At 43.2% G+C, this 144179-nt stretch overlaps 1 protein-coding gene and 1 pseudogene across 1 annotated transcript; one reads left to right on the forward strand and one right to left on the reverse strand.

Moving 5' to 3' along the window:
• Positions 1-21999: 21999 nt before the first annotated feature.
• Positions 22000-106827, reverse strand: STON2 (stonin 2). The gene is made up of 3 exons (XM_086937591.1): positions 105008-106827; positions 43106-43308; positions 22000-23152 (listed from the first exon to the last, which is right to left on the reverse strand). The coding sequence occupies exons 1-3, from the start codon at positions 106785-106787 to the stop codon at positions 23075-23077; spliced, it is 2061 nt and encodes a 686-aa protein (XP_086793717.1). The 5' UTR covers positions 106788-106827; the 3' UTR covers positions 22000-23074.
• Positions 50153-50699, forward strand: LOC147690025 (transmembrane emp24 domain-containing protein 7 pseudogene; annotated as a pseudogene).
• Positions 106828-144179: the final 37352 nt, after the last annotated feature.

Here is a 144179-nt window from a genome sequence, read left to right on the forward strand (position 1 = left end):
CCATGACCGCAAACCTCTTACCTGCCCCATCCATTCTCCTTCCTTCCTTGTCTGGTGGCACTAGTGAAGTACCCACCGGGTTTTTAGAATTTCTTTGCGCCGCCTGCGTCACAACTGATTCCGGCCTGGGATGTCCAATGAGGCAGGCTGCCGTGGATTCTGGAGCTCTGTATTTCTTTTCAATTCGTGGAACTGAAACCGCTATAGATGCCGGTGTTTTCAGAATCTTTAGGCCCTCCTCCCAGATATGAGGGATAATAGGAATTGAGCGAAGTGACCTTTTGTTATCATCCTTGAAATCGTACAAGAAACAATCAGTCTCTTGCACCTCCACATCCAGACTGAATCTCTTGGCCGCCCTTTCCATGATATCATGGAAGCCTCCAATGTCTTGAGGAGGGGAGGTAGATTTGAGTGGGTCAGGTGATGCAGCCGATGGCAAGACGTATTCGTCCCATTCCTTCCCCGAGGCATCATGAACAAGCTCTCCGTCTTCGGGCTCTTCATCTTCATCGGAGTCCGTTAGGTCGTCCCTTATAGTAACCACCTGCGGAGATTTCACCCCTTGATCTTGAGAAGCAGGTGCTTTTTTAGGTGTCTGCGGGGGAGGCGTCTGCGTAGCTGGTTGCGAGGAATTCGCCCCTGGGAAACGACGGTATTAGTCGTTTAGCATCAATCTAAGATCAGACACAAGGGTGAGGGGTATAGAAACCGTCTCTTGACGTTCCTCCTCCCGTGAGTCCACGTGCTGCTCCTCCTCATCATCATAATCACCAGATTCCTGGAATGATTCATATCTGGAAGATTGTGGTCTGTCCCTGAAGGAATAACTTTCCTCCTCATCCGTGTCTTGGCTCTTTATCTGAAGCTGAGAAGGACTGTAGGCGGCACCTGAGGACTCCTCTCCATCTGAATCCTGCTCCAGCAATGATGATGGTGGCAAAGGAGAAATCTTTGTCCATGAGGTGAACTCTGCGGATATACTGATGGTAGCCGAACCTCTCGTCGACTGAAAAGAGCGGATGGAGATCATGGTCTTCGACTGAGGAGAACTGTACGCTTTAGCCGATGAAAGCAAGATTTTCGTCGACGGAACCATCGTCGACGGAACCATCGTCGACGGGACCATCGTCGACGGAACCTTCGTCGACGGAACCTTCGTCGACGGGACCTTCGTCGACGGGACCTTCGTCGACGGGACCTTCATCGACGGGACCTTCGTCGACGGAACCATCGTCGACGGGACCTTCGTCGACGGAACCATCGTCGACGGGACCTTCGTCAACGGGACCTTCGTCGACGGGGCCTTCGTCGACGGGACCTTCGTCGGCGGAACCATCGTCGACGGGACCTGTGTCGACGGGGCCCCCGTCGACATCCTCAACATCGAACCTGTCGTCGACGGAGTCGTCGTCGTCGTCGTCGACGGTCTTTTCTCCGACAGAGAAATCTTACTTGTCGATGTCGTTGTCGTAGACGTCGTGGTCGTCGCCGCAGCCTTAGATCCTATCGTCGACGAAGCCGTAGTCGACGGAACTGAAGTTTTCACCACAGGCTTAGTAGCAGAAGCCAGTGAACTGGTAGAAGGTGCAGATCCAGGTCCTTTAAGACTTGACTGCTTCTCCAGAGGAGTAATAGGAAGAGATGATGTCGATTTTTCCTTAGATTTACTCCTTTTAGATTCCACTTTCTCCACAGAAACAGAGGCCTTTCTTTTCTTGGGAGTGGAGTGAGAAGATTCCTCCTCAGAATCCGAGCCTGATGTGGCCTTCTTCTTCTGAAGCCATAACAGTAATCTAGCCTCTCTGTCTCGTTTACTTTTGTCAGAAAATTTTCTACAGAGTTTACAGTCTTTCACCAGGTGTTTAGGGTAGAGACAGTAAAGGCAGTCCTCATGTGGGTCCTCAGAGAAAAGTCTGGCCTTCCCACAGGATCTGCATGGCCTGAACAGCCTCTTTTTAGAGCTTTCAGTCATCATAAGTAAAATAAGTACACACAATACCTCAATTTAGAAGACAGGAAACACGATTCCAAAGGGTCAAAAGTTCACACAGGAACAGAAGAAAACTGAGCAGAGCTCAGGGAGACTCCTTTCTCACACGAAGGCGGTTGGAAATCTGAGGCAGGAAGCTGCTGCTGGGGAGTGTGAGGGCAGGGCAGCAATGCTGATTGGCTGGCTTTTGGACCAAAACAAAGAAATGGTCTGGTTACCAAATAATACAGCCCCTATGGGGATTTTCTATGCAGTTTTTCTTCTCTATGATACTGCTTGGTCATTCTGTTACCGTGAGACTCCCACCATGACGACGGGGAAGATACAAGCATGTGAATCTATGAAAGATGTAATACTGGAGAATATATAGTTCTAGCAAGAATTACTGAGAGTAGCATTGAATGTAGTTCAGTGTTTATAATATTCTATGCTTTGTCTTTTCATATCCCTTGTCCCTTCTGTCCCCTACCCTTCCCCGGTCCACTCTTCATATTTATCCCTCACCAGATGGTTCGAACCCCCTGTGTTCATAATCAGGGTGTTGGTAACATCGGGAGGTGGACCCCTTTGTTCATCAGTCGTATCCTGCGAGGCGGGCCCTGACAGAATTACGCGCCCAAGATAAAAGCTTCGCCCGATACGATTGTTGAATAAACATGGCTACCCTTGAGGACGTGTTACAAGCTCTTGTGTTAGTACAGCAGGAATTGATAGCCTCTAGAGCAGAGACCACTGCCTTAAGAGATAGAGTAGATAGGTTGGCCGGTAATCCATTTGATGCTGCCACACAAAATCCCCGGATACAGGTCACTGTGCCTCCTCCTATACCTTTGGCAAGTCCCGAAAGATATTCTGGGGATCCCTCTAAGACGCAGGTTTCTCTTACACAAATCATGTTGCATTTTTCCTGCAAACCTGCGTCTTTTCCTAATCACCATTCGAGGGTGGCGTTCGCCATCTCATACATGATAGGCGATGCCGCGAATTGGGCTGTTCCTTTAGTGAGGAAGGATGATGCCATTCTATCGGACTGGGGGGCTTTTAGGGCCGAGATCGAGAGAGTATTCGATAGACGTGCAGCAACCTTTAGTGCAGACAAGGAATTGCTTGAATTGAGACAGGGGCGAAATGAGCTAGTTACATATTTAACGACCTTTAATAGGTTAGTGGCGGAATCGTCATGGCCAGAGGAGAAACAAATGTCCATATTCTATCAGGGTCTGAGAGAGGGTCTTAAGGATATAATCGCCCAAATAGACCCCCAGCCCACTACTTGTGCTGGAATGGTCAGCCTTTCTGTAAGGTTGGATGGCAGGATGTCTGAATGTGGTGGGGATAGAAAGAAGTGGGACAGGGGCTTTTCTAGGCCAGATTACACGAGTAGGAAAGGACCACCGGGGGTTACTGAATACCATGAACCCATGGAGATAGGAGCGGTGAGGGCTCCGTTAACCAGAGAAGAGAGAGAAACCCGTAGAACACAAGGTTTGTGTATGTACTGGGGGAAAAAAGGTCATTATGTAAGGGAATGTCCTTCCAAGCCCAAGACCACTGGGGGTTGGGTCAAGAAAAGATTGGCAGTATCTAACACCGAACTCGGTAGTGAGGTATCGAGAGACCAGGGTGATTATGCACCTTTGAAACTTCCCTCATTGGTTTGTGAGGTTATACAGGATTCTGTATCGCACATAGTATTGTCGATGTGTTTGGAGAGCCAACGTGAGGTACATCAGGTGTTGGTGATGATTGACTCAGGAGCCACCGGCAATTTCATAGATAGTGGTCTGGTGTCCTTGTTGTCGTTGAAACTTATACCTAGACAACACCCCGAGAAAGTATGGGCGGTAGATGGGAAACCTTTAAAGTCCGGGTTGATCACTGAAAAAACCGAGGAAGTTTTGTTAACTGTTGAGGTACCAGAAGGGGAACATCGAGACAGGTTAATCCTGAATATAATTGAGGCCCCTCAATACGAGGTCATTTTGGGCATGCCCTGGCTTTCTTTTCACAACCCCGATATAGATTGGAAAGAGAAAAAGCTACGGTTTCAGTCAACAGAATGTCAGACACATATGACCCTGCATCAAGTCACTCAGGCTGCAGGGTTATCTGCTCCTTTTCAATTAGCTACTGCGGCAGAAAAGGAGATGGTATTACCTTCCGAGTATCTATCATTTGAGGACGTGTTTAGTGAACAACTGGCTAATGAGTTACCCCCACATAGAACCTATGATTGTTGTATCGATCTGGTAGATGGAGCACTTTTGCCAACATGTCGAGTGTATGCTTTGTCGGTACCTGAAACAAAACATTTAAAGGAATATTTGGACCACTACCAGTCTATAGGTTTTATCCGGCCTTCCAAGTCACCCGCTGGATCTCCTTTATTTTTCATTGCTAAAGCAAGTGGAGAATTAAGGGCATGTGTGGACTACAGAATGTTAAACAAGAACACTATCCTTAACAGATATCCTCTCCCCCTCATTCCCGTTCTGTTAGACCAAGTCAGGAATGCCAGCGTGTACACTAAGCTGGACCTCCGAGGAGCATACCATTTAGTGAGGATGAGAGAGGGGGATGAATGGAAGACTGCTTTTAAGACTCATTACGGATTATTCGAATATACAGTCATGCCCTTTGGGCTATGTAACGCCCCGGCAGCCTTCCAATACTTTCTGAATGATGTGTTGAGAGATTTTGTGGATTCTAGTGTTGTGGTCTTCATTGACGACATTTTGATCTATTCCGACAATGTCGATATCCACCAGGAACATGTCATACAGGTCTTGCAGTGGCTGAGAGAGAATAAACTGTTTTGTCAGCTCAGTAAATGTGAGTTTGGAGTAGAGAATGTGGAGTTCTTGGAAGTCATGCTTTGTCCCGAAGGCTTACAGATGGCCGAAAGAAAAGTGCACGCCGTTCAAACCTGGCCCATACCAAAGACAGTGAAAGAGGTCCAATGTTTTTTGGGTTTTGCAAACTATTATAGGAGATTCATTGATGGTTTCTCAAGTATTGCAGCTCCTCTTTCTCGCCTTCTTAGAAAAGGGGTGGGCTTTTGTTGGTCGCCTGAAGCCGATGCTGCTTTCGGTTGTCTGAAAAGGGCGTTTGTTTCCGCTCCCATATTGGCGCATCCTCAACCTAACCTGCCTTTTATAGTGGAAGCCGATGCCTCGGATGAGGCAGTGGGGGCTATCTTGTCGCAAAGGGATCCACAAACAGGTCAACTGCATCCGGTGACGTACCTATCAAAAAAGCTGAGTCAGGCTGAGAAGAACTATAATATAGCGGAAAAAGAACTACTTGCTATAAAAAAGGCTTTCGAAGAGTGGAAACAGCACCTATGGGGGGCCTCTTATCCTGTGACAGTGTATTCTGACCACCGTAACTTGCAATACATGAGAACAGCCAGACATCTGTCTCAGAGACAAATGAGGTGAATGCTGTTTTTTGCCGAATACAACTTTATTATCACCTTCCGTCCAGGCATTGAGAACAGAAAGGCGGACACCTTGTCTTGCTTGGGAGACACGGTAATGGGGAAGCCCGATCCTCCAATGGAAGCCATAATAGAACCAAACAAGGTGATATGTGTGCTTAATGCGAATACGTTCCTTGAATCGATCAAAGGTCTCAAGACTGATGCCGCTTGGAGAAAATGGGGTAACAGTGGTACAGGACGCTCTCTAAAAAATGGACTTCCTTTTGTTCACAACAAACTGTTTCTGCCCACCGTGGAAAGTAGGAAAAAGACCTTTGAGTGGTGTCACTCTTCGCCTATATCTGGTCATCAAGGAGTAAGGAAAACGGTGCTCCTTGTGCAGAGACATTTTTGGTGGGACTTCCTGTCCAGAGATGTGACTTTGTGGGTGGGGAAGTGCGAGGTATGTGCTCGAGCTAAAACCTTACAATGTCAGAGCAAGGGGAAACTGATGCCCATGCCCACACCTAAGAAGCCATGGCAAAGCATCAGCATGGACTTCATCACTGGATTACCTTCAGATCATGGACATACGGCAGTGCTTGTAGTGGTGGATAGTCGCACAAAAATGGGACATTTTATACTGTGCAGGAACCTCCCCACAGCTGGTCAGACGGCTCAGTTGCTCTTATCTAATGTCTTCCGTTACCATGGAATACCGGAAGTCAATCTCTGATAGGGGCCCTCAATTCATCGCCAGTTTCTGGAAATCCTGGTGTCTGGCGCTGCATATCAAAGCCACGTTGCCAACCAGTTTCCATCCTCAAACGGATGGTCAAACGGAACGACTCAATCAAACCCTGAAGAAGTACCTACGTTGTTATGCTGCGGAGGCTCATGACTCCTGGGTATCGATGTTATGGCTCGCTGAGTTGGCTTATAATAATGCTTGGCACAGCTCTTTAGGGGTGTCCCCCTTTTTTGCCGATTATGGATTTGATGCTCGTGTATTGCCCATCACCATCCCCGGTGAAGTGGGCAGTCAGCCTTCTGTATTGAGTCAGGTCCGCCATCTACATTCTGTACAGAGAAAGGTATCTAAACAATTGGTCCGAGCGAAGGCGGTCTACAAGAAGTGGGCCGACAAACATCGAGGTGAAGGACCGGATTACCAGGTGGGGGACAGAGTATGGCTGTCCATGAAGAACATTCGGTTTAAGCTACGTTCGGTATTCCACCCCAGATACATCGGTCCATATGTTATTCTGAAACAGATCAATCCTGTGGCGTACAAACTGAAGTTACCGGATTCTCTTCGTATCCATCCTGTTTTTCACTGCAGTTTGTTGACGCCTGCGTTGTCTGCTCAACGGAGAACAGCTCCGCCTGTATTGTGTGATGGTGGTTTGGAGTATGTGGTTCGCTGCATTAAGGACTCAAAGCGAAGTAGAGGTGCGCTGTGGTATTTGGTAGCCTGGAAGGGATACACTGCTGAAGACGATTCTTGGGAGCCATCCAGTAATGTGCATGCTCCTTCTGCTGTCCGGTCCTTTCATAGGAGGTACCCTGCTAAGCCTGGGCCTAGGAGGCGCTAGGGGGGAGGGCATTCTGTCAGGTGTATGCCTTGCCGCGCCTGCCTAAACTTTAATGGACTACGACTTCCATGAGCCTTTGCTGCAGGAAGTATAAGGATAGTGGTGACAGGGGGGAAGTTGCGCGTAATTCCGAGTCCTTCGTTGGTTTTGTTACTGTGATTGGAGAAGTCCTGGCTGCGGTCAGCGTTGTGCTACTGATCGCGGTTTGAACATTTCGGAGATGAAAACAACCGTTCATCCAGTTACTGTTTTCTGAGAGACAGGCGCTGGGAGCCGTTGCTCGCGTGCGCTCTTGTTTGTTTGTATTCTGATCCGAACGGGAGGAAATGCATCGGCTGATGCATGCCAGTTCGGGGACAGGAGTTATATGTGTGTTTTCCGCGGAGCTTTGTGGCCAATGCTACTAGTTGCCGTGAAGCTCGATTATTGAAGGCAGTTTCTGAAGACTCATAGCAGCGGAACGTTGTAGGGTTCTACACGCTACCGTTTGCCAATTAAAAACATTCTTACCGGAGCAGAGTGGTGGTCGCAACTACCCGCTGCCGGATTAGCAGTTATTTCATTTTGCCTCATAGAAAGAAGCGGAGCGTAGTGGTGGTCGCAACCACACGTTACCGTTTGTGTTAATCACGATAAAGGAAATAAGGTGGACACAATTCCTGTTGCCTTCCTATGTTGTGGATTTCAATTCCTTTTGTCCCCTAAGTAGAACGGAATCACCTATTGGAGTGCTTACAGATATACTTTTCTATAACTCTTTTAAGGTTGCAAGAATACTGGGGAAGCGAACTTTTAAAGGGGTCAGAGTAAAGGAACTTACAGTTCATAGAAGGGACATCACTAAGTCCAATTCCTCCTAATATGGAAACTGGACTTGCTCTATCTTATTGTGGTTGGAGGAATGAGTACAGCCTCATAAGGTATTATATAGTTCTAGCGAGAATTACTGAGAGTAGCATTGAATGTAGTTCAGTGTTTATAATATTCTATGCTTTGTCTTTTCAGATCCCTTGTCCCTGCTGTCCCCTACCCTTCCCGGGTCCACTCTTCATATTTATCCCTCGCCTGATGGTTCGAACCCCCTGTGTTCATAACCAGGGTGTTGGTAACATCGGGAGGTGGACCCCTTTGTTCATCAGTCGTATCCTGCGAGGCGGGCCCTGACACCCTCCACTGCAGTGAAACCGATTGGTGACCTTTAGGTATATATATGTCCTTTGGTACTGATTGGTGATCTTTGGTACTGAGGGTTAGTCCATGGCTTTTATAAACAAATCTATATTGGCTCTTGCTATATGGAAAGTGTGACACCCTCCTTAAGAGACTGCTGTATTTTATAGGAATAATGGCCGTCTGTGCCCTCGAAATATGCAGGGCTATTGTGAGGATAACTCTTAGTGAGAGTCTATCTTCTGGGTTGTATGACGATCCATCGTGTACTTTGATTTCGCGTGCGTTTACAGCGCTGCATTTACATCGCAACGGCGCTTACATCGCCATTGTTTGCATCGCACGTTGTTGTGACGCTAATGCGGCCATATCATTGGATAGCTTGTTACATCGCGCGACATGACAACGCGATGTTTGTGCCAGGTTTAAAATCTTTATAGCCAATGAGTGATTGGGGGGATTTGGGGGGGTATATACCATATTGCCCACCCTCTCTGCAGCCATTGTGTTTCTGTTGTGGATGTGAGCAGCCGTGATCCCGTGCCTGAGGTGCATTATCAGAGTTGTGTGAATAATAACTGCGTCAGCCCCGTGCGTGAGGTGCATCATCAGAGCTGTGTAAATAATAACAGCTGTGAGCCCGTGCCTGAGGTGCATCATCAGAGCTGTGTGAATAATAACTGCGTCAGCCCCGTGCCTGAGGTGCATCATCAGATCTGTGTGAATAATAACAGCTGTGAGCCCGTGCCTGAGGTGCATCATCAGAGCTGTGTGAATAATAACTGTCAGCCCCGTGCCTGAGGTGCATCATCAGAGCTGTGTGAATAATAACAGCTGTGAGCCCGTGCCGGAGGTGCCTCATCAGAGCAAAATAAAGCAGGTGCACGCGTTGAAGGGCACAATCCGGTTTTTCCGTTTTGTGCATATTGTGTAAAGGTGACTCATGGGATTATGCCACCTTTGTGAAGCAGCTTGCCATAAATGTATTTCAGTTATTTTGATTGCAATATTTGAGCGCATTGGCGGTATTGGTGGTGACATGCCTTGCGATCTAACTGTAAACGCGCAGTAGTTGCATGCATTGAGAAAGCATGCGATGTAACCGCCCCGCGATGTAAAGGTCGCGATGCGATGGCAGCGCGACGTAACACTGTCGGTGTAATGGGTGTTCCCCATCTTCTGCCCACTTGCACTTGGGCAACATGGCACCATTGGGAGATTTGGTACTCACCACCAGTCCTAGTATGGCTGCCAGAGTGGGGTTTTCTACTGCCTTTCCTTGCAGCTGAACCACGTCAGACTCTAAAGCCAATTTGCACTTGACTGCTACTAATATGCAAAATAAATTGTGTCTCCTACTGCATGACTGTGCCTTACCTTGTTTTTGGTTATCCCAATTGTGCACACGTTAGGTACTTGGTTTTGAGAACATAATGGTGATGTGAAACTAAAAAGCAGTAGATAAGGTCTGACAAATGGGTGCAAATAACGTGGACCTTTGTTATTCGGTGCTTTATAGCAAAAACATAAAGCTTTAAAACTGAATCTCTCTCTTAATGGAAGCCAATGAAGCTGTTTGAGAGCAGCCTCAATGGACACGTCTTGGCAGATTCAGAATTAGCCTGGCCACCACATTTTGCACTCTGTATAGTCTATTGATCTTGCCCTGTGTCGCTCCAAGATATAAAATATTACCGTAGTCCAGCCTTGGCACGATCAAGGCCTGAATCACTGTCTTTCTGGTTGCGTCGGGCAAGAATCACAATATTTTCCCCAGCATTATTTGAAGCCCTAAGCATGTTCCCACTACTTCAGAAATTTGGAAGTCAAAAGATAATTTTTCATCCACACAAATGCTGAGATTCTTAACCTTGGGTTTGGAGTAAGGTACAGGACCTAGCTCCTTGGGCTACCAAGGAGTTGAGCAGATGTTTGACTGGTTGCCCAAAATCAGAACCTCTATTTTTCCCGCATTAGGCTTAAGGCAATGATGAGCTGTGTGTCATTAGCACATGACATGATCAAAAACCCCAAACTCTCGATTACATCTGTCAAAGGTTGCACATATACATTACACAGGGTTGGGCTAAAAGAGGAGCCATGTGGCATCCCTTGCTTCAGTGGGATTACCCTTGACTGATGGGGCTTCTGTACCACCTGAAAAGTGAGCCCTTGCCAAAAAGAAGCAAACCATTGTACTGCGTTATGCCCTAGCCCACATTTCCAGAGTCTCTCTAATAAGATGTTATAGGACACAGTGTCAAACGTGGCATTGAGATCCAACATCAACAGTGCCGCATAATTGTCAGCGTCCAAGATCTGGAAAATTGGCTCTGTCATCAGCAGTAAGGCTGACTCTGTGCTATATGAGGGGCGGACCTTAGACTGGATTCAGTGTAAAAGGTCATGCTCTCTATTAAGCTAAATAACTGTTGATGGCTTTCGCCGTAATTTTGGAGAATAGTGGTAGTAGCAAACTGGCCGATAGTTTTCTGGCTTGGTGGGGTGATCAATGATTTTTTTAGAAGCGGACCCACCACAGCATGCTTCCATCTCCCAGGTTCCTGGCCAGAGTTTTAAGAGTTATTGAACAATTCACCTAGAACTGGGTAAATCATCTTCAAGCCTCATTCCAAAATGGACAGAGAAGCTGGATCGCATGGAGAACCCGACTTCACTGACTCATATATTGCAGTTAGCTCTTCCATATAAATGGTTCTAAAACTGAGCAGCCTAGAACTGTCCTCTGGACAGTTGAACCAAATGTTCAAACAGGGGCGTATCAAGCTCCTGCAGAAAAGGAGTTATATATATTGGCTCCCTAATCTAGGAAGAACATTGTCAAAGCGTTGCATCCTTCCTCTGTTGGAGTTGTTAAGGCTGAGAAAGCATTTAATGATGATAGTGACAACGTTACCATAATTAACTCACAGGAGAAATTTTGGGCCATCTGAATTTTATTGATATAGAAATCACAGCAAGCTTTTTTAATGCAGCGGTGACAGATTTTATTTTGTTGCTTCCTTGTAGTCCCTTCTACAAACAGGATCACACTCTCTGCACCAGATTTGTTAGCACTTTAAAGAAAACTAAATAGGTCCTCATTGAACCATTCAGCCGAGGGCCGTTGTCTATAAAAGGCCCGATTTCCAAAAGCGATTTGATCTAGCGCTCCATGAACCCAGTTGTCTACTTGTTCGTCGGCGGTATCGGTGCAACTATCCTACCTAGGATGGCTACCAGACAGAGCGCCGCATACATAATAACTCACAACTTCGTCATTGCCGTTTATGGTTTAAATCCAGAATCTACAAGGCTGCCCGGGCTAATTAAGGTTAATAGTCTTTCTCTTAGTTGGATCTTTCAGGTAGCCATAGGCAGAAAGTTACTCTTTCCTTGGCACACCCACCACTGGAATCAGAATTATTATTTGGATACTTATTAATCGCAACAAATCACCCTGAAAGGTTCTCAGGTTAAAACATCCACGTTTCGAGTTTTTATTTATGTGTCTATGATCAGTGCAGACCCGAAGCTGTAGGGGGAGCTGGTTCCAGTATTGAGGGGCTAAGTATGAAAATGATCTTCCACCATTTCTGGCAGTGCGAATCTAATGGGGATGTAACAGGTATTTCCTGGAGGACCGTAGATTTCTAGTCGGAGCATACCAATTAAGTTTTCTCTGTAGATGGGGACCATTTCCATATAGAGATTAGTGTGCCAGGTAAAGGAGTTTAAATCAAGTGCACTTTTTTATTGGCAGACAAAGTAGGCTTCTTAGGATGGGAGCTCAAGGTGATAGGGGAGGAAGATGGCATACTAGATGTGCTGCAGTGTTTTGGACCACCTCAAGTTTAATAAACAGTTCTTCATTCATGGAGGCCATTAGAGCATTTCCATAGTCCATAATAAGGGGCTGGACTAGGGATTTTCTAGATCTGAGTGTAATTGAAAACTTGGCTGGTCAGCCTTCCCTGAAACGCTTCGCTACCACTATCCTGCTGCTGCTAGCACCGGGACACCCCCGTTGGGGGGTAGCTGTGCGCTTAATAAGTGGTGATAATAATAATAATCCACTAAAATACTTTGTGTAGGGAATGCATAATGCCAAAACATGTACCCGAGATGTGGTTTACATTTTCCTTCATTGACAATATCTCATCTACTAATATTCCTAGATTTCTTAATGTTGTCTTTGGAATGGGAATGAGGCCTCTGGGCCATCAGTTATCTGGCTAGAACTCATGAGCATCCCCAAACAGTACAACCTCTGTTTTACTTGCATTGAGTTGTAGCCAATTCTGCTGCATCCATTTGGTAATATGATTCATGCAATCTTATTTTAGTCTCTTCCGGCTTGGGTCCCATTGTGATGACCAGCTGCGTGCCACCGGCATAAGAGATAATATCAACGCCATTTAATTTTAGAACTTGAACAAGTCGTGCCACATATATATTGAAAAGAATAGGGCTCAACGCCGATGCCTGTGGCCCTCCCATGTCCAAGGATATAGTTGCACTGAATGTATCCATCCCTTCAGAAAGTTCTTTAGCTCGCCAAGGGCTTTCCCTCTGACACCAATCTCTTCTAGTCTTTTAGTTAGGACTACATGGGAAATGGTGTCGAACGCACCTGACAGATCCAATTGGACCAGCATTGCTGAATGCCCATTGTCAAGAGAAAGTCTTATGTTGTCTGTGTGGAGAGGTGTGGTGTAGGGGCTAGGGCAGCTGACTTCGGCGCACATGGGTCGATCCCCGGCTCTGGCGCCAGCTCAGCTCAGCACCATGTGACACTGGGCAATAGCTCACTTAATTTCCGCGACGGCCCCCAGTGCCTTGAGACCGGTAAGCGGGATTAGTTTGCGCTTTACAAATACGGATTTAGTACTTCCACTAATGCTGTTTCAGTGCAATGCCATGAACGGAAACCTGACTGGGAAGGGTCAAGAAATTGCTGACTTTCTATGTATGTCATCAATTGTGTGTTCACCAATGTTTCCATCACATTCCCAAAAAAAGGAAGTAGGATATTGGCCTAAAATGACCTAGTTCTCTAGGATCTGCCATTGGCTTTTTAAGAATAGGTTTGACCCTCACCGATTTCCAGTTTTCTGGAACTACTTCCAGATTTAATGACAGATTGAGCAAGTCTGTGATGCTGTGCAGTAATGCAGGGGCAAGGGTGGACTTAATAAAGAGAGAAGACAGGTCTTCCAAAGTTTTGTTCTAAACCTATTTAATATGGCACTAACATCCTCTTGCGTTACCATGGTGAACTCCTTCGGTAATACTGTAGGTAGTTTCCATCCTTCTACACTCCATGTTCATTCCTTCTTCCTTCTCCTTAACAAAGGTGTTGTAGATTTTGATTATTTTTTCCTCGAAGAAATTTGCCAACTCTTCTACCAAGTCCTGGGAGGCTGGTATAGATGTGTTACAGGATTTGGAATTAATGAATTCCTTTAGAATTCGAAACAGTTCTTTATGCGTGTCGGCTGCTTTGTCAATTCTGTTAACAATATGCGCTTTCATGGTGCATTTAATGTTATCAAGGTATTGTCTGTGGGCCCTTTTGTAGGTTAATATATCCTCATTTTTTTCCGACGTCCTCCATTTGCATTCTAATTTCCTACATGCTGTCTTTTCTATCCTGAGGGGATCAGTAAACCATGGGGCCAGCTTAGTCTTATGCTTAGTTTTGCCTTTACCCATCGAGACAGGAGCTATATTGTTCAATGCTTGAGAAATGGCACTTTCAAAGGCTTCAATGGCCTCGTCCAGACTATTGTGGCCAGTTAAAGAGGGAGGACAGAAATGTGAGGTGAAAGTGGCTAGTTCAATTTTTCTCCATGGCCTGCCTGGGTTTGGGGCTGGGACCATCCCTTCCACAGGAATTCAAGACTGAAGGTGACATTTGATAGTGTAATGGTCAGACCAGACCAGTGGGGAAGGGGGATTGACCCTGATTTTTAGTTCATCGGTGAACAGTAGGTCTAGGGTGTGCCCTGCAATATGTGTGGGTCCTATCACCTTTTGATGTAGACCTAGTGACTTTAACTCCGTGTTTAGACAGGTTGTGTCGGAGATATCAGTTAATTCTGTGTGATAGGTAAAATCTCTGACCATTAAGAAGTTATCTGCCACAAAGATTTGTGGGGCTATGAATTCGGTCAATTTGAAAGGTGGAATAAATCAAAATGAGTTCCTCTATCAAAATATCAAAATTCAAAATGACTTCCTTCAGAGATTTGACCAGAGCCTCGAATTGCAATAACTATCCTTTTTTAATATATGCCAAATACTGGCTTCATTTGTTTATTTTTCTGTGCTGTTATTTTTTTCTGTACCCCTTTTTATATTTCTTACTTCTTTCACTGTCTAAGTAATGAGTAATGACATAGTGCTTACACACGACTTAAGATACTAGACATCTAACCTAAAATTTCTTTTTCACTTTTTTCTCTTATTTCATTCTGATATTACAAGAACATTATTGATAGGTGATTGTTGTGTTGTCACGTTTCTTTTACTTGTTCACAGTCTGAAAAAATGGTGTTGACAATGATGCTAAGTCACTAGCTTCTTATGGCATCCATATGGTTCCTATTCATCTCCTGATTTTTGGGGATCCTATGATAAAGCAATCACTGGTCATTTGAGTCTCTTGGCAGCAATTACCAGTCTTTTACCATGAACCTACATGTGCATATTAGGCCAAACAAGAGCAGTCATAAAAAACTACCTTAGCATAGTAGTAGGTACTTTGGTAAAACACTACAGACAAAACAACAAACTGACTGAATATAATAGTCTCTACACTATTATAACAATTATTATTAAAAATCGAATATGATATTTTAGCATTCAATGTGAGAAAGTGAAACAACTGTGCCAAGGATAGGTGAAGTGCATTCTTACACCATAATATTCTGTGATTGGAGCAAGTTAGAATCGTGATTTTTCTAATCACACTGTATTTCTTCAACCACCATATTTATAAACTTTATTTTATATTTGAGGATACTGTAAGAAGCACATCTCTACATAATTCCACCCTACAATTGCAGTAATAGTATTGAGAACAGAGCGGGGAACTTTCCAGAAGCCTTGTCTGGACAAAGATCCAAGAGCACCGTTGCTTAGGCAGGGAGAATGTCCTGAGATACCCGTACGTGGAGTGCGGTTGAGCGGCCGCGCCACCTGAACCGTCCTGGTGTCGCTGCACGAGCAGTCCCTCAAACCACTATTCTGTGAGGTAGTTGGAGTATTGAGCAGAGATAATGGTGGCAGGGCACAGAGTTGTAGCATTTGTCAAGAGATGTCAAATTTAGGGGTCTTCTTCACCTACCTGATGAACACCATGATTTCCAGAAAGCAGGCGTAGTCAGGCCAGATAACCAGGCTGCCCAAGATGGTCGGAATCCCGTAGAATTTTCACAGATGACCTCAATCCAAGATGGGACAGAGTTATTTCCTGTGACATCAGTACCTCTTAATACCATAAACAAGGAGCATTCAATGTGCTGAATGTATTGCAGTGCATTAGCTCCCTTATTTTTCATTGTATTCATCAACTCTTGCTGCTACTTTTGTCCCTATGTTTTTCTCCTAGCTGTTTTGACCTCCTTCTGGATTTCTAGATCTGGATTCAGCTTGGCTCTTTCCTCCTTCTTGGTCTCAGGAGGAGTTTGGTATCTAGCTTCGATAAAGAGATACAAGATTGCCAACACGTTTTGATCCCTTTGTGGGGGTTTCCTTATAATTGGGACAATCTTAAGGAGACAGTCCACACCTTCCACGCATACTGTTCTCTAAAAAGTGGTTTCAGGATTACTGAGACGAGTTACCACTTCGGACAATCACAAAGACAATTTAAAAGACCTTGTCAGTGACCAGTCCTTGAAAACAATACAGGTTACTATGCTGAATATCCATTGCAACTACATTGCCACAGTATTTAGGAGAAGATATAATAATGATTTATCTAACCTCTTGTGTCCTTGTGGAAAGAAAATCTACATTTCCAATAAAATGTATTCACAAAAAAGAGTCAACTAAAAGCACTAAGTAATGTAAGGTGTACATTTTCAATCAAAACCTTTCAGTCAAAGAGTGTCTATTGAAAGTTATTTCATCAATATAGTTTCACTAAAACTCCTTGATCCAAGTCAGGTGTTATTTCCATGTGTTTTTTTCTTCTTCACAGCAGAGCAGAGAAGACCGTGGACTGCTGAATCGAACGACGATTGTGCATGCTTTACCTTTGTATTTGTTACAGTCTTTCTCAACACGTCTCATATCCTGTGTTTTCTTTCGAATTCTGCTGCTATTAGTTTTCCATACTCTGTGAAGCACCATCTTCTCTGTTGTGTTCTTTCAACGTATATATTGTTGGTCTCTCCATCCCCTTTACAGCAGCGATGCACTCTGCAAGTGAAGCTGAACTTGAACCCATGTCCAAGTAGAGGATGCATCCATAATATTCAACTGGTTATTGGCTCTGTGGCTCGGACAGAGGTCACAAAATATATAAATAGCATATAGTTTGTCCAATGAATCATGTGAACATTTGCTCTCCTTTCAGCCAATAATAATAATAATAATAATATCTGTCTGGCTGTCTGGCTGTTGAGAGTGTGTTTTTAGTTGATTGTATCTAGATGGATGTTTTGATCTATGAGTGTGTCTGTGAGTGTATGAGTGAATAATGTATGAAAATTGCTTTTATTGCTCCTTGTAGTTCTGGGCTGACGCTATATGAACTATATATGATTGTTCTATTTACTAAAGTAATGAATTTTTTATAAATATAAATGACAATAAAATGATTTAAATATAACCAGCTGTTCTGTGGGCAATTGTTAATATTGGAACCTATTGGTCCTTCAGATTAGTGGGAACCTCCCTTTCATGTTGTTATACATAATATCCCGCCACATACATTATTTTCCTTATTGCCATTGCAGGACACACTTCTACAAAGATTTCGCCGCAGCTATTAGTTCACCCCATTAACAGGAAAACTCGCTTTTTACATGAAAAAGAACACTTTATTTCATATATTCTCTACAGTTCAGTATAAATGACACATACAACAGCACTGTCCCTCTTGGGAAGTGCCTTAAAGTTTTAGCCAGTGTGACGACCACCTTGTAAAATAAAGACACACGTGATTACAAAATGTTACCAATGAGAATCAATTACAATAGTGCAATAGGTGTTACAGTAATGGGCGCAAAAACAGGAAGTAGGGGATCTGTTCTGCAGACTTCCTGCCCAGCTGAACAGAGCACAAGGAGAGCAGCAATCCTATCTTGCAACTTTGTGGACAGACAGTCTCAAATTATACTTGTGCACACTTGAAGCAGTAATCTCAGGGTGGCTTTTCAAAACAAAACCAGCATTAAAGATCAACATATTATTTTAATCTTCTGGAACTGCTTGTGAAGGTGTAGCAATTTTTTGCTATCAACAAGAGTTCAGAGTTTTAACTGTGAGGCAATAGAGGGAATTCCGGACATGAGTAGTACTACCTTTAAGCCATTAACTATATTGTAATAGACATGCGTCAACAGTGGAAGTGGCTACCTCTCGGGTTGAGTGGCAACTGTGGGGCAATTGAGGGAAATGCCAGAAATATAAAAGTAATACTCTTAAGGCATCAACTATATTGTAATGGACACAAGTCGACAGTAAAAGTGGTTGTCTCCGGTTTGGCACATGTTTACAGAACCTCAAGCCTCCAGAGATCTAGTTGAAAATGAGATCAAGGTGGTTCTGATGGTACGTGACCTTAATTAATGAAGTCTGCATTATTGTTGAGTGAACAGAATAACACAGGTTGATGTCTTCTTCAACCCATTCACCTGAAAACTGCATTCTGCGTCACAAAAACTAAGCATTATCACCCTTGACACCAATTAATGCAGTTGTTCCAAGATTTAACCAATATACGTTGAGTCAAATAGGCATGGACATTGAATTCAGTGGGAGCCACAGACGCTCTGTAATGGAAGGTTGACTTACCACTGCCCTTACTAAACAGTCTATGAACACAACAAGGACTTCAAATAACAGAGCAGTAACGCCTGTCCCTCTCATGTATGCATTGCCAAATGTGTAGAGTGAGAAGTGCAGAGGTATAAAGCTTTTCTTAGGAGCCCACCAACAGCCCTACACAATGCCTGGGTTGCTGAATACCAAGGCTGCCATTTTTAGTTTACCTCATGCATCTTTCTTTCACTGCCTGATACTTTCTGTTCTTCAACTCACTTTTGCAGGATCTCTTTCATTCCTGCTTTCTCGCTTTGTCATTTTTCCCTAGCTTTCTCTTCCGGTTTATTTTTTTCTTTTTACTGTGTTTTTCTCTAAAACTCTGTACCAGAGTTTGAAAATTAAACATTAGTCCTGGACCCCACAAATGACTGCCAGTGCCCACCAACTGCAGGCACCAGCACACACTAGGCACTGCACATATACAACATGCACACAAGTTCACTCAGATACACACATGCACACACTGAGTAGAGAAAGAACACTTTCCTTATAGAGTGTAAAGGTGTGCCCAGGATTGTGGAACAAACCTTCCATCTTCTAAAACTAAGCTCCTCTAATTTTAGATCCAAGGCTAGAACATAAACCTATCAGATCTAGTGACTGTCTTCAACATAGAGATGAGTGCCATATCTAGAAAGGGCTTGGAGGTGACCAGATTCACAATGTCACGCTTGTCGTTGTCACATTATGCTTCTCTGACTGGGTTCGAACATGAATCAACAAGTCATAATTGCCACATGTCACAGTGCATATGACTGAAGGAATATGACTCGTTACAACGTGAGTCATCACAATACATGCCATAACAACACAGTTGTTACAAAGACCACATTGTTACCACGCAAAGCCATTACTACGCCAGTCATTACATCGACTTGCAGTAGATGGCGTGCTGACATTAGAAATGTATAATTTACTATTCCAACTCCAGCCTTTATAACAGTAGGGGAGTTGTTGGAATAGTAAACTACACTATTTCTAATGTTAGCACACCATCTACTGCAAGTCGATGTAATGACTGGCGTAGTAATGGCAGTGTGTGGTAACAACCCGGTCGTTGTAACGAATGCGTTATAAGGACATTGCGATGTAATGCCTGCATTGTAGTCGCTGTTTCCCGACTGAAGTGTCCCCCAACATTCCCCATGCTTCCATTGTGGAGCTGCGTGTGTGGTGGATATTGCCTTGCCTAACTTTGCCGCCCCACCATGATGGAGCTCCATTCACTCCTAATGCAGTCCCGAACCACCTTCAAAGCCATCTGCATCATCTACAGATCCATCATGAACGGCAGCCCTGCCCATCTGGGGTGGACTAGCTAACCATTTTTGCTGGCACCTGGCGCACCTGCCGCCAGGATACTGTAAGGCTGAAGATGAAGATGTGCAAGAAAGAACAAAACATGAGGCAACAGGCTGTCTCCATCTGTACACTCAGGATCTGGAATGACATCCCTTTATCCATGAAGATAGCCCGTACTCATGTTCAGTTTAGGAAAGATCGGATGGCACTCCAACACCGCATTGTAAACCCGCCCCTATAGAACTCAGCACCATGAAACGAGAATCAATCACTCTCAGATTTATAATTGTCTTTGACCCTGCATAGCCCTACACTCCCTTCAGCTAGATTCGCACTATACCGAGATCACATACATACATGCATACATAGCTACATCTTATTACATACAATTGGAGGTGTTGCTTCGTCATACATACATACTGAAAACTCAAATAGCACTACTTATTACCTGATGTGATTTACCCATGTATTAATACTAAATTTTGGAGCTTGTTGTAAAAAATATTATGAAGTAGTATTTTTTCTTACTCTTGGCATTAAGCTGCTACTAATGTGGTAAAGTGTCCATGCAACTATATTGGTTCAGCGAAACATGACACCCTTGCCAGAAGTGCAGTTTGGCATCAGGAACACCCTGCAAGTTAACTGCTCCTGTGAAAAAAAGCTTGTCACTGCTCCCTGTTGCACTCATTTCATCTCATGGGCTTGTGACATGACTACATTAAAGATGGAGAGGGCTGGTCTCTTCCTGGAGTAAAGGATACTTGGATAAAACCTACCCAGGTTTGCCCCATGACTGACATACAGCACCCTCCTAGGTGCTGCAGGAGGGTGGGGGAATGCATGTCTTCCATAGAACACCTGCAAATTTAGATTAGGAGCTATGTTGGTCTTTGTGTTGCAGAGATGTTTTGCAGGATGGGCTAAATTCCAACAGCAAATGTAATGTCATTCTTGGGAAGTGCATGTCTGAGTTGGTGTCACTTAGGCAAATCAATGGTTTTATCCGAGTACCCTAGGACGTCAATAAATGACTGGTGTACGTCATAAAGCACACACCTCTAACATATCTACCCCTTCCTGATAACACAGCTGGTTTCCAATATCTTATATCAAACGACCTCAACGGTATGGAAAATAAACACAAATAGAGGCAAAACCCCAGCATAATTTATGGTACAGAATACACATTCTCCATGAAAATCTGCATAAACCATTCAGCCCTTAGTGAAGGATTTAAAGCAGACGCAATACCATAAGAAGATTGCGTGACGAAATGTGATGTAGTCGCGATGTAGTTGCCATAGGCTGAAAGTAAGAAAAATTAGAACATTGTGAGCTCCACTGAAGTCTCTTGGGGCTAATAATGGCTTGTATAACCCTTTTACTCCAACATTCGAATGTCTGACTTTGTGTTTCCCACTTTTGAGTTGAAAACACCTACCCACTGTGGGTAGAATGTTCCAATAGCCCGAGAGCTCTTGTGCCTTAGGCTATACCCGTTGTTAAAGGCCCTAACCCTCCTTATAGGCCCTCACCTGGAGCTTAGGCCTATTACTCGGGTTCAGGGCCTTTTACAACTGGCTTAGTCCTCAGCAGCGGGCTATAACGCTATAAATAAAATATTGGTATGTGGCGCACTCCATTGGAGACAATGGCGTTCTCCGTGCTTCTACGGGCCGGTAAAGGCCCGCAAAGCAACATCCCAATGTTGTTTCCACAAAGGCCTCTTGGAGCTCGAGGGGATTTAAAACCCCTCGAACTCTGAGACTTTGTTTAATTTGTTACAACATTCTACCATCTAGTGGCAGAATGTTCTAATAACCTTATAGCCCTTTGGTGCTGGGCTATACCGGCTATTAAAGACCTGCTCCCTTGTTAAAGTCCCTTGACTTCGGCAAGCAGGCTTTTAATAGCTGGTATAGCCCGCTATGGCGGGCTATATGGCTATATTAAGACATGTCTGGTGTTTCAATTATGACATTCTGCCCTTTTAGTTAAAGCTAAAAATAGAGGTTGTGTTCCCATGACAGTTTACATGCCTATAGCTTCAGCCGGTGATTAGGCGTGGGTAAAAAAAACAAATTATCTCCTGCATCGTTGAAAAATCACACTCCCGAAGCACAATTACATAAAAGCAACTTTTCACTTATTCCACTCCCCAAGCTCCGTCAAAAATAATTAGTAAGAATTTGAAAATAATTTAAAACTGTGGATTTTAAAAGGCTCCTTCATAACATTTGCAACGTTTACAGTAGAGGCCTTATGTTTCAAAAAGATGTAAATAATATGTATAATACACATATTTTCTTTAGCAAATAATGCTAACTTTTTAAAGTCAAAAATATTAAATTTACCTTATCAGGTATGCAGCCAACCTGTTCTTGAACTGATAAATATCTTGTACAGCTTTTAGAAAGGTTTGCCTTGTTTGTTAAAAAATAGAAAGAACACGGGCAAGATTTCAACAAACCAGTCCATTCTTGTGTAAAACACGGAAATACATTTTTAGCCTTTGAATAAATACCTTTTTCCGAAGTTAGAAACGTATTTAGATGCGAATAGGAAACAATAGCGTTTTTCAAAAACTTTCTAAATAGGCCTGAAAAACAAGCTTCTTAAACAGCTTTAAAATTAGTATCAAAGTGAAAGTGAACACTTTGTAAAAGATTATGCAATGTATGTAGTAGTTTGGGGTGAAAAAACTACTTCCAAAGTTATTTTGGAATTTTAAAATGGGAAGTTTCTAATTAGTTAGGATCACCAGGGAAAATCCCACCTGCAGCAAAGAATTGTTTTTGGAAAACATGGCATTGACTGGCAAGGTAAAAAGGGTAAAAATTCAGAGTATTTAATTTTGGGCGAAATATTTCACCCACTTCTAGTAGTGTGTAGATTATCACGAGGAATGTTTTATTTCGAATATCCATAAAGAGCAATAGGACACCTTTCATTCACATTGGGTCTCAAACTCCACAAGAATTTGTGTACCTGGGTGGCTTACAATGCATGAGGCCCTGGCATATCCAGTGCTTCCAGTGCTTGGGATGCCCTGATATAGTCTAAGGAGGACTGGCAGACGGACCACTGTTTGGCACATAATTATCCTCATAATTCTGCAGGAGTATGATCATGAAGGGATCAAGTCGTCTACGACATCTGAAATTCATGTCACATCCGGTCCACCAGGCCTCGAAGGATGTTTTTAAGCTTCATACAAGGACAGTCCTGCCTCTTGTAGCTCACAAGAGAGGGACATGGGAGGAGGGAAGTCTAGGATAGGGTATCTGGAGGGTCTAGGGAAAGACAAAGCAGACTACACCACCACCACCGACCATAATATCGCACTGTAGGTAGGAGGGAGCAGACAGGAGAATCCATCGCCTGCCCTTTAGCCCAGAGTTGGGCTTCTCCTCAGCAATTCGTGTCTCCAAGCTTCAGTCAGAAGTCAATGAGGGAATCTCCCAATCAAATTATGCGGCCGACTGCTCCGTTCGTACTGCAAAGGCGCCCTTGTCTTCCCATCCTTCGGGGCTACTGCATGGCACACTCCTTAGGATTGTCGACATCGTCAACCTCGAGGTCCAAGCTTTTCTTCTGCTCGATCTCCACCTGAAAGGCAGAATGGCAAAAAATGAACAGGCAGCAGAGTCCCTGTGATTTCTGATTCAGATTTCTTTACAATCTGATATGCTCTAATTGGGTTATCATTCACACTTGACCTCATGTTATAATTTTGCTATTCATCGCAGCAGTAGCCATCTATATCCATTTATCTATCGTTATGCCCACCCGTCTTTACTTTGTCCACCCATCCATCCACAAACACATCCATCCATCAATTCATCCATCTACACACCCCTCTAATCAATCTTCCATTTGTCTATCAGTCCATCCTCTTCACATCAAATCTTTGCAACGTATGCTTGTCAAGAACGTCATTTCTTGTTTCATTCTAACTACACATGGACAGATTGCAAGACCTTACTTATTTAGAAGTTTAATAAAGTGCTACATGTCTTACGCCACTGTAAAGTGTTGACCACAAAAAGAAAATCAGGAGAATTAAAGTCCTGAAAACATTAAAAGTTTAGTCCTGTGCTTAGAGAAACCGGGCTGCAATTCTTGTATTTCAAGGTCCTGAATGATTGGTATTGGACTCCATGGAAATTAAAAAGAGCAAAACTACTGCCCCGTGACCGCTGCTGGTAATGTGACGGTGACAACCGTAACCTAGTTCATATCTTATGGTCTCGACCGTAGAACGCTCCTGGACAGCAATGTGGTCGCACTTGCACTTATAACACTATAGTTCCCTCTCAATACTCTCCCACGCTCAGCTGGTGCTTCCCCACTACATGCCCAACATACCAGATCTGAATGTCCATACACACCCCTGGTTGGCCACCTCACTTGCGGTGGTCAAAATGTGCCTATTTCGGCTTTGGGGTCAGGCCTCCATACCGCCATGGACTGAGTGGCTGGTTGAGCTGCACAGGGTTGCCCATCCGAACAAACGGACAACGTATAAAAATCAATGACAAACTCAATACTTTTGAGGGAATCCATAGAACCTTTCTAGCACTAGAAGGGGCTAACTCATATTCTTGTCCTCTTCAAGCATTCCCAAGGTAGCCCCATGATATTCTACTCCTACACCGAAAGACGTCGGCAGCTTCCTTCCGTGACCCCTGTGGACCATGTTCTAATAGGCCTTCTTCCGATTTCAGCGACCTCCGCTCTGTGCACCCAGACTCAGTGTAGCGATACATCTCTGCTCAATTTGCTCTGGGATGTTGCTCATTACTTACCATGTTGAGACCTCAAACCACGTTTTGTTTTGTCTCTTTACCTCAACAGGCTTCTTGTGCCTAACCGATGTACACCGAAATAGGACATCACTTGCCCTTTTGTTTTGCAGGCCTTCCACTGCCTTGACCAAACATCACTTATACCATACATCCAGGAAATCGAGAGAGAGAACAGTGACTACAAGGAGACTGATTTTGTCAACCATGTTGATTGTGTATTATTACTGTTACTATATGCTTTCGATGACTGTACAAGTGCTGTTTTGTGCCTCAGATTAAGGATTGACTAATGAATTGACGTTTTTGCTCATCCTCAGACTTTAGAGATGTCGACTGTTACCCATGGGTCGCAGTGGGGTAGATCTGAGGGGCACGACGTGCCCATACTTTTTTAATTTTAGATAAACAGTTCCCCTACTTTCTATGAAAAGATAACCGTCCCGGAATGATTAATTCCGAGTACTGAAATGCTTCAGATGCAGTGTAAGGCAGGGAGTGTCCTGTGCTGTGAAACCAAATGCAGGCAGACAGCTAAACAAGCCTTCTTGCCAGGGTGCCTGCATGCCTGAAAGTACTGGTTAACTGCTATAGTGAAGGGTGCTTGCAAGCTGATATTGACTTAAATTGATATTCCTAATGGTGATTGAATAACTTGAAGCTTCATGATAACATATATTTTTGAGAGGTATTGTAAAAGAGCCACCAGCTCAGCTGTGAGTTGTGTACTTTTAAAAGACAGTTATATAAAAAATCCAGTAAAATCTATATTTTCAGCACTTTTTTTATCTTAAACACTTTTGCACATTTGTTGGTAGCCTATCTTATATTGTGATTAATGCAAGTTAAAAATAATGAACTTGCATATTCTATTGGCTTGCTATCACAGACTGGGACCTTTTAGCACTAAACACTAGGGGAGAGGATGTGGCTTAACGGCTAGGGCGGTCGACCTAAAATCTGGGGAGCTGGGTTTGGGTCTCGGCAAGGACGCGCACCATCCTGTGATTCTGGGCAGGTCACTTAGGCCCCGATGTAGGTAAAATTGATTTACCGATTTTAAATTACCGAATTTTACCGATTCGGTAATTTAAAATCGGTAAATCAATGGGTCCGATATGTAGGTATTCCAGATGTGCTGGAATACCGAATCGGATGAATTCGGTATTTACCGATTCGGTAAATACCGAATCGGTAATGCCCATTCATTCCTATGGGCTTTGAAGCCCATAGGAATGAATGGACATTACCGATTCGGTATTTACCGAATCGGTAAATACCGAATTTCTCAAGGGTGCAGGGGGTGTCACTTTGACACCCTCTGGCACCCCCAAAACAGGCACGGGTGCCATGTGGCAGGCATACCTGCCCTAAGGGCAGGTCTGCCTGTCACATGGCATAGGTGTGCATGCACACATGTGCATGCACACCGGAATCGTTATTTTACCATCAAATAGGATTTGATGGTAAAATACCGATTCGTTAAGGCTCCTGGGACTCTGAAGAGTCCCACCTACATATGGGTGGCTCCGAATCGGTAAAATTACCGAATCGGTATTTTACCGAATCGGTAACTTTACCGATTCGGTAAAGTTACCGATTCTGTATTTTACAGAATCGGTAACTTTACCGATTCGGTAAAGTTACCGATTCGGTAAAATAGTGCACCTACATGTCAAATCATGTATACCGATCGGTAACGGCCGAAAATACCGATTTTCGGCCGTTACCGACCGACCTACATCGGGCCCTTAATCTCCCTGTTCCTAACAAAAAAATGAATGTGCCCTCATGTAATGCAACTGGTGCTCCAGTAAAACGCTCTGATACCCAATACCTTCGGGTCAAGTTTGCGCTATATAAAACTCCCAAAAACAAAACAAAAAACATACACATGTCACTATTCTCCAATTGCACCAACCATGATTCGATTCTGTGGCTCTCTGGTGCAGTGCATTAACTAATAGAGGTTTCATAATGTATGATAGTGCATTTCCCACTGATTAACATAACTTGCATTCTACTTTCATTTAAGTTGTGCGCTATTATATATGTAGTTACCTGAAGGTAACAGACCTAACAACTTACAGAACATTTTGTTTTTTTTTATCCACGTCACAGAATTTTTTTTTTAGCCACACCTTTGACCACACCCCCACACTCCTCCCGCCCCATTGCACACATCACAGTTTCCATACTTTTTTCTTATGTACTTTGACCACTGTTATTACCTACCCTAATATCCGCCTCCCACTTTCTGTTTTGCCCCTCCTCCTCAGAAATGATTATTAGAAAGTCCCATAGTCTCCCTTTGGTTTACCCGTTTACTCGTGTCTGCCTTCTGAACACTGGAAAGGACCATGATTGCCGGACTATTCTCGGCACGCCGCTCATCTTGAGACTTTCTTGTTTATATATATGTAACTCCTCTAGAAATCTTTAATAACTAACTATTGCAACAAAAGAAGTTTAGTCCAGCCAATGTGTAGGATGAACCTAGATCGGCCATGTTTATGCAGTACACAAACTTGCATAAAGAGAAACTTGAGTAATGCTGAAGTTCTACACCTACTTGCAAGCCAAGCTGAAGAAATAAAGTCAAAGAAATATCGACATTGCATATTCATAAAAAATGTGTCACTGGGGTTGTTGATTCATAGTGCCACTCAACAGAGAACTTTGAAGGAAGTAAAGTTGCATTGGTACTCTTTCCTTGCCTCTTTCCAACAGCAATTATTTGGTTGAATGATTTAATGTGTCTTAATTCTGAGGTTGCATGAATTGAACAAGATCATAAATCACTCATTTTATGCAGTATTTTTAACTTCATTATAAAACATTTAGCTTCATAATATATGGGGACACAAAAACCTTGCGCACAAGAGTGCAAATTGTGCTAACATGTAGGGCCTCATTATGGGGATCAGTCAGGATATCACTACTGCTGATTCTGAAGGGCCTGGAGTTGATTCACCAGGAATTACCCAGTGTGGAAGTACAAGGCACTGATTCACCAGGCAGCCCTACAAAGTATCATGCATCAGTGGTTAGACCACGGGTACTCACAAACATTTGCCTACAGGCTACAAAGTATGGTCTGTGGTGTGACCGAGGGCCGCACTGATGCCAGCAGGGTAGCGGTAGAGTGCCTGGGTGCGTCCGGGATTGTGTACGAAAGTCTAAAAAATGTTTAAATATGTGGGTAAGCATTTATTTGCAGGTCAACTAAAGTTAAGCAGTGCAGGACCCCACCGTAGTTACTTCATAACTTCATTTAACTGGCAAATAAATGCTTGCCTGTTTATTTTAAAAAAAATTCCTGAATAAAATTGCTAAGCAAGTAAACAGCAGCTCGTGCTGCTGTTCATCAGGGTCCGTTAGGCCCTTGAGCCGTACTTTGAGTATTACTGGGTTAGGCTAAATGCTTTTTAGTGCTGGGGCTTCACTGAACAAAAATGCATTAGTTGTGCAATTATAGTGTCCCTGACCACCTGAAGTGCTCTCTAGGAACTTAGCCGCACATCATTAGCAATTGCGCTGATGTACGCCGCTGTGCTTTGACAGCGATACTGTAATTGTTTTGATGTTTACACTTACTTAGCCCACTGGCTCTGATCATGAAAGGAACTCTCTGCTCTGGCGCCCTGCCCCTGTGGGCATATATCATCGCCAAAACTGAGTGTACCTTATGGTGCGTCACTGTTGTTGTCATACACTAATCTGGCCTGGTGAAAGAACGTGTGCTTAGCCCTGTGTGCATCTGTGGGGTGGTGCCTTGCCTGTTGTTCCCACTGTAACCAAACATGATCTGATTGGCCAGAGGCAGACTAACACAGGCGGTGGATGGGCAGCTTTGCTTGACCTTTTTGCGCCAGCCGCCGCCCTCCAGAGTGACGTCTTTTAATTCATGGCCTGGGCCTGGCCAGCCTGCACGCACACGTCACACACATAATTGAGTAGATCATGGGATCCAGTCCATGCTCAAGACACCGTGTGGCACAGGGAATCTTCTGTAACCAGCAAATTAAAGAGTGTTATACTGGAAAGATAAGCATACATGTTGAGGAGGAGGACCTACATCTCTGAACTCTATCTCAAACTTGAACCTACTTATCTGATAGTTCATAAGACTGCCCCTTAGCTAAACATCCCCTTCCCCAGGGTTTCCACACTGGCCCAAATCATTATATAGATTTTGTTCCTTGGTAACACTAACCTGAAAGGGGACATTGTCGACCAGTTACCAGCTCGAAAAGCCAAAAGCATCTAATATTAATCGCCCCATTGCATTGACACAAGTATTTTAGTATTTCCTTGTTCACTCTAAACTTTTGCAGCGCAAAAACGAATTGGCGAAAAGAATTTGAAATGGTATGATATTTATGGACGCTACCTCTGATTTCCAACAGCTAATAAAGATAAACCCACCTCCTCCCTTACATTTCCCAAAACCTGCGCTTGCAATTTTTGATTTAACAGCCTTCCTTGTTCTAGAGTGATAAACACTTATCTGTTTTACTAAAATTCCCACTCTCATTATGATAATACCTAAAGATGGACAGCCACTTCTCATCCTCGGGCCTGAAGCCATGCAACTGAAAATGATATGAAGTATTTTAAATGCCACGCTGAATTAAAATAATTGTCATAAATTGTTTTATTTTGTACTTTCTTGCGCACCTAGGCCAGTAGGATGCAGTGTGTTCAATAAAAATGTCAATACAAATGTCAGAGTGCTTCAAATACATAATCAAGAAACTCTGTTGAATTAGATTTCCTTTTTAGGGGAGTTACATTATATTCTGTGTGGAGAATAATGGGACTTTTTCTCCGTAGGGCTGTGGTAGGCCTCACAATAATATGTATGTTTGCACAGATATTTTGGAATCCTGGTCATAAGGAGGGGATAGGAAAATGGAAAGATTGACTGTAAAGTATTTTGAATGATCATCATATTATAAAACAATAAAATATGTTTAAAAAAAAAATCAAGAAACTGTGTTGTTCTCAGATTCAGATGCAGAATGTTTATCTCTGGTTGGAATTCCACACAGCACCGACCCAACGTACCTGGGTAGATTGGGGTTTATTTTCTGCCCTATGAATTTCTTTTTTGCAAGAGGCCTGGAAGCCAGTCTGCTGGATTTAAAACTATAACCTGCAGGCTCAGCACAGATCCGAGGGGCAGATGCATAAACCCACTAAACTCTTTTGCCACTTTAGTGCTTTTGTGTATTAAATATCTGAGCTCACGTCATCACTGTCTGCTCTAAGCAAAAATATCTTTACCTGAAAGTAGTTATAGTTACTTGAACTAAAAAACCATACCCACCATTTCTCCACTTGCCCAATCTCAAGATTAGAAGCTAAGCCGCCCTATAATTGCACCTATACATTAAGGTATTCTATCGCCAGCCCGAGTTAGTTACACTTTCAAAGAGCATAGAGGAACATATATATATATATATATATATATATATATATATATTACCTACTGGCGGTCGCCAGTAGGTATATATAGTTAGGATTTTTTCTCTATGGGATTTTTGAAAATTCTATGTCTAATAACTTTGGCGTTTGTGGACGGAATTGGCTGAAAGTTTCAGGAAAATGAAACATTTTGTTTCTGAGCAGCCCCTGAAAATTTGGGGGGGTTTCATCAAGGAGGGGCCGAGAAAAAAGGGGGGTCCCAAAACGCGTTTTTCCCATGTTAATTTCCATAGGGCGGTTGGCCTCACTTTTAGCTCGAACGGCTGAATGGATTTGCACGAAACTTGGCAAAATTGTAGGGACTGTTAGCCCGATGTGCCTTTGCTAGGTCTCAATATATGTGCTCCAGTGGATTTTGAGTAATTTAGGTTCAAAACAAGATATATATCTGGGCGGAGCCTAACCACACATCTGATCTGATTGGCTGTCAGCACTTCATCCAAGAAGTGTTGGCAGCCATCTTGGGACCAATATACATGATAGCACCTCATTAAAAAGCATTGTAGTTAATAGAGGGTTTTAGGACTTTAGTTACATTATAAATCATTTGTTGATGGTACCATACTCGTTTTAGGAATTGTGGTGGGTTCTAAGGTGATTTTACCATGTGAAAAAACCTTCTGCTGTGATATCATGAATATTGTTTGAAAGAAAACTAATATCTCATGATTTTCCCACAGTGGTTTGGAAGGGGATCTATAAGCTAAACTGAAAGCATATTTTCTGTAAATTCACATTATCTTTCTCAGTCATGTGAAAATGAAGTCTGACATTCTCAGTAAAACATGTACATCCAACAAGGACAGAGACTGTCAGTTGATTCCTTTGTGTTCTACTGCAGCCTCCTAGAGTGTTCTAAAGAACAACTAGAGCGCTAACAGTCCTACTTATTACAAAGGTATGGCACACCTGAAGCCATCTTGATTGGAATAAAGTGGTAACTCTTAAAACATTTAATTTAAAAAGAAACAACATGAGGGGGTATATTTTGCCATAGAAAGTATGATTAGTGCTGCAGAATGAAAAATTAGGGCACATTTTGAGTGACTTCTCAAATCCTTTTCTATTTCATTAAAGCATTCTGACATGCAGTCTCCCAAAATGGCCACCAGAGACAAAAGAGCCCAAATGTAGCCCAAATATCACCCAGATGTAGCCCAAGTATAGCCCAATTACAGAATGTCCCAGAGTGTTCTAAAGAACAACTAGAGCGCTAACAGTCCTACTTATTACAAAGGTATGGCACACCTGAAGCCATCTTGATTGGAATAAAGTGGTAACTCTTAAAACATTTAATTTAAAAAGAAACAACATGAGGGGGTATATTTTGCCATAGAAAGTATGATTAGTGCTGCAGAATGAAAAATTAGGGCACATTTTGAGTGACTTCTCAAATCCTTTTCTATTTCATTAAAACATTCTGACATGCAGTCTCCCAAAATGGCCACCAGAGACAAAAGAGCCCAAATGTAGCCCAAATATCACCCAGATGTAGCCCAAGTATAGCCCAATGACAGAATGTCCCAGAGTGTTCTAAAGAACAACTAGAGCGCTAACAGTCCTACTTATTACAAAGGTATAGCACACCTGGAGCCATCGTGATGGGAATAAAGTGGTAACTCTTAAGACATTTAATTTAAAAAGGAACAAAATGAGGGGGTATATTATGCAATAGAAGGTATTATTAGTGCTGCAGAAAGAAAAATTAGGGCACATTTTGAGTGACTTTTCAAATCCTCTTCTATTTCATTAAAAAATTCTGACATGCAGTCTCCCAAAATGGCCACCAGAGACAAAAGAGCCCAAATGTAGCCCAAATATCACCCAGATGTAGCCCAAGTATAGCCCAATGACAGAATGTCCCAGAGTGTTCTAAAGAACAACTAGAGCGCTAACAGTCCTACTTATTACAAAGGTATGGCACACCTGAAGCCATCTTGATTGGAATAAAGTGGTAACTCTTAAAACATTTAATTTAAAAAGGAACAAAATGAGGGGGTATATTTTGCCATATGAATTATGATTAGTGCTGCAGAAAGAAAAATTAGGGCACATTTTGAGTGACTTCTCAAACCCTCTTCAATTTCATTAAAAAATTCTGACATAGTTTCCCAAGATGGCCACCAGAGACAAAAGAGCCTAAATGTAGCCCAAATATCACCCAGATGTACCCCAAGTATAGCCCAATGACAGAATGTCCCAGAGTGTTCTAAAGAACAACTAGAGCGCTAACAGTCTTACTTATGACAAAAGTATGGCACACCAGAAGCCATCTTGATTGTAATGAAGTGGTAAGTCTGAAAACACTCAATTTAAAAAGGAACAACATGAGGGGGTTAATTTTGCCATAGAAAGTATGATTAGTGCTTCAGAAAGAAAAATTAGGGATCATTTTGAGTGACTTCTCAAATCCTCTTCTATTTCATTAAAAAAATTCTGACATGCAGACTGAAACATGCACTTTGAATACCAGCAGCAGACGTCCCTGGTGAGCAGTAGCTTTACTACAGTGATCTAATGTGCAACTAGAGTGCTAACATTCAGAATTTATGGCAAATGTGTGACACATCTGAATGCCTTCTTGATGGAACCAAAGTAAACAAGCATTGAAAATGCAATAGATCTCGCCCTCGTTTAAATTAAAGCCATTCTGTTTGTAATGAGGTGGCTTTTTAGCTTTGCTTTTATTAGTGTTTTTTCAACTTTCATGTAAATAACGCACCGTTTTCACCAAATCGACTTTGCCCAAGCACACCCTTCCCTTCGGCCAACAAATCCCAAAAATTTGGCACACCTGCCGATCCACTCTCCCTACAGCTCACCCAAGCCCCGTCCCTCTAGCGCAACTGGAACACCCCAAATTCACCTTCTCCATGCGCACCAAAAACTCCCATTGAATAACATGGCAATTCGCTACTCCGCACAAAAAGTGCTCTTTAAAGCACTTCCACTGCTCCGATCCGCTTCAAACTTGGCTGGACACTAGTTCCAGCGATTCCATAACATCTCTCCAAAAATCAGCCCAATCCATCCACTGGAACGGGGACGAATTTCAACCCGAATACGCGCCCCCTGCAAACACAAAAAAAGCCATAAAACGGCCAAATCTCGACCAAAAACCGCCAAAATCCCTCAAAACCTTGCCAACACCAATACGCACGAAACTGAACCGGCCCCTCAGCCCTAGGCTCTGGGAACCCTACTTAATTGACCCAAAAGCCCTAAAAAAGCAACATAATACACACGAAAACACCCTAACAACCCTAAAATGCATATAAGTATATGTATGCATGCATTTATGTTTGTATTTATATAGATATACAGATGATATATGTTTATATATGTATGTATATATATATATATATTCACTGAAAAAACCATAGGCTATAGATCATATATAGTTAGGAATTAGCATTTACAAAACCTTGAAAATTCACTGAAAAAACCATAGGTTATAGACCATATATAGTTAGGAATTAGCATTTACAAAACCTTGAAAATTCACTGAAAAAACCATAGGTTATAGACCATATATAGTTAGGAATTCGCATTTACAAAACCTTATTTTACTCACACAAAACCATTGAAATTCCATATATAGTTAGTTGCACTAACTATATATCGCGCACCCGCAATCCACTGCTGATGATGTCACATATTACATCATTCATGACATGGTCAGTGACATCACTGATGACATCACTGATGACATCTCAAATGACATCACTGATGACATCACTGATGACAACATCCAGTGACTGTATGTTTCTGTAAAGTTAAAATATGTCTTACATATTGAAGAATGAGTGGATGTATAGGTGTCTGGATGAAGGATTTAGTAGGTGCATGACTGACTGTATGAGTGAGTGATTAAATGTGTCTCACTGAGTGCATGGGTTAGTGACTAAACTGTCTTAATTTGTTGTTCTGTAAACTGTTGCATGTGTTGATAAGTAGCTATATGAGTAACTATATGGGTTATTGATTGGTTGCCCAAGTATTTGTATGGGAGACTGAGTGTGTGTGTGGGTGGCTGGGAGGTGTATGACTCTGTGCATAGATGTGTGAGCAGTTGATTCACTAGATGTATGGTTTCAAAAGTGCATGTGGAAACAGCTGTATGGGCGGTTGACTGTGTGCATGAGTGTATTGGTGAGTGAATGGATATCTCAGTGCTACATGTCAAAGTAAGTACATATGTAAAACACAGTACATGTGAGAGTTGACATATATAAATAACTGTGCATAAGAGCCAGTGAATGTGTGAGTGGCTGTATGGATCATTGTGAACTTGTATCAGGGATTGTATAAGAGAGTAAATATGTGTTAGTATATGTTTGAATAAGTAAAGTTTGTATAACTGTATAGTTGAGGAAATGGAGGTGTGATTGATTCTTTGCATGACTGACTAGGTGTGTGAGTAACTCCATGGATGAGTGACAGTCTGTGAGTGTCTGTTTACACTGATTGTATCTAAGGTTATATTAGAGTCTGAAGAGGTTCATCGTATTATCACATGAATGATATCATCAGTGATGTGATCAGTAATGTCAAATGAGATGTCATCAGTGATGTCATCAGTGATGTCATTTGAGATGTCATCAGTGATGTCATTTGAGATGTCATCAGTGATGTCATCAGTGATGTCACTGACCATGTCATGAATGATGTAATATGTGACATCATCAGCAGTGGATTGCGGGTGCGCGATATATAGTTAGTGCAACTAACTATATATGGAATTTCAATGGTTTTGTGTGAGTAAAATAAGGTTTTGTAAATGCGAATTCCTAACTATATATGGTCTATAACCTATGGTTTTTTCAGTGAATATATATATATATATATATATATATATATATATATATATATATATATATATATATATATATATATATATATATATATATATATATATATATATATACTAATATTATAAAGAGAGAGCCCAAACTTTTGAGGCGGGTAATCTCAGGAACCACAGCACCAATCACAACACCCAATACAGCGTTGGAAAGGGCAGTTGCAGCAGAAGGACATAGGCTATGCAGACGCCCACCATATACATTTAAAAGGTAAAAGAACAGTGCCAGCAAAGTAGTCCCTTGTGGGCGTGTCTGCGTTGTGCTGTGGGCATGTGCTGGGGGCGTGACAAATGCTGGGGCCGAGTGGTACGTTCCACCCTTCATGCCATGTCTCATATCGTGCGCTGTGGCCGTGGGTGTGTGCGGGGCGCGGGATTACGGAACAAAAACAGCGAGCGTTGTGCCCAATATTTCATTGTTTTTTCTTCCCAGGTTCTGTACATTCCAGCTCCGGGTGTCCACCCTGCTCCCTTTAAATACCCCTGCACCCCATAATCATAACCCACCCTTACTCCTTAAAATACCCCAACACCCTTAAACACTAACCCATCTTAACCCTATAAATATACTCTGTACCTCAAAACCCAAACCTATCCCTAAACCCTTAAAATACCCCTGTACCCCAAAACCCAAACCTAGCCCTGAACCCTAAAAACACCCCTGTACCCCAAAACCCAAACCTACCCCTGAACCCTAAAATACCCCTGTACCCCAAAACCCAAACCTACCCCTGAACCCTAAAAATACCCCTGTACCCCAAAACCCAAACCTAGCCCTGAACCCTTGAAATACCCCTGTACCCCAAAACCCAAACCTACCACTGAACCCTAAAAATACCCCTGTACCCCAAACCCCATACCTATCCCTAAACCCTAAAACTACCCCTGTACCCCATAATCCAAAACTATATCTGAACCCTTAAAATACCCAAACACCCCAAAACATATACCTCAGTACCCCAAAACATATACCCCTATACCCATACTTACCTTATCCAAACATTAAAAAAACATGCTTTTACCATTCATGCATTTACAACGAATTTCGTTATAAAATGTAATGCCATGCGTTATAATGGCATTGCGGAGTCATGGTACTTTCGTAATGAAAGTATGCGGAGTGATGGTATGCGGAAAGAAAGTTGCGGAATAATGGGTGTTTACCCTCCCCCGGTAAGTACATTGGTGGCACGGCGGCCCACATCTCCAGCAACATACTCATATTTTTTCACCACCGATTTGAAAAATGCACAGGTCTCTATCATTGATGGCCTGCACCGACATACACTTTTAGACACACCTCCCGCCACAAGTTCTAGAATTGCGAATTTTAGAGCTGGGGAGCTACGTTCGAATCTCGGCATCAGCTCAACATCCTGTGATTCCAGGCAAATCGCTTTGTCTCCCCGTGCTTACCACAAATGAATGTGTTCTTCTGTAATGTAAATTGTGCTCATGCCATGTTGTCGAGTTCGCGCTATATAATAGTGTAAGGAAAAATACATTGAGTGAGGAAGCCCATCTTTGTGAGACCTGTGCCCAGCGTTTCCTTTCAATGTGACACAGCTTTAAAATACAGACTTATGTCATTTAGGTAGCTATCTTTTTATCCATGTTACTGATATGCGCACGCAAGGTCCCTTGGCGATACCAAAGAAAATTAGAAATTCCATGATGTCACTTTCTAAGATGTCACGTGCAAATTAGAGGGGCCTCACATCTTCCCTTTCACCCAGAAAACCTAGTACCGGCCCTGCCTATAATAGTAATTATGCGTCTCAAAATCGATCGTCCAGCAGTGAGTAGATACTGCTGAAGTCCACCTCAGATTTTGAATAGTTATATTGAAGTACTGCAAAATGGACACTAGAGGACGCTTTTGCATTGTTTAACAACCTGGAGGTACAGTAAACAGTAAAAGCTCCTATCATTGGATTAGCCATGTCCGTTTTGCAAACATGGTCTAAAGGACGGTGGAAGCTGAACGTTGTGCACTTGGTAATACATTAGAGGACCATGAAAAAAGCAATTACAACAACTTAAAATAGGGATTTTTGTATTAACTATGTATAGTTTGAATTTAATTCCCCAGGGACCGGCACATGTTCAAATCAACGTTATGAGCTATGTGAAATTTATAGGCTTTGCTATTTTTTTTAGCAATGCTGAAAATGGCTGAAAGTACTGTAAAAAAGCTGTATGGTACAGTCAGCGCTGTTCACGTAATAGCTCTTTTAAGAAAAAATAATTGAGTTATATTGCACTGAAGCTGGCATTGCTGTGTGATATGGCCAAATAAGCATTGACAAAGCCAACAGATCTCAGAAATATACCAATAATCGGTTTTCAGTGTACTTCCTAGTGCTTTTGGCCCCTGTGCCTCTGCACCTGCTGCAGCATTGAAATCTTAGCCCGGTGCCTGCAAAGTAACTACACTTGTGACTGCTTGTTTAGTGGTCATATCTTGAACTAAAAAAAATATATATATAGCAACAGTCGGAGTTCAGTAGGTTTGCTAGACCTTTTGGCTCCTGTGCCACTGCACCTGCTGCACCATTCAAATCATGGCCCTCATGGCTGCAAGGTAACTGCACCTGTGACTAATTGTTTGGTAGTAAAATATAGCAATAATCGATCTTCAGTGGGTTTCCTAGGGACTTTGGCTCCTGTGCCACTGCACCTGCTGCACCATTCAAATCATGGCCTTAATGCCTCCTTGGTAACTGGGCTTGTGACTGCTTGTTTAGTAGTAAAATATAGCAACAATCGCCATTCAATGGGCTTCCTAGAGCTTGTGGCCCCTGTGCCACTGCACCTGCTGCACCATTCAAATCATTGCCCCAATCATGGCCAGGTAACTGCACTTGTGCCTGCTTGTTTAGTAGTAAAATATTACAATAATCAGTGCTCAGTGGGTTTCCTAAACCTTTTGACCCCTGTGTCACTGCACCTGCTGCACCACTGAAATCAGGAAGCTTGTGCCTGCAAGGACAATTGAGGAAATGGTTTATATCCAGTAATATGTGTTCCGAAAAAGGCACAGTAGCAGATGGAATGCACAATAATTGTGCAGCTAAACATAAACCCAAAAGCTTTCATGAAAAGTGCCTCTAAACTTATCCAGCTCTCCAAGGTGAGTTGCCCCAGATGTCATAAATAAAGCATATGCTTTATTCATCAAAGTGAATATCAAGCATTGTTAAATTGTGTTACAATGTAGCTGGCTCTTTCCTGCGAAAAGATCTTATCCTGTGCTGGACAGTGTATGGGTCATAAACAGTTTAAATTGTCCAAGATCACCAAATGTTAGGTTGACGCTGAGACTGTAATTTAGTTTTGTACTTTGTTCCTAAAAAGGCAGTTTCAGAAATTAAATGGACTAACCAAAGACGATGAATTTTTCCAAAAACGTGCAAATGTTTTGTGCAGCTGAGGAACAAGATATCTTTTGAGATGGCTATGTCTAAAATAAAACATTTTTAAAAGGGCACAAGCGGGCTTCTTGAAGAAAGTATGCAGCTTTCCATTTTCCTGTAAACGCTCTCACTTTGAAGTTTGCAGGAAGCAAAATAAACACCAGGCTCCCTCAAAAACACATGAGATGGGAACAAGATTTAAAGGTCTGTTTACTACAGAAAATGAGTTTGTGGAAGAATAATGTAAACATGGCTTTGGGATGGGGAGGTACGACCTCAAGCTGCACAGCCTAAAGTAAATAAACGCAGCAAATTGAAAGGCTGCAAACCACAAAGCCAATAGCAATCCACGGGCAGAATGCATTACCAGGTCAACTTCATGAAAGTTCCCAAGATGTCTTTTGACAGCCAGACAGGTAGGCAACGACCTCATGAGCAAACGTTAGTCATACAGAATTCTGTGAATACTGGGATGATTATGTATGCACTACCTGGTGCATCATTATTTTTAGAATAGAACATATGTTATATTAGAACATTGGAATGTGGAGCACTCTATGGAATAAAATGGAGTGCTCCGGGCTTCTACGGTTCGGTAGAAGCCCGTAGCGCAACATTCCAATGTTGTTTTTGTTTACAGCTGCTGCTATGAACAAAGGCCTCTCAGAGCCCGAGGGGAGGGATTAAAATACCCTCGGGCTCCGAAAGGCCTTTTGTTTTTCATAATTAGAACATTCTGCCTTCTAGGGGCAGAATGTTCTAATAGCCTTAGAGCCCTCCTAGTGGGCTCTACCGACCATTCAAGGCCCGCTCCCTTGTTAAAGGCCCTCGCCTCCGGCTCGGTCCGTTAACGCTGGAGCGGGACTTTAACCACATCGCTGCTGTGGTTATTTTTCCCCTGTGCTGGAAATTGCTATTCTGCTGCATTCATGACGAGCTCAGCTCGCCATCAGCACAGCTCAACTGTGCCTCATGACGAGCTGAGCTCGTCATGAGCATGGAAGGGGTTAATGGCTGGTAGAGCCCGCTAGGCTATATTACACCATTTCTGGTTTTATTTTGACCCAGTGCTCTGTTGACATTCACAGGACATAAGTTATAAAGGTGTGCTCATACTGTAATCTAGCCTTATAGCCCACTGCCAAGTGCTATACTGTTTGGTTAAGGCCCTGAACCAGAATTATAAGCCCACGCCACAGGCGAGGGCCTATAACGAGGGAGAGCGACATCAGCAACCGGTATAGCACGAGGCAGAAGAGCTATAATGCTATTAGAACATTCCAGCCACTGAGGGTAGAATTTTCTAAATTTAAAAGGGAGAAAGAGAATGACAATCATTGCAATGTTGAAGCAGAAGGCTTACACCTGCCATTATGAGCCCTGAACTACTTCATTATCTTTAATGGAGCTCCCAACATTTCAATGTTTTTATAATGCTTGACTACAGTATTTCTACTTCACGAACTACAAAATACACTTCTCAAATCTTGGGCTGGAGAAATCGGCCTCTGCTATCTTTCTGTGCTGGGATCTAAGCACATGCAAGTATACTTTATAGTAGTAAATGCATATATGGCAACATTTTACAAGTGGTAAGTAGGAGATTTTGAAAAAGCAATCGGGGGATTGCATTTTCTCCACTGACTTTAATTGAATCAGAGGCAATTTCACATGGGAGACAGGTAAAATAGTACCACTTTTTGCTTCAAAAGTCAGGATTTGGGTCTGTCGACATGTATGTAAATATATACGGGATATGGGGGAGTGGTGGGAAAATGGGGGATAATTACTGCTAAATGGGAGAGGATCAGTGAAATTTAAGGAGAGGTTTAGGGATGGACATGCTAGTAGAAAATACACAATAATAAAACCTTGCAATTTACTAAATACATTTCTAATTCTACTACATTGTTAATTTTGTCAAAACGGGCTTAATTGTATTTCATACCGGTCACTTACATTTTAAAATGGTTTATAACTTTTAACCCACTTGGTTCCAAACAAATAAATATAAAAATGTTAGTGATGGAGGTGACTTGAGTAATGTTTAAAAATAAAATGTATTTAAATTAACCTACAATTTAGTACAAAGCTACTTTTAGAAGCTAGTGTGTTATAGGTTTTTCTTTATTCAGACCCCCCGCTTATCGCAATTCTACGAATCGCAAAATTACAGCGAAGTTTGCTTAGAAGTGCAATGCCTGCACTTTCAGGTTCGGACACAGCGGAAAAAACAAAGCTGTCTCTGTAAACATTGCTTTCCCTTTTATTGTAGGCTTAGATCAGCATGTTATTCGTGCTTTAAAGTACAGCATTTCTCTTATTACCAGCCGACGCCGATCTGAAAGCCTCACGCCTCCTCCTCTCTGGATTGGGAAGAGCAAAGAAAGCAGGCCTGTGTGTAGTTTCCTGAAGAGTTTCTCAAGAGCATGCACCTGTCCCATGCTCTGCTATTTTTTTGTCATTTTTATTCATGTAAATTTGTGGGCAATAAAACATGCTGTTATGTTGGGTTGTGGGGGGGGGGGGGGGGTCTTGCTAGTTTAGAAATTGGCATCAGTTACCTGGCACGGGGCGATGACCGGCCTGAGGACTATGCAAAGCTGACCCCGTCGCAGCTCCTGATATTGCTTCCAGGGCAGCTGCACGCCCCTTGTACCTCCTAGACTGTTGTCTTTTGTAATTGCTTTTGTCTGATGCTTAATAAAAAGACAATTTTGAAAAAAAAACAAAAAAAACATTGCTATGGGGGCGCAAATAAGCTGGGTATATCTCTGTGTCCTTGGAGACTTTCCAAAGATGATGTTTTGCATGTGGGCAACACAATGTACTTGGAGAGCTCAACAGAAGTTCATCTCTTCCAAACAGGAGCTGGTCAGTGGCTGAAATGCTTAAAAAACAGATGAGTATTATGAATATGATCCTGAGTGGTATGAGGGAGGGGACAGGGCAAAGTCTCGGCCAAGCAGAACAGAATATTCTGTAGCTACTTTGTTGATCTTTTAAATTCATGTACATGGATTAAAAGTAACATACACCTTAAATGCAAAATACATTCACCTAATTAATAGGAAATGCAGGACTTTAGTTATGAGATCTCAATTGATTCATACAATCTTTGCTGATGTCTGTGTCTAATCAGAGAGTCACAGAACAATCCTGGTATGTGCAGTAGAGAGTAGAGGCTGATGTATTTATAGAGCTACAAGATCCAAGCCTGTTAGAGATTGCACTGCGAATACGTCAGTCATCATTTTAAAACTGTATTACACACAGTATAAAATAGGCTGCCTCAAAAAGTGCAAAAAGATTTAGGGTATAAATGATGCATACATAAGGTTGTATAACATCTCCCCAGCCATCATTATTTATAAAATGTAACCACCCCGCCACATCAGCCCAGTCCACCATCCCTGTAAAAAAAACCATATATGAACACCAGCTGCGGCACTTAAGCAGTCCACCATTAAACATAAGATGAAAGATTGCATATTTAATGAATATAACTAAAATAAAGTGCTGCAAAATGTTCTATCCTATTCTGCCACATCTTAGGGGGTTTGTTTATTAGTCCTAGGTTAAAATGATTTGCTGTAACTCATTTTACATATCTATTTTATATTAAAATACTAATATGTATTCTTTTTTTATTTTATAAATCAACTTTGTTATATTTCCCCTATATTTTCTTACAGGGAGGGGAGTAGAGCTCTACAAACAGGTGGAAATTTCCTAATATCAATCAATCAATAAGTGGGTTTATATAGCGCGCTACTCACCCATGAGGGTCTTAAGGCGCTGTACTAACACTTGTAAATTCAGTCAGAGGAGTCTCCACCCCCTACTTTGAGGGGGTGGAGTAAATTATGTCTACACCTAGGTGTAAATCTCCCCTTTAAAATAGAGAATAGCAATAACATGGATATTTACACCCAGGTGTAGAAGTAGATCTATATATACCTTTGTGGATCAGGCCGTTTATGTGATGCTCGGCCTAAGAGCGGTAGAGAATGGGTTATTTTATCTAATGTACTGAGTAACAGCTAATGTTAAACATACCTGTTGTAGTTATAGAGTGTACATATCCACAGATTGAACTGTACCATCTAGTTAAACTTGTTATGGAAGTGCATACTAAACTGTAGCTTCTACTTATATACACATTATGTAAGAGTAGCTTGCAGTTCAATATTCAATGCAACCACAGGATATTGACTACTGCTCGCCATAGTTGTACATACCATGTAGCTGCTTGTTGAACTATATTTTGCAGTTGTAAATACTGTGTAATCTCTAACTTTTATTGTATATTTTACCTGCAAACAACATGCAACTGCTCATTTACTGTACACCCTCTGTGACCTTGTCACATTTATGAACTGCTATGCAAATTATGCATATTAAGTAGGTCCATACTCAAAATTTCACAAGTGCTTTAGGCCATTCAAAGAGAATTTCAAAAGTGCAGTAAACGCACCAATGCAATTCAATGTGTAATACATTGTAGTTGCTCATACTTTATAACTTCTTGTGGACACTACACCCTATCGTTGCACTTACATTGAACAACTCTATTTCACTGTACCTTGCAGTTGTTCACAATCTGTCTACATTTTAGTTTACTGTTTACTTTGAAGTTTGAATTTGGGACCCTGCACCATAAATGCAAATCAATCTTACTGTACCTTGTAGAAATATCTATTGTCTGAAGAGCTCGTGGACACTGCACTTTAGAATTGTACATTTATGTTGCCACTTGGTGAACTGTATGTACACACTAGTGCAACTGCTCATTGTTGCTTACCTTGTAGTTTTACAAACATTCTATCTAAATATATATGTAACTACCTTTTGAACTGTAGCCTATATGTATACACATTAAACAGATGTTCATTATTACTGAACCTTGCAGCTGTATATATTTTATAGGTGCTTGCGAACACTGGACCTTATAGTTGGAAGTTGGTCATCACTTGCTTGACTGTACCTTGTAGTTGTAGTGCGCCGAATAGTTGACCCATTTCCTGACATCGGTCTTGTCTTCGACAGAGATGGACCTGACAGTGGCTTTCGATGCAGAGGTAGTGGGCATGTCGAATTCTACTTCCACATGGCCTACAAAGCTGGAAGGCACTTCCCGGTCGGATCCCAGCTCCAAGTGGCAGAAAAAGCAGTGCGGGTGACCTGAAGCTTTAGACATATGAGAGGGAAGAAAGAAAAGGATGTCTCAAATGAGGGTTTCTTTGTAAAACAGACTCAAAGCACCAAAAAATACAGGATGGTAGACCAAGATATAAAGTGGCAATTGAGCAGAGAATTCAGAACTGCAAAGCACTAGAAACAGAAGTGACATCCTCTAAACGTGCATATTTATTATTTGAATTCCTGTTTGTTTAATATTTTCAGATTAGGACAAAATATTTTGCAGACAGTGTGGTCTTTCAGGCGACCAACAATTGCTAACTGGATTGGCACAAGATTGTGTGATTTTAAACTATTATAGAATTCACGAGAATGAAACAAATGGCACAGATTATTATCATACAACATCAAAGATTTCTGGTTCACATCTGGTCAGCAATCTGCACAGCACCCCTGACAAGCACTGAGAACCCTACCCCTCCGAAGACATATATAGTATTGAAGCAATGTGATTACCCTCAAAAACAGTGTTTTGACCTCAAAGGTAAGACAGAGATCTCCCAATACAAATATCCTTGGCTGATCATTTGAAGAAGAGTTAACCTAGATCATCTGATATTCAGTGTTCATGGGATTGTCACAGATTTGGGTACTTTGAGAGTATTAGAGCTTTCATATTTATGGCATTTATGAACAATGGAGATGTGTTTTTAAAATGTGATTACTAAAATGTTTTGATGTGTGACCGCGAAGACTGAAGCACATTCTCATAGTAAAGAAATCCTATCTGGTGCATTGCCATGGGCTGTAGTTTATATATTATGTATACTATGTTCCTGGGACTCATATTATGTGGTTGTGGTCCACAAAGCTTTACAAATCATATTCCCGCCACTACCATAAGGGTATTTTACCATATTCAAGAAATATTATTCATGGCATTGCGACAAGACTGAGGTAATTGAAAACATTAGGGATATATTTAATGGCTTCACAAAGGGTGTCTGCTTTTTACAATATCTGAAACATCAAATATTATACATACTTATAAAACTGCAACAGGATGAATAATACAGCGACCATTACAACAGGTATTTTACTATATTAGAAGGATCATATTCACAATATTGCAACGGAATTAGCTCCTTCAACAATATTTAAAATATTAAATATATAGCATGATCACAAAATTAAGTCGATCGTAGATATTTAAGACGTAGCCATGAGCATGCCATATATTCCTAGTGATATCACATTATAGGGCTGCCACATCATGAATGAATTTTACAATATACGATATCACAAGTATGTGAATGGCAGTAGACCAGCATACCTTTAAGCTCTTGGAGATATTCTGGGCATGCCACAGGATGGAGTTTAAAAAAAACAATTAGGGGTTGACTGGGGTGTAAGCCCTAGTCAAGCAGTAACCCAATTTCTTACACTGGTGTTCAGCGGTGAGGCTAGGACTTGTGTTTGTGCAGTGCCATACAGTGACTTGGTGTACACTGCCATCTCATATCCAAGACCATTACGTTTTTTTTTTAAATGTTACTTTTTCTCTCATTTGGTCATTTTTCCCAATTTTGATTCTTGCTTCACCTTCATACACTTTAGACTCTTTTTGTTGTTGCAACTGCTGATACTTTGCCAGAATGGGAATAACCCTGGATCTCAAATACCTATCATTCTACAATATGCGGGAGCTGAAGGATTTCTGCACGTAAAGGTGGTTGCTTGAAGAAAGGGTCCTTTAGGTGGCCCTGCATGCTCATAAGGAAGCACACTGGTAAAGGCTTCAACAGAGGACCAAGAGGGTGATGACCCTGAGTAAGAGGCTGAGGAGGGCTACTTTGTAGTCCCAGGGCTAAAGAATGTGAATCCTTGGTTGCTCCTGACCACATTATCAGGGCCCCGAGGGGGTGAAGGCCCTGAGAAAGATGAGGATGAGGAGGGAAATGACTTGGAATGGCTCCAGAGGAGAGGGGGTAGCCCACAGAGATGGAGTCCCCTGCTAGATCAAAAGAAGGAAGCAGTGTCTCCTCCTGAGGAGTTGAGGGTCAGACAGGCTGAGAGGGACCTGAGGCTGCAGCTAGTCTGACTGGCTGCAGAGAAGAGAAGAGCTGAGGCTGACAAAGCCCTAGAGGAGGAGTGGCCTGGGGCTGAGAACGCCTTAGCCAAATAAAAACTCACAAAGGAGGCAGAACAAAGAAAGACGAGACTGGGAGATCCTTGGAAGAGAGAAAGATCTTGTGGGCTCATGAATTGAGTCTTAAAGAGCTGGACTTGAAGGCCAAATAGCTGTTAGTGTCCATCAGGAATGCTGACATGAAAAATACCATGTCCATTGGTGAAGGAAGGGTCCACATGCCAAGAGACTTGGTGTCTGACTTTGAGTTGGGGATGAAATAAACATGGTTGGAGGCATATGAAATTGCTCTAGAGATACTCAGGATACCCGAGAGGATTGGGGAGCTGGCCTTGGAAGGCATATACCCTGTGATGGGAAAGACACCTCTCATGCATAAAACACCAACCATGGCTATCTGGTCGAGCTGGACCAGTTCAAAGTCAAAAGTTCAGCCCAACAGCGATGGAACGTAGGTCGGATACAGTCCCAGATCAGTCCTGATAATGGTTACCTTCTCAAGTTTTGTGACAAGAGTTTGTCTCAAGTAGAAGAAAGTCAGAGGGAGCAAGGATAGCATCACTGTCGGTGGTCGACTGTTACTTCGTGTTGATGGTCCTCCATGGCAATCGATGCTTGCTGGGCAAAGAGATGTCCCACACTGATTTCCTCAGAAAGAGAAGCGGTTTCCTTACAAATGGGCCCATTTGCGCTCAAAAAGAGCCCAAAAGCTTGATTTTAAAAGCTTGAAAGCCACAACAAGGGTCCAGGACCTGACAGGCACCTTTTGGGAGTCAGGAACGTGCTGAAGATAGAACCAGGAGCTGTTGGAGAGCTTTTAATGCACCAGCCCTTTGAGTCCCTTTGGGGTCCTGAGTTCAAGATGAAGTTAGATGTCAAGTTCTTCTTCCCCAGGAAAGAGGGCAGCAGGCAGCAAGCAGCACAGCAGGGCAGCAGTATCTTCAGAGCAGCAGTCCAGCAGAGTGGCTGTCCTTGTAGCAGTCTAAGAAAAACAACAGTTCCCTTTTCTTAAATGTTATAGGGGTGTAGGCCCCTCACAAAACTATTTACCACCCATATCAAGGATAAACCGTATGTTGTAACCAGAGTTGCATCAAGATTGACAAATTTACAAATCCAACAGTTTTGTGTAACAAAATTTTTTTTTAAAAAAAGGTTTTTCCTTATCTATGTCCCCTCAGACCTAAACAATGTAACAGAGTATATTCATAGTTTTTTACGCACCACTATGCTAATAGCAATATGCATGTACACAGGAGAGTTTGGTTAAAAACAATTTCTTTATTTGATCAACTTAGAGTTGAGACTAAAATCTTGTTCCTCTTTCTCTTTAAACTCCTGGTAATAACAGCTCAAGAGCGTTCTGAGTCTAAAGAAAAAGCCGCCCTTCACACAAACAGCGCGAGCATAGAGACAAGAGATACAAATACATATACGGTAAGATAGTAAAATATTCCCACAGATTTAAAGTAATCTGCAGAGTTGCCATATATCCTCACAAAATAATAATGTATTTTCCAGAGTATTTCACAACAACACGGCTGGGCAGGAAACTATAACGATCGTCTATTCCAGGATCGTAAATGAATGATCCAGGTAAATAAAACCCGCCACGAGCAAAACTTAGTATCTGTAAGGGTAACCTGGAGAAGCCAGGGGGTGAGAAACTGTGAAAGAAACATTTTTTTAGATGAGGAACCCAAAATCTAATAAAATGTTGGGAGTCTCACCTAAACTGTTTGTTTATAGAACCACAAACGAATCAAAACAAAAGGATTTTATAAAATAATAATGCCTATAAAATATCCTTTCTCTACACAGAGAGCATGACTTGCTGATGTAAAGAATTCGAAGGGGTACAATAAACATAGACGCTACCCCGCTTGAAAGATATAGCAATAAGGTAGCTATTAATAGTGATCAATTAATTATCTCTTTGGTAAAAAAGAAAAGTATATGACACTATATGTTTTAATTGCAGAATAAGAATTTATTTTAAAGAACTACGGATATCGCCCATTGACAAAAGCGATTCACTGAACTACCAAGTAGGTAGGTACAATAACATTCAGCTTTAGGGGATAAAAGAACCCTCTACAGTCTCAGGGAAGATGCAGGGTCCACAGATAGAAATAGTGGACACGGCACTCCCTCCAGCCAATAAAAACCCAATTAATATGGGGGTTTCTCCTGTTTCTAAGAGACAACCTTTAGAGGTGTCAATCATGCAATAATGGGTGTACATTAAAGGGATACCACACAAGGTAACACCGTAACAGGTTGCAAGATTTTCAAATATCCTAGATATTGTAATATGTCCATGATGTAAGGAGATCGCCCCTTAGAATGTATGTGTCTCCCAGACCATTGAATTAATGTTTTTTTAGAACCAACAACTTTGTTTGAGAAATAGTTGACTTTAATATGCTCATGTAAATGAAACTAATAGATCATATGTGAATGACACAGGGAATACTGCACCATGTTTGTAAGAAAATGTTGTTTAATCATGTTTTTAACAAATGCCAGTTTGCATTATAAACAGAAAGTAACTGTAAACTTTGTATTTTTTTAATTCTATAGTGATTTTAAATTTGAAAATCTTTGTCCTGAAGAAGGTGAAAAACCACATCACCGAAACGCCGCGTCGACACTTTTTCATGGTTTTTTTATCTTTTAATTTGAAATTATGATGATTGAATAAATGTGATAGACTTTGTTTTTAAATCTACATGGTCAGTAACTTGATCAAATAAAGAAATTGTTTTTAACCAAACTCTCCTGTGTACATGCATATTGCTATTAGCATAGTGGTGCGTAAAAAACTATGAATATACTCTGTTACATTGTTTAGGTCTGAGGGGAAATAGATAAGGAAAAACCTTTTTTTTAAAAAAAAAATTGTTACACAAAACTGTTGGATTTGTAAATTTGTCAATCTTGATGCAACTCTGGTTACAACATACGGTTTATCCTTGATATGGGTGGTAAATAGTTTTGTGAGGGGCCTACACCCCTATAACATTTAAGAAAAGGGAACTGTTGTTTTTCTTAGAGTGCCTAATAACCCTATCCCTTTTCTCTGAAAGGGTTTCTCCTTCATATTTTTACAATTGTCCTTGTAGCAGGACATCAGTCCTTCTTCCTAGCAGAGTATCCACAGGTCCAGAAGTATACTGAAGAGGTGGTGTGTGAGGTCCATTTTTTAAAACCTGGTGCCCTGGTTCTCGAAGGAGCGAAAAACCTGTAGACAGTGGCTTTAAAGTGCAAGGGATTCCCTGCCTCCCCTGTCCTGCCTCCCAGCTGGCTGAAGTGACCATTCAGGGTCGTTAGGCCCTTTGCGTGAAGACAGGACACAGCCTATTCAGGTGTAAGTGAGGGCGTGTCCAGCTCCTCCCTCTCATCCTGACACACCTAAGCTGCCATTGTGTGTGGCTGTCTAGGAGGAATACACAAAGCCCAACTGCCAACTACACCCAGTCATGTGACCAATAACAGGCTGCAGGCACCAAATGGCTAAGGCAAGAAAACACCAACTTTCTCAAAGTGGCATTTTCAGAATTGTAATTTATAATCCGAATTCATCATAAATTAGGATTTTAAATTAGGATTCCTGAGACACAAAACATGAACTGATTACTTATAAAAGGTGATAAGCTATGTTCCCAATAAGCCGCGCAGCTTCTGTAGCCCCGAGCGCGCAGTGCCATGTGTGGAGCGCGCACACACCATACATCCCGCGAGAGTTTTTGCGCCTTTTCGCGCCGCCGCTTTTAAAAGACGGGCGGCGCAAAAAACTGGCATTTCCTGATTGCGGTGGACGGAAGACTTTCCTAATTGCGGTGGACGGAAGACGGCGAAAGTAATCACCTTGAAGTGCCAGGTAAGTTTTACAATCTGGGCACTTGCTTTTGTTGCTTCCCCCAGCAGCGAGACCTGCCGCCGGCGCTTTTTTTTGTTTCAGCTGAAGCGCACGCACTGTATCGTTTTGATTATATGCAACTTTTGCGGACAGGGTGCCAGCCGTGCGTTTGAAGGCACTTCTTGAGAAGTCTTACATGTGGCTCTGAGGAGGAGAACCTTGATTTATTTATTTTTCCCAGTTATATAGCGCAAAATCGACCCGAAGGCATTGGAGCGCTAGCGCTGTACACGAGCAACACCAAAAACAAAAAATAAACACTGTATAATGCATTTCCGTTCCTTGCTCAAACAAGCCGCTGCACAGTGTCATTGCATTTGGTGGCCCACGCTGCAAATTAAATATATTGTGTATGTAGCATTTTGCTCATTACTTTTACAGGTCTTGTCATTTATGACAACATGTACATTATTTAAACCGAAGTCCAGCGGCCGTGATTGGTGACGAGTTAAACAGCGCCGAGCAGGCTGAGGGCTTTTAGCACTCATTACTGGCAGGCATGCAGGAGGACACGGGACAGCGGCCGGGGTTTTGGGGAGGGGGGCACTTTTCCTTACCCCATCAGGCTGGGCTTTTCTCTTCCTGCTAAACTGCCACGTATGGGATCTCATTGCTTCCTGCTATCTCAGCTAGCGCCAAGAAGCCTTTTTTGGCATTCGAGCGCTAGAAGAACACCTAATATAATATATATATATAAAGAAAGTGTGACCAATGACAAAGAATTCAATGAAAAGGAGGCAACGGCAACAAGGAGGGATATATGAGGGAGCGCTTCCGGAAGCCTTCCGTTTTCCGTCTCCCGTCTCATCTGCTGGTATCAGCGCCCGGGGTACCGCTGCAAGGGCTCTTCATATCAATGCATTAAAAGTGGTAACTATGATGCTGTTGAGGATCGCGCCCATGTGGAGATTTGTTTGCTCTTTCCTTCTTTTTCTGGGTTACGCTGTTGCCTCGGAGATCACGTTTGAGCTGCCTAGCCAAGCAGTGTTTCTATGAAATATCGCTCAGGGCACCAAGTGCACTCTGGAGTTTCAGGTGATCACTGGAGGCCACTATGATGTAGACTGCCGTTTGGAGGACACTGATGGCATAGTGCTCTACAAAGAGATGAAGAAGCAGTCTGACAGCTTTACATTTACTGCTTCTAGAAATGGCACATATAAGTTTTGTTTCAGCAATGAGTTTTCCACGTTCACACACAAAACCGTATACTTCGACTTCCAGGTCGGAGAGGATCCTCCCTTGTTTCCAAGTGAAAACAGAGTCACTGCACTTACTCAGATGGAGTCGGCTTGCGTTTCCATTCACGAAGCTCTGAAGTCCGTCATTGACTATCAGACACACTTCCGTTTAAGAGAACTGATTTGATGTGAACAGTAATTGATTGAATCGGTGTAACGTTCATACCGCAACTGGATTTATTTACTAAGTTTTTTTTCTCTAGCTTCTCCATTCTCCCCCAACTCCCATCTGCTGTAAGAAATTGCTTATTTTGCCTATTTCTGTACAGCCCATTTCACACTCTAACCTCAGCAAATGCATCTTTTGCAAATAGTATAATGTCATTGCAACAGTTGGATTCCAGAACAGTAATTGATGTAGTAAAGAAGGGGGTACAACAGTGGCTGTCTGCTATGCAGAACACTTGGGTTTAAGGGTATTTTAGCTAGACAGTCGCTGGTGTTCCATTGAGAGATACTATTAATAGGAAAAGTAAAACATTATCTATACTTTGGCTGATCGGGTCACACTTCTGATGCAAATAATAAAAATAATAAAATTACATTTCCAGGGAGTCTTATTTGCATTCTATTACCTACTGCTAACAGTTAAAAACACGATGTGCTTAAGGATCAAGGTACATCTAGAGTTCCAATCTAAAATGGTTGATAAAATTAACAGTTTTCAACTTAAATGTAAATATGTAGAATTCTGTTTCTTTTAGATGGGGCCTGATCTTTAAACCAAAACAAAACCACTTGGACTATAGCTGGTCCTAATTTGCACTGTATTGTCTCCCACTTCTCTTATGCAGCCCTTATTCAGATGATTGGCTGTAGAGTGGCCAACGTGCCACGTGCACACTTCACTGACAAATTGACCTTTGCTCAACATGCCACCATTATGATGCAATAATACTCAATAGCTCCCCTTTCAAACGGAAACCTAGGGTGAAAGAGGTGCGATATAAATTTGGCCTTGATACATACAAAGTAAATACAGCCTAGTTTTTTGTCCACAGTTGGTGCACTGGCACAAGGCAACTTGGGTATAGAATCATATTGAACATCACATGGGCTATTCCAGACAAACACCAGGGCTTAAGTCATGTGCTGACTCGCACCATTAAATATAGATAAATAGCAGGCAATGCTACTGAGCACACTGTTCTTGCTCAAAGCAAATAATTGAATAAGTTGGCTTTTGTAAATGACAGAGAGAGGGATGGACATGAAAAAGGAGACAGTAGGAGTGAGAAGTGGGAGAGACAGGGTCAAAGAGTGTAGAGACAAGACACGGGAAGAGCAGTTGAAACAGAAGGTGAGGGGGTAGCAGGATGAGAAGGAGAGACAATGTTGAGATGAACAGAGGTGACAGAAAACAGACCGGACAAGTAACAGAGTGGCGTGAGAAGAGGAGAGAGTCGGAGGAGACACAGACACACAGACAGACACACAGACAGACACACAGACAGACAGACACACAGACAGACACACAGACAGACACACACACAGACACACACACACAGACACACGCACACAGACAGACAGACAGACACAGACAGACAGACACAGACAGACAGACACACACACACACACACACCCACAGACAGCCCGAGAGGGCCGACCAAACAGTCATTGGGCACTTTGGTGTGGGCAAACCACTCCTCCCCTGATCGGAGAGCAGCCCAGCCCACCCACCAGCCGCAAAGCAGCAGGACACATCAGGAAGCATAAAATGATAATAACTTAAAAGTTATTATCATATTATGTTTCTTTCCTTTACACTGCTTAAAAGCAGAGGGGGATGCTCCACTGCCATAGAGGAGGAGCAGCCCCTGATCAGTACAACAAGAACCAAGAACACCACATTCAAGGATCCTTTCAATCAGGATATAAAGCTCATCAGAGCACCAAACTCCAGCCCAATCAAAATTGTGGGTGACTCCTTGGAGCTCGTTTTACACATCACAGAAGGTGTAACACATAATGCAGATTTGTAGACCAGTTTAACGTAATGAATGCTAATAATCAAGCACATGGGCACATGCCTATTTGCCTAAACTGGAATCCCTGGTAACTATTTGGTTGTTTTTCCTATTGGAGTATCTGGCCAGTCCCATTCATTGTTTGTAACTAGTAGAGCCTTTGCTAACCATCTTGTTTTAAATTTCAGGTTTGCAGTCTGTAAGGTATTTGGATTTGAATGGTCAGGCGTGAGTACCCACAAAGACAAGGTAATTCTGTTTATGTTCCACATTTGATTTTGGGGGGTGCTGGGTAAATAGATTCACAATCTGCACCCAATTTCTTTTGCAGGTTTGGGAGACCGTGCTACAAATACAGTTGTACAGGCAGACGTGAGTAGAGGCAGAAGAAACAGGTAAGAGTTAAACTGTGGTGCAGCTTGTACATTGTAGTTTAACAACATACCTTACCTATGTTTTCTTCCATTGCAGGTTCTGCAGACAGTACCCCACACATTTGAACGGGCATACGTGAGTACAAGCACAACAGGTAATTATTTGGTAGAGTTAAATTGTGGTGCAGCTTGTACATTGTAGCTTAACAACATACCTTACCTATGTTTTCTTCCGTTGCAGGTTCCGCAGACAGTACCCCACACATTTGAACGGCCATACGTGAGTACAAGCCCAACAGGTATTTGTTTGGTCGAGTTAAACTGTGGTGCTTCTTGAACATTGTAGTATAACAACATACCTTACCTTTGTTTTCTTCCGTTGCAGGTTTCGCAGACAGTACCCCACACATTTGAACGGGCATACTTGAGGACAAGCAGAACAGGTAATTGTTTGGTAGAGTTCCCTTATGGTGCACATGGCATATTGCTGTATCACAAATTCACAATGTGCTGATATAATCTTTACTTCTATTGTAGGCTCTACGGACAGTGCTACATTTAAGTTTGGCAGGGCAGGACAGTGAACAGAAAAATCCAGGTAATTGCACTCTACGTTTTGCCGGCAAAGCCTCAGTACTATGTGAAACATTGCAATCATGAGCATAGGCATCAACTTTAGCCATGTTCCTTTATTTTGCAGGCTTTGTGGCGTAGCAGGCTAAACCCAGTTCTCACAAATATGTTCAAGCGCAAAGCTGTACCTTCTGCAGAGTGCGATGCTTCACCACAAAGGAAGAAATGTTGCCTTGTATTCAAGGAAGAGTGGATGAAAGAAATTGTGGAGGCTGAGACACAGAAATCAGGAAGCAAGGTTCGCGTCCAACTTGGGGAACTTTTTCAATACAGTCCAGACGTGGGTTTGATTTGCAAAACATGTGCCGAAGCCAAGATTGTTGGGGACTTTTCTACAGGGAAGAAATGGAGTGATGGCTGGAAACTGGATTACCTGAAACGCCATCTAATTAGCAAAGTTCATGAGTCTGCCATTGTGATATTGAGAAACAGAATTGCTGCTGCCAGGTTTGGTTTTCGAGTGCGGGCAATGCTGACAGAAACTGCCACTGACAAAGCAAATAGAATAGAAGTAGTTGAACGACAAAGATCCCTGCCTGATGAAATAAAGATTCTCATCAACAACGTGTTGCTGGCAGTCAAGATGAACACTTCAATGTTATCTGTACAAGACATCCATGACCACCTAGCTTTGTATGTGCAGATACCAGACAGCTGGCGGAGCAAGAACTATGCCTTTGAGTTCCTTGAGGCCATCAATAGTGTGATACACTGTGAAGGTATGGCAGAACTTCGTAACGCTTTATATCACACACTGATAATTGACGAGAGCACAGACATTTCTGTTACAAAAATGCTCATCCTGTACTTCAAGTTCCGACCTGTAACCTCAACAGAGCACAAAACACTGTTTGGGGGCATAGTGAAGCTGACTAATTGTAATGCTGAGGCTAAAACTATTGCTGTGAAAGAATTCTACACTGCCAATGAACTGGACCTCATGAAAATGGTCAATGATTAAAGAGATGGATACATTATTGAGGACTGTCTACACTTTGTTCTCCAGATATCCTGCAAGGAAGTCCAAGCTGGATGAAATGGCATTGGTCACTGATTGTGAAGTGGTCTCTTTTCGACCATTGAATGAAGTCCGGTGGCTTTCACGGCATTTTGCAGTTGGTGCACTAATTCGGAATTACAAGGTTGTTCTTAAGTACTTTGAGCATGAGAAAGTTGAAGAAACTGATCCAGTTGCTAAATATTGTTACAAAAAGCTATCTGACTCAAACTACCATATTTCCCTTGCAGTACTTAATGATATTCTGAGTGAATTTGCATCTTTGTGCAAACTGTTCCAAAAAAGTTCTTTGACTACTGTAGAAGCTGTACAGTATGCATGAGCAAAGATTGACCAAATTAAAGAACAGTATTTGGGGGACACTGTCTTTTGGAGCAGCAATGTAAAAGATCTGATGGTGTTGTACAAGGAAAGGCAAGAGTTTGACAGTGGGCCTATTTTGTCTTTTGTTTCCCTTCTTTGTGAGCACATGCAAAAAAGGTTCCCTGAAGATGAACTGAAAGAATGGGCAAGTTTTGAAATCCAGGCAATAGCAACACAATCCCATTTTGATTTTGGGACTGAAAATATACAAAGACTTGTTAAAAAGTATAAGAATATCTTGGTCCTGGGTGATTGTGAAACACCAGAAGATGTTGTACGACAATACAGAGACTATAAATATGTGGTGGCAGAGCATGTAAAGGGTGGGTTATTTACCACCTTTCAAGACATGGTGAATTTCACTGTACGCAATGCTGCTCAGTATAGTGTGGTGTCTCAGCTTGTTGATGTCTGCGCAACATTTCAAGCTTCTAGTGCTGATTGTGAAAGAGGATTCAGCCTCATGAATACTATCAAGAGCAAAGCGAGGAATAGACTAGAGCAGAAGCATTTGGATATGCTGATGAGGACAAAAGCCTACCTCCTGTATGGGAAAGTTCACCTTGATAGAGTTTATCAGCACTGGAAAAATGGCAAGGATCGCCGTGAGAAGCAACCCTGTCACCCATCTAGAGATGCCACTTGACATGTTTGAACGGCCCTCTCCCACAGTCCATGTTTGCCTGGATGTCAGAGTTTTACACACTATGTGTGGCGGGATAGCCCAACATTACTCAGTAGTTTTCACTTCAAATTGTAAATATGTTATGTAATTTTTGTAACCTATTGTGTATATGTGATATTTTATAGGCTCTCGACACTTCCCCACCCAATGAACAGTGCTCCAGTTAAGAATATTTAGTAAAATCTTATGATGGTACCGTGGTTGGAGTCTTGTGCTTTTCTAACCATTAAGTGTACTTGCCTGTGTAACCAGTTCATGTTATGGCATGTATTTCCAATTTGCAAACCGGCCTTATAACCCTTAAAGTGGCGCTATATGTGTGAAAATGCACCATCTTTTCACTTTTTTAAGTAAACGTTTGGGGTGACATTTGGCGCTGCGCGCGCGGTCTGGCTCCTAGCGCACATAGCCATGGTTGCAGCGCACAGAGACCCTCCACTGCCGCATACAGAGGAAAAAAATTAGAGGGAACATTGGTGATAAGGCACTCCAATGTCATCCTATGGAAGAGATAGGCCGTTTAGTTGTGGAAAACTAATTTAAGAGTTTTTCACTGCCAGGACATGAAAACTTAAATGTACATGACCAACCTTTTAATTACATAGCACCCCGCCATATGGTCTACCTAGGGCCTACCACCGGGGTGACCTATGGGAAATAAAAGAGGAGTCTAAAGTTTGGCAAGAGGGTTTCAATGCTAAGCAGACATGGCCAGTTTAATTCTGGATTCATGGTTGGAATTATAGGTCAGGGACATGTTTTAAAGGGCTAATTAAGTGGGTGTCACAATATTTGCTGCAGGCCCACTAGTAGCATTCAATTTATAGGCCCTGTGTATATGGTATACCATTTTATAAGGGACTTATAAGTAAATAAATATGCCAATCAGTTCAAAACCAATCAAACAATGCTTAGAGGAGACAGCACAAGCACTTTAGCACTGGTTAGAGTCCTAAGGCCAGCAAAACAAACTTAGCTAAAAGGAAGAGGAGGAAGGCAAAGACGTTTGGGGGTGACTACAAAACGTGACAGGTCCAACACAGAGTGATGGACATTGAAAAGTATGGAGCTACCTAATAGCATCAGGTATGGCACGATAAACAGATTGCCACAGTATGTACGTATTTTTTATATATTTATATTTAGGAGAACATCATATCATGTATGTAGTCTAAACTTTTAGGGATACATTTTTGGGATATAACAACCACACAAAAGGTGGTGGGAGGAATGCTTGCAATTTGTTTAACTACTAGCAATTGCTTGGGATAGCATCCCAACCCATCGTTCTTTTGCTCACTATGCCATCTCAGTTTCGACATGGCCACATGCAAATCAGTCTTGACTGAACTGCCAAGCCAGGTCCTCCCTGAACCGGGACACAAGCAACCCAGGACACAGTGAGCATTAGACCCACGCCTGGGCATACCCATGCCACTTAGGGCGGCACATGAAACTCACAAAAGGTGAAAGGAGGAATGCTTGCAATCTGTTTAACGACTGGCAATTGCTCAGGGTAGCATCCCAAACCACTGTTCTTTTTCACACCATGCCACCTCAGTTTGGACCAAGCCATATGCAAATTAGTCTTGACCCTGCTCCTCAGGGGAACAGTCCAGTCCGATCTGCCAAACAAGGTCCTCCCTGAACTGGAACACAAGCAACCCAGGACAGGTATCATCCTAGTTATGGATTCATCAGCTGGGTACAGCTTGGTTCCAGCCAAACAGTGAGCATGAGATCCACGTCTGGGCATACCCATACAGCAAGTGCTGGTATGTGAAACTCACAAACGGTGACTGGAGGAATGCTTACAATTTGTCTAACCACTGGCAATTGATCGGGGTAGCACCCAACCCATCGTTCTGGGATATTTATAAACGCTACTAATTTTACAAACATTAGAGATTTTACATTCTAGGAAGTCCCATAGGCTAGACAGGTTAGCGTTTTAATACTCAAGGGATTGCCACAGGATAATTTTACTTCATATCAGTGATTGCATATGCTTAAGATTGCCATGAAATGCAGATATTTGTAAACAGGAGAGGGGCCAATACCTGGGAGTGAAAAATCATCACACTGGGCGTGTGTCTGTAAATCATGAAGGCAGTGTAGCATAAAGACACAGATGGTACAATGTTGATCATTCACACATGCCTGCCAAAGATATCCATATTGAACGCATGAGTACAGTAAAAAAAAATGAACATGTAACAGATGGCTACCAAACTACTAACAAGATTTCATAAAGCAGAGATGCATTCTAATATCACATTTCAATTTGCAAACTTAAAAAATGTGAAATGCATGAATAATTGTTTTCAAAGGAAAGAGCTTAGCTGCCATATCAAGCAACAGTAAGTACCATTTCTATGAATGTTTTTCAAAAAGCTGTGTGCCGTACAAGTAAGTAGTTATAAATCTTTCACATGCCCTTCTCCAGTTTGTGCTATCACATTCCCTGTGTCTTTGATGTCACAAAATTCAGTGTTCATACCTACTGTCGGAAATGTCCCTTTTACGGTGCCTTCTACCAACCTTTTTGCTCTTGTCCCTCCTTGTTTTCCGTTGAACGATGTGCTAGCCTTAGGACTTTGAGCGCTTTTGACACTTCCATTCAGTGCCAAAGCGGTATGCTTGTCATATACATACTGGTGATTGGTTTTTACAAGATTAGCTGGTTTGAGTTAGCTGCAAGACCACTGTCTATGAGTAAGACATATACCTAGGGCATGTAATTCAAATGCTCCTCCGTCGGCCTGCAGCACTGGTTGTGTCACCCACTGAAGTAGCTCTTCAAATATACCAGAGGTTTCCCACAGTGGGACCTGTGTGTAAAAGTTACTGTAACTCGGCTCGGCATTTAAAAAGCTACTTGTCAATGTTCTACATGTCTCTCGCCACATGAGTATTCCCTAGGGGCAGGGTGTGGTGTCAGGAAGAAGTAGGGCACATGCAGGGGTGCACTACATGTACTAGTAGTGAATGATAAAGGATAGTGTGTTCGGTACAGTAGGGCCTGCTTCTCACATTGCACTGAAATAAGGGATCTGTGGAAAGGCTATATTTCCTACAAAAGGTTGTGTGTCCTATGTACAGAAGAGTGGCAGTATAGTGTTTGATATCGATGAGTTGGAAATGGCAAATCCTCTCCGGTAATGAGAGTAGATTCAACCTTACTATGGGGGAAATACCACTTTGGCAAAGTGTGCATTTCTGTGTTCGTGGCTGTGTGCCTGTCAGCCTGTCAGCCAGTCTCCAATCCACATCTGGGTGCTGGGGGGACAGCTACATCTGTGCATTCCTTATAAAACACCATAAACTAGGGGCTCAAGAGAAACTGCCGACCTCTGACTCAGAGGGGGCCTTCCTGGGATGGATACGTGGAGGTGGAATTGGCACCTGCATTCCAAGGGGCAGGGTCTAAAGATACTGATCAAGTGTTCCGGGGTAGAATGGCAGACAGGACAAACTTTAGGGAGGGCCTGTACAGTTCAAAGGTGGCCTTTTGAACTGAGCTCATCTTCAAAGGCCATTGTGGGTATAACTATTGGGGCTCTATCCTCAGGAGTGAGAGACACTTTTGGTATTGGAACCATACTACACTTGTTCAATACTGGGACAACAACAAGAGGAACTATTGAGGCAGAAGGGACTGCAACTGGATTATCCACACACTTGTGGTGGCCTGGGGCTTGTTGTGCTCCAGGAAGGGGACTATCACTTGGTGCATTTTGCCTGGAAGTTGCTGACCAGCAGCTAATTGCCAACGGTCCTGGCCTGGGTTCCGAAGCACACTCCAAGGAACAGTTGGCTGGCCTCCCGTCCACAAGATCCTAGGGACATAATAAAGGATCTCCATGTTGCCAGAAGATTGTAAGGACCATGCAGGGTATGGTGGAAACGGGTGGAAGTGATCGTCATTTGGGAGAAAGACCGTCCTAACGGATGTACGTCATTACGACGCACACTTTTACAACGCGTTCCATTACAACGCGGTCGTAACAACGAAAGTCGTTACAACGACTTGCGTTGGGGGGGGCGCAAATTAAAACATTTTAATTTACTATTCCAACACCAGTCCCCGTGGATAGTAGGGAAGGTGTTGGGATAGTAAATTAAATGATTTACTATCCTTGAGCGCCCCCCAGCGCAATTTGTTGTAACAACTTTCGTTGTTATGACCGCGTCGTAATGGAACGGCGTTGTAATGGTTGCGTTGTAAACGTCGCATACCGTCCTAACATATGCCTTAATCACAATGTGCAGAGGAGTGTGCTCAAAAAATATGAACGGCCCACATGGCGTGCTGGAACTTGAGGAGTTTGAGGAGTGTGGGTGAAGTTTGCCAAGTCCGATGGACCCATGCTTTCAACCAGAAACCTGTACTAGCTTGCACTCCTTAGCGCGTGGTGTCTGAGGAGTGTTGGGGAATGTTTGTCCACTGGACCTGAACAGAAAGCCTAGTCTGTCTCCAACCTCCGGATCAGAAGGAGTACAGTGCCTGACCTCGCAGCTTCCATACGATGCGGCTGGCTCCCTCTCCCTAGACCTACACCACAAGGTACTCTGTTGTGGAGAATATTTGGATTGGACTTGGGGGGGTCTCTTTGTGCCTCGTGGGTACCCACAGCTGACTACCTGGAGCAACTGCAGCTTGCACCTCCACCAGAGAGAATACACTTCTCCAATTGTGAAGTGTGCCAGCTTCTGCTGTCACCGTGTTTTGACTACGGGGGATAGTGATCCCACACTCCTGAAGGTGCCGCGGGTTGCCTGAAGCCCTAATCTTGGTATACGAAACCCAGCAACTTTTTCCTTCCACTTTAGGTAGTCCCGATAATCTAATCAAAGTGTCACCAGTGAGGGCAACGTGTATCACTGCCTGGTGAATTTGAGTTACAGAGGGGCCAGGTCACGAAGCGTAATCAGAACATGTGATTTCTTGACCATTGCAACTGTATGTGGTATGCAATATTGGGAATGCCATGTTTTATGAATACTTATGAATAGTGCGTTAATGTATTCTGCTGCTAATGGGAGAGTTCTACATTGCATATGACTGTAAAGTATATATCTAATGTGTATGTAGTGTTGAATTCAATGTGTGTGTAATACAAAGAAAAGTGTTTTATACATACAGTGTTGAGTCTTTTTGTAGCCTATGCATTGTCTTGCACTTTGCACTCTAGCCCTGAGGATAGGCATGATTGATCTGTGCCAAGCTACCGAAGGGTGAGCACAGGTTGTCGGACAAGTGTATCATACTCATGCTGTCTCGGATGGGGGACTCTGTCTGGCTTCGATGCGTCCCAGCCAGGCAGAAACCACCTGGTCTAACACCTACACTAGAACATTTGAGAAATGGCATTAACAACATGATGTAAACCACACTTGCTGTTTTAATGCCTTTACTACACATATATATAAATCAATGTGGACTAGCTAGTTTTAGGGGGAGATTTTTAAATGACTCAGGTACGTCAGCCAATAATAGATAAGGAAAAAGCACTGTTTTCCTTATAAAGCCCTCACCCACCGACCTAGTCGGTGGCATGCTTCATCATCGGGCCCACCACAGTGGCACCGAATGTGTGCTACAACACCAGGTGACTGCGGAGCTGGTATGTTGCTGAGTGTGCAGTGAAGGGGTGAGATAAGTGAAGATTAAAATGCTATACAAGAGGTCCCAGCACCCGAGGGTTAACAATATTTAATAAACTGGGCCTCTGTTAGCAGGTTAAAAAGGCAAGAGGACGTTAAAGGAGTGTTATGATGACCTCCGGCGTCCAGTGTGGTCTACATGTTTCAGCCAGTGCCTTTTAATTCTAAGCTGGCTTTCCTCAGGACCAAAGAAAAATGTGATAAGGTGCAAAATTATAATAAACTTAACTTAAGTGTGTGTCTGATTTTGACTATGTGTTGCGCACGCTAAGGCGCTATAACTGTTAGAGGGGGATTCCCTCAAGCTTTTTCTGTTATTTCTCAGTAAAAAGCCTCATGGGTCGCCTGGCAGAGAAAGAGACCGAGTAGTTCGGTCTGGTTCCTCCTTGGACCTATTCGTCCGTCTGCGGCGCCCGATTTACTACACATATGCCTTTACAACAATTTCCATTGTAAAGGGAATAAAGGCATATGCATGGTAAAGGCAGTCAGCTGTCTAGCACTGGAGAGATTTGGCATGATGGGAGATGCTGGATATTTTCTGCAGACGCCCAAAGGAAGGAACGGCTGCTTGGTGAGTAGTTTTTTAAGATTTTTAGGTTGGGTTGGGCTTGGGGCCGGGTTTTAGGGCTCTGGGTGGGGTGGGGGGGGGGGGGGGGGGGGGTGAGGATATTTTTCAAGGCTGGGTTTTAGGGCTCAGGGTAGGAGGTCGGGGTAGTTTTTTGCGCTCGGGTTTGGTTAGCTTTGAGGACAGGGTGCTGGATTTTAAGGCTCAGGGTGGAGATCGGGATTGGTTTTTACAGCTGGAGACAATTTTTAGGGTTCAGGACGAGGGGCTGGGTGTTTATAGGGCTGGGGTCGGGTAGGCTTTAGGACTGGGGCCAGTTTTAGGGCTCAGTGTATGGAGGCTTTAGTGTTTTCAGGGCTGGGGTAGGGATAATTGTAAGTGTTGGGGCCGGGTTTTAGGGCCCCTGACCGTGGGGGTGAGATGTAGCCTTTACCACTCATTTAAATATGCCAATCATGCCTTTAAAACAAAACTTGTTGTAAAGACATGCGTGGTAAAGATGCAGTCGTGGTTATGACGCGTTGTTAATGCATGCAGAGTAATTGCATACGTTGTTCCATTATACAACCAACACATTTAAACGCCATTAGCAAAATACAGAGTTCTTTCTTTACCTCTTTTTTTAGAAGTAACAGACTTCACTAAAGCTACCCCTTTTTACACCACTGACAAGGTGAATTCAGACAATGTAGTCACCCACACTCTCACCGCTAACTTCAATGAGCCTCGATTCAGGCATGCTAAAAATAACTGCCGAAGAACATCTCACAAGAGACAACAACATCCATCCATTATTGGCCTAGTAGATTTTTTGGGGGGGGACTTTAAAACGTTTTTCAAGAGGTGTACAACACAAACTGTATCGCCTCATGATGCCTCCTTACCACAAGGACACATTAAGGAACATGCAGAATCGTGAGACTTGCAGAAGAAAGAGAACATCTACAGAAACAGCAATAGAGAAAAAATAAAATAGCTTTGCTACATTCCGTTCCAGTGAGGCCCTGGCTTGGTAGTTTGGTCTGGACTGTTCCCATGAGGCACTGGGTCAAGACGGATTTGCATATGGCTGGGTCTAAACTGGGGTGGAATGAGCAAAAGAACAATGGATTTAACCCAGAACTCTTGACTGGGGGTGAATGTATGATTTATTCAGCATTCCGTCCATCATTTGTTTGCGTAGCACATTCAATAACGTCAGCAGTAGTTTCACATGAGTACGGAGTACCTTCTACAACTCTGGTGCCAGGAAAGTGGGTCCATGTGAACTAGGATTTAAGAGACCAAAAAGGCACCTGCTCACTGGATGTGAGATCGCGACCCTCTGAGTAAAGGTTGATTTTGTTTTCTTTCACTAGTGGGGAAAGAGCCATGAATGCTCTTGAAAGATGGTTCTTTTCCATGAAGTCCTCTCAGTCCTTGTAAAATTGATACATATTTGCTGATGACCGGACCAGAACAGCAGCAACATTGTGAGTATATTGTGATTGATCTACTTGTAGACCGACATCCCAGATACAGACTGCTGGCATAGTCTAGTTTGTAGCCCCTACAATGACTTTTTATATTTCCTATCAATTTAGAAACTTCCTGATGTGGAAGAAAGATTCCTGGAAAACGTTCCAGACTGAACACTGTCCAAGTCACAGATGCTTTGACATTGAGAAGTTATGGCGTAAATTTAGAAGGGTTTTCATGCATGATTTAAGTAAATGTAGTGGGCACATTAAAAGTACTACACAAAGGTGAATAACTATGGTTCACCCATCAGGTCGCTTTTCTCAGCCAAACTTGGGAACCACTCCTGAAATGGACTAATGCGAAAAGAAATCTCTCATTTGTCATTATGAGATTGAAAGAGAAAGCATCTTACTATGAGACCTAAAGACTGTGAGTGTGACTGCATTTAACAGATGCAGTATGAGGATGCGGATCCCATCAAAAAGGCAAATTATCTCAAGGATTTGCATATCCTTTCCAATGAATGAAAAAATCAGATACCCTGAGTTACAGCGACATTTTTCTTATTCTCATTATTGCCCTGGCTGATCTCAACTCTCTTACAGTAATATATGTGACAACCCAAGATGGAGACAATCCTGTCTCGCTCTTGGCCTGGGTCAACCACGATAATTGTCATTGGGCCTTCAGGGACCTTATTTGAGGCACGCTTATTCTCATCATTGCCGTAGTGTCCATCATGGGAGACATATTTATTCTCATCCATAAGCTAGCAGGCCTCATTGGATACTTGCATGTACTCATCAGTGATCTAGTGACTTCAGTAGAGGTGCGATTATTGTGACTTTAATATGGGAATACCTGCTCATTGTCATTGGTAGAGGCACATACTAGAGGCAAGCTTATTCCTATACTTGTCCTAGGAACCTTACTGTAGAAACGTCTTTTCTGACACTTGACATAGGGCACCTCAATGGAGATGAACATGTCCTCATCCTTTGCTTTGCAGTGCATTCTTATGCTCATTCTGGATGTAGTAAACCTTAAAGGAGGTGATCTTGTTCTCATTATTGGTTTAGTAGATCTCCTTTGGAGGACACCTATTTCAACAACACCTTATAAAATCTCATTAGTGACAGACGTATTTTCTTCATCTCTAGTAGACCACACATTAGCCATGATTATTCTTATTTGAAGAAGGAAGGCTTAGAAAAACAAGCATTGGCAAAGCCAATGGGTCTTGCTTATGCAGGAGCTATTGACTTTAGAAATGTGTTTTAGCCATGTTGTACACCAGCGCAACTGCTGTTCAGCATGGTTAAACATTATTGGCATGGAGGAGAGTGGAGTGGCATCAAGTGGCCTAAAGTAGAGCAAAGTGGCGTAGAACCGAGTGGCATAGAGTGAAGTGGCATAGAGCAAAGTGGCATAGAGCAAAGTGACACAGAGCAAAGTTGCGCAGAGCGAAGCGGTGCAGAATGGAGTGGAGTGGAGTGGACTAACGTTGAGTGGGGTGGCATAAACTGTAGGGGAGTAAAGTGGCTGAGAGTGGGGCATAGTAGAGTGGGGCAGGGTAGAATAGTGTATAGTAGAGTGTCGTGGAGTAGAGATGTTGTACAGTGGAGGGCCATCGAGTGGAGTAGCATATCAGAATGGAGCTAAGTGCCACCGAATAGAGTGCAGTAGAGTGTCGTAGAGTGGAGTACCACAGAGTAGAGTCATACAGTATAGTAGATTAGAGGGTCGTAGAGTGGAGTGTCTTAGAGGACAGTGCCATAGAGTAGAGTGGAGTGTCATCGAGCGGAGTGTCATCGAGTGGAGTAGAATACAGTGGCATAGTGTAGAGAGGGGTAGAGTAGAGTGGCGTGGAGTAAAGTGTCATAAAATGGAGTGCCGTAAAGTGTTGTGGAGTAGAGTTATTTTTGAGTGGAGTGGCACGGAGTGGAGTGGCTTAACTGCTTGTGTGACTCAAAGTCTGAGCCTGGGATTGTTTCTTACAGAGCTGCCATTCTAACACTGAATTACAGCTCCCTTGAGAGGTTTTTAGTTTTCTGTCTCAATTTAAGGTGTTGTCGTGAGTTCCCTATAGGGTCCTCTGCAGTTCTCCGCTAGGTAACCAAATTGTAGGCTGTATGCCGCTTCTGCTTTGCACACGTTACAAAGTAATCCTTTTATTTTTTGTGGCCGGTCACTAACACATTCTAACACCAAGACATTATAGCGAGACCCGGCTGCTGTTTTCTAGCATGGCACTTCTTATCATATAATCCGAGAATTGCCATTTTGAAAATAGAGAGGAGGATTTCTAGCAGAGGAAAGGTCCGGGATGAGCTTCTCCAGCTCTGCGCAATCTGAGGTGCAGACAGCGAACAGCAAATGCCAGGTTTGGGGCCTGGCTAATCCCAGAGATCACTAACATATATCACTGTCCTGAAGTTAGGCTTAGGCAAAATATATCATTTGCCATGATAGGGCTTTTCATTATGTACAGTTTATTGCTAATGCTAATTACTCTGCTCAGTTACTTATGTTTTCTAATTGCAGCACAGTTGCTACATGATAGAGCACAATAGTCTCAATAAATATTGTAAACTTTCCTCGTGTCCTTCATTTGTTTATTATTGACATGCATGAGTGAGAGAACGAAAGATGATGACCTGTTACTTAGGTTCCCCTCGGGGACTAGAGCGTAGGAGCGACCCATGCTGCCTAGAGTGCAGGAGCGGCCCATGCAGGTAAGAGCTGTGGGGCCGGGTTGGGGGGTTCGACAGATGACCACGAGGGAAAATTAAATAAAGAAATAATTTTACATCGCTGTCTGTCGTACCCTCCCCCCAAACGTGGCCCCACTGCCCTATCACGCCCACCTGTACGAACCGCAACTGAAAGAGTGTTGTGTTCTGGGGAGCCAACATACCACTCACTCTGGGAAGGTTAGGAGGGCAGGTAAGGCACTATGAGCTAAGTCAGGAATTTGGGCCCATAGGTTCTGATGTAGAAGGGTGGCTCAGTCCCCACATACTGACGTTCTGTGATCCCAGTTGTGAGGAATTGGCATTTAGTGATCCTACGTCATGTGGGTGGTTTTGTGCACGTTCGACTTCATTTAGCTGATAAGCTTTAAGCATACTGTGAATAGTTGGCCTGTATTTATAGGGTGAAAATTGAAACAACATGCCTTTTATTCAGTGTTAGCTGAAAACCAGGAGTGACTGAGGCAGGAGCGTCCCGTGCAGGAAAGAGCGGCAGGCGGTGGGGCCGTGTTGGGGGGCTTCGACAGACGCCCACAAGGGAAAATTAAATAAATAAATAATTTTCCCTCATCGTCGTCTGTCGGATTCTGCATGGACTATTCAGATCTGAGGTTTTACGGTATGCGGCGGAGTCATTAATTAAGTGTAAACAGGGCACTATGCCATCACAATGCACAAAAGTAAACAGGACATATAAAAGCCAAAAGATGGCCAGGCAAACAAGCCAATACTAGCTGAGCAATGTGTTTTGGAGCTCAGAATCCGCTTTTGTAGAAAGATAAAACATTCATAAAGCAGTTGTTGAAAAAACGTATATCACTATTTCACGGTATTTAAGGACAATGGTATTTGTTAAGGACAAGGTAAAACCCTGCATTTATTTTACAGCTTTGCATTCCAGAGAGCTCACGCAATGTGCATAGAGCACACGAACAGCTGAGCCAGAATTTGCAAGTCTTAACAGAACCGTCCACAAGGCAAGCGTCTATAATCAAAAGACAGCACCCTGCGACACTTAACTCCTCCTGTGCTCATGACGAGGTCAGTTCGTTATGAGCCACGGCGCTCCGGTGCTCATGACGAGCTGAGCTCGTCATGACCGCGCCCGTTAAATGGAACGCTCGCATGCTGGGCTGATTCCCCTGCTGTGCTGAGCGTTCCATTGGAATGGGCGTGGTCATGAGGAGCTCAGCTCGTTATGAGCACCTGAGCGCCGTGGCTCATGACGAGCTGACCTCGTCATGAGCACCGGGGCGCTGTACGCGCCCCTCAGTACAGCGGGGGCAAACAGCCTCACAGTGAAGGGGTTAAAAAACAATTTTTGGCAAATGTGTTTTTAGACCTGCTTTAAAAAAATAAAAACAAGCATTTGCAATGCAATCGGTGAAAGCTAGATCTCTTGGCGTTGAAATTGACAATGGTTTTTTGTACGCAGTGGAGTGATGATATCAGCATAGCACTATTGCCATTCATATGACCTTGCAGCGCTAGAGAACCAGAAAAGTGAGAAATAGGTTATGAAGGAGAGGAGACAAGAGTAATATGCTGGCTGATAAAAGTCATAACATCCTGGAAAAGGTAAATGTGTAAGATTAAGAAAAGCAAGTGAAATTTAAGCAGGAAAAACATGGTTACCTTAATGCTTTTACACTTATTATTCAGAAATCAATGAGTGTTTTTGCCTGAATAGTTAAGGACATGACTAGAGGGTCCGGAAGTGACCCCTTTAAATGTCCATTTTGATATCCTTACACAAAAAAGGAGTATGGCTACAAAGACCACATCCCTGAACACAGAGCAGCGGTACACATTTTATAAACAATAAATAAGGAAAACAGCTGATAAGGATCACATTAAAAATGTTTTCCACTCTACGCATAAACCAGGTATTGCAATAGCTCCAAGAATGGTGCACTTCCCCACTCGGGGAATACAATGTTGTTCAAATAAGATGAGAAAACAAAAGTAGCGCTTCACTGGCAAACTGTAAAGTGGCGCTAATGTGTGTGGTTGCGAGTAAAACCAATCTGGCCACTTTGAGACCACTGTGTCTTTCTTTATTTGGTTGTTTTTTAATTTCTCATATCATGAGCCTTTTTTTCTCTCCATCCTGAGGCTGCACTTTGGGATAGAAAATGTCAGAAAAAGACGACATTTGTAGCCAAAGTGTTTCTTTCTTTTTTGGATCCATTTCACAAGGGAACAAATAAAGGAAAGGAGAGCCATTTGTTAATGTCATGTTTTTCAGTAGGGGAGGAGGAGCGAGACAGAGACAGAAAGTGAGGGAAGAAGAGGAAGAAATAGAGGGAGAGAGAAAGGGGGGCAGGTGCCAGCAGCAGAGAAGGAGACCTGAACACTGTAGGGAGGTGGGCAGTGTGATAGGAGTGTGGTGGGGGGGAGGGTTCATCATATTCAGAGGGGGGCCCCTACACTGGTGAGGCAGATAAATCCATGCAATCGGTTGGATATATTAAGAGTGGACGAAAGATGAGCTGGGGAGCAAACCTAATGCTCTTGGTTTAGCACGGAATCACATTACCATTCAAAACATAAAGCACGGCATCCGTGAAGCTGGTACCGTGCTGAAAAACGAACTGAGGAGTAAGCATGGGCGGAAAATCCGTTTCGCTCGCGGATTTTGCGGATTTTCGGGAAATTCGCAATCCGCGAGATTCGCGAATCTCCCGCAAAATCCGCAAATCCGCGAGCAGCGGATTTTGCTCGCACTGCTCGCACTGTTCGCGTGAGTTCGCGGCTTCCCAGTACAACTTCGCGCCCCGCGAATAAGTGCTAAAACTGAAACTACTTACCAGGTTCAAAAGTTCAGGCTCATCATTAGTAGCCATTTCCTGTAGTGCTTCCTGAGGGGCCCCTCCAGAGTTCAGTTGCCAGTTGCAACTATTATGTGACCCTGCTCTGAACCTCAGAATAGTTACACATATGCCACAAAGGTCCTGAATTACAGCTAAGGGAGACAAGCAGGAGCCAGGCTGGAAGTTAAAATCCATTAATCAGCCCCTAATTCATTATTGTCAGTTGGGGCAGGGCAGGTGTTGTAACTAATTTTGCAACAATGAAAGCACTTAGCAAGTGCAAAAGATCACTAATCAGGAAGCACTAAGGAAGCAGGTGCCAGCTAAAAAAATATTCTGTGACACATTAATCAGCCCCAAATTAATTCAGGTCACTTGAGGCAGGGAAGGTGTGCTTTGCTTTGCCGAAAATAATGTACACTGGACAACCAGAGGGTGTGGTGATGAAACAGAGGGTGGCATGGGTGGGCCAGAGGGTGGCATGAGTAGTCAGAGAGTGGCAGTGGTGGCAGAGAGTGGCAGTGATGAAGAAGAGTGTCCCAAACAGGCTGGACACGTAGAAACAACAAGTTCGCAAAACTTGCGACCCGACAGGTAAGTTCGCAAATTGCGAAATTGTAAAAACCCTCGCGAACTGGCAGGAACACGGGCGAACACAAAAAAAAAAAAATCCGCAAATTCGCGGGAATTCGCGGATTTTGCGGATTGCGAGTTCGCAAATCCGCAAAATTCGCGAACGCGAGATTCGCAAAATTCGCCCATGCTTACTGAGGAGCAAGTCTAATGCTGTCAGCTAAGTACAAAATTGCATTACTGTCCATAACATGAAGCGTGGCATGTGTGAAGCAGGCACCGTGCTGAAACATGAGCCTAGGGAAAGCAAAAAAAAAAAAGAGTGCCCAGGAAGGAACATACATAAAAAAGAGTAAAACCACACGTAACAGGGTCAGTCAGCTGGATGGGTTCGAAACACCAAAAAGCAGGACTAATTAAGCATATTCACCAAACAAAAGCAGGCATTTAGGAACAGGACTAAGAAGAGCCAATAGAAAAGATGGGAGGTGCTTTGAGCACATATTCTGGATACAGCATGACTCACAGAGCAGCGCATGCACAGCCTAGGCTAGACCTAAACAGTGAAGGTAATGTCTTGAAAAGAGCAGTGAAGCACTACTGATCTATAACAATCAGAAATAGGGAACAGTTAAGAAAAAATCACCACAGTTACAGCGGTCTTTGATTTTTTACATTTGTAAGCCCTGAAACTCCCAGAGGCCTAAAGGAGCAACACACATGAAGCAGCTTCACTAAGTGTGCTGCTTTCTCCAGCCCCTATGTCACAAAAGTAAAGCACTGACAAAAGTACTGCTGGGATGGTGCTGCACTCCAGAAAGAGATCTTTGGATGCAATTATGTACAGAATATTGTCAGCTTTCACTCTGATCTGCTGAAGTGTAGGGTAAAATGTGAAGGGGTACAATACCTCTCTAAAGGGGGTTATACCAGGATGAAACATTGTCCCAATGAAGCAATTTATGTTGCCTGTCCAATGAAAAACAGGCAACGATGTGAGAGGCGATAGCAGCAACGGCATGGAGAGGCAATCAACAATGGGCAAGCAATGAAAGGTAAATATGAATCCAGGCCGTGGAAGTGAACCAAATATTGCCTGAATGACGGCGCAAGAAGTGGACGGGGACTAATTAAGTTTAAGTAATCTGTTCTTCATCCATGCTCCACTTGAAGGAATGGAACTGAAATGGCCTGTGCTGCCCTGTTAAAATGTAAAACGAACAATATATGGACAGAATGCTGCACAATGTCAAACATTCACCCCAGTACAGAGATCTGGGCCCAAATCTGTCATTTTTGTGCTCCCCATGCCTTTCCAGTTCAGACCCAGCCATATGCAAATCAGTCATGACCCTGTTACCCATGGAAAACAGCCCAGCCCGAACTGCTGGGCCAGGTCCTCCCTGGACTGGAAACAAGCATCCTGGGACCGGTTTTGGGGCATCACCTCCTCATCAGCCAGGCTAGCTTGACTCCAGTAGAATGGAGAGCACATGACACACGTCTGGGCATACCCGTCCCACTTGGGGTGACAAATGCAAAAAAGAACAATTGATTGACAGATTGCTGCACAATGTCAAACATTCACCCCAGTACAGAGATCTGGGCCCAAATCTGTCATTTTTGTGCTCCCCATGCCTTTCCAGTTCAGACCCAGCCATCGGCAAATCAGTCTTGAACCTGTTACCCATGGGAACAGTCCAGCCTGAACTGCCAAGCCAGATCCTACCCTGACTGGAAAGAAGCATCCTGGGACCAGTTGCGGGGCATCACCCATCAACAGCCAGGCTAGCTTGACTCCAGTGGCATGGAGAGCACAGGACCAACGTTTGGGCATACATTTGCAAAAAGAACAACTGATGGAGAGAATGCTGCACAATGTCAAACATTAAATGCACCAAAGAAAAGTGAGGATGGAGCGAACTAATGGTAAGTATTGAGTGGGCTCCACCAAGCCCTTTTCTATATACAGTACCCCTTGCAGCAACAGTGCATGCGTGCTGTTAGGCGAGACCTAATTGCTTATCCTTAGTCCAACACTGTCCTCATGAACCACAATAGAGGCATTCTAATTCTCATAAATACCCCAAAGACATCAATTGTGCCATCATCAGTCACACAATTGTTTCCATGCACATTTATATTTGAATATCTTTCATCATGGGGGTGAATACAGCTATCCGTTGAGGGATATCAGCGGAACTGCCCTTCTTCTCCATGTCACTCGCAAGGAGTGAGTAATCCTGAAACTAACAGCACCGATACCAAGCACCTCAAACGAGTTGACTTTAAATTCCACCGCATCTGCCCCCATAAGCATCAGAGGCGCACAGCTCATCATTCAATCAGTTTGTACCATGAAAGCAGTAGAGGTGCGGTCACCTTGCAGATCGCTGATGTCACAGATCTATTCAGAAAAGGGTGTAAGAGCTTGCCCCGATCATTAATGGATCAATAAATTCCAATATGTGTGACAACTCCCGTTACTGCACAGACTTACCAGAGAAACACTGCAGAATAGTCATTTTCCTATGGTAAATTTTCACAGCTCATTCCTGTTGAAATTTACTAGGTGATAAATGCTCTGTAATAACCAGTACTAGCGAATTGTGAGGCACAAAGTCCTTGTAACTGGTGCTATTTATCGCCCCCCATAAATTCTGAACCCTACGGTGTCGGATTTTATCGAGTGAGACAAACATCACACCCTCATCAAGAGAACTAATAATGAGGGCCTTTGACGAGAATTAACATCATGTTCCAGATCACTGGCCACATAAACCACGAGCTACAATTATCAAATACATTACTGGCCACATGGACCTCGAATACAGAATTACATTCCACATCATTAAATCATTAAAGTAAGCCTGAAATCCCAGTACAAAAACCGGTTTCTAATTTCTTTTTTACAGTCGAGTTGTGACATGTCTAATCCCCTGTATTAAGAAAATGGCATGGCTGCTTAACTGTAACAATTTATTACAGGTTAGTTGTGAAATCATGATGCAGATGCCAAGGTAAAAGACTGGGCACGGCGCACAGCAAAGCTGCTGTTTAAACAATAAAAATGAGAACTGGTTTTTAGTTATACGACCTTTTTTTCTAAAAAACAGTGTTTAGCACAAAAGAGAGACATAGCAACATGTTTAACTTTATATTCATTTCAGGAAGTCTCATTCTAAGCTGCAACCTTTTGATTTGATTTTTAGATTAAACGAATTCTAATACATTTTATAAATGTGCCTAATACATTTCTCTTTTATTCTTCTTCATGTCTGCAACCTAAGGCTGTGCTTCATATTCAGAAGCAAGACACCAAGCTTTTAAGCAGCTTGTGGGATGGGTGCTGGTGTGACAATCTATTATAAGGGATAAAATAACGTGTTGTATGTGGAAAATGTATTGTATGTAACTTCAGAATTCCATGAGCATACACCAGGACTCGGCCTTCAGAACCGTTCCTCTATGTCATAGGTACACGCAAACATTTTGCCAGGGGCCAAAAAATGTGGTCTGTGATGTGCTCGAGGGCTGCACTGATGCCAGTGTGGTGGTTGTCGAGCAAGGGAGTTGGGGTGGATTGACGGTAAGGTAAGTGTAGACGAAGCAAAGGACATACATGTAGTGGCTGGATTGAACAATGTGAAACTAGAAAACCTGCGATTAATCCTGGGTTCCCCACTTTTCCAAATTGTGTGATCCTAGGCAAGTGTTTCATTTCGCATTCCCTCCTTTTTCTTCACTATCGCATATTAGAGGACCTCGAAATACATGATTTCATGGTGTGTGCTGTACAAAACCTCCTCCGCTTTGCTTCATATGCTTTAATGTTGTTCATGTGTAAAAGGAACCCAAGCCACCCAATAGGGGCACATAACTGACTTGTCTCTTTAGTTCACTATCGGCGTTGTGGTCAGGGTAGGGGGAATAATGAACGTTTCTAAATTCATGCATGAAAACTACCACTTTTAAATTAATACTGCTCAATGCACTGATATAATTAATTACACTAAGATGAAAATGTTTTGCATATTAATTAAATACATTTTTCGAATTTTGAAATGACTCATAATTTTACACTTTTGCTGCAAGATGTCTAAAAGTGAAGGTGATTCTAAAGTTAAGCACAGGATGCCCACGTTACTTGTTTCTTTAACCCCAATTAACCTTGAAATAAATCATTGCCTATCTATTTAATATATGTTTTATTGTTAGTGCTCAGTGGAGTAAACAGTAGCCCTGTACTCCTGTTGATCAGGGGGCCAAATGTTAAGGTCAGTAGGGCCTCATGAGGCTCCCGGGCTGTACTTTGAGTATCTGTGCTCTATGTGATCACAGGATTCATTGCGGATTTGCAATTTACTTGTGTGTGGCGGAGGTACTTTATCTTGTATATAATACATGGGAGAAGGTAATGTCACTGTAAACTCCTTAGTGACAGATAAGAAATATATTTCACGTTGCAGGAAGCTGGCTCTTTATATAATATACCAAAAAGAGGTTCACTGTGCAAAGAGTCCATGATCTTCCTTGTGAGTGGACAGGAGCTTGCTCTAGCAATCCCAATGTGCTCTTCTTGGGGGTAGTGTGGTTGAGCAGACTTAGGCTTATCAGAGAGGAGTGTTAGACATGTGCAAATACACACCAGTCAATAAAATGGCACACACTACTCAATGAAAGGGTGGCCACACAAATTTATAAAAAAGAACACGTCTTTATATATATTTAGGCACCAGAATCAGTACAATAATGTAAGTATGTTTTGAAATAGAAATACTTTTAGGTTTAAATATTTTTCATAGGTGGCAATGTTATCCTTTGGAGGAAAATCAAATACTGCATACAAGTTATTTACAGAAACTTACAAGACCAGTTCTCAGGACTTCAGGTGAGCACAGGGCAAAGTCCAAAGCAGCACCAGTAGGTTACCTCCAGAGGCACTAGTGCGGGCAATTTCAGTTGTGCAATACAGCGTTGGGTGCCCAATGTTAGTCAATCGGGATCAGTCCGGTCACAAAGAGGCTGCAGGTTTGGCCCGGTAGGCGAGTCGGTCTGAACCCACAAGGGGGCTCAGATCTCACAATGCTCGGGGACATGGGGACAACTTTGGTGCTCTTCTGTTGGGGCCGGGGATGTAAGGTGAAGAGGTACTTCGAGATATCAGGTTTTTGTCATCGGAGACACTCAAGGTTGAGGGGGCATGTACACAGAGACTGCAGGCGGCATTCAGAAGTCCACAGAGGGTAGGTCCAAGATGGCCTTTGTCTCTGGAAGGCCAGGGGATCACGCTGGCACGATTGACCCGCTTCAGCTTGAGCTAGGTGTCTCAGGTGCAGTGGTGTTTCCGGTGTTGGGTTTTGGCGGTCCGAAATCTTCACAGGTCTCTGGGGTGCCTGCAGGATGCTGGGAACCAGCTCTGCTGCTCCACAGGGACTCCTGAATCTTTGTAGAAGTGCTGGCATTCCTCCCAGGCTTTAGGAGGCTCAGCAGCTTTCAGAGTGAGTCAACTTTGGCACGATTGTCGGGAATAGGCAAACAGACTGGCTGTGTTGGCGCCAAGTCATGTGCTTCTTCCTCAGTTCTTGCTTTTCGCAGCTCTTTGGTCATCCTTCTTCTTTTGGGTCCACAGGATCTGATTTCCTGGTGCCCGGGGGTCCTCTAAACACTAAAGTTAGGTGCAATAAGAGAGTGTAGAGTAGTAGCCAATGAGCTACCTAACCCTGGAGTCCCTACACCCCCTATATGACCACTTCCTGTGGAAGTGGGCATAACTCTGTAGTTCTTAATTCTGCCATCACAAAGAAGGCAGGCTCTGAAATGTTGTGTACACATCAGTTAGCCAGCTTTAGGGGTGGAACTAACCTGAGGGGGAACACACCTCTCTGACTACTAATTTACACACCTGTGCATGTGCCAAATGGGCCCTGGACATGGGGTGGTCGGAATACCAAAAGCTTCCTGCCTTGGAATTCTAATTTGCAGGTCATTGTGTGGGAGGGTGTGTTAGCACCCTCTGCCCAAGCAGGCTTTTTACCTGGCCTGAGCGCAAAGGCGCTCACCCCTGGGGGTCTGAAACTTGTCTGTGGTGATAGGCTGGCTGAGACCAGTCCGTCTGCACACTGCTGGTTGGTAGGTTTTCAGAGGGCAACTCTAAGTTGACCTCTGGGTGCATCTATTAATAAATCCATCACTGGAATCAGTGTGGGTTTATTAATACAGGATGTTTGATACCAAACATCCTTTGTTTTAATTACGCCATTATGTAGCTGTGGAACTCGTGTTTGACCAGTACCTAGGACATGGACTTAAAATTACATTCCTGATCACTTTTACTGGTAGTAATTGAACTAGAAAGCACATGGGCATATCTTCTCAGGCAGATATGTCCACACATGTAGAATAGTGCACCCTGTGTTAGGGCTGTAAAGGCCTGCTGTAGGGGTGCCTTACCTACAATGCATGCAGTGTCTGCAGACCGGGCACACGGGCTGTGCGCCGTGTCATGTTTTGACTTTTGTCTGCACCAAGACATGCAGCCTGAAGTGGCAGTCTCTATGAGTTTGGTGAGGGGTCCCTTAGGATGGCACAATCAATGCTGCAGCCCATAGGGACCCACTTTAGCCTCTTTGCCTTAAGTATCAGGGGTAACCTTTTCCTAGGGACTTACAAAGAGCGCTAAGTATTTTGCCATTGGGGAAACAATTGTACAGTTTGGTAAAGAGACCTAGCACTGAGGACCATGTTAGGAACCCAGTGAACTTCCAGTCAAAGTTGCATCAAATACCAGGCAAAAAGTGATGGTGACCATGTCAAAATGAGTCACTTTCTTACACAAGTCACCTGTAACAATTTTATTACAGGTCAGCAAATATAACACACTACTCCTTAAGGCACCGCAAGCACCTGCCATCTGTCCCTAACTGAAGGTGAGACGAGAGACAGTCAGTGATTGTAGTTTTAGGTTTCTTGGTGCTACAAGTGTTTAAATAAATGCACAAAGATAAGTGAGTATGCTGCAAGATTAGCAACAAGCGTTACAGAAATGGTATTTGTGTTTAAACTGCTTAGTAAATAGAATCGATAGACCAGGTGTTCATATTGCATGCATACATCGGAATAACATCTCTGTGAACCGCTCCAACTCCCCCGTTCTTTCTTCCTGTGAATATTTATGTTTAGACATTACGAACAATAACAAGCCAATATGTTCACTACATGCATTTTACCACCCAACAGGGGGTAACCTCACCTTCATCGAACACCTCATGAACATACCTGCTACAAATACTGGACAACAAAACCTATAAATATTCCTGGGGGACTTTAACCTCCATTGGAATGACCCTGATGACCCTGAGGTCAATAGCCTTAAAGCTTTTCTATATGACCTTAATCTGTCCCAAATCTGTGACAGCCCCACTCATAAAAAGGCTCGACCTTCAATCTAGCAATTTCCAAAGCGGATTCTACCCAGCTCGAATCGATCCTCCCCTGTGACTGGTCTGACCATCACATCATCACTTTTCACATCAATGAATCAGTTAAACTACTCTCTGTCCAACCGAAGAGGACAAAAGTCTGGAAGAGGAACCTAAAAAACCTCTGTCCCGATTTACTCGCAACCTCTAGCTCCAACATCATGATTCCACCGGAAGGCTTAGACGAGGTACAAGATTTGACCAATCATTACTTCCATTCCATGAACACGTTATTAGACAATATAGCTCCCTTACAACTGAGAGTCGCCACAAAAGACTCAAAACCCTGGTGTGATGGTACGCCAAATGAAACCAGAAGATCACTAGGATCAATCGAACGACAATGGAGATCGGCACCTTCCTCTGACCACCTCAAGTTACTAAGATGCACGAGAAACTCCTATTATATAAAGATTAGATGTTCTAAAGCAGACTTCTTCAGTAAACAATTATACCAAACCAAAAACCGTCCCAAAAGGCTATTCGAAATAATCAAATCTCAATCTAAGGATGTCTCTCCCCACCCACCCCCTCTCAATTCACAATTTAATCCAGACATACTTCCCAATCGCAAGGATTTTGCCTCCTTTTTCAAAACAAAGACAGAAAACATATAGACAGACTTGCTTAAGGATCTATTATCACACACGGACCCTTACATGATCTCCGCACTGGCACCGCAAGGGAGCCTTCTTAGCTGTTCTGCAAAGTTCGACCTCTAAAACAATGCAATCTGGGCCTCCTTCTACACTTACAGCGAAGAAGCTATTCTAAGTACGCTCATGGCCCTGAATCCCTCCAATCACTTCACAGACCCTCTCCCAGCCAACTACCAAAAAGACTTCATTCCAATTATTGTACCTTTATGGATTAGGATTATAAACTCCTTTCTCCTTAAAGGAGCCATTCCTGACATCCTAAAAGTAGGTCAGGAATCCCCCATCTTAAAAAAAACATTGGGTGACCCAACAGACCTAAATAACTATCGCCCAATATCCAACATCCCCCCCTTGGCCAAATTGCTAGAAAAATGTGTTCACACGCACCTCAGCAACCACATAGACAACTTCAACCTGCTAGATCAATTCCAATCAGATTTCCGTGCAGGGCACAGTACCGAATCAGGCATGACCCACATAATAGACGATGCATAAAAAATCCTGGAGATAAATGAAGCCTGTTTACTAAACCTGCGTGACCTATCTTCGGCCTTCGATACCGCCAAACAAGACAACTTACTTGACCTCCTGAATCCCAGAATGGGACTATCTGGATCGGTCCGAAACTGGTTCACCTCCTTCTTTCAAAATAGAAGGTCAGTCAATCCTTATCCAAGCCCACCCCAGTCACCATAGGAGTACCACAGGGATCATCCCTCTCCCCTACACTTTTCAACCTGTTTATGGAACCATTCACCGAACTGCTCAGCTCCTCGAATGTCCACTATCACATGTACGCAGATGACACACAACTCTACGTAAACATCCATTCACCTGAGGACATCAAATCTCTCAACTCAACACTCCTAAAGACACAAACTTGGTTGGCAAAAAAACATTTTAAACTAAACACCCTCAATACCGAATTCCTCCTAATCGCTCTCCCCTACCAATGAACCATCATCCTCGAGTGGATGAAGCACCTAACAGCTCTCAAGAGTCAACCTCTCATTATCGACTCAGCAAAATCGCTGGGAATAACTCTGGATAATAAATTAAATATGCAGAAACACATCAGCGCAGAGGCAAAAGGAGCAAATTTTCAAATGAACACACTGAGAAAACTGAAACCCTTTTTGCCCGTAAATGACCTCAAACAGGCAGTTCAAACGTTAGTAATTCCTAAGGTGGAGTATGGGAGCACTACTCTCTGTGGCCTGCCCAGATCGACAACGTCCCCTCTAAGAGCCTTAATCAATACAGCGGCTAGACTCATCACAGGCTCCAAAAGAAACAGTCACATCTCCCCTGACTTTCATGCCCTCAATTGGCTACCTTTCGAGGCCAGAATTAATTTGAAAATCGCCTGTATGACACACAAGACAATACATCACAAAACTCCAAGATACATAGCTGAGAAATTGGTGTTATCGAGTGGGACCATAACCACCAGGAGCTCCTATAATCTTCTACTGAAACCACAAAGATTTAATAAGATGAAAACATACAACCAGACCTCTGGACTGGTTCCCAGGATCTGGAATGCCTTGCCCCCAGAAACAAGACAGAACCGTTCCACAGTCATACTAGAAGTGAAATCGATTCTCCTGGCCAAATTCTCTTGAACTATTTATGTATTCATATATATATTTGCCAGTCCGTAATAGCTACTACCTTCGTATCAGTCTTACTTATATTAGTTGTATGCATGTTTTTGTCACCCACTATCTGTCCTGTAAAGGGTCTTGTTCGCGCTATACAAAACCTTCAAAATAAATAAATAAATAAACCTTTGCCTTGCATGTAAACATAGAAAAGAAATGGTACATTTTAACGATTTTCTATTCTTATCTTTATGACAAGTCTGGGAAAGCAAGCCCAACTTATACTTCCTATTCTGATTTAGAATCCTATTTTGGAAAATGTTTAAACATCATACGATTCACATCAAACCAGTATGCTGCCAAACATTTTCACTTTCACCAACATCTATTTTAATAGTAGTTATGCTGTTCTATTTAATTAGTTGCTGAATGTAATAATGCCACAGTGACTGAGCTAATAGAGGGTTAAAGAGGCATAAAGAAAGTTTGCATATGCCACTGTTACCGAGTTTCATTATTTGAGGTATCATGTACTGTAGCAATAGACCTCCCCAACAAGTATTACAGTAAATGGGCATTTTAATTGTTTATTTGAGGTATCATGTACTGTAGCAATAGACCTCCCCAACAAGTATTACAGTAAATGGGCATTTTAATTGTTTGTGCCAGGCGCACCTTTATTTTCATAATGCAGGTGCCAAACCGCTTGAGCTTTTGAAGGGGATTAGAGATCCCCTTTCAGGCCAGTGCAGTCAGTGACTGCACACGCCTACAAGGGGATGGTCTGGGAGGTCTATGGGACCCACTTTTCCCCCCTCCAGAGGGCTGCCATCAGGGAGCGCACTGACAGTACACCACCTTTTAGATGATGCACTCTCAGTGCACCTCCTGAGGCCTTCTTTGCTCCTGCACCTGCGTCTGTAATACGGCGCAGGCGCAAAGGCAAAGGAATTCCCTTGTTTACATAGGGCACGCCCCCATTCAAGTGAGGGAATGCCCCTTGCAGGTAGTGCTGGCGCTGTATGTGCACCAGGGCTATTGGAAATACAGAAGGGGCTGCACAAGCGTCTGTGGCCCCTTCTGTAATATCAAAGTGCCTTGGGGCACGCAAAGCAGGCACAAACTTCAGTTGCACCCCTGGGGCACTTTATGTAACACGGCCCATGGTTGTTATATGATATTGTACATTACGACATTCTCAATTACATCCAGCTTAAAGATTCTTGCCTCTGTTTGGTCGTTGAACTCCTTGGGGACTTACAAAATTTTGTTTATGCACTGTTGGTGATACTTTATCCTATGTAGAACTTTAGGTTACTATCACTTCAAGACATGTAAACCCACTGGTCAAGTCATGTGTTTGCAAACTTTTAGCAAGTGATCACATGTTTAAGTCACGAGTGGACCAACTGACAGGCAGAATCAGTGTCAAACTACTTAGGCATTATCAAAGAAACATAACCTATATAAACCGTGGTTTAGGCACAAAAGCTTCTGCTGCCTAATTTTGAAACCTGATGTTTCATGATTTCTCAACGCATCTATATATTTATTAGTCAAATGAAGCGCTTAAAAACTAATAGATAGGTGCTATCATCTGGATATGTACAGGATTTTAATAGTGTAATTTTGCTGTTTTATGCACAGGGATTCTCAGCATTGAACTAAACTGCCAGGCTCCAAAACAATTTGAAGAAGGTCACAAAGTGTGTCAATTGGAACACAGACTTAAACCAGTAACTAGAATTCACAAAGTTTTGTTATACTTTCACAAGTCACAACAGACTCATGAATTCATGCTGCAATCCCTCTGTTCCAGGTTTGAAGCACGTATCGCAGTTTAAGTAAGAGGCAGCTGTTTTATTAGAGTGATGCAAAACACATTTTCTTCTGGATCCATTACATGATCACACTGTGTGTGCTTAATATATTGGTGAGTTTCAGTCATGTTCACAAGGGCAGGATTTCAGTTCTCACTAAAATGTCCATAATTGAACTGGGATGGGAGCCCATTGGCTCACATCACAGCACAACTCGCCCCTTAGCATTATGGTAAATGAAGTACAATATTTGTGCATACTTGTATATTAGCTGTAGTTTTATTTTCACCAGAGTTGGTACAGATGGTGCTATTCATCTCTAGATATGTGCTTCTGAATTTTAAAATCACACAAATGACTTACATCAGGGGTTGCTGAGAATGCAGCCACAGTACTCTCAGGTCTCAGTACCTCTCACTGGCGCACAGGTGCATCTCCAAAAGCTCTTCAGCTTACTGGCTCAAATGAGCCTTTTTAAGCAGAAGGGGGATGAGAGCACACTGCCTCACATCACAGCACAGTTTGACCCAGTGCACTCCCGCCCCTGGTTTAAAACTTTCATAATCCCTCTGTTCCTGGTTTGGAGCACGAATCACAGTTTAAGTGGGAGCTAGTTGTTTTATTAGGTTTGATGCAAAACACATTTTTCTTCTGGATCCATTACATGATCGTGTTGTGTGTGTGTGTAATAAATTGGGGAGTCTCAGTCGTGTTCACAAGGGTAGGTTTTCAATTCTGACTAAAACATTCTTAATGATTGGAATACATTGTCTTCCTGAGCTGAGAGACACAGGATATGTCTCACACACCATGAATTTTGGAATTACTCAAAGTCATTATTACCATAACACGATGTAATATTATATGTGAGTAAATCTTCTCACAGGGATGTGGAGTGGGTGTTCCATGGTGAAGATGCCCTGGAACGTTTGGGGAATATGCACACTCTCATGGGTTTGTGAGTGTTCACAATATTTATCTACAATTTAGGCCAGGATGAATCCTGGGACCATAATGGGAATGGGAAGGGAATGCACCTAAAACTGGTTTGACTATGGGGGAAGTGCTTTCTCCATGGGGAAATATGTTCCTTATTGGGAAAAAACAGAAAAGAGCAACTGCACCAATGCAACAGGAAGGTTTGCTGCATGCTCAACTGTACACTTTAAACAAATATTCATTTCAAACAACATATATTTGGGACTTTACAAACTTTGTACAGGAGTACTTCTGGAAATCTTCCAGTGTTGAAGGTTTCCAGAACTCTTGGACACCTTTGTAAATTATAACAATTCTTAAATCCGCCCCGAGGCAAAAAGACATACCCATGCTCTGGAATCAGGGAGGCTGCAGCATCCCCTTGATTCTATTACACTTCCTAAAAGGATTATTATTATCTTCTAGAAGACTGAGTGAGTATCAGCCATGCCTTCACTGGCCATTTCTCTCTACAGAACGTTAATTTATTTGATCAGGACAGGAGTTCATCATTTATTCAACAACTGGCTGTATACTTAAATGAAACAAGGGCATGTCATATGTAGAAATGACGAACAGTTTTTACTACATTTCTTTTTTTCATTGGCTTTGTTAATCACTGCTCCTTCAAACTACTAATTTCCTTTTTTTTAAAGTATAGGTTAAATACAATATTCGTAAAAACAAATCTTTGTATTCTCTTTTTCAAGGATTATTTTAAATGGAAACTCACTGGCACAGTTCAGTGGTAAGGTTTCCATCTTCTGAGACAAGCACTGGCAATGCCAATAGGTCTGGCATGCGACAAATGAAATTGACTTTTGTATCACTGATGGGTATAGGCAATTTCATCATGAATGCAATTGGTCACTCATATTTGCACTCAAGCACCTATTCCTCAGTTCTCTCACTGATTCTTGCATTCACCCTCGGACACGACCACAATAAAACACACGCAAACTCAGCAACTTATTCATAATAAAAGAATACAAGTAGAAAAAACATTTGGCTGTCTGATCACAGTGGGTATAGACTTCCAATTACAAAAATAAACATAGCAGCAGGTATCCATCTTGCAGAAGTATTGCAAGTATGTTGTCACTGCTTTAAAGTTCCAGCCTAGGCTCCACATGTAGAACTAAAGTGTTGGCCCACTTGGGATGTAAACACAATGATGAACTATGGGTAACAGCTTTCAATAATGGTCTCCTGGTTTTGAAGAAGTGGTCATGTGCAATATGGCACACTGCAGATTTAATGAGCGGCAAGCAAGTAAAGTATTGGCACTCCATGGAGACCTGTAGTATCCTCTTAAGAAACATTAAAATAAAAAGAGCAGACACATAGAAATGAAAGGGGGACTATAAAAAGAGAAAATTGCAAACTATAGGACTGGTCAAAAAGCACTGACACTAAATCCACTCATTTTCAGATGAATGTACACATATGCTCAGAAAATGCCACCATTCACAGGACAAGAGGACCAATGACTGATGTTTTACAATTTGAAAACAACTTAGAGAGGTAGGACTACAAGACAGCCGTCTATGTCCCAGGTAATATATTGAAAAATAAAAGAAGACGGCCAGGAACAAAATGTTGTCTGACAAAATGTGAAGTGCTAGCACCTCTAAGGTTTGTTAATAAAACCCTTACACACCAACCTGGTTGGTGTCATGCTTCACCATCGGGTCCCAGCCAGGCGGCCGAATGCCACCTAGCTGTGCTACAACACCTGGATTACAGTGGAGCAGGTTCTTTTGAGGTGATGTGATGTGTGACTAAGTGTGTGAATTTATCGTTAAAAATACCTCCAGAATGCTGCCTGTTATTTTATTCCTGGAGTTCTGGGGTATGATTAAAAATCAATAGAGAGTGGATGAGATCTTACAGTCACTATGTGTAGCTGTATGTATCATCAGGTGGCCAACATGTTTCAGCCCAAGGAAAAAATTAGGAGGGCTTTCTTCAGGACCTCTCAAAATACTTGTGATTAAGTGAAAATAAATAAATAAAGTGAGTGGTAAAACATTACCATGTGGGTTGCATATTAACACTCACGCTAAGGAGTGTGTATCATGCAGAGAGGACTGCCCGTCTTGTTATCCTCTCAAAAAGTGTAAATAACCTGTAAAGGAAAATGCAAAATGGAAAACTGGCATTAGATATATGCCTCCAGTGTAGGCTGTACTTATGTTTTACAATACCCTGACAGGCAGCAAAGAAGAGATTCTAACAATAATTATTACACTGAAAATCTTCTCCCATTTGTGTCTGTCACAGGGGGTAACCAGCACCAACATCCTTCCCTGCAAAGGCAATCTGTGACATTTCATGTAATATAATACCTATCTGTTGGCTTTACAACCAAATACCAATCTACCCATAACAGCATATTGATTTTACCACATGCATTTCATAATCAATATGTCAGGACTACTGCATTTATCATAACTTTCCATAATAATAAAGATCAGACCAATGGTATTGGAAATATTTTTTACTAGTTAACCAATCAGGTCTCTTGCTGTTATTACTGCCTTGTTACACTAACAAATTTGGGCCTCTTGTACTGTGCTTAATTTTTTCCCACAAGGCAACCATGAGGCATACAGTCATAAAATGACGTACTGTATAAAATAACAGTTGGCAAAGTAAAGTACTATCTCGCCTAAGAGGGCCTGACAAGGATCCGGACAGACCAAATCTTTTATCCCCACAGTTTGTCAGAGGGAGTAACCAACTCCAATAAAATATCTATCTATAACCTTTAATACAGACTAACTACAGAATATCTTTAAATGCCTATTGACTTTAATATATGCTTTTTCCAGTCAATATGTCAGGGCTACTGTCTTTGTCTTAACTTTTCATTTTAACAATCAGGCCTATAACCTTTATCATTGGCTAGTCACCATAACCAATGTAATCTCACAGTGTTGTTCACAAGCCTTTTCACCAGGAAACCATTAAGTACAACATAATAAATGTACAAAGAGGTACAAAATACAGTTGCCAAAACAATATAACATTCCTATTAAGAGAGCCTAATAATGGCTACTGTAGTGCAAATCATCTATATTTCCCTGGTTTGTTTGTGTGAGGCGCCAAAACCCTTGCCAATTACGCCAATTTGCAAGATTCCATGCAACAAAATACCTCCCTACAGGCTTCAGTACAGTGTAACAACAATCCACACTTAATAAAGACTATTGTCTTTTCCACATGCTTACCAATATAAGTAAGGCCTGCTTGCTTTGTCATAACCTTTCATTACAAACAGATCCCATCTAAGCAATCAGATATAGCTTTAACCAGAGAACCAGTAAGGCTTCTAGCCTTTGCAACCCTGGCTTGAACCTCTATACAATGCAGTCCTACTAAAGTGCACTTACACTGGTAACCATTAAGACATACATTTAGGAAATTGCAAATATTTGCAAAACTACACTTGGGAAAACAATATTCGCCCTCTCTTAAAAGGGCCTAACAACAGTCATCACATTGAAGTTCTACTTTGTCAGAGAGGGTGAACGACACCAAACTCCTTACCTACTATTGTAATCAGTGAGATTGCATGTTACCAAATACTGTTCTACAGCCTGTAACACACTGTGATAACAATCCTCTGTTACTGCTTTCTTTGCCTTATACTTTTTGCAATAAATAAGCCAGGCCCACTGCTTTTGAATTACCTTTTCATTATACCTATTTAGGCCTACAGCTTTCATTGTAAGCTTTTCCACAAGCCAAACATTAGACACACAGTAATACATTTAGAAAGGTATACAAAATTACAGATGACTAAGCAAGATGCTATTTCTCCCTAAAGGTCCTAACAAGGATTCTCACAGAGCAACCTTTCGATATCCACGTGGGGTAACCAACATTGAAACCACTCAGCTCTACAGTAATCTGTGAGATTCCACATACCAAAATACTTATTTGTAGGCTTTAATATAGAGTAATAACAATTCACACTTAAATGTCTATTGACTTTAACACGCACTTTTCAAAATAAATACATCAGGCATAGTGCCTTTACCATAACAGTTCATAATAAACATCTCAGGCCTATATCCACATTCATTTGCTTGCAGCCATAACCAAGTCAGTCCTGCTGTATCAAGAATACGTTTTGCCTAAAGCCAAAAAGAACAAGACAAGCAATCTATTTAGTGTAAGCATACACTTTCGGCCCAATCAAATCCTGTACTCAAGGAAGCCAATATGTCGGTGGAGCTTATGCTCCTATCTCAGTGGTACTCTGAAAGCTCTTTTTTGTTATATTACATCAGGTCATATAAAATCAGGCGACTACTGCACTTCCAGACAAAAAAAAACCACATAGGTTAGTGTAGCACTGAGCATCCCGTACTGCTCTCAAACACAAACATTGCACTAAGTTAATAATACAAGGGGAGGGTGTTGGGACTGCAAAACATTCACCATGACTGCACTCCTCTCATCTATGCCGCTACCAGAGAAAACAAAACACTGTAAATTATCTAGTTATCTAAGCCATGTGTGTGCCTATAAAAAAATCAAACTCGGGCAGCTTTACTGCTGCTGGCTCAGGCTTCTGGATAAATAAACAAAATAATCATAGCTGGGTTGAAGAGAGGGAATTTTGTTTTTGAGGAAGCACACCATTTCTACCCAATCAAAACATGTACTCCTGGCTACCAACATGTAGGTAGAGCCAAAGCTCCTCTATGCAGTAGTCCTGAACGATCACATTAGGTCAAAAGACAGCTGCTCTGTCAAGCCAGATCTAAAAACACTGGACAAATGTACATGTTTAAAATCCTGTAGCATTGAGGAGCTTGTACATTTATATGATGTAATGTAAATTCCTCTACTCATTGTTAGCCATAATGTCTCCTTCTGTTTACATTAATGATCATGTAGAATCAATACACCTTTCTCTAAAATACATTTAAAGTGTTTTTTCTACTTTAAATTGACATTCGAAAGTGAAAAATACCCCCTGTTGCTGATTTTGACCTATTTAACTGACCTTAACAATGATATGCTGGCTGCTAAGCTAAAATGTGCATAGAAAAACCACAGTATTCTAAATCTGCACAGCTTGAGCTAGGGAAAACAAACAATATCACAGCTTAATCACACACTGCCTAGGTGAGCAAATCAGCTTGAAGCAATAACACTGCACCTTGTAAGTACTACACCCCATGGTATCTGGGTTATGGGTTTTAGTGGTATCGCATCACATTCCTTCATTGTATACGATTAGGCCCTAAGTTTCTTATTTTCGCCTAAACGTGTCTCCATAATTCTGCTGGATTGTAGATGACTTATATGTCCTTACAGCACCAGTATTCTGTCTTTTATTGTTATTATAAAACATGGGATTCTGTAATCCATGCATAAATTATCCAATTTCTTTAAAATCAACGCCCTCAGAACGACTATTATAAGTTATTACAGTCGAGTTCTGATGTTACAATGCCTGCTGCTGGATCCAGCAACTGGGGTTAAAGGCAGGTCAGATCACCGAGAAGCAGTTTAAAGCAATGAAAATAAAATGTCGCTTTTCTTTAGTCTGCTCTATTTTTAGCCTACAATGACAAGCAGAGAAAATATGTTTTTTGCACTCCTTAAATAGAGAAAAGCTAGAATATTTCTGCACGTTTCTACAGACTCCGCGCTAGTGTAGCTTTTTTTAACTGACTTCTATTGAACTGTTTCTAATATCTGTGTGCAACAAATAACTAACAGGTTTTTGATGCGTCTAATTTTAAACTAGAGGTTTATTCTTTATGTTTACAAACTTGTTCGCTCTTTCATATGAAAGAGCTACGCACCAGGGTTTTAAGTAGTTTGTGGAAAAGGTGATGGTGTGACCATGTATTATATGGGATAAAGCACCCCCTGGTGTACATGATAATGATATTGCAAGTCATCGCAGAGTTCTGTAACCTTATAAAGGAACTCGGCTTTCGGCCACATTTCTCTGGTTATGGAACTCCTCAGTGACTTGCAATGTCCACATCATGTACAGCAGTGGGGGTACTTTACCACTTATGCTAATAGTCACTTGTGTTTTAGAATATACCAAATATATTCACACTATAAATTTCCAACAGATTTGAACTCAAATGTATTCATGGAATATTGCGGAGGGTGTGGTAATTACCAACAGTACTTGAAATTCACCTGACTCTATTTAGTTCATCTGCAGTTGTCTTTTGATTTCACTGCCTCAATGTATTGCTCTTTACATCGAATTAATTGACATATGTAACATGCATTTAGACTGTTTTGAAGTCATTCTCATCTCTGTTCGCCATATACCCCAACCCTTTGTTTATACAGCAGATGACATACTTTCAGGATTCTTAGGTTGACTGGACAAGGATCCCAATGAAAGGACAGCTAAACCCTGTAATCTGGACTACACAGGGCTATCATAAAAATGCAGAAATATATTTCAAAGACTACAAAATCAGGGGGGGTTTTATGGAAAGGGTGCACTGTCCATATTTGCCCCACTGCGCACCTTTAAACGTGCGGCAGATGCATAAAAGGGACAACCCTATTACAATAAATGTGATGCCCCCAGGGCAGCCAAGAACTCTAGCTGCCCTGGTGGCAGTGCATTAAGTGAAATATAAAGCGGCTGCTTCAATGTTGCTCTGTGTTTCACAAAACAGGTGGCATGCTGCCTGTACTTTAAACAAGCACTGGCAAAGCCCATAGGTCTGGCTAATGGGCGAGCTATAGGCTTTGGCAATTGTGAGAAACTGGCTGGTTTTTGATGCAACTCTTTTTGAGGTGTACTGGGTCCTTGCCAACAAGGCTCCAAGTACCAGTGTTCTTTACCTAAAAATGTACCACTATTGGCATCACCTCAGCAACCCCTATAAGTCCATAGTTAATGGTACCCTTGATACCTAGGGCATTGGGACTGAGGAAAGTCCACTGGAATGAATTCCAGTAGTATCACATTAATTACAAATGTCAGAAGTCTACACATGCATAGGTAACATTACAGGCAAGCAAGTAATTGCATACTCTCATAACTCAGCTAGTATATCATTGAGTTCTGATGTTGAGTCGTCTATAATTTGTTGGAGTTGTATCTCCGCCAATTCCCATATCATCCTACCATCTTGACCCTGCCTAGTGCAGACCAATTTAAGTCTCATCCCGCATTCAGAACGCATCCAACATACATACTCCAGCAGCTAGGTCTTACTAGTAGGTAATTTAGGGGTAATACAACATTGTGCTATACATCTTTTTGCACTCACTAATCATAACTCAGCAATAAGGGTGGGCGTAAAATCCGTTTCGCAGGCGAATTTGCGGATTTTCCGCGATTTCGCGATCCGCGAATCTCGCGAAATCGCGGTAAAATCCGCGAATCAGCGGGGACGAATTTTCAGCCAAGCAAGGGTTATAGCAGCAGGTGCAAAAGTTGAACCTAATTTCTTTGTAACCTTTTACAAAAGGGTTAAAAACAAATTAACTTCAACTTGGACACCTGCTGCTGATTGCTTCCTGGCGCCTCGCTGCCTACTTGCAACTATTCTCTGACCCTGCTCTGACCCTTGAAGCAGGGTCAGAGAATAGTTACAAGTAGGCAACGAGGCACCTGTCCAAGGAATTAAACCTCATCAGGAAGCACTTACAGATATAAAAAACAGGAAGAAGGGAGAGGTTGGCAAATACACCCATTTTGAGTTGTCAGGAGGGGTTAAACTAAAAAAGACCTTTACAGCACAATTTTCATATGTATTTTGCTAAAAATAAAAAGCTGTATGTTCTGTAGGGGCAACTCAGGAATCTGGCCCTTCAGAGATCCGGCCTCTCTTCCTTTCTCTCGTTCTCTCTCTCCCTCTCTCTTTCCCTCTCTTTCTCTCTCTTTCTATCTATCTATCTATCTATCTATCTATCTATCTATCTATCTATCTATCTCTCTCTCTCTCCCTCTCCCATAAACGACTCCATGGATATCTTCGCTATGCAAGAGGCTCGCGAAGACGGAAAAATCCCCGCGAACATGCAAAAAACCCCACGAACACGCAAAAAACCCCGCGAACACGCAAAACCCCAAAAATCCGCAAATTCGCACAAATTTGCGAATTTTGCGGATCGCGAATTCGCAAATCCGCACATTCGCGGATTGTGAATTCGCAAAATTTGCCCATGCTTACTCAGCAATTGTTTCTGTATGTTTAGTCACTTTAGTGAGGATATCAAAGCTTGCCATTCCTGGTAAGCGCACAGGGAAACTATAAAAAATACACGGACTAAATACTTGTTAGTACGAATTTACTAGCTCCATGATGGCTTCACAGTACCCTAAGATGTTTGGCACCAAACATCCTGTCCTAATAAATCCTCCCTGATGCCAGTGTTGGATTTATTAATACATGCACACAGGGGACCATTTAGAGGGTCCACTGAAAACTCACCAAGCACTGGTGTGATCTCTGACTAGTCATAGCCAGCCGGCCACCACCAGACATGTTTCTTACCTCATGGGGTAAGAGCCTGGGCTCTATGAGGCCCAAAACAAAGCCTGCTATGGGCGGAGGTGCTTCATACCTCCTCCTGGCCGGAATGGTCTTCCAGAGCAGGAAGCTTCAATGGTAGTGCTACCAAGGCTTTCCCAGATAGTGGGGGATGCCAACCACCTGTCCTCGCCACATTTGACTGGAGGACAGGTGGGAAAATTAGTTAGATGAGAAGGAGTGTCACATTCAGCCAGCATCACACCTAAGGTGTGGCAGGCGATGTAAACATTACTTTTGAAAATCCACCTTCTTTAGAGTGTGGAAAAACAACTAATCAGGGCGATAGTAGTGCCTCTTCCTACAGGAAATGGTCACCTAGAGGGCATAGATGCCCTAAAGGTGGGTAGCCTGTTGGCTACTACCTGTTTCCCCCTTTAACAGCCCTAAATGTTGTACCCCAGTGACATGTTTGTGACTTAGAGTCTACTTGATAGGGCTGGGTGTCAAAATCAATAGTTATACAAATCTCTTGATCACAGGCCACAAAAACAGAATGCTAGACATCCAATGCAGACCCAACAAAGCAGGGCTGCTACTCATTTTACAGGTGCATTGCAGGATAAAGTAAACACACAGCTTAAACCAGCCTTACATGTTCAGACAACAGTATTGATAATATTTGATAATGTCACTGAGCTGTCTATTGTCCAGCTCTTAATTGCCCTAATTATGTCTCGTATTGTTTATGATAATTCTCTATTTCTGGGAGTTTCAAGGGGAATGAGTCAGTGGCTTCAGTTGGTTCAAAATCAGGCAGCCAGGCTGGTCTGGCGTCAGGCCAGAGACTGCCACAGCAGACATTTGATGGCAAAATTACACTGGCTTCCAGTCGCTCAGTGGAACCTTTCTTTAAAACATAGTGCATTATCCTCAAATTCCGATACAGCAAAAGCCCAATTTATGTGACTTCTAGAATCCGGAGTTACATTCCCAAACACAATTTTAGATCAACTCAGCATAATCTGCTAGAAGTTCCTAAATTTAACAGGAAGCGATTGGGTGGAATTAAGTTTGCTGTGAATGCTCCAAATGTATGGAATTCTCTACCCTTAAACATCAAAGCCGCAACTTCCTATGCGAGCTTCAGGATTCTGCTAAAATCCTGGCTCTTTTAAGAGGCTTATTGCTAAGGTTTTGGTCTCCTTTGCCTCAGTGTTTTTAGCGCCATGAGACCTTCTTGGTGTACCTGCACTTTACAAATACGGTGTAACATAACATAACATAACATAATATCAAAAAACAGTTTATCGATTCAGATGGTGGAAAGCTTAAATCAAAGCAATATATTAACAGTCTAGCCCAGCCATGAGTACTAGGGAACAAAGGCCAGAACAAAAATCTCCTAAATAGAAAATCATTAATGAATCAACGATTTAAAACATATTTTAGGAATGCAACTATTTTGTCTCTAAACATAAGTTTCTGGAACTAAATATTTTGCCAGTAAAACACACTTTACACTTTGGATAGCTACAATTCCTCCAAACAAACACCTGTCATTGCAATGCACAAAACTAGTTTTGTACTGAGATGCCAGATTTAAATTTTTACCAAACACATTCGGTCTCTAGCTCATGTCTCACTGCCACACGAGACTCCACTTCACCATTGAAAATCACAGTTATGTTCAGAATGTCCACACAGTGTCAAGGACGGTCAATACAGGTATATTTGGCAGAATAACGGTACTTTTGGAAGCAGAGTGCACACTGCACACAATACATCTTTATCATCAAGGCTTATGCAAAGGACATACTTATGATCACACAGATTGCACAACATGTGGTACAACATAAAAACAAAGAACGCGATAGTAGCATGATAAAATAATCAATTGATGGAGCTATACTCACAAACTAGTTAATCTTCTCCCACCGCCACGTTGTCAACATGTCAACGATGCACCACTATTGTGCCAGTATGTCTCAAAAAAATCCTCAGTATGCATTGGATGCCACAGTATTAGCTTAGAGAAAGCTAAAATGTTCCCAGGAATGCCCCCATTATATAAAGAACTGGTCACTATCATGCCAAGCATTACGTAAATGTTGTAAAAAACATTTGGGGAGAGACAGAAAGCGGGAGAGGGAGAGAAAGAGAAAATATAGAGCAATACAAATAGAGAAAGTGTGTGCGTGTGTGTGTATACTACACTTCTTCTACACAGCTAGACTTCAGAGCAGGAGAGCTGCCGTCTAGACCATTCTGACAATTTACTTCCCCCTACTGGGCTGAGAGGGCTCCACCGCCAAAGACCACTGTGGAGGAGTCACACCTGCATTTACACAAGGCTGGTACAGTTTTACTGAAGGGTTCTGTCCCCTTTAAAAGTGCGATACTTCCCCACTAAGTGGTTGCACTTTTATCAGAATGGGACTGGCTTTTCTCAGAAACCTTATATACATGTGATGTTATGCTTGTGGCTTGTCCCAGCAGGGCTGTCTCATTTTATTTTTCGATCTAGCTATAGAACGTTCCAGCTGCAGTGGTGCATGTATCAGAATTAAGGATTTATATAAGAAAGGAATATTTTGTTACTAAGAAGCCATAAAGGAAGTGTTAAACAAAGGAACGCGTTTTCTGGGCTTTCCGCCTGCTTCCTGCTGGTGGCGTGCATCACGTGACCCCATGGTGTCAGGACTAGTCTGTACAGCAACCAGACACTACTGCCAACGTAGTTTACTTCAAGTCACACTCCACATGCACACTTGATGAACAGCTGTGGGAAAGGTCAACATTAGTGCAGAGTGCCAGTCCAGTCATCGCATACCGAAATAACACAGGCGTTCCTCCCACATAGAAAACATCTCTCGCATAGAAAACATCTACTCTAGGAGGACACGATTATATTGCGGATGGAAGGCTAGATTCAAACCAAGCATCGACAATGCCAAGGGGTCTAGCTTTAAAAGAATGTTGTATTGGATCGTAAAGTATTACAAGTAAATAGCATGGCAATAAATATGTGTTTGTGTAGAAGCAAATAACTGCAGAATAACATTGGTGTAGGTTAAAAGGTCAAGTAAAAGTTGCACTATCAAGCCAGACCTAAACATCCAAGTAGGTTAATGTAAAAAATGAAAAACTAGGTTAAATAGTTTATTTTACATCAACATGTTCTTTATAATTTGCTAAAAAGCCTGTGGTGGAGTGGGCAGGTCTTCAGTGGCATAAGATGTACTCCAGGCCAACCCATGCAGCAGCTTACACAACAACAGACAGACTGATACAGACATTCACACAGTTTAGTCACTAACCCATGCATTCAGTAAAAAACATTTAATCACTCACTTATACAGTTAGTCAAGCACCTACTAAATCCTCCATCCAGACACTTATACACCCACTCATTCTTCAATACACCTTGGCATATATACAAAACATATTTAAACTTTAAAGAAACACACAGTCACTGGATGATGTCATCAGTGATGGCATCAGTGTTGTCATTTGAGATGTCCTCAGTGATGTCACCGACCATGTCATGAATGATGTAATATGTGACGTCATCAGCAGTGCATTGCGGGGGTGCGAGTTATAGTTAGCTGAACTAACTATAATGACGGAATTTCGTTTTTTATGAGTCAAATGTCCAACTAACTAAAACGTCAATGAAACTTGTGTTTTTTTTCAGGGAATTTCTAAGATTTTTTAAATGCTAATTTCTAACTATAACGTGCCTGAAACCATTTTTTTTTGTTCAATGAATTTCAAAGGTTTTTTTAAATGCTTATTTCTAACTAGAACGTCCCTGAAACCTATTGTTTGGGGCCTAGCCACCCCATTTATTTTATTTTTTTGGGAGGGGGGTCGTGTGGCTACCCCCTCCTGGACCACTTCTGGCCCCGGGGACCCCATACCCCGGGACTGGCCGTTTCCGTTGGGGACCGTGGGGAGAGCCCCGATTTCCCCACGGTCCCGCCGGCTCCCCTCCTCCTGCAGGAGCCGGCATTGCTTTTCTACAAGGGGAGCTTCAAACATGCAGCTCCCCTTGTGAAAAAGCAATTCAGATTGAGGGGCGTGTTTTTTAACTTTCTGTCTCTTTCTTCTCCATTGGCTGGAGTGTAAAAACAACAGCCAAAAACACGCCTGTTGTTTACATTCCAGCCAATGGAGAAGAGGGGAGAAAGAAAAACATGCCACCAATCTGAAAAGGACGGGGCTTACAGACTCCTGCTGCCCGTCTCGCTAATCACCAGATAAGCTGAAAGTTGCACAGCCGAACGGTGGAGCCACAAAAACAAGCTCCCATCAAACGAAGCACCACCCACCGCAGGTGATAACAACTGTCCAATCCCTCTGCTGACCCCTCGCGAGAGCCTGGGATGGCAGCGCGCGCGCAGGCCTTCAACATCCCGAAGGATCTTACCTGCACCGTGATGGCGTTCACCCAGCGCCGGCAGGCCCGCCCGGCGCTCGCTGCTCGCACTGTCAGCCTGTTCGAGGTCTGGAGAGCCCCAGCCCATACCGGACAGGCTGCGCTCTCGCCCGACCTGAATTTCCAGTTCTCTTACATTGCTGTCTATTTGTCTTTATTGGCCTGACCATCCCACCCAGTGTCGGGTTATACGGAGCCAGCACTCGCAGCTCCTTGCGGAGCAGCTATACAGCCGTGAGGCTCTGGCGGTGACGACGGCGGAGGCCATCACATCATCTGTTCGCCGCCCCTTTCCTTCCTCCACCCTGTGGTGTCCGCTTTGGCTGTCGAACCTAAAGAAAGACTAGAGTGACATACATTACAGAGGGCTTGCTGCGATGTAAAATGTTAGCGCGAAGTAAAAAACTATAAAGGCTGCTGTGGGGCGAAATAAAACTGCGCCTTATCAATACTTGAGAATATTAACGTTTAATCATCGTGAGGCGCCTTATTCATTGGAGAAGAAAGACATTGAAGCAAACTTGTATGAACGATATTTACGAACGGAATTTTTGTACATGTATTAGAATTTCTAATCCCAGGAAGTCTCCCCTTTGTGCCGTCAATGTTGGTGCGGGAGTGCACAGTTAACGCTTTCTCTCCATCTAGGCTTGAGCAGTCCAAGATGAGGGGGGAGTGCGCAAACAGTTTTTTGCAAAGACTACTATTGCCCCAAACAGTGTCCTAGCCATAAGTCATAAGGAACTAGAGTGGAGGGAGCAGTGTCATCTGTGGAATGCTCTGACAGTGTTGAAAGTGCCCAGACAGTGGAGAGGACAAGAGGGGGAATGCTTGATCAGCGAGGGAATGCCATGCCAGTGTGGATCTGTGTGTGTGGCTCTGTGTGTGTCTGTGTGTGTGGCTCTGTGTGTGTGTGGCTCTGTGTGTGTGTGTGTGTGTGTGTGGCTCTGTGTGTATGGCTCTGTCTGTGTGTGTGTGTATGGCTCTGTCTGTGTGTGTGTGTGTGGCTCTGTGTGTGTGTGGGTCTGTGGCTCTGTGTGTGTGGCTGTGTGTGTGTGTCTCTGTGTGTGTGGCTCTGTGTGTGTGTGTGGTTCTGTGTATGTGTGGCTGTGTGTGTGTGTGTGTGGCTCTGTGTGTGTGTGGCTGTGTGTGTGTGTGGCTCTGTGTGTGTGTGGCTCTGTGTGTGTGTGGCTCTGTGGCTGTGTGTGTGTATGTGGCTCTGTGTGTGTGTTGCTCTGTGTGTGTGTGGCTCTGTGTGTGGGTGCAAATGCGATAGCTCTCGCATTTGCGAGAGATTAAGCTATTGGCATTGTAAATGACAATGCCATTTATTTATCTGTTTTCAAAACCAACACATAAATAAAAATGTTGTCATTTACAAGAGGTAAATAAGAAGGGTTAAGGGAGAATAACGAGCTGTGGCTTTGGCATATATTAAAAAGAGCAAATGTACACGGTTTAATTATTTACATCCGATCTATCTCGCCCCTGCAAGATAGTTCATATATTTCCAAATGCGAGGGATCCATCTCCCAAACGTTATTGGGCAAAGGCTAATTTGTTTTCTACATGGTATGCAAATGCGATCCGATCAAAGAATATTGGAAGGGGATTATCACTGTAGTATCAGAAGTGATGGGTAAGAAATGGGACTTGCGCCCCATGCTGAGCCCATTGGGGCTTGGGCAGGAAGACTACGGACATGGCTCTGTGATGTGGGACATGAGGAGCGACCCTTTCTTGTACACAGCTAATGTACAGATGTTCGTCCTCTGGGGGATGGTGGGGTATGGTGTGGGTATAGGGTGGGTATAAGGATGCCTTATACTGGTGGGGACAGTACACAAGGATGTAATCCCAGGTGGGTTACGCCTGTACTCGATGACCGTGCTGGCTCCTTTGTTCCTTTCATTCTTTCAAGTAGCTCAGTATATTTGCATAGTGTAGAGTGCTGTATGAAACCCTATTCTGAGGTTGATGTTATTATTACCAATAACATGTTCACTTGCGTTCGTATTTGGTCAAACCTCTATCTTTGCCAATGTCCAAGTTTTGAATAGAGGGTAGGACAAAGCGAACCGTATGCATGTGTAAATGCTTGTTTTTATATGCCTGGTGTGCAGGATTGTGTTATTCCTTGTATTTTGCTGGGCCTGGGCTATCGAGATGTATTCACAGGCTCCATCTCTGAAAGACAGTCTTGTTTGGATTTCCTTTCCCCTCCGTCCTTTGTTCTTGAGATTCAGGGTGTGGAGTGGGGCTATCCCCTGTGCCCTTAGAGGCTTGTTCATGCATGGCCTTGTGTTTAGGGTGGGGTCTTGGCTCCACTAGAGTGGACCATTGTCGTTCCTGCGGACCCTTATGGTTTGGTTTGGTGTTTATGTTTGTGATGCGCTGTCCACTGTGTCCCCTGCTGTTCCTGGGACAACATGGGGTGAGCTATGTGTGTCCAACTCCTGGCTTGGCCAACCTACCCATTTTTGATCTTTGATTGTGATGGGGAGGGGATCTGGAGATAGGCTTCATCCTAAGCACTCTGTGGTTGCTTAGTGATTTTGCAGTGGAGAAATGAATTCCCTGTTTTCCTGCAGCACATCCTGATTACCCACTTTTTTGTATGGTATGAGAGCTGTTTGTGGGCTGCCCTTGACAAGGTTCCAGAAGGGGCCAGTCCCTCCCAAAGGAGCCCCTGGCTCACTTCTAAGGCCATTCACAAGTTAACAGCCATCCTGTTATGTCTTGTAATGCTTTATGTGGTGCCTACCGTGGGCTTAATCTGCCCAAGTCTTTAAGGGAAACTAAGCATTGGCTGGCCATTGTTGCAGCTGTGAAACTTGATGTTTTCATGCACAAATGAATAGTAGGTGTAGCCTGTGACAGTCCCACTACAGCTGAAGAGACAAGCTTATCTCACAAGCTACTTAAATGACAAAACCAGTGACATAACAAAAATATTCTTGAAAGAATTGTGTCTTTCCAAGAAATTAAAATTTACATACAATTAGAACATGTGCAACTTCGTAGTGGTTTGAATTATTGTCTTCTTGTTTTAATGCAATTTCCAACTGGCTACACAGTATTAAAAATATTATATTAAGATGCCATTTTATATGTAGCGGTAAATAACAAACTTTTGGCACTTCCAAGTGCTGTAACATTCACAGATAATATTATTACCCACTTTGAAAGGATGAAAGGCTGAGTTAATGATTTGGCATAGCACTATTATGGGTTTAATTTCTGTGCCATTGAGAGGCACATTTCTAGTGTTGTAGTCTGTACCCTTAATACTTTTAAATAATGATACATTGGGTGATGTTTACAAATCTGTGTTTTATGGGGTCGTGATGGTCGGTTTTACTGCCCTTGATTTAGTCCTTACTACTAATTTTGCATTTTATGGTGCTTTCATAATGTCTTTTCATACTTTGGACCTCTTTGTTCTTGACTTAGATCTTGCATTTTAACTATGTATTTACAGGCCCATGGTGGTTACACTGTACTGCTATTTTGCATATCGGGTGGTGTTGTCTTGATTGTGCGTGCTTGACTTTTATGGTTTTCCTTGTAAAAACCGAACAAAGGGTGAATATTGATGATAAATCGGGTGAGCAATAATGATTAAGTGGAACTACATAGAACACAATTAAGAGTTACCTTTCCACATCTGCTTAGTTGAGGGCAGGTGCATGCAATGTTTATGATTCGTTGACTTGGTACAGGTTAAGATTAATCCTGTTAATGTGATGCTCTGGGACACAATTCTAATGTGCATTTATTTTGGTGAATGAGCTTTCATTGGTCTAAACATCCATTCTTTAATGCAATTGTGCAATCTTAAGTTCAAATATGCGTTGGTTAGAATTAATATACAATTAACTATCCGAATGTACATTCTTTGTTTAATGATCACTTTCTTGTGTTCAGGAAGTTAATGAAAATAACTTTGTTCAAGCTTCTTCAAGGAAGTCAATTTTATTTTGTCGGGAGAATCAAGCCAGGCTCGGCCATCGGTTCAGTCTGACATTTTCCCATTGGGTTGCAGGCTTGGGGCTTCTTCTAGTGCAGGTATGCCTGCCAAGACACGACTATGAAAGTCCAACAGACCCCTTGTGGTGGTGGTCTCCTGCAGTGTGGGGTGGGTTGATCATCCTGCCTTGGCAGATTTTAGTTTCCAGTACGACCTTGGAATAGTAACCAAACATGTATCTGTAATAAGGCTGTGAAGTACTGGTTGTATAGTATTTTCAAGATACCCATTGTATATAAAATAGTTTTTTCTCTCTGAAAACATAATTCTTCAACACATTTAGAGTGTTTTTCTGAAACAGTAAAGGTTGGTTTAACCCATATTAAGAGGCACATGGATCAAATACATGTCAAGATTTGTGAAATTCGAAAAAAATAGGTATCAGAAATGTGTGCTTTAAGGAGACCTATGAATTAATTTCATTTAAACAATAATGAATACACCAAGGGTGTTCTGGTACTTTGGATTCCCCATCTAACAGGGAAGTCATTACATTCTAAACAAGTGGGGTTTAAGTTTCTTACTGTGTGACGGCAGGTCTGGATTTCGGCACAAAGAGAGTTGGAGCGAGTTCCACAAAACCACTATTTTTTAACAGGAGCGACACCCTAAAGAAAAGGTATATGAAATGACTTTTGGGTATTGCTTGTTAGCAGACCTAAGAGTCCACAAGGATATAAGTTAGAAAATCCATCTGAAGATACTTTGGCTTTATGAATCATTCAAAAGTATATACCGAGATTCTCTGGGAGACATTGCAGCATTGCAAGATAGGAGTGGAGTGAATCAGGTATTTTCAGGCATAATAGCCGTCGAGTGGCCATGTTTTGGACTATTTAAAGTGTATTGATCATCAGGTTGGGCAAAGCCCAGTTAAAATGGCATTTCCATCATCAAAGCTAGCTGAGATAGCCACTTGAATACCAAGACTTTGAGATCACCATGGGTAAATGCGAGAATTATTCTCTACTTTTTCAGGATGAGAAAACAGGGTGAGGCCAGCTTACCGATATGTGAAGTAAAAAGTGAAAGTTAAGCCTGAATCAAACATAATGCCTATGTTTCTGAGTTTAGTAGGGCTGATACCAGCCAGAGATTGGGGGCCACCAACCAGTGGTCCAATATAGAGAGAGGAAGAGGTTCATCTGTAGCAAGCATCTCTGACGCCTCAAGGTCCATTTTAACATGTAAGCTGACATCTGCTAGTGCTGTCAGACATGCTCGAAAGTAAGAAGAGGCGTTGGCCCAATGATCATCTATTCTAGAAACAATATTTGTGTGCTCGGGCCAAACTCCGGGATCAGTGTCTCCAGTGGGGATATGCATGTGTCAAATACAACTAGGGCTAAATGAAGATTCTTGTGGTGCTTCACACTTCAGGAAAGTAAAGTCCTACTGATACAATATCTATGATGAAACCTGTGTTGATATAGTGTTCAAAAACAGACTTCATAAAATCATCTTTCAAACAATGAAATTCTTGCTCAGTATTCACCATACGTGCAACCAAGAACACGCTTCTAAATTTTGAATTTGAATTTCCCATGAAAAGGGTAACGTCATTCTAAATGAAACGACACCGCTGAACTATTGTGTCATTATAATATCTACATGCATATAGGATAAACAATGAGCTACTTACTGTGTGTTATGTTTCTGTGTAGTGGTGTGCAAAGTTGCAGTGCTTTGCTCTTTGCATATTTTGCTTAATCTTCTTAAATTGTGAGGTTGCAAAAAAATGTTTTTAATAACAGGCAAAAAAGGGGGCTGTGCAGCAGGAGTATTGTTTTTGCCACCGCACATGGCCAGAAGAATACTGTGTGCCAGATATTTTTAATCAGATTCAACTACCGATGTGCTGCTCCTTCATCATAGGCTGACAGTCGCAGGACTTTTGTGGATTGGGGAGGACAACTGTGCATCCTGTTGGGCAGTGGTTATTTTGTGTCCCTTCTGTCACTCATCCCAGAGTGAGAGCACAATGTAACGGTTTCCTGCGGTGGGGTACCACACAAGCAAAGTTTATAGTTTGCACATCCTTAGTTCTATAATGCCAGTGAGGGGTTCCTGTGACATGAAAATCATGCGGCAGAGTGGTTTGTGAATTTCAGGAACACTATAACGTTATCTGACATGCATTTTTTCATATTGCAATTTTTAGAGTAGTAAAATGCTAATTTAAAATGCTGCCACGCCCTACTGCTGTATGCTGTGTTATACTATAACACCATGTATCCTGGTTGTTAATTGAAATCTATAATTCACAGGACAAGTGTAATTTCCAAAGAATTATGGAAAGCAAATAACCCATAGGCTTGACATAATTCCTATGAAACATGTATTTGAAACAATTGCCAAAAGGACATTATAATAATTATGATTCAGAATTTGAAAAAAAAACATTGATTTTTCACTATTTATGGTTAGGTGTGGTGCCATAGCGCCATAATTCAGGTCATACACTATGTTAACAATGGGACATGGTTATCAATGGCACAGATAACAGTTAGGGCCTAGACCTTGTGCTCAAGCACCCTGCACCCAGTACCCATTGGGAACACATGCCTTGTGGCAAATGCTTCTCCTTGCAGGACAAATTATTCAATGAGCTCAGGACATGCCTAACAGTACTCTACATGGGACTCAACATTACAAAGAGAAGTAACTTTCCCGACTTGTCAAAATTAGACCGATGTCAGAGCCTAAACTTAAAGATGCTACAAAATCCCTTCTTTTCTTTTTGCTCCCACGTGCATCTCCATGGCCTACCTGTGCTACTTCATGGCTCTCACATGTGCAGAATTCTAGAGCCGGGCCTGGCTGCCTGATTTGCCCTGTTGTGTTGTGGGCTCAGGTTCGGCCTGCTTAAGATGTGGGTGTGCGGTTTAGACACCTCCTTCGCTGCTGTGAATGTCTTTTCTCTGTGTTGGGTTGTTGACCCGTGGAAAGACCTTTTGTGCCCTTTTATTTTGTGTGGCATCTGCTGTTTGGCTGCTCCCTGTGCTTCTGCTGCGGCTAGGTCTCGACCTAAATTTGGATACCGGTGTCCAGGTACATGTGGGTGCATTGCTTGACCTTTTGGGATGCTCTGCTTGCTTACTGTTGCGATCACCATTTTTGGGTTGCTTGCTTCAAAGTATTCGTGTTTTTCCTTGGAGCTGGCTTTCTCTACTTCTCTAAGGATGCTTACTGTGCTCCCTGGTAGGCTGGCTGGCACAAGGTTCGTCCATGCAGCCTTTTCCTCTGATTTGTTCCCCACACAACTTGTCTCTACAGGGGTAGTGAAGCATTCCTAAATTAAGACACGTTTGGCTCTTCTATTGCAAGCTTCTACCTGCCCAGGTGCCTGGGAACCTGGGTTTGTGTCGCCTTAATGGTGAACCTGATAAATGTTCAAGCAAACTGGCTCAGAGCTGAGTGGTTCTTGCTTTGTCAACCTCCTCACTCTTTGTGGGTCTTAGGCTGGGTACTACAGACCCTGGTATCAGCGATTGTGTACACTGTGTTTTGGAGCTTTTGTCCAGCGCCATTGCTCTGCCTTGATCTTGGGTGTTTTTGGCCACTTTGGCTACATCCTGATTCGTGGCACTCCAGATGCTCTTTACCTCCATAGGCTTGGGTGTGGGGTGGGTTCCCTTCATGTGGCCTCCTTTTTTGTGCCTTGCTACTCCAGCACCCTACTGTACCCTCCTTTTGTGGTGAGGGGCAATCAGACTGGATGTATGGGTCAGGGTATGGTTTACCCAATGGATCCTGGGGCACTTTGACCTCCACAGCTCCAGGCATGTGCTTTGGTTGGCATGTTGGAGCCTTTAGTGGGAGCCCTGCCTTTCCTTGTTTGATGTCCTTTCTTAGTGCTGCAGGATGTGGCTTCTCCAGAAGATCATTTTGACAGTATTCATTATAATCCTCTCTTTGGAGGCCTCTGGTGTTTCTCGTGGAGTTCAGTGGTCGCGGCTGTCTGTTGGGCCAGGGGGCATTTGGGACTTTTGCTCGTCTCCATTTTGGTGTGGGCATTCTGGTTGACACTTTCCCTATGTGCTACTTTTTGTGCTTGGCCTGCCCAGGCATGCTCTGTCAGGTATTGTGTGACTTCCTAGCTTTATAAGTCCTCCATCCTATTTTTTTTTTTGCACTGGGATCTGGTTACACCTTCATGCTTGTGCACCCTTTTGGGGACAGTCCATGGACTTGATCCTGATCATGTCCGGGACTAGTGGGATCTTTGATTCAGGTGCTCCTGTGTTTCTCGGCCCTGTTGAGCTTGGTTGCTAGAGGTTCTGAGCTTGAACAGCCTGGTCCGTGCTCCAGTGTGCATAAGCATGCACTAGTATGGGATGTGCTTGTCTGTAACCATCTTTATCTTATCAACTCAATGGCTTGTAACGTCATGGCCTTTGTGTGGGGTGTGATTTCCTATGGAACTTACTTGTCTTTTCCCTTGTGTGCTTTATCCAGTAGGCAGGATCTCTCCTGAGGTGGAAATGGGCACTGTTCCACTGTCTTTGCTTCTGGGTTTCCCCTTTTGTTGCCTGTTTGTATCAGGCTCAGTGTGGGCCCTCTTGTTCCCTCATGTTGAGCATGCCATAGTTCATATTTAATTATATCTATTGTATGCTTTATATACGCTTTAAAGTTCATCGTGTGGCTCTATTTCAATACAGGAATTTTCTATGTTTTTCTCACGAACTACACTCATTAAATAGAAGTGTTTTTTTTCAAGCTGCAATATTGTTCTGGCATTTTTTTCTTGCAGCACATCAACAGTTCGGACATCTGTTTATTAAACAGCTTAAAAGACCTTTAATCCGGAGGAAATTCCATGTTATGACTTATCATTTTCTCTCAAATGGTATATCCTTTCCTAGAGCAAAGGTCAGAAGCCAGAGTATGCAGAATGTGGGAACCATTCAATTTCCCTCAGAACAGCAGTGTACAAACCATCCCTCCCTCATAAAGTACTACCCAAGCCACAGTTCAACACAAAATATGTATCTTTCCTTGAGCCTTCAAGCTGAACCAGATCACAGTGGTTTATCTATGAGTGGGCCTTGTTGGTTTCTTAACAGGGTTAGGAAGGTCAATGGCCAATGTATAAATTAAGGAAGTGTGGATTGTTTGAGCAGGAGCAGAGAAGAAACATTCTTGCTTACAGACCTCTCTCTATAAGGACCTAGAAACCGGCTGGCGCATGTACATAAAACATATTCAGAGATAAAGCAACGCATGGAATTAGAAATCTTGGACCTTAAAGTACAGCAGAGTATTTTTCTTTAATGGAGGGACCGTGTTTGTAGAGCAAAGAGAACGAGCGTAAAGGGCCAGAGGTGAAGAGAAAGATGGATGGAGTGTGGGCAGCATGATGTACAGGCTCTGGCAAAGCAGGGGTTTCCATTTTGTACACCGCAAATATGCACTCCATTCCAGGCACCCGCATTCGGCCTGCTTGACTCCCACACACAGCAGTAAGGATGCCCCCCAAACTATCCAAGGGAAGTGCAAAGTTCTACTCCCTGATTACTAATGGCTCACAGTCACAACGCGTTTTTAGCCCATCCTGGCAGTCAGCAACAAAATAGCGCCATTTCTTCCTAGAGTTTTCACATAAATGTTCCTCTTCCACACTTCCAGAAAGCAGCCAGAGTGCTGGAAACATGCCTTTACATTGAAAATGTACACCACATTTACAATTAGGCAATGGCTCTGGGTACTGGGACGAAAAAGTTATAGGGAGCAGCATTACACATATTACGGTTTGTTTTTGGGTGCAGAAAGAGAGGATGGGAAAAAAAGTGTTTTAAGGATTTCAGGGGAAATTACATTTGACACGTCTGTCAAGGGGTCGATATTCGATGCTTCTAGGAGCAATTTGATGCGTTTTTACAAGTGTCATTAAACTGCAGCCTTGTACATAATATCTGAAGGATAACTGTAACATTGAAATGTAGCACAGGGAAATCCAAAAAACAACTTCATAATCAATTCCAAACAGCAGAGGTTTCTTCCTCTGTGATCTTAGACACATGGACGCAGAAAGAAAACAAACTGGTAAAAGGTTACTCACCCGAGTTCTTATCAGGCAATCTGTTTATCCTCCATACGATGGAGCCATAGGCATGTTCATATTTGGCAGTTCCCAGAGTCACCCTCATGGCTGGCTCCGACCCAGAAACGCTGGTTGAGCCAAAACTGGCCTGTCTGTTCACTTTCGCTTTCAAGGACTTCTCTCCCAGCATGCTATCCCTGCGAAAGTTTTTGATCCACTCCATAGGCACAGGATACCGGATCATGACATTTTCACAAGGGACCTGAGTGAGGGGGTCGCGATTGGAGGAGAATCCAGTTGACATCACCAGCCAACTCTGGAGCTCGACCTCAGCCCCCTTCACACAAGCCGCAGTCCTAATGGCAAAAGGCAGTGTTTTCTCTGCAAAAATGGTCCTGAATCGCATCAGTTCAAACTTACAGGCATCCAGAGGATTAAAGACAACCATCCTAGCACCGTGGAACACTTCTTCATCCACTGATCCGTGGAACTGGCAGTCAAACAGTTTGATCCACCGCGTGGTCGTCGTAGGCATGATGTCATGCCGGGAGACAATTTCATTGCCTTTAATGAGGATATCATTCAAACCCAACCTACAGTAGGCAAGTCCAGAGAGAAAGCTCAACACATAGATGTGCGTCACCACAGAGTGCTGGAGAATTCTATTGTCTTTTTTAGCTAAAATGCCATGGAACTCATCTTTGACGTCAACAGTAATCTCTTCTTCAATGTAATTTAAGCCGACAGTACTGAGATCTAGTGTTGCTGGCAAGTTCATGAGTGCATCACGAACTACATTTATAAAACTGACAAACTCTTCATAGTCTATGGTGCCCAATTTGATCACTTGTTCCTTCTCTGCTGCGTGTGAAATCATAGGCTTTGGCTGGTACTTTCTCTTCTCCTTGTAAAAGATTCGATCAATCCGAACAGTGTGTATCCTCCCACTGTCATCATAGTTCTGGAGCTTTGGCTCAGAAATCTCATGACAGATCTCCAGTTTAAATTCCCGGAAAGGCTTTTCAAGTCCCTTTTCATAGAAAAGTTGTATAAATCCAGTTTCTGTCAGCTTGACACAGATGGGTCCCCAATGCCGAGAGGACATAATGTTCTTCTTCTCAGGAATCCTCAACATCAGAGTCCAACCATCTTTAGGCTGAGGCCTGGCAAAAGTTAAAGGAGGGCCAATGGGCTCATTAGGTTTTATGGGGTCATCCGGCAATGTTGGGCTTCCTGGAAGATCTGGATCCCCGATTTGAAGCTGCTTCAATTGCTCAAGAGCTTCCGACTGGGAACGCCTTTTGTTGTAGTCCTCAAAATTGATAGTGTCAAGCTCTTGGCAGATAACATAGAAGGAGTCTCTCTGGTCTCTCCCTGGTGCACTGGTGACTGAAGAGGTCTGAGAGCGTTTCTCCTGTTCTTCAAAGAATGAAATGAAAGGATTTATGGGAGAGGGCAGGACATCTTTCAAGGATTCATCAAGAAATGGATTTGTGGCCTTCACTGGGGAGAGAGGTTTCTTCAACGCTGAAAGATCAAGTTTTTGGACTTTTGAGAAGTCCACCAGCATGCTCTTAGGCCGTTCTCGCTTCTTGAAAGATCCACCAAAGTTTCGATTGGCATCTGGTACTGATGAAGGTTGGGGGCTCTCAGGCTTCCCAGAAAGATCACTTCGTAACGGTGAGGAGGGGGTGTCATCCTCTTCAAAAGTGACCCAGCTTGAAAAATGAGCAGATCGGGGGGCAGTCGCATGCCCGTTAACAGGTATTCCGTTGGTCTGCCAGTTGACAGTATCCATATCTATCTCATCATCTTCTTGAAAAGATGAGGAATTGTCTGAAAATGAGAAACATGAAATGGTAAGAACCTGTTCAGGAGTGGTAAAAACATATTTATCTTTAATCACTGTAAACAATGTAAGCTTTTCTGGTACGTAATGTGCACTTTTTAAGATGATCTGTGGATGTCATCAATATGAATACTCTGCTATTCATCATCAATAAATATTATGAATATTGTTTTGTGCTTCTATGACAAGAAAAATACACCTCTCTCCTTCACATGGTCAACATATTCATATGATCAGTAGAGACACAATTTAATTATCCACAAAAAAATTCTGCAGATTAGTACTTTTTCCTACTAGGAATTCCCAAGCCAAAGCCCCTTATCCCTTTGACAAAATAACATACACCAAAATCAAAATTAACTCATTCAACTTGGCGTGGGTGCCTAAACCATTCTATACATTGCTACTAAATTTCAGTTTCAGACTTATCTAACATGAATGCGCCTGCGTTCAGTCCACAACCTAGGCAGGCAGTTGCTCAGTTAGGTTTAGGAATGTACTAGTCATGTGGATAAGTAGCATCAGCCCTCTCTCCCATGAGGCACTGTCCAGGAACTGACTCTCTCTGAAAAAAATGCGAGTAGAATCCAATGTACAGGAAGTCAGTAGGAAACTGGCTCACATGCAGAAACGATAAGCACTTAGAAACAGACGGAGGGCCAGGCTTGAGCAAGGAGGTCAAGGTAATTATCACTCTACTGAGGCAACATCGCATGTGTCTCAAGTGCTCTAAATGGTGTAAGCCTGACTCTCTGATGGAAAGCACTGAGGTTAAGAAGATGGAACCATTGGTGGCAGACACACACATCACAACAAAAGGTGAATCTTTAGAGACCGAAGGCAATACACATAAATGAATTAGATTGCAGTATTTTTGGAAGATGAATTAATGAATCAAACAAAAGTGGATACCTCTCTCTAGTAGGCATAGTTTGCAACTCTACTGCCCTGGTAGAACAGGATAGTCAGTGGCAGAAATGTGGTGGGACATAGAAAGGCTTTCACATTTTATCCTAGTGTTTGAGCATGTCAGATTCTGATTGATTGGTTCTAGTGTGATGACACTGCAAACCAGCGTTTGCAACGCAATAGGTCTCACCTCTGGTACCTTATACGTTTTTAGTTAGGAAGCACATTATCCTGGGTAAAGTGAATCTGGTGTTTTAATGACCTCTGCTGGTCGTTTTCTATAAAGACAGTTAAATGGATGCAGTTGCTAGAAAAAAAGTAGCCCTTAAGAAAAAGCGGAAGGAGACAAGTCATGGGACAATGTTCTAAATCCCACACCAGATACATACAACAAATCTTCCAGACAGTGCAAGCGCTGTCTAAGCTCAACCTAAAAAGGCCTACATATCTTCCATAAACTGCTCATTCAGTGGTCCTTCTTTAAATGTAGAAATATGCAAGCCAGAGAGTTTAAGGGCTGACCTGACCTTCAGAGGCATAAGAGTGCAAAAGTCTGACTTCAACACATATATTCCAATGGCTGTGTATCATCATATCCTCCCTAGTAAACACAGGAGAGCTACTAGCTGCATCCTATCACATCGGAGGCATCACCCCATTTGCAAACGACAATTTAAGTAATATCAGGAGCATTCTCGAATGGACATTACCCCTAATCAATGAAGACTGCATGGCTGTCATCTAAAATGCCATCCACAGGCCGAGCTGCTATGTCGAAAAACCAACATCACTGCAACATCAGCTATGGCTTATGAGGCTTATAGAAGGTACCTGCAAATGGAACCTCTTTGTGCTGTCCATCTGACTTAAGAATGTAATACACATATTGAACATACACTGCCAGTCATGCATCTTCCATTTTTTGTCCTGGTCCACCCACTCCTACACTTGCTGCAGCATCTGGTACCAAAAGCCTTTTGTAAGCAGCTGCTTTTTAACCACCAATTACCTGTGTCTAATGTTGCTGTGACAGTTGTGCTGTCATTTTGCAACTATTCTATTCTATTCACCTGTTTTATAAAGCACATGGCGCCCCAACCACGGGCTTCCCAGCGCTATCAGAACTAGTTAGAGTGAGGAGAGTTATCATGATAGGGGGAAAAGATATGTTTTAGTTTCTTTCTAAAGTTCATGAAATCGTCATCGATTCTCAAGCTCATAGGCAAAGAGTTCCAGAGTTTGAGTGCTAGAAATTTGAAGGAGTGACATCCACTTCTGGCTTTTTTTATTTTACTCTGGGAGCAACAAAAATATCTTGATTGTTGGACCTAATAGCTCTATTGGTATGATATGGGATGAACAGCTGGTGGAGAACCTGTGGGCCCACTTTGTGTTTCGCCCGGTGGGTGATAAAGAGTGCCTTGAATTGACTTTGCAACTTATGGGCAGCCAATGAAGCGTTTTGAGCACGTACTGACTCTGTTTTTGGGATGCCTAGCAGTATTCAGGTGGCAGCGTTCTGAATGATTTGGAGTTTATTTATGACCGACACTGGAGTGCCCAAGTCAAGTGAGTTGCCGTAGTCAAGGCCGGAAAGAATTAATCCTTGAATTACAATTCTTTGTGACTTCATCGAGACCTATTTCAGAATCTTCCTTAAGGCTCTCAGGAGACCAAAGCAGCTGGCAGCCACCTTTTTTTCTTGGGGTGCTATAGAGAGATATCGGATTAGAGTGACCCCTAGGCTCTTAACTTCCAGCTTGGGGGATGGCTGTTCTCCTAAAGAGGGAGGCCAGCAGATCTGTTCCCAAAGTGTGGAGTCATTGCCGACCACCAAGAGCTCTGTTTTCTTCCAGTTTAGCTTCAGACAACTGGCTGTCATCCATTTGGAGACCTTTTCTAGGCAGCAGTTGAGACTAGAGGAGATGGAGCCTGTATCGGGTGATAGGGAGACAATCAGTTGAGTATTGTCCACGTAGGATATCATCTTAAAACCAAATGCACAGAGGATATTAGATAAAGAGTGAACATATACATTAAAAATGTGGTACTCAGGGAAGAGTCCTGAGGTACTCCACATTTCAACTGATGGCTTGTCGAAATAAAAGGCCCCTCGCTGACTTGAAATGGGAGCTCGTCCAGAAATGAGGCATGCCATTTTAAGGTATTCCCCGTAATGCCTATTTCTTTCAACCGGTGGAATAGAATGGGATACAAGACCATATCAAATACAGCACTTAGGTCAAGGAAGATCAGTGCTCTTGTGTGGCCATTAAAAGTGCTGTTTATGTGCTACAACCTGCACAGGAGGCTGTTTGAGTGGGATTAAGAATATTATTGGCTTCCAAATATTTAGCAAGGTCCCTGTTTATTGTTTTTTGTAAGATTTTACTGACTCCAGGAAGTAAAGATATGGGTCTGTAGTTTTCTACCACCTCAGGATCTACAGTATTTTTTTTTTAAGTACAGGACTGATGATGGCATGTTTCCTTTCCCCTGGAACGCCTCAGTTATTCAGGGAAAGGTTATAAATATCTGTCAAAGCGGAAAGCATCACTCCTCCCCCTTTCAGTAAAAAAACTATTGAAGTGGGGTCAAGTGGTGAGCCTGATTTGACTGAGTTTGCCTCAGCAATGACTTCCTCTTTGACCAATTGAGGAAATGTGGACAGTTCTGCTTTTGTGTTATTAATTGTGGGTCTTCCATCTGTGTTGCCTTTATTGCATACTGAACCCGATAGAGCATCTTAGATATATCTCACTTCCCGAGAAAATGGTTTGCAAGTAGTTCCCAGCGTTCCACAGATGGGGGAGGACTGGCTTCTGGTATATCAGGCTTTAAGAAAGAATTTACAATTTTATAAATTTCTTTTGAGGAGTGTACGGATTGCTTAATACTTGATGCAGAGTCGTTTTTTCTAGTCACTATGGATGGCATGCTGATATTTTTTATGCGAGTTTTTGAAGACCTGTTTGCAAGCGTCATTGTAATTAATTCTCCAATTTCTTTCATATTTTTTACATTCTCTTTTTAGTGGTTTTAGTTCCTGGGAGAACCACAACCCACCCTTCCATCAGCTGACCATCCTCCCCCTGTTAACACCCTTAACGCCTGGAACCCAATCTCCACTGAGGACACCATCCGCCTGATGAACTCCATCCACTCTGGATCCCCCACAGACCCATGCCCTCACCACATCTTCAACAAAGCTGATTCCGTCATAGCTCCGCACCTCCGAGACGTCATCAACTGCTCCTTCAACTCCGCCACCTTCCCGGAAAGCTGGAAACACGCTGAACTCACCGCCCTTCTGAAAAAACCAACAGCGGACCCCACCGAACTCAAAAATTACCGCCCCATCTCGCTTCTCCCATTCCCGGCCAAAGTCATCGAGAAAGCCGTCAACAACCAGCTCGCCGCCTTCCTCGAAGCCAACAAATCTCTTGACCCCTCACAATCTGGCTTCCGAGCTAAACACAGCACAGAGACCGCCCTCATCGCAGCAACAGACGACATTCGTACTCTACTGGACAATGGAGACACAGTCGCCCTCATCCTCCTCGACCTCTCTGCAGCATTCGACACAGTCTGCCACAGCACCCTTCTACAACGCCTCAATAACATCGGAATCCAAGGAAAAGCACTTGATTGGATCACCTCGTTCCTCACCGGAAGAACCCAGAGAGTCCGCCTTCCTCCATTCAAGTCCGAGGCCTCTGAAGTCATCTGCGGCGTGCCTCAAGGATCATCACTCAGTCCCACCCTCTTCAACGTATACATGAGCCCCCTCGCGGCCATCGCCCGCCAACACAACCTTAACATCATCTCTTATGCGGACGACACTCAACTGATCCTTTCTCTCACCAAGGACCCCAGCACTGCCAAAACTAACCTACACGAAGGAATGAAAGAAGTCGCTGAATGGATGAAACAAAGCCGTCTGAAACTGAACTCAGATAAAACAGAAGTCCTCATCTTAGGCACATCCCCCTCTGCCTGGGACGACTCCTGGTGGCCGGAAGCCCTCGGTAAAGCACCCATTCCGACAGACCACGCACGGAACCTTGGCGTCATCCTGGACTCTTCACTCTCAATGAACAGACAAGTCAACGCCGTATCCTCTTCCTGCTTCAACATTCTTCGCATGCTCAGAAAAACATTTCGCTGGATCCCCTCCGAAACAAGGAAAACAGTCACCCACGCCTTGGTCACGAGCCGACTGGACTACGGAAACACCCTCTACGCAGGTACCACCGCTAAACTCCAGAAGAAACTCCAACGAATCCAAAACGCCTCAGCCAGGCTCATATTAGACATCCCACGCAACGAACACATCTCCGGTCACCTTAAAGACCTCCACTGGCTACCCATCAATAAAAGGATCACCTTCCGACTGCTTACCCACGCACACAAATCACTCTACGACATCGGACCAGATTGCCTCAACTCACGACTGTCCTTCTACACCCCCCCCCGCCAACTACGCTCTTCCAGCCAAGCCTACGCCACTGTACCTCGCATCAACAAGACCACCATGGGAGGCAGATCCTTCTCATACCTGGCTGCCAAAACATGGAACTCACTTCCCGCTTACCTCCGCCTCACCCAGAACCACCTAGCGTTCAGAAAGCAGCTTAAAACGTGGATATTTGACAAATAATCCTCCTACCCTTCCTAAGCGCCTTGAAACCCTCTGGGTATGTAGTGCGCTATACACATTTTATGACTTGACTGACTTGACTTAGTTCTATCACACAGTTGCATTTTCTTACTAGTTAGGTCTCGCCTATGCAGCATGCAAGCGCTGCTTAGGAGGGGACCTTTTGCCATCACTCAGGACTTTTTCTTAACCACATCGATGCTAATGACGAGCTCAGCTCGTCATGAGGCACAGTGGAGCTGTGCTTATGACGAGCTGAGCTCGTCATGTATAATGGGAATGAAGACCCTTCAGCACAGCAGGGGAATTGCTGTAGCATCGATGTCGTTAAACGTGTGCATGTTTTGCATTGGTTTGTATTGCCACTCATGCATGTTTGGTGTTTCCCTTGCGGGCAGTGGCGCCATCTGTTTTTAATTATCTTGATCGCGCTTTCAAAACAGATGACACCGCTTCTCGCTCCCGCAAGGCAAACGCCAGACGTGCACGAGTGGCAATACAAACCAATGCAAAACATGCATGCGTTTAAACAAAAGTAATCGCTGTGCGTGTCTGGTCCCTGTTAGAAACATTATCTGTGTGCTTTGTCCCACTACTAATCTGAGAATAAATATTTTTGAAGAATATCTCTGCCCCTCTTCCCGCCTCAGACCACGCGCTACTCCTGCTTTAAAATATTTTTGTGGCTCGTGACCCCGTCCATCCTGGCAGTGTTGTTAAAGACCGCATCTGAGACAATTAGACTTGGCCTGAGACTCTGCATAGCGACCGGACCCCACCTCCCCCGGGGCTCCCCTGTAAATAGCTGCACGGTGAGCATGGAAACAGCAATGGGATACTAATACTTAAAAAGAACTCAAAAGTACATTCCTCTAATGCAGTGTGTTTTATGTAAGCAAAACCAATGTAACTGCAAATTAATCAAAGGAATAATCTTACATTTATACACTTCAGCATTCACAAAGTTTATTAACAGTTTTCAAATTAGAATTTAACATTCTACTTTTAATAGCAACACTCTTAGTAGTATTCTTCATATGTACCCAGCACTTTAGTCTTACAAATACAACGCTTACAATGAGTAAAAAATCTCTAGCTCAATCACTAACTAACTCTAAACACCTCTCACTAACTAACTCTCTAACTCTCACTAACTAACTCTCTCTCACACTAACTAACTCACTCTCTCACTCACTAACTCACTCTAACTCTCTCACTTAGTAACTCCCTCTCTCAAGCTCTCCCTCACTAACTCTCTCACTATCTATTTCATTAACTCACTCTCTCACAAACTAACTCACTCAGGGCCAGATGTAGGTAGGCTTTTACCGGGTGGTAACGGCCGAAAATCGGTAAAATCGGCCGTTACCGAGAAAATGAGATGTAGGAGGCCATGATTTACCGACTTGTGAAAATCCGAGTCGGAAACATACCGACTCGGTAAGAATGACCCGGTAAAATTACCGTGTCGGAATATACCGTATACATAAATACCGAGTTGGTATTCTCCGACTCGGTAAATCAGGAACGGTAAAAATTAGCCATGGAGATGTAGGTAAGCAGAAAAATACCGATTCCGCCGAAAAACGGTATTAATTAGTCGGAATTTACCATGCATTCAAAGCAGGTGGTAACCAAGGGAGGGCTATAAAAAAAGTCCCAAAATGCACCTCAGGACCCATGATGGCGGCTTTTTACGTCATAGCAAGACGGCAGAGACTACAGGCAGCAGGACAGAGAGAATGGCTAAGGGAGGAACAAGTGTACAGGCAGAGGATAACACTGTTCCAATTGACAGAGCCTGAAATACTGCAGAGGTACAGGCTACACCCAGACACCATCAAGCAATTGATCAGGGACCTACACCCTCTCCTGGACCACCCAACACCCAGGGCCCATGCGATCCCACCTCATGTCCAGGTGCTATGTAGCTTACACCTGCTGGCCTCAGGGAGCTACCAGAGTGTGATAGCTGCAGTGGGTGGCGTGTCCCAGGGCTGCCTGTCCCGCTTCTTCAGGCGGTTTATTGACGCCATGATGCAGAGGATGGGGCATTATATTTCATTCCCTGTTACACCGGCAGAATTAGCCAAAACCAAGACTGACTTTTATCACCTGGCACACTTCCCTCACGTGATCTGCTGCATCGATGGCACCCACGTCCCACTCTGTCCACCTGCAGCCACAGAGCACATATACCGGAATCGCAAATCGACGCACTCCATCAACGTCCAGGTCATATGTAATGCAGGTAACCTCATCACTGACATCGTAGCCAAGTTCCCCGGAAGTAGCCATGATTCATTCATCTTCCAGAACAGTGGAATATACACGCGCCTACTTGCCGGAGAATTCGGAAATGGATACCTGCTAGGTAAATCACATTGACACACCCTGACACTCACATTAGATCTACGTCTCATGTACTTGCAATTAATGTCTATCTTTCTCCCCCTAGGCGACAGTGCATATGCCCTGCGGTCCTTCGTGCTCACTCCCTACCTCAACCCATCCACCAGGAGTGAAAGGCGATACAACGTGGCTCACAGATCCACACGAAACGTAGTTGAGCGCACATTTGGGCTCCTAAAGAGCAGGTTTCGCTGCCTCCACAAGAGTGGAGGTGCACGGCAGTACACCCCAATCATCTGCTGCAAAATAATAGCGACCTGTGCAATGTTGCATAATCTCGCCACCAAGCAAGGCACTGAGGTGGAGCTCACATATCATGAGAACATTGATGACGACCCAGAGGTGGCAGAGCCCCAAGCTTCAGTGGCAGCAGCAGCTACAGATGGGAGACTGAGACGGGCAGAGGTTACACAACAATATTTCTGAGTGAGTAAAGAGACACAGGCATGAATGTAACTTTGTTGAAGTAGTTTAATATTCACTACGCCACAGCATTGTTAGCTCACATTGGGCTCACTAATACAAACACTCCATGAGTGTGATGTCACGGTTAACACCACCGTGACTACAGCCTTGGTTGGAGTGATAAGTCATTGTTTGTGGGCACGGGCCACAGGGCGGGGCTGCTGTGGCTGTGAATCTATGTCCTCACGCTGGCCTGTCACACTTCCACCACGCCTGCCACTCCTCCGTAACTCATGCACAGGAGTGCCTGCACCACTCCTGCTGGCGGACCCCTCGCTTTCGGCAGCACAAGTGTCGCCTCCAGTGCCAGTCTGTTGCGCGAGCACCAGCTCCATTGCAGAGGTCATCCTGGCCATGCCTTCACTTAAATTGTTGCAGCACTGCACTATGGCAGTTGCAAACGTGTTCAGGGCCGTGGTTTGCTTGCGCGCATCCACACGGGCCTTGCGTCTCGCCAAATGGTCCCTGTCCAATTTGTCACACAGGACAGTCATGCACTGTGTGATATCCGATATTCCTGTCGCCATGGATTGCATGCTCTCTGCCATTTCCCCTATGCCCTTGCCTACTGCATCCAGTTTCTCATTTGTTGTGCGTGCGTGCCTCTGAACCCCCATCATTGCTTTCGCCTGCAGGCGCTGCACCTTCACCATGGTGGCCTCCAGTCCGCAGAAGACACCTTGGACTTGCCGCACATCCTCTTCCTCCCGTGGACGTCGCCCTCGGACACTGGCCCGCGTGACTCTGGGAGTGGGCTGCTGCTCGGTATTGCCTCTGTCCTGTGTGCCACCCTCCTCCTCCTCCGATGATGTTTGCAGTATTCTGCGAGGGGGCACATCATGGCTCCTGACTCTTCCCAGCACTGGGGATGGTGATGTGGGGGTGGGTGATAGTTCTGCCGCTCCTGTGTCCTGACTACCGAATAGGAGAGGGGATTGTGGATTTTCAGCAGTTGCCTCCTCAGGTATCGGGGCTGCCTGCTCTTGGTCCTGCCCTGCGTGAGATGTGCTAGGTCCGGCTCCTTCCCTCCTCTTCTCTCTGACCTCAGCTGTGTTGCGCTTTGACTCTCCTGTGGACAGACATGGACATTGAGTCAGTTATGTTGATCACCTGTGTCATGTGATAAAATACACTTCTATTGCACTTTAGCCTGTCTCTCATTTGCCTATGCTACTTGTCTGTTGCTCCCCTTGCTGCAATGCACGCTGACTGCTCTGATCTACACGTGACTACATTTCACAGGATGCATTGCAGGACATTAGTTAAACCTGTTGTGGAGTCTGATTTGTCCTGTGAGGGGAATAGGTAAAAGGGTAAATGATAGTGTTCTTGCATCTTACCTGGTTTCTTGGCTCCTCTTGCTGAGCTGTCTGCGTCTCCTATTCCGTGTATACATTCCTTCTCAAGGGTGGATGCAACCATCTCCTCGATGTCGGTGAGTCTGGGGCCTCTGTTACGTCCTCCGCCTGTAGCATCACATTCCTTGCGGTGGGCAGCAAGCTTTTTCTTGGTGATAATGCGGATGTCATACCACCGTTTTTTTAGGTCTTCTAGGTCACGGTGGGTGACACCAATGGCATTTACCTTGCCTTGTATGTCCAACCAGGTGCTGCGTTTGATGGATTCTGCAACATGCAGAGTTTGCTTTCCTAGAATTCTGCCATGATGTCTGACAACCTCCGAAATCAGCACCTGCAGTTCCTCCTGGCTGAACTTCTGCTTCCTTTTGAGCTCTGCAGCTTCTCTCTGTGCCTCCTGGCTCTCCATCTTGCAGTGTATTTCTGTCTCAGGTAAGGCTGCTCCACACTCTGTCCTCCTGCTCTCCTGACTGTTTGTTTCTGCACCTGCATGGGCGTGGCCTGTCCCAAGTACTGGGGTGTGGTGGTTGGATCTGATTGGTTAGTTCCCCTGTGGCTTGAAATTTGGGTGTGGTTGAAGTACCTGATTGTTTCACAGGCGCACATGTTTGTCAGTTTCAAAATCTTCGGCGGATAGTTCCGACACGGTAAATACCGGGTCGGTGTTTACCTACTCGGTATTTACCGGGTCGGAAGTTGCCATTCATTCCTATGGGCCGTGGCACCGGTGGATCGGTTTGGGCTTTTCCGTCTCGGATTTTACCGTGTAGGTATATTCCGAGACGGTAAATACCGTTTCCGATTACCGACTGGTTCCGAGTCGGTATTTGTTACCGCCTTCATTACCTACATCTCATTTTCCTACACGGTAATACCGAGTCGGTATGACTCGGTATTTAAGAGGTCGGTAAATAAAATTTACCTACATCTGGCCCTCAATAACTAAATAACTACATCACTCCCTTACGCTAAGTCTCTCGCTAACTAACTGTCTTTCAACACTAATTATAAATCTCTATCTCTCACAAACTCTCTCTCACAAAACGAACTCTAAATTTCTCTGTCTCATTAACTCTCTGTCTCAATAACTGACTCTCTTACACTCTCTCTCTCACTAAATAGCTCTCTCTATCTCACTAGCTACCGCTCTCTCACTAACTCACTCACTCTCTCACTTACTAACTCGCTTTAACTCTCACATTTAGTAACTAACTCACTCTCTCAAGCTCTCGCTCACTACCTCACTAACTCTCACTCTCTATCTCACTAACTCACTTTCTCACTAACTCACTCAGAAACTAAATAACTGTATCACTCCCTCACACTAAGTCTCTCAATAACTAACTCTCTTTCAACACTAATTATAATCTCTATCTCTCACACACACTTTCTCACAAAACTAACTCTCTAAATTTCTCTCTCGCATTAACTCTGTGTCTCAATAACTAACTCTCTAAACTCTCTATCACTAAATAGCTCTCTCTATATCACTAACTAACTCGTCTCTCTCACTTACACACTCTCTCACTCACTAACTCACTCTAAGTCTCTCACTTACTAACTCCCTCTCTCAAGCTCTCTCTCACAAACTAACTAACTCACTCAATTACTAAATAACTATATAACTCACTTACACTAAGTCTCTCACTAACTAACTCTCTTACAACACTAATTATAAATCACTATCTCTTACACACTCTCACAAAACTCTCTAAATCTCTCTCTCTCATTAACTCTGTCTCAATAACTTACTTTTGAACTCTCTCACACTAAATAGCTCTATCCCACTAACTAACGCTCTCTCTCTCTCACTAACTAACTCACTCTATCACTCACTAACTCACTTTTACTCTCACACTTAATAACTAACTCACTCTCAAGCTCTCTCTCAATAACTCACTAACTCTCTCACTCTCTATCTCACTAACTCACTCTCTCACTAACCAACTAACTCACTCAGTAACTTAATAGATATATCACTCCCTTACACTAAATCTCTCAATAACTAACTCTTTCAAAACGTATTATAAGTCTCTCTCTCACACACACTCTGTATCTCTGTATCTCAAAACAAACTTTAAATCTCTCTCATTCACTCCCCCTCAATAACTAACTCTCTATCTCTCTCACTAAATAACTCTCTCTCACTAACTGTCTAACTCTCACTCACTCTCTCTCACGAACTAACTCTCTCTCACACTAAGTCACTGCCCCACTCACTAACCCACTCACTAAATACATAACTATCTAAATAACTCGGTTATTAACTAAATAACTAATTCACTAACTACCTCACTAACAATTACACACGTACTATTTCACAAGTTTCAGCCTCCACTTATTTAGGCCCAACCATAACAAAAAAGCATTTGTATGCCAATAGGTCTCGCCTTTTGGACCTTATAAGTATTTACTTATGCAGCGATGTATCCTAAGTGCAACAACATCAACTATTGCATAAATAAACACTTAGAAAGTACCAAAGGCGAGAGCTTTTGGCTATGTCAATGCTTGTTTTTAATGATATTATCGACTCTTCACTGTACTTTGCTGAAGTATGCTTAAATTGGATGAATTAATAAATAAATAAACAGGTAGTAAGTGGGCGGGGGCATAGACGTACCTGGTGGCAAACTGTGTGATGGATTTTTTTATTATCCTTACATATAGAACGCACTTTGATTACTCGCCAAGACGACTTGCCGAAAAGTAATTGACAGAGCCTGTTACATGCAACTGGTTTCCATAACAACCAAGTAAATGAAATAGACTATCATATTTTGTGCAACTGCTTGCATTGTTTCTGCTGTCACTCGCTGAGAGATTGAAAGCTTTATGTGCCCATGTGTAGGGAAGTTGTGAAAATGGGTAGCTAGGAGGTAATTTATGCGCTCCCTCTAGGGAAATCACTAAGGCCAGTTTCATGGTTCTTATTGTGGGTTGGGATGAATAGTTTAACACCTTTCATAGCTTCATGACATGAATCAGACAGGACTCGGACTCCCCTCTCCATATGGAAATTGGAGCACTTAGTTATATCGGGAATAGGAAAAACAACAATGTCCCTCAGTCTTTTTTACTACTTCATTTTTGGTGGGACTATTACCAACCTGCACCATTTTTTCTACTGCATTCTTTATAGGTTTGTAATGTATATAATTTGCACCACTCATGGCAAACACACTGTATGCTATACTCACTTTAAGGAAGGGTGGGCAGCTAGCTGGGAGATTGGCAGGCCTTGGCCCCCAGTACTGGTCACAGGCAGACACCTTGCTGAGCTCCGCTCCCTTGCACAACTTGACTGACAGCTTGACAGCTGACAATCTTGGTAGCGTAAGCTCCCCTTCTTATCAGGACATCAAATGTGTTTTAGAGTCTGAGTCTTTGAAGTTTACATCAGGAGTATGCTTCCTTTGAAGTGCCCTCTGCCCTGCTCTTCCTCCAGAAAGCAGTCTGTCACAGCACAAGTGACTCTGGATCTGATAGTCCCACAACGCAGACCATGGGAGTGACTAACGGTCACACCTGGATGTCAGCCACAGTGATATGTGTATCAAAAGGTAGCCCCAAGGTCTCAGCCTTTACTCTTTATGATTCTCCTTCCTGAGATGTGCTAGGCCCCTTCCCAGTGACCTCTCAGTGAGTCAAGAGCACCCTTTGAACCACACTGAAGAGCCTGGCTCTCCCTTCCTCTAGTGTATTTCATCCAGCTCGCATGAATGCAGCAATGCACATATCTGGGGGTATTCTTCTACCTCCTAATGCTCCTCCAGTTAGCCTTAGGTCTCCCAAAATGGAACCAAAAATCTTCCATGTATTGTACTATTCACAGGCACACATGCTCCCAGCACATGCAATTAAAATACATGCACTGCACAGTACTACCTCTACCATGTTTTGTACCATTCATAGGCATACATAGATCCAGCACATGTATATGACAAACACACACACTACATCACCCCTGTATTTTACCGCTCACAGGCACACATATCCCCAGCACATGTATATGACATATACGCACCGCACAATATTGCACACGATGTAGCCCAAAGGTGAGTCAAGCAAACTGCAGCTGAACTTTAAATAATGTAGGCCTCACTCCAGTAACACAGGTAAAAAGGTCTGTTAATTCCTACTGATCACGACATGATTTGCTACCACAACAACCTTTGTGCTCCTCAACTCCTGGCTAAGACAATTGCCTGTCACCACTTTGAGGGTAGCGCTCTTGGTTCCTCTCTCAGTCCAAAAGACCCCATTCCGTGAGACAGGCCTATGTCAATGTGCACATGCATCATCCATGTCTGTCCATGACAACAAAAATCAGCACTAGGGATCCAAACACAACAGCAGTTGGGGCCCTCAGGCAGGGGTATAGGTCCATCACCATGCGAGGGAGTTTCTGTACCAACAACGAGGCTAAGGAATTCTTTTGAAAGAAGAAAAAAGGAAACCCCCAACGACTTGCACTTTCTTTGAGGGCTTAGCACATGAGAAGCTATCTGTAAGGCAGGTATTAATACATTTTTGTAAATGGTACCAGGGAGCCACATCTTAGAGACACTTGTGAACCAACATAAAAATGTTAATTTTAATGCTAGCTTTCACAGGACGTCAATGGATTGCTTTTCTAACATAGTAAACAATGTCATTTTTTAGGAATCCAAACATCAGATGTACCACAGTGTTTTGGAAGCACTACAGCCATGACCATGGATCCACATAAAAGGCATTAGCACGTTTACTTTAATGTTGATTAGAGCTCCCACGACTACTCCGCATGGACCCAAATTAAGAAAATAATGAACCTTAACTTAGGCAGCTCTTGATTAACTACTATTGATCTGGGCAGAGAGACTCATATTAGAGTCTGAGAAGGAACAAGGTTTTTGGCTACGTGTGAAAACGTCATAGGGGCATAAAGTGCAGAGACGGGGAGGACAGATCGTTGACCTTTCACATACATGTTTTGTATATAGCTGTATGACTTCCGTGTTACATCCACCAAAGACTCAACCAGTCAACAAATTTTTGTAGGCTTACTTTCACTGCTCCAAAGATGTTCCATGAGCTAGCCACCCAAAAATAGATATGCGTGTTGTTAGCATAGGAGTGACATTCAAGCCCTCTCTATTCAGCAATTGGAGAATTAGTCTAATGTAAATGTAAGATTCAGCAGTTAATTTGTAAAAAAAAAAAAAAAGAAGAAGTGCCGGGGCTCTCGTCCGGAGGCAGCTTGCACCAGCCCCTTCCTCCTGTTAACGCCGCCTAAACCAGAACCAGTCCCTAACCATGACAGTGGGCAGAGGATGTGACATAATGGCCAGAGCTACCAACTACAGAGCTAGGGAGCCAGGTTTGAGTCTTGGTGTTGACTCAATATACTGTATTTCTGGGCAAATCACTTAATCTCCCTGTAAATGAATGTGTCCTTAACTGGTGCTCATGGAGAGCACCGGTGTTGATGATTGATTTCCGGTGGTGAGCACCGAAAACCACTGGTTCAATTTAAGCACTGGTTAGAATATTACGACAGAAGTGTAGAGCATAGAGAGACGTCACAAGTTATTCCCTGAGATGATGGAACAAAACTACCTGACTTTATGCATAGACCTCTGCCAGGAAGAAATGAGGCAGACCAACAAAGGAAATATCTCAGGGGCTCAAGCAGCAGCCTTTGTTTGAAAGTATCAAAAGACAGTGAGAGGTCCAACATTATTAAGAGAAATATCACTCCCTACGGAGATAGCAAGCAGACTATCGCACACACCCACGGGTCTTATTTCTGTACCATGTCTAGATCTAAAGCCAGACTGGCAATGATCCGGACTACCTTGTTCTTCCAAAAAGTAGCTCGATTAATTTCACTTTCTCCAGAATCCTTGCGGCCACAGCAATCCAGTACTGGAGTAACAGTTGCCCACATTCTTATTGTCTAAGGTGGACTTCATTGAAAATGATGGACTGTCCCTTACTTAAGTACACCCATGGCAGGGCCTGAAGCTAGAGAGATGCTAAGCAATTGCACTGTGAGTGACAGTGAACTCATTACGGGTCCTGGCACTACTGCAGGAAGAGAGTCTTCATATTTCCTGAGGATAGATGGGTCCACGCTCCCATATTCTAAGGGGTGGACCTGGGTGACTTCACTCATACAGTGTTTAGAACACAAACTCACCTTCACTAAGCGGCAAACACCAAAGCTGTTTTTTGACAGCATGCTTTGCAGTGTATTGCACAGGTGCACACTGTTGCATACCAATCACTACAAACGTTTTGTAAGCCAAATTCAGTCTGTTTAATATTGACTAGATGTTTAGCTAAACAGGACTTTGGGCAGCATTTACATTTTACTTCTGTTCGCCACAGCATGCTACTGGAGCAATGGGTCATCCCACTTCAGCTGTTGGCTCTCCTGCTCCGTGAGTGACTGCATTTTCCCTTTTTACATGTGTACATCCACCTAAAAAGAATTGGCCTTCAGTGGCAGGGACCTTTGGCTACTACTTAACTTTGCCAATGTGTTTGCATTCCATTCTTAGTCCCAGTTCATGTTTTATTCTTCCTTGCGTAGTTAAAATACGTCTTCAGTTAACAATAATTGAAAGTTAATAGAGCAATTTTTACACTAGTAAAAGTCAAGATTTCCTGTCAAGTGCATTAAAAATAAAAATAGTTTTTATACTTGTTCAAAGTACACCTGACGGCTAAGAATCAAGTGTACTGCGTTCTATTATTATAAATGATGGAAATTTCGTTTTCATTTTAATTTTTGAGGTAGTTACATGTTTTCTTTTGTTATTCACTCTCCCTGATGTTGCAGCATTTGCTTGAATTAAAAAAATAGATACATGAAACCATCACACTAGCTTGACAACCTATTGGTGTTGCCAATGCTTTTTTCATCACTGAGACTTTAGCAATGAGACAGATATATTTGGGTTGTGTGTCTTCAGCCCACTTGAGTTTTTTTAAACTGTTCATCCATCTCTCCTACACACATCTCACCGCCCACTGTCGTGAAGAGCTGCTAAAAGCAACCTCGTGTATTTTTGTCCTGGGCAGGTGGCGCCTCCAAGTTCGATTTTCTAAAGCTTTCTACAGTGTTGAGGCGCTGGAGAGAATGTTCATAGAGAATATTACATTAGAATATCAAGTGAACACTACCAGCTCAGATTCCCTCGTGCCACACTTATCTCGTTTGTTCTCAGTGGGCATCCTTGTAACAAATGTCCATTAAATCTAGCCAAGTTCCTGTAATGACAAATTATTTTAAATAAGTGGCTTGTCTGACAAGTGACTTACTCTGCCCCACCCCTACATGTACTTCCAGAGATCCTGGGGAAATCTGATTTGCTTACAGGACATATCGTGCCTGTAGGGCACACTGAGGTCCTAGGAGAGTCAAACGCCATTCATTGAAGGGGGTGGTGTCCATTCGAGTCCATTACTGTACGGTCAATCTTGGGAACCAGACATTAACCCCTCCCATGCTCGTGACGGAACCGTTCCGTCACGAGCCACGGGTGGGCTGTGCTGGTGACGGAACGGTTCTGTCACGGCCCGCTCACCGAGCCTGCGTGGCGCGAATTCCGCGCCTGCGCTAACGTTCTAAAGAGCGGGCGGGGCCGTGACGGAACCGTTCCGTCACAAGCACAGCTCACCCGAGGCTCGTGATGGAGTGGTTCCGTCAAGAGCACGGGAGCGCCGCGCAGCCCCGCCTCCCCCATAGCGCTGCGGCGGAATAGCCGCCGCAGCGAAGGGGTTAAGCGTTGTTTCTTTGGATGGGTATGGGCTTCATATAAAATGGATGTTTTAGGTATGGATATTTATATAAGGAAAGTTTTTTAAATGATTTAGTATGGGCATTTTTAGGGTTTAGGGTAGGTGTGGGTCTTTGAGTGGCAAGAGTAATGTTAGGGTTTAGGATGGGTAAGGGTTTTGGGGTGGCAAGGGCAATTGTAGGGTTTAGGGCAGGTATGGGTTTGTTCTCAATGGGCATCCTTGTAACAAATGTCCATTACATCTAGCCAAGTTCCTGTAATGACAAATTATTTTAAATAAGTGGCTTGTCTGATAAGTGACTTACTCTGCCCCACCCCTACATGTCCTTCCAGAGATCCTGGGGAAATCTGATTTGCTTACAGGACATATCGTGCCTGTAGGGCACACTGAGGCCCTAGGAGAGTCAAACGCCATTCATTGAAGGGGTGGTGTCCATTCAAGTCCATTACTGTACGGTCAGTCTTGGGAACCAGACATTAGGCGTTGTTTCTTTGGATGGGTATGGGCTGCATATAAAATTGAAGTTTTAGGTATGGATATCTATATAAGGAAAGTTTTTTAAAGGATTTAGTATGGGCTTTTTTAGGGTTTAGGGTGGGTGTGGGTCTTTGAGTGGCAAGAGTAATGTTAGGGATTAGGATGGGTAAGGCTCGTGGAGAAGTGTGGCTCAAGTGGTTGGAGCGGCAGACCCTGATGCAGAGGTCAGGCCCGGACCAGGGTTCAATTCCCCGCCTTGGCGGGTCTTGGGCTCAAATTTCCCCGGACCTGACAATTCTCGCCTCGGTGCCTATTCCAATCATGGAGTCCCACTCTGTAACTCTGGGCAATAGCTTGCTTAATCTCCACAACGGCCCCTCGCAGCGGGATGCCTGGCTTTCACCTTGGGGATGCCCAGTAATGGGTTATCTCGCAGGGGAATACCAGGACGGGTTCCCTAAGCAAGCGCTGGGACGCTTTCGGGCAGCCATGCGCTCTACAAATCAAATTTCATTTCATGTTGGGGTGGCAAGGGCAATTGTAGGGTTTAGGGCAGGTATGGGTTTTGGGGTGGCAAGGGTAATTTTAGGGTTAAGGGCAGATATGGGTTTTGGGGTGGCAAGGGTAATTTTAGGGTTTAGGGTGGGTAAGGGTTTTGGGGTGGTAAGGGTATTTTTAGGGTGTTGGGCGGGAATGGGTTTTGGGGTGGCAAGGGTAATTTTAGGGTTTAGGCTGGGTATGGGTTTTTGGAGGATAACAGACATTTTATGGTTTAAGGTGGGTTTGGGGTTTTTTTGTGGCCAAGGGTAATTTTAGGGTTTAGGGTGGGTATGGATTTAGGATAGGTAAGGGTAGTTTTAGGGTTTAGGGTTGGTATGAGTTTTGGGATGGCAAGGGAATTTTTAAGGTTTAGAGTAGGTAAGGGTTTTGGGGTGGTAAGGTTAATTTTAGGGTTTAGGGTGGGTATGGGTTTTGAGCTGACATGGGTAATTGTAGGGTGGGTGTGGGTTGAGGGTTTTAAGGACATATATATATATATATATATATATACATATATATATATATATATATACACACACCCATATATATACACACACACACACACTCATATGTATTTATGTGCATGTAAATATATAAAAATATATTACAAAGTATTAAAAAAATATATATGTGTATACAAAACAAGTGTCAAACCCTAATATACTGTAGTGGTCTGAAAGTCCTGTTAGGTAAAGAATAACAAGAGTCATTAGAACTATGCAGAAGTGGCGGACCAATTATGGAGCAAGGTTAATTAAATTATGTGGCCAAAAGAGAAATTTGGTAGCATAATGTGGCACAATCTGGTATTATTTTTTAACTATTAATTCAGTCTTGTCAAAGTTACACCTCCTGAGCATCAGTTTAATATCTGAATATAACAATCAGGAGATTCAAGATGATCTGTTAACGTTTGCAAAGCATCCACTTCTGCGTGGAACTATGTATAATGATTTTATCTAGTAACTGTTCATTTGTTTGAGTTAGAAATGTATTTTTTGTAAAATCTGCAAATTATGTTGGGTTATGTGCCAAATCCATGATTGCGTGAAAAAATGCCACACACGCACAAAATCAAATAATTGCAGGAGCCCAGAGAAGAACGCAATTATAAGCCACATAGCCTATGTACTTTCTGGGTTATTGCTTTCAAATGAAATAACACTTTAATAATTGCCTTAGAATGCACAATAAAAATGAGTGCGAAAACTGATAATTATTGTCTCCAGCCCAGTCAATTCAAGTTCTTCAAGTAAATAGCTTAATGGTTAGGACCTGTTCCGAGGCTCAACTTGTGCATCACTTAAGAACCAATGTCAGCCCATAAGAGTTCGGCCCCATAGATAGTTTCAGAGCTGTTCCTACAGTGGCGGCTGGTGACATTTGAAAGTGGTGCAGCAGAAACTGATAATTATACTGCACAGTAGCGAGCGAGCGAGCCTGAACTCCCTAAGGAGGGTTCGGGGGGATTTCCCCCCGAGAAAATTTTGAAAAAATAGTGGGAAAATGGTGCATTTTCAAGCAAATTTGAGAAAGCAGGAAGGTTAATAAAGCAATTGTGAAAGTGCAGGTATTACATTATTAAAGAGCTGTCATATAACAAAGGTAGCTGCTTATTCAGTATAACCACAGAGCTTTATAACAGACTTCAAGATACAATTTTATAAAGCGCCTGCACTGCACGAAAGTAAGCGTTAGAGAGCTTTACAAAGGAAGCAACGAGTCACATACATGGAAGTCATGAAACCCAATAGATGCAAGGAGCGCATCGAAAGGCAATCAAAATTTCACTTAATGTCTATAGTCAACAGTAAATCTAGGTGGAAAGTGTCACATTCCAGCTAATGGTAATCCCATTTTTAATACACTAATAGTGAACAATCTAATATTATACATTATTTCTGTCATTTAAAAAATGGTGGGAAACGAGGAGAGTGGCGCCCCAACCGATGCCCGTAACCACGAGCTGCCCCCATGTTCCTGGCACTGATTTTGTTACCTCGGAGGCCAGGGGTCGCAAGGTGCAGCTATGGGTCGTTTCTGCGCAGCGTCCCCTGGCGACCCCTACAAGAGGTCCACCACGAGCACTGCTCAAGGTTTTCGAGGGCATGTGTTTTTTACTTAGACCAAACGGACATTTCCTTCTGGAAGTCGACACTACTTATGACTACAAAAAAGGGAAAGAGTTGGCAATTGACAATGGTTAATGGGTGCGCGTTTAAGTGGGCAAACGCAGTGTGTGTGTGTGTCATTGCAGCGAGCGACACTGCTTTGGAAAAAGGTACAAACTCGGACAATGAACTTTCATTTGAAAGGAGCCATCTGTCCACGTCAGCCTGTCTGGAGGAGCCCTTCTCTATCCAGCCCACAGCCAAAGGTCAGAAATGGCCCCAAAACAGGAAATACGGCGTGCTACGCGCGGAGGCAGTCTGTGATTAGCTGTGTACAATATAATAGCCTCTGAGCTCGGCATCCTGATATGAAATACAAATAAAAAGCTACAGACGCTTTACATAAGAACGGTTACATTGCAAGATGATAAAGTTACGAGCCGACCAATGAGGATGACGCATCAATGAGGGTGAGTGCGTGCGTAGAGACAGCACAGACTCAGAGCATAGGAAATTGCTGACGTTCAACACATTTACAGTGGGTGGATAATTCACTTTGAAGGGGGGCAGCGCAATGCCAATGCTGCAGTAGTATGTATATTATTACAGTGTCGGATTGGTCAACACTTACGCGGTAACTCGCATGTCAGTCCAGTACACAAAGCAAACTTAAAGCAGGTCCAGGCAGGCGGTCCTAGGCTGCAGCTGCAACATACAACACGACGACTCACTGGTCACGACGAGGAGTCACGAAGATGAGTAGGCAGTGTCACTCGCACTGGTGGTCCTGGAGTCGGAGAACTGAGACTGACTCTCTCTCACAGTACACTATGACTCATCCTCGGACCTCGACTATACTTCTAGAAGTTCTACAGTACTTTCAGTTTCACACTTACTCAGTCTTAGTTGCTGTTGTGGTGGCACTGGCAGCACTGGTGTGCCATGCGCTGTGACGTCCTGACTGTCCAACAGCGTAGGGAAATGGCCAATCACCGACTACATGGCTGGATATAGCAACATGTGATTGGCCATTACTGTGCGAGCAGCCAACACCCACGCGTGGCACCATCCTGCTGCAGCAGACAATCCTGGCGCAGTGTGAACAGCTCCACTGCGCCAGGATTGGCTACGAGCAGGCTTTTATCTGCCCTAGATGAGACCGGGCCCCGGGTGCCTGCCTACGTACCTGAGTGCTGGGGGGAGGGGGAGGGATGTTCTACACTGTACACATGCGCGAACCAGTCAAAAAATTTACTACTCCGGGATTTAGCATGCCCAGTCAGCACCCCGCTGCCTGTCTGTGTGCGCTGCCTGCCTGTCACTCTGCCGCAGCCCCGCCCCCCATGGCCCACTTCATTATGGATGCCCGATTCGGTCGGGCTTTTCCCGGGACAGGTAGCGCGCAGTGCGCTCGGCTCAGATTTAATTTCTTTAAGTCATATTTATTTTCTAAAAGTCATTCTTCATTGCCAGTGCGGTATTCCATGGCGAGTAGGGCAACTCCCCAATGCCCCCAATGGACGCATCACCACTGTGTTCCTAGTGTTGAAAAGTTATGTTTTTTACTTTTTTCTTTTGTTTTCTTATTCTACATCTTGCATACAGAAAAGAGAGAACATAACATCAACAAAAACAATATCTTGTGTCGCATGAGGTACAGGCAGAGAGGACAACATTATTTTAACACTGATGAAATCCATTTAGTGATCGCTAATAACTCCACAGTGTAATGACCCTGACGTCATATCCCTACCAGATATTCATCAGGATTAGATACATGCTTAGTTAGTCTAGTATTGACTCCCTTAACCATGGTGTCAATGTGGTTGATGGGGAAAGGTGTGGATGAGGGTGTGTTATGCAACAGGTCCAACCCATGATAGCGTCTCCAAGGACCCCATATTTAATGGAATTTAAGTGGGCATCCCCTGCTGGTGTATGTTGTACGTTCAGCGGCCATGTAGAGGTTTATTCCCCTCCTCCACTCCTGTATCGCGTGAATCTTTGCCACTCCCCACCACTGTGCCACATTCCTCTTATCCACGGCCAGGCTTAATGCTTCAAAAATGAACTGGGTCCTGTTTATGTTGACCTCACTTGGTATGTCCAGTAACACAAAACCCCGGACCATGGGTCTGAGTACCCCCAGTATCCTCCGCAGCTCACCCACTATGTCCCTCCAGTACGATTGCAATGCGGGCAGCCCCATAGTGTTGAAACTTTTGAGTATGAAAGTCGAAGGAAGTATCCCAAGAAGCTTACTAACACCCAGATGAAGGAAACAAAGACATGGCCAGGTTCTATTTCCATGGTCCACTCTGGATTTATGCTTCCTTCCTAAGTATTTCTAAAATAATCCACAGTCCAATATTAAAATGTAATAATAATCTAATAATATCAGTTACTAATGCACCAGGCAATGTATCACCTAAGACATAAGATAGCAGACTGGGTCAAGCACACACAGCCGAAGTCTTCATGTAGCCTGCAAGTCAAAGGTTTGAATTTCAGAGATGTACCATCTCTTTTATCTTTTTGAAAAAGCTGAATTGACACCTAGTCTGTTCTTCCAACCCCAGCTGCCTTTGCATCTGTGTGTGTCTGTCTGTTCATGTGAACAGTCCCTTGTGGAATATTTACACCATGTATGTATGTCGGATGAGTCAATGTTCCTTTTCATACTCTCAATCTCTGCAGTGCTCATACAATAACGCTAAATTTGCGTGCGCTCCATAGAGTTAAAAAATCATAGTTTATTGCAATACAAAGCACAAGAAAGGGCTCAGTGGGGGATTATAACTTAAGAGAACAGACATCGAGGATGTGTTTATAGTTTTGCTAGGTTTGGCATTATCCAAGACCTTTGATTTTGCCAAAATAATATCTGTAATATAGTCATAGGGGCTTTCAGCCAGACCTCTTCATCCATTGGCTTATCATTGTGTCATTCACATTTTTCTTCCACTCACAACAGCACACAGTATGAGGCAAGTAGTCCGCCTGCTTAAGCCATGGCCAACTTAACTGTGTGTGACAGAATTTTTCAGTACATTCACACACAAATTAGTTCCTTTTAGTGCCAGACGCACTATGAAAATGTACACTTTCTGAGACCCAAAAGTATTTTTACACTTTAGTTATTTATCTATTTTATATTGGCGAAGACCCAACTGATCTCCCAAAAATAACATTTTACGAAAACCATAATAAACAATACTCTGACTGGAACAAAATAACTAACACACATGATAGGTGCCTATGGGAAGCGAAACTTAAGCTCAGTTTTTTCAAACTTCTGCATGATATGCATTGGTCTTGATATAAATTCAATAGGTCAACCTGACCCGTCCGGCTGCTGGTTGGAAAAACATACAACAAGATGGAGACATAGTACACCTGGGGCACTCATGTGCTTCTCTCCATATATTTCAGATGCAGGCGATTCACACCATGAACACAACCAACAATCTGAATATACCAGCAGAGCAGATTTTTCTCCGACACTCTAAATGTGCCCAATATCAATGGCCACAAAAAGCGCTGGATAGATAAGCACTGGCCACAATGACAGTCTTGAGATGATGGAAGTAAGCATGAGCGGATTTTGCGGATTGGCAATCCGCGAATTTGCGGATTTGCAAACTCGCAATCCGCAAAATCCGCGAATTCCCGCGAATTTGCGGATTTTTTTTTTTTTGTGTTCGCCCGTGTTTCTGCCAGTTCGCGAGGGTTTTTACAATTTCGCAATTTGCGAACTTACCTGTCGGGTCGCAAGTTTTGCGAACTTGTTGTTTCTACGTGTCCAACCTGTTTGGGACACTCTTCTTCATCACTGCCACTCTCTGTCACCACTGCCACTCTCTGACTACTCATGCCACCCTCTGGCCCACCCATGCCACCCTCTGTTTCATCACCACACCCTCTGGTTGTCCAGTGTACATTATTTTTGGCAAAGCAAAGCACACCTTCCCTGCCTCAAGTGACCTGAATTAATTTGGGGCTGATTAATGTGTCACAGAATATTTTTTTAGCTGGCACCTGCTTCCTTAGTGCGCCCTGATTAGTGATCTTTTGCACTTGCTAAGTGCTTTCATTGTTGCAAAATTAGTTACAACACCTGCCCTGCCCCAACTGACAATAATGAATTAGGGGCTGATTAATGGATTTTAACTTCCAGCCTGGCTCCTGCTTGTCTCCCTTAGCTGTAATTCAGGACCTTTGTGGCATATGTGTAACTATTCTGAGGTTCAGAGCAGGGTCACATAATAGTTGCAACTGGCAACTGAACTCTGGAGGGGCCCCTCAGGAAGCACTACAGGAAATGGCTACTAATGATGAGCCTGAACTTTTGAACCTGGTAAGTAGTTACTTTCAGTTTTGCTAAAATCGTATTTCTGCAATTTCGCACTTATTCGCGGGGCGCGAACTCACGCGAACAGTGCGAGCAGTGCGAGCAAAATCCGCTGCTCGCGGATTTGCGGATTTTTCAGGAAATTCGCAAATCTCGCGGATTGCGGATTTCCCGAAAATCCGCAAAATCCGCGAGCGGAACGGATTTTCCGCCCATGCCTAGATGGAAGCAGAGAATCATCCACCTGCATACTGACGAAATGCATGATATGTTGGTAATTGCATCCCACCAGCAAATTATATGCTATATGTCGGAACAGACAGATATCGTTCCAAATGAGCTACTTTTGTTGATCAGATAGAACATGATCTTATCACATAGAAGCCAGTTAAGGCTACCCAAGGGATTCTCCCTTTATCTATAACATCTGTTGAACTTGGCCCTCTCTGCAGGCCCCCCCCCCAAACTTTTGCCTTCACCCCTCATGCTTTCAGAATCTGTTTTTGTTGGCTTTTAGAACTCTAAAGACTTTACCACTGGTAACCAGTGGTAAAGTGCTAGGGCTGTCTCTTTAAAGCATGGTAACCTTGGCCTACACTTGACCGCCACATTTAATTAACTTATAAGTCCCAGGTAAAATGGTACAACATGTACCCAGGGCCTGTAAATTAAATGCTACTAATAAGCTTGCAGCACTTATTGTGCCATCCACTTAAGTAGCTTCTTAAAACATGTCTCAGACCTGCCCTTGCAGACTCTGTGCAGTGTTAAACTGCCAATTAAATCTGGCAAAATACACTTTTTGCCAGGCCTAAACCTCCTTATTTAATACATACAAGCCACCCTTAGTGTAGGCCGTAAACAGTCCGTAGGGCAGGGTGAATTGTATTTAAAAAGTTGAACATGAACTTTTAAGATTTACATATCCTGGTAGGGAAAAACTAGTGAATTTTATTCACCACTGAGAGGCCTACCTCTCCCATAGGGTAACCTTTGGTTACCTTGTTACATTTAATAAGTAATAACTTGATTGGGAATGGGTTTAAATATTAGGTTTGGTCTCAAAAGAATTCTAATTTAAAATTCTCTTTAATGGTAAAGTAGAAATTTAAGTCACAATTGTGAAAAATGCTACTTTTAGAAAGTTGGCGTTTTCTTGTCCTAGCCATTTGGTGCCTGCAGCCTGTGTCCTGGGTCACACGACTGACTAGTATGGCAGTTGGCCTTTTCGTATTCCTCCCTAGACAGTGAGACAAAGGGGGACTAGGTGTTGGAGGGATGGGCCATCCTGCCGGGATGTGTGGGCGGAGCTGTTCCCTGTCCCACTTACATTTGAAAGGAGCTGCCTAAGCACAGCTACAACAAAAGGGTAGCACGGAGTCAAAATGGACTAAGTAGAACCCAAAGTGAATGCCTCAAAGGAACAACAAATATGAAAACGACTATGGGACCATTTCGACTCTTTGGAAGAAAGATTCCCATCAGTCACCATCCGATTCCGCCCTTCATCATCTGGGAACTGTCAACCTCAGAGACAAAAGTGAAGTATGTGCAGTGGACTGGTCAGTTGTTTAAAAACCTAGCCACACCTACATTGTACTCAAGATGAGGGGGAGAAAACTCAAACAAGGGTTGTATAGTGACTGGAAGCAGTGCTGTGAAAAAAGAAGTGCAATGTGCTAGTGTGAAAATGTGAGTTGTAAAATTAGGTAGGGAAGTGAAAAAAATAATTTATTAAGGAAACACTTCACTCCTAAGGTAAAACCATGAGTGCGTAAGTGGTCTAAACAAATAACCACTGATGGAACAAAATGGTCGACATGTTTCTGCAGACTGACAAGACCAATACAGTATCCAGCTGCTTCCTCAGGACCAGAACGCTACTGCTTTAAAAGTATACAAACAACATATAACAATGAAGACAACAGATATCACCTGTAATCCGGTTATTCTATCCTTCTCCTGGCAATTGGGCAGGAGAGAAAATCCCACCTCACCTGGCATACAGCGCAGGTAAAACAGGGCTCCGCTCTGTCCGTCGGTACCCCGGGCGTCCCTCTGGGCTGTCGTGGGAGGCCACGACAGCCCAGAGGGACGCCCGGGGTACCGACGGACAGAGCGGTGCCCTGTTTTACCTGCGCTGTATGCCAGGTGAGGTGGGATTTTCTCTCCTGCCCAATTGCCAGGAGAAGGATAGAATCACCGGATTACAGGTGATATCTGTTGTCTTCATTGTTATATGTTGTTTGTATACTTTTAAAGCAGTAGCGTTCTGGTCCTGAGGAAGCAGCTGGATACTGTATTGGTCTTGTCAGTCTGCAGAAACATGTCGACCATTTTGTTCCATCAGTGGTTATTTGTTTAGACCACTTACGCACTCATGGTTTTACCTTAGGAGTGAAGTGTTTCCTTAATAAATTATTTTTTTCACTTCCCTACCTAATTTTACAACTCACATTTTCACACTAGCACATTGCACTTCTTTTTTCACAGCACTGCTTCCAGTCACTATACAACCCTTGTTTGAGTTTTCTACCCCCTCATCTTGAGTACAACGTAGGTGTGGCTAGGTTTTTAAACAACTGACCAGTCCACTGCACGTACTTCACTTTTGTCTCTGAGGTTGACAGTTCCCAGATGATGAAGGGCGGAATCGGATGGTGACTGATGGGAATCTTTCTTCCAAAGAGTCGAAATGGTCCCATAGTTGTTTTCATATTTGTTGTTCCTTTGAGGCATTCACTTTGGGTTCTACTTAGTCCATTTTGACTCCGTGCTACCCTTTTGTTGTAACTGTTTTCTGGGACAGTAGCAATTGGGGTCATTAAACTGTCCCTACAGACCCTCCCCCCGTGTTTTCTTGACTGCTGCCTAAGCACACTCACAAAGAATGCAAATCAGTCTTTTGTGATGCTAGACTTCTTGATGCCTGGGCAGGGAGGAAGGATATTCCAGAACCATCTGTTGGGGGGAAATTCCAGAAGTTTCTTCCACTTCAAAGCTGGCGCCAGGTATAAAAATAGGACCTTCAGACTTACTCTTCAATTCACTCCTGGATCTGCAGAGGACATTCAGAAGGACAGCCTTCTACTTCAGAGGACTGCCCTGCTGCTTGAAACCTGTCTTGTACTTCAGAGAACTTCTCTACAGCATGGGACCTGCCTTGCTGCTTGATACCAGGACTGCCAGAGTGACTCCAGAGGCTATACGACTGTCTTCCTGTTCTGAGCTACAGTGACACACAAAGCTCCAACTACTCAAGCCTTGCACCTGGTCCGTGCCTGAGGTTTTTCCTACACTCCGAGTGGTGCCCACCTAGTCCTGGACCTTTGGAAGTGGTGCTAAATATTTCCACATGGCCAAATCCCCAGACTTGGGACTTAGACAATTTTCTGCCTGAAAGTGCTCTGAGAACCAATAGGAGACTCGGACCTACCTGCTCGCCGATCCACCCAAGGTTCATCACTGTATGGCTGGACTTCATGGTAGGCTGGACTTCATGGTAGCTCCCACTACTGTCTTCTCAGCAGCAGCCCTCATTGCCTTCAGCCTGCAACTTCGCCCTACTGCAGATTTTCAACTTCCAAAAAAGTGACAAAGTCTGAACGTAGAAGCCTTCACCACAACTTCGTCCAGTGGCTCCCCAACAATAAGGTCTCCTCGGACCCCACTGGATGCCTTGCCCCAATGAGCTTTACCTTCTCAGACTTTTTTCTTCCAAGTCTGAATGTAAGCGGAGGCAGGTCCAATCCACCTCATACATCTGAACTATGATCCATCGTGGTCAGACATAACTTTCGATTGTGCCTCGGTCTTGTGTGACTAGATGCCTGTGGTTCGCGCTTTGATCTTTTAGGTGCTAGTTTTTACTAAACAATTTTAAAATTCATAACTCTGGTTCTTCTAATTGGATTTTTGTTGTTCTGCTGTCAAATTATTTATTAAAATGAACACTATTTTTCTATATTGGTGTTGGATTTTTCTTGTGTTTTCCCTTTATTAATGTTTGAGTGCTGCATAAATATTTAACACATTGCCTCTAAATTCAGCTAGACTGCTTTTGTTCCAAGCTACCATAGGTTTAAGAGCAGGATAACTTAGTGACTTTTGTGGTGCACCCTGACAGGGATTGTGGTTTCTGCTTACCCATCAACCAAAAACCCAATTTCCTACAATATCCTTGCCGGTTTTTCATTCTTCATAGAGACGCATCATGTTTACTTAATTTGTACTCTAGGTTTATACATTTTGAAGTTTTTCTTGTAAGATGGAAAATGTATAATAAAGAACTGTTATAAAACATAAGTGACAAAACAAATTAAGCATTGACAAAGCCAAAAGATTGCATCCCAAAGCCAGAACTATTGGCTTTGCCGGTGCTTGTTTATTTTTACATTAAGCAAGGAAATCGGAAATACCAAGAGTAGGCTTTTTGGGAGGGATCCAGATAGATTTTTAAGATAACCACTGACTTTGCAAATCAATCCAAATTAGATTCAATGTATGAAAATGTATCTTGTATAGATCCTGAAAATCTGACAGAATTCAACTCCATATCAATCAATATTGGACAACCCCGCTCTAATAAATGAGGCAGGTTGAGGAATGCCATTGTGGGCAAAAATGAGCAATTGGAAAAGATTCTTAACACTACAAAAGCAGACAAAGGGTCCTTCCTGTCTGCTAATGTCCTCACCTGTTGCAGCAAATAGTGGGCCTACTCTCTGGCTTTATTCTTGCTGTCACTCAAGATGTATTACCCTTCGAGCAATAGACCTTTTATATTGCTTTCTATGCTGCTCACCACTTCTACACATGAGGTGCTTCACACATCGTCGCTGGGTTTCAACTACCGCCACCTTCAGAGAAGAGACCAATTCCAAGCAAGGTTTCCTAATTCCGCTCAGGGCTTCCTACTTTGACCAGTCTTCTCTAAATTAGAGCAGGATTTCCCACTAAAGATCAGATAGTCCCATTCCAAACTGTGGTAGCGCCTCCTAAACCCAGTATAGCTCCGGAAGATCTTGCAGTTTCCCAGGCTATCCGCAAGATACATGGAGCTCATTTACAGACTCAGGAGTTATTCTAAAAATCTGCAATGGATTCAGTCCTCCTGAACCTACTTTGGACAGCCAATGCAAAACACTCTCAACCTCGGTCAAGGTGCTCACTGAACCTGCCCGCAGCAGGGCAACTATATTTGCCAGGTTGGACACAAGAGACATGGGTTCACCCAGCGAATGTTCAACTTAGAAGAGGCAGAATTCTACAGTGCAAAATGTATTGCCACTTGCGCAACTTAGAGAATATCCACCAATTTCCATACTATATAGATCCATTTGAAGATCACGACTGAATCTTACAAAATTTATTTTAACTATTTACCTTTGGCCGAGGATCGACTGGCACTTTGCAGGAATTATATATGGTGCATTCATGCCAACATTTTCAAACTGGGAAATAGAAGATTTGAAAAAAAGTTTTCTACTTATTGGGTAACTAATATGGAAGAAGGGGCAATTTTATGCAGGAGACACCTAAAAAACAAACATTTTTAACCCAGAGTCTACTCTCTGAATCGGGTCTATTGGCCTGCAGGAGAAACTAGAATAGGGGATAAAAAATATAACGGAGTGATGAGTTCAAAATGAAGAAAATGAACGGTTGGGGTATCTTCCTGAAGCAGTAACAGACAAAACAGTGTAGGATTCGTTTTTACATAATACTTATTTACAGTTTGAGGCATCGCGAAATGACGTAGCTTGCCAACTATCACAAGATATATTGAATAATTTTCAAATCTTGGAGTAGAACCCTTGTCTTTAAATTCATAAGCTAGTCAGTAGCCCACATCTTGTCACAGCTGTGTTGTTTTCTCACAGGCGTCCTTCAAAGCATCGCGATCGCCTTAAACCTGCCCTCCCGGGGAAAGAAGCCGATAACCTTGGAAACACCAAAAGGTCGGAGGGAAACATTCTCAAGACTCCTTAGAAGCAGGCCTGGGGGTGTGTGAGTCACCTGCTCCTCTTTAATCATCTCCCACACCTGCAAACGGTGCCCCGGTGTTTGGGCCCCCTCACTCCGCCCTCCCCGAGATTTCATCCCAAGGATTCCAAAAGGGCGAGTCCCCGCGTGCCCTTCCCCCTTTCCTGAGCGCGCCAGCCCCGCAGTACTCACAGGTTGGAAACCTGTTGTGTCTGAGGTTTCGACACAGAACAACAGTTTCTGTTGGATAGGATAATCCAAAGGTCAGAGCAGTCCCCGCTGTAAACGAGCGTCAAGCGATATTAAAATACAATACAGGCAGAGACAGAACAAGTAGTCCGAAAACTGTAAGGACTGGTTAACCGTGAACTGCATAATGCATGAATTACAATAACAAAACTTGTTTATTTTTAAAGCGCTCGTTTACCCTGAAAGGCCTCTTGGCGCTAAATGACAGATGCTTATTTTTTCTCAGCTCTGCTATTATCGGCCTAAGATCTGTAAACAAATATGGCCGCCGCAACCCATTGGCCCTTTAGTCTGATGGAATGACTTTGCCAGCATAACTGTGGACATGGTTGCTGCAATTAAACAAACACCATATAATATATACGTGCTCGAACTTGTGTTGACATAAAAAAAACGTACGTATTTACACCATATTATATTTGACAGATAACATCAAAAATCCTTAATCACTTAGATTTGTTAATCATTCAATCATTTTAAACACCTTCAAGTCATATGTGAGTGCCTCATTTAACCCCTTCACTGCGGCGGCTATTCCGCCGCAGTGCTAAGGGGGTGGGGGGCCGTGCGGCGGTCCCGTGCTCGTGACTGAACCGCTCCGTCATGGCACGCGGGTGAGCTGTGCTTGTGACGGAACGGTTCCGTCACGGCCCCGCCCGCGCTACAGAATGTTAGCGCAGGCGCGGAATTCGCGCCGCGCAGGCGCAGCGAGAGGGCCGTGACGGAACCGTTCCGTCACGAGCATGGGAGGGATTAATGACGTGCCATATGAAGGTACTGAAGTGATGTCTGAGGGCCTGATTAAGAGTTTGGCATGCGGTGGCTGGACCGCCAAACCCATGTGCGCACCGCCGCCATAGTTTGACTTTTTAAGTCAAGTGGTGGGCGGTTCTTTGAAGTTCCCACAGCAGTGCCTATGAAACAGGCAGTGCAATGGGAACGTCAAAGGCAGTACCCCCACGGCGTGGACTGGTGCAGTCCATGCCGTGCAGGTACTGGGGTGCATGCTCACATGTGCCCCACTGCCCAGAGGGATCGGGGGACCCTGAAGGTGGCCCCCTTTGTTTCCTCTCCACCACGGTTTTCATTAAGGAGGAACCATCATTAAAATTATGGCTGAGAGTAAACTTATAATATGCTTGGCGGTAAGCAAGACTGCAGCGCCACCGCCAGATCCCCGGCGGTTGCGCAATGGCGGTCAGACCGTACCAGTTGTAATAGGGTGGTTGGAAGACCGCCACAGCTGTGCCCCCACGAGTCTGGCGGTCCGTGGTCCACCAGACTCGTAAACAGGCCCTAGATCTTGTGTAGGTATCGGTAATTATGCCTGGTGCAGGGAACCTTAACATTCATGTGGGACTCAGTCACTCCTCAGAGATGCCTACACGTTTCAATCTTCATTCTGTGGGGCATTAGTTCACCGATCTTCAGAGCCCAAATTGTTAGTTTAAAGTTAGGAAAATCTAACAGAGAAGTGAATTATATGAATACTCCATGCAGCAGCATATACATTTTTTTAAATACATAATTGTTTATAAAATCTGATGCCATACTAGCCAGTTAGTGTCTCCTTAGCGCTAAAAAAGTGGAAAAGGAATGGAAGTTAGTATAGGGGACATATATATGTATTTTTCATCATACTCCCATCACTGTGTGAATCACCCTGGTGATCTCACCTGATCTTGGGTGGGTCTTTCTGTTGCTGGAAAAAAGCAATATAGTCAGGACATGAACACTGTTTTTTTCATTTCAGTGTTACTCTTTAGGAAATCTCTGAAAAAGTTTCAATTTAATTTTTTACTATTTTAATATTTCAGTTTTGTTACCTTTAATTTACCTTCAGAAGTCAAATGAGAAGCACCAAGAAACTTCTGTGATCGCGCACTAAGTAAATACTACTTACATACATCGTTTGCAGCTGTGCATATTTTTTTAATCATGCAAGCTCTATTCACCACGACTTTTTATAGGAGTAAGTCCTGTCCAATTGGGTCCTGGCAACCACTTTTCATATCAACACCTCTCACCCAGACTTTATATATAGCAGCTTTAACACGATTTACCAACAATGTACAGATGAGCCTACTGTGAACCGCACCGATTGTGTGATGTGATTATTGCAGCCACAAACCGCAGACTGTAAATAATGCACTGTTGTATGTTGTACTTCAGCAGCCAAAACGCCTGCAAACCCTGTACTATTTGTATCATATGATTTGTGTGGACACATAATCAATCAATCAGGGAATTGTAAGCGCGCTACTCACCCATGAGGGTCTCAAGGTGCAGTTGGGGGGGGGGGTTATGCTTCTCCGTTCAGCTGAAGAGCCAGATCTTGGGTGTCTTCCTGAAGGTGATCAGGGAGGGGGCCCGTCTTGTGTCTACGGGTAGCTCGTTCCAGGTCTTGGCTGCGATGTGGGAGAACCATCTTCCGCCTAATCTGGCTCTGTGGATGCGCAAGGTTTCCGCCAGTGCGAGGTTGGATGGTCGCAGGTTTCTTTTGGGTATGTGGAAGTTTATTCTGTGATTGAGGTATGTGGGTCCGTTGTTGTGCAGGCATTTGTACGCATGAGTGAGGATTTTTAAGGTGACTCTCTTCTCCACGGGGAGCCAGTTGAGTCACCACAGGTGTTGGCTGATGAGTTCGTGCCGGGGATGCCGAGGATGAGTCTGGCCGCGGTGTTCTGTATTGTTTGTAGATTGTGGAGTAGGGATTTGTTGATGCCGGCGTGGAGTGCGTTGCCATAGTCAAGTCTGCTGGTGATGAGTGCGTGGGTGACTGTTTTCCTCGATTCAGGGGGGATCCATTTGAAGGTCTTTCGGGGGATGCAGAGGGTGTTGAAGCAGCTGGAAGTGACGGCGTTGACCTGTCGGTTCATGGTGAGTGATGAAGCGAGTACTATGCCAAGGTTCTTTGCGTGGTCTGAGGGGATAGGTGGGTTCCTGAAGGCGGTGGGCCACCAGGTATTGTCCCATGCTGAAGGGGTGGTTCCAAGGATGAGGACTTTTGTATTCTCGGCGTTGAGTTTTAGGCAGCTGTTGATCATCCAGACAGCCACTTCTTTCATTCCTCTCTGGAAGTTGAGTTTTGCAGTGGTGGGGTCTTTGGTGAGGAAGAGGATGAGCTTGGTGTCGTCGGCATAGGATGTTGAGGCCGTGTTGTTGGACGATGTCTGCATACTATAAACACTGCACTCTTTGCATAATGTACTTCATGCAGGCAGATGAGCTTGTTTGCAAACACTGTACTATTTGCTGAGTTGTAGCTTCGGGGGGAGGAGGCGGGTTTGGGGTGTTACTCCCCCAATCAATGGATTCTGTATTAAATAGTTGTGTACAGGTGCTATTAGTCTGGTATGGTGAGGTGTTTCTCGTATTTCGCGTGGTATTTTTACATACACATGCAGACAAAAACACACACACTCAATCGTCTTTGTTTTAAAGGTCTTAAAAAATTGCTCTTTTTTTGCAAATTATTGAGTTTTAGGTACCCCTCACAATCTACACTTCCCTCCTTTCATGCTGCTCCTTAAGACCCCCTCCTGCCCCGCTTATCATTATATGTATTAAACCAGAGTGATTGTTCGGAAATCTCCATTTCACATCTCCCCCGTCCAATCTTACTGACCAAACTACGCACTGGACAATTTGTACAATGTGATTAGTGTAGACACAGACTGCGAACACCACACTCTTTGCATAATGTACTTCATGCAGGCAGACAGTTTGTCTGTAAACATTGCGCACATTGTACAATGTGATAAGTGCAGACACAGACTGTGAACAATGCACTCTTTGAATAATGTACTTCATGTAAGGAGGTGAGCTATGTGTAAACATTGCACAATTTGTACAATGTGATTAGTGCAGACACAGAATGTGAACACTGCATTCTTTGAATAATGTACTTCATGCAGGCAGATGAGATGTGTGTACATTGCACACGTTGTAAAATGTGATTAGTGCAGACACAGACTGTGAACACTGCACTCTTTGAATAATGTACTTTATGCAGGCAGATAAGCCGTGTGTAAACAATGCACAATTTGTACAATGTGATTAGTGCAGACACAGAATGTGAACACTGCATTCTTTGAATAATGTACTTCATGCAGGCAGATGAGATGTGTGTACATTGCACACTTTGTAAAATGTGATTAGTGCAGACACAGACTGTGAACACTGCACTCTTTGAATAATGTACTTCATGCAGGCAGATGAGCCGTGTGTAAACAATGCACAATTTGTACAATGTAATTAGTGCAGACACAGAGTGTGAACACTGCACTCTTTGAATAATGTACTTCCTGCAGGCAGACAGGCTGTCTGTAAACTTTGTACTTTTTGTATGATTCCTTCCATAATGTTCTTCGTGCATGCAGATGAGCTGTCTGTAAACATTGTAATATTTGTACCATGAGATTAGTGCAGCTAGTCAGACTGTAAGCACTGCACTTTTGCATATTTTGCTTCCTTTCCTGCATCCAGACACAGAGCCCGTAAACAGTGCACCATGTGTATTTTAGGCTTAGTGGAGACACAGAGACTGAAAACACTGCTTTGTTTATGCTGCTAGGCACAGTCTGCAAACACCGTACTGTGTGTTTCATGCAATTAGTGCATATACAGAATGTAAACACTGTTCTCTTTCCATTATGTACTTTATGCAGGCAGACACACTGGCTCACTGCACTATTTGTACCACGTGATGAGTGCAGCTAAAGTCAGGCTGTAAGCACTGCACTCTTACATGCTTTACTTCCTGCACCCAGACACACAGAAAACAATCTGTATCTTGTGCTTAGTGCACACAGACAAAGAGTGACTGTAAACACTGCTCTGTTTATGCTGCTAGGCACAGTCTGCAAGCACTGTACGATTCATGAGATTACTGCAGACAACGACACACTGTAAACACTGTATGTTCTTCCTGCAAGGAGGCATGTGCAGGCAGGAAAGAGTGATGTATCTTGGGACATCCAGTTTTTTTAAAAGCTGCAATTGAGGACTTCAGGTCATATGGAAAAGTAAAGTTAGCCTAGACCTACATGTCGCGAGGACAGTTCTGTTGCCTGTTTTCATAATTTTACAAATGATAGTTTTCAAGTGTAATACTCCAGTGAGTTCATACTAACCCAAGACTACAACTCCCAGAAAGCAATGATGTTGAAAATGGGAGTTGAAGAGGTGAAACCATGTGTATCCTGTGACGCTGTATTGTTGTTGCATTTGTAGAGCGGTTCATAGCCTCGGCGAGGTGTAGAAGTTTGTGGAGGAGTAATACATCACTCCGGGGGACTTAAGAACCGAAGAGTGTGTTTATGTAGCCTATGTGGATCATGTTTTGATGTCATGCATGGGGAACAGAGCTGTGTACTTCTGGGGCTCGACTCACAAAGAGACTCCACAGTCGTGGCAGAATCTCCGCAATGAGAAACTGCAGTGCAGAGACACCCCTGAGAATGACACCCTTCATCTTTCTGTGTTTCCCCTGGATGCCCTGGACTATGCGATTTGAGGATATGATGATGAGTGGAAGAAAGGATGGCAGAGTAAATGAAAATATGAGAGGATGGATTGCTGAGTGGGATGATGGCAGAGTAAATGGAAATCTGGGAGGCTGGATGGGAAAGTAAATGGTAATCTGGGAGAAAGGATGAATAAAAAATAATCATTTAATGGATGAAAGGCTGTATTGATGGATGAGTATGTCAAATGATGGATGAATGGATATAGTGAACGAATGCATAGATGATGGATGGATGGAATGGCCAATGGGGGGTGGAATGGTGAAAGATGAATTATGGATGAATTAATTAATGGATGACAGAACGCAAAGATGAAAGTATGAGTCTCAACACATGGATGTAAGTGGTGTAAGGATGATGCTCAAATGTAAAAAACAAGGGAGCTCATCTAGGGAGGGTCAGGCTCACTTGGTTACATGCTTGGGGCCATCAGATTTTTGGTCCAAAGTGGGAGTATTTTAATTTTCTGGCTACAACCTTGAAGCCATATTGCTTTAATCTTGAT

The sequence above is a fragment of the Lissotriton vulgaris genome, chromosome 9 (assembly GCF_964263255.1).
Source record: "Lissotriton vulgaris chromosome 9, aLisVul1.2, whole genome shotgun sequence".
Lineage (NCBI taxonomy): Eukaryota > Metazoa > Chordata > Amphibia > Caudata > Salamandridae > Lissotriton > Lissotriton vulgaris.

Coding starts and splice junctions, on each gene's coding strand:
- STON2 (XM_086937591.1), bottom strand. CDS start 106,787: ATGGATACTGTCAACTGGCAGACCAACGGAATACCTGTTAACGGGCAT. Junction 43,309..105,007: donor ATTGCCTGATAAGAACTCGG/GTGAGTAACCTT, acceptor ATATGTCTAAAG/CTTCAGGTCACCCGCACTGC. Junction 23,153..43,105: donor CGGCGCACTACAACTACAAG/GTACAGTCAAGC, acceptor TCTGCCTTTCAG/GTGGAGATCGAGCAGAAGAA.